Source organism: Cibotium barometz, chromosome 3 (assembly GCF_041138505.1).
Source record: "Cibotium barometz isolate CiBa-2024 chromosome 3, ASM4113850v1, whole genome shotgun sequence".
Lineage (NCBI taxonomy): Eukaryota > Viridiplantae > Streptophyta > Polypodiopsida > Cyatheales > Cibotiaceae > Cibotium > Cibotium barometz.
The window spans coordinates 48,577,901-48,722,079 of record NC_141048.1 but is presented as its reverse complement, the minus strand read 5'-3'; the positions used below and the strand labels follow the sequence as shown (position 1 = coordinate 48,722,079).

Below are 144,179 nucleotides of genomic sequence, written 5' to 3'. Positions count from 1 at the left end.
ATCGCTGGACATGTCTGATCCCACAATCTCCTAAAAAATCGTCATGGAGACGAAAGCAGTGTTGCACAAAATGTGCATCATGTGAACGATCATCACTGATATAGAAATGATACTCTCGAATAATGACACGGGTCTCGGGGGTACTCGCTATCCCATCTACATGAGCCTCTGCATGTCGATAGCTAATGTGGACCAAAATAGCAACCTGGTGAGGGAAGCAATACATACGTTTAGGACACAAAAAATCAATTAAGTAATGAAGCTCAAACATAAAACAAATAGTACAAAATATAACCATTACCTGCTCTGAGAAGTAATACTCAGATTGTATCTCCTGAAAAGGTGTGAAAGTGTAGTTCTCTGCAAAATCAATCACAGAGACGACCACACCAATAGGAAACTCTGCTAGGCATGCTCGGAACTGACGATCCTGCCACTTGGCACAATGACTGTGCCGTATGTAGGGGTAGATCTGCTCCCTAAATGTGGCTGTGAAGTGACAACGTGGTGTATGTTTGTCCACGAGCTGCAACTTCCTGGACTGTCCACCACTCTGGAGCTGGTGTGTCACATACTCATAACGTTGCCATGCCACTATCTCTTGGTCACTTGCATCAAGATCTACCATCTGTAGATGTGCAAGTGAACCACATGATGTGCAATTGCTCTCCACACAAGGCATCCTATGGAACTGGGCATCCTCCGTGCGTGCACACAAAAGAGAGTGGATGAAATCACGTGGACTACGAGGCAACTCTCTATGCCCACTAAGAGAACGGAACACATCATAAAAAAGATTGAACTCAACATGGTAGCGACAACAACATGTGTCACGCTGACGTGAGTACCTCACAAACCAAGGCTTACACCCCTCAAATGACCTTTGCCCAATTTTAAGCTCTGGATACGAAGCTACAAACTGAGAATACAACTCAGTTTGGGACATTTCAAGAAAGCAAGCACCGTGCTCAATGAACACTCCTCTTGTCACTCTCTTACGCAAAGCTTTCTTGAAAACTGGCGATGCACGACAATTCTCCTCCCAAAAACTTTCTATCAAGGTTCTAGTGGTTTCATCTAGTAGGCGATCATGCCTAGCTACACGACCACTACTCGCCCACATAGCACCAACCTCATTGGCATCTAAACTTTGTCGCCTAATAGACCCAACTCTAAGTGCGTGTGGTGCTATGGAAAGGATGCGAGATGTGGCACTAACCTTACCCTTCATTTGGGAGCTACTTATGGCTGCCACAATAGCCCGTCGAGCAGCCAAAGCGTCCGCAGAGTTCCTCTTCTTGTTAACTATATAGGAATGACGAACACTTTGTAGCACCGCCATGCCAGCTCTCCTCTCTCTTCGACCTCCAATGTCGGAAAGCGCCCTGCAGTTGGCCATGTTGGGCAGATCAATCAAAGCATCAAGCACACATGCCTGTGATGAAGATGTGAGGTCTTTGAAATAGGATTGGAAGATTGCATGGGCACGACGATGTGCCCCTGACTTTGATAGTTCTTTCCTATCCACACGAAGGGCGCCCAAAGGAGGGGGGGTGGGTTCTTGTAGAAGAGAGGACTCAAGAAGGGCGGGTTCATGTGGATTATCTAAAGTAAGGGGTAGTGGGGGGGAAGAGGGCGAAGGGAGAGGAAGTGGAAGAGGAGGAGCAAGGCTTGGATCATCGCCAACGGAAGGTGTTGCTCGTTGACGTGCTCTCCACTCTCTCTTTCTCTCACGAGCTACCCTTCTCCTCTCCTCCTCTTGAACTTGGTGGATGGGGGGGAGTCTAGTCCTATCACGTTTCCGACTCCTACGGCTTTGAGAACCCATTCTCAAGGAAGCTAAGAGAGAAAATATTATAAGGGCTCAATGATGGGATAGTACTACAGATAAGTGTGGGATAGTACTAGAGATGTGTGATTATATAGGAAAAATAGGTTATCCACTTCAAATCTCACTGGATTTCCTATCTAAGATTGATTGGATAACTAAGATAAACATAAAGATATTTAAAGATAAACTATTATCCACTTAAAAATTAATATTATTTATAATATTTATTAACAAGTCTAAATATTTATCATTACCAGATATATAAATATATATAAATATATCTTTAAAGAAATCTTTTATTTTATAATTATATAACTGCTTTTTTTAAATAAAGTATTTTTTTCATATTTTATTCAAAGGTTTATTCTACATAAAAAATTTTCAAGAAATATAAAAATAAAAAATTTATTTTTTTAAAATTAATAATATGATCTTTAATAATATTTTTATTGATCTAATCCCAAAATATAATCCTTTTAAATTAGTGATTTTAAATTCTTTTATTTAATAAGTTACATATATTTTATTATTTAAATTTCTATATTCTATTTCTCTAAATTACTAAATTAACTTTTCCAAAAATATGTTTTTGAAAAAAGAGGGGAGGTGGGAAGGAGATGCCACGTGTCACAAGCGTGCATGACACGTGGCATTCTCTTGACATGTGGCACTATTATGGTTGATGTGGCAATTCCATGATGTGGCATGCCATGTCACCATGTGCGAGGTGGCATGCAAAGGTGGCAAGATGATGTGGCATTAATGATGACTAGGATGATGAGGTGGGGAGTCAACTAGGTTGACCATGTTGACATGGAAGGTGGAGGTGGCAAGCTGAGGTGGCAAGCTGCTTATGTGGATCCTCTCGATGCTCACGTGGACATAAAGTGGCATGCATGTATAAGGTTTGGGCCTACCCAAGCCTCACACATGGAATGAAACCTAAGCTGTGAAGTTTACCAAGCCTAGATTTCCAAACCTAACTAGGATTGGTTTTAGACTTGAAAAGGGGAGAGTGGACACAATATGGGAATTTTCACTTGGGAGGATTGAAAATGGACCTTCCCATACTCAAATCAAGCCAAATTTTTTTTGATAAATTCAAGGCAACAAGAGTATTGATCCCATGAGTTTTTAGATTGAAAGATTCAATATTTAATTTTCTAGAATTAAATTACTATTGATTTAATGGGCCTCTGACAGTCATAATAAATTTTCCAAAGTAAATCTACAAAAATCAAACCGTTAGATTTGTAATTTTATCTTATACCCACATTATACTAATCTTTCCCAATCTAATCATCACTAGATCCATACAATTTGAGCATTTTAAATGGTAGATGTGGTGGGAGGATAAAATAGTATGTTTTTTAACAATTCTAATATCTTTTAAATAATATAGAAAATAGTAGAACACATCAAAAATTACTCGATAAATCAAGTTAAGCTCTATGTTATTTGTATTTGTGAAATGCAAAGTGGGAACATCGTATGAGTAATAATGTAAAAGTTATAGGCAATTTACTCACATTCACTATACCTGTCTAAACCTAGGACAGGGCCTGTATACAAACTTGGTTCCCAAAGAAAAGGGGATTTGCAATTATTGGATATTCGATCAGATTATAGTTTTAGGTGCCCAACTTTGCATATGATGTTTCATTAGAAGACCTTGAAGTGAAACTCCTTGGCTAACTATGAGAGATTGGCTATTCTTCTTGAAAAAATGCCTGTTTTTCAGCTAAAGCCAAGGGCGCCCACGCCATGAAACTAGATAACCTCATCTTGCAACCACCCAGAATGGGATGAGACTATTTCGGATAAAGAGGTTGTTTAGGAGATCAAGGAGACGCTCTTGCCTCTCAAACACCTCTTTGCCTTTGAGGTAGCTTGACCCAAATGAGCTGCGTGCCAAAATGTCAGCTGTCACATGCTTGATGTCATGTGCCACTTCCAACTCTGCCATGCGTCCTTGCTGGTTATTCACTAGTCTCTCCCACCCTTCCACCATCTCTAATGAGCTCGTCACCATGTCACCCACCACCTCCTACCACACAATAAAGATATAAAAGCTTTCAATAATTTAGTGTTATTTGTAATAGAAATTCGTACTCAATAATTAAAAATTGTAATAAATTTAGTAATCAATAATAAATAAATAATAATAGTACTAAAAACAACTTGATAATAATTTTAATTGACTTAAGTCTCATGAGATAATTTTTATTGACTTACGTAATGAGAACCTCGATTTATTTTTCATTGTATGCATGTTCTTTTTCTCGAGTTACTTTGGGGTGTGTGTGTGTGTGAGGGAGAGAGAGAGAGAGAAGAGAGACAGAGCTCACGTAAGCACACACAAGATCTCTCAATTGGGACTTGAACCTAGGATCTCTCAACAAGATCTCTCAATTGGGACTTGAGCCTAGGAGCTCTCAATTGAGAGCGTGATGCATTAACCACTATGCTAGAGAGGGCTTAAATCTTATCTATATGTGGCTAATAAGTTTCTAATTTAAAGACATACTAGTACTTAGACTATCCTATCTTAATTGAAATACATCCTTGACTATGCTATCCTAATTTCAAGGTATCTTAGTATATTACCCTAGTTTGAAAACATATGTTTTAGCGACATTGATTCTATATACGCCCAAAAGTAATTTTAATCTCTCTTTAAGACGAGCCTCAAATAATGTTATGTTGAAAGGCTTAAGTTCAACTTACTACAATGCAGAATTCAAAAGTGTAATGCACGAACCTTGAGCTTCTCGGAGAAGAACGCAGGGCGAAGGATGTTGCGTTGTTGGTGCCAGTCTTCCCCATTGGCCAACAAGAGCCCTTTGCCCAACAACTTGTGGAAGGCTAGAGTGACAAAGGAGGGCGTTTGCATTAGCTTTACATCCAAAGACAAAACACTCCTTGCATCATCTGCACTGCCAATAAGGAAGTTGGGCTGATTACCCGACCAATAAACTACACGGGAGCCTGTAGATACAAGCCCAACAAAACAAAAAGCACTTACATCACGAGAAAAAAGTAATTAAGAGCTCCAATTATTTAGAACAAGATCATTAATTGAAAATCAGTATTTAAGAAGCTATAAGGACATTGCTCATTATAAGAACCCAAAAAAAAAAAACTTACTATTCAGGAGGACCAGTATGCACGAGTTTTCTTTTTATTTGATGCAACAAGGTGCAGTACATTGAATTAAAATACAAGGTTAATGCATTAAATTTAGGCTAAAAATCACTAATGCTGATCATTATGCCAATAAGGTGACTTAACTTTGCGATTAAAGATTTTGAATTAAGAATTAAGTTACCAAGATCAGCGGCCATACCTGCGTGCTTAGAGAGGAGATTGTTGTAGAAGGGGAGGATATGGGGTAGAAGGAGATGGTGGTGTGAGGGGGAAGGGATGTCGGAGAGTTGAGCCTGGTCTTCCAAACGCTTAATCTCAGGGAGATCTCCGGCGATGAGGCGATAAGGCGACACGGTGAAGCCTTGCTGCAGCAAAGCCCTCCGAAGAGAAATCGGTCTCAAGTAGTAGACGTGGAGAAGGTAGGAGCAGATTGCGATGGCAAGCAGAGAAGAGAGGAGGCGGAGAGGAGAGCAATAGCCAGAAACGAACGGTAAGAGCTGCTGCTCCGAAAATGGCTGCATCTTTCTAAAAGGGGGGCTGCAAGTCTGTTGACGACGATCTTAGTGCTGGCGCACTTAAAAAGGCGCTGCTCTTATCAGTACACAACGAAGTATGAAGCTTCGTCGGCGGCTGCCCGCCGAGGTTTCCATTCCAACACAAACTCTTGCTACATCACTAGTTGGAACCCGTCGTCTTTAGAGGCTTCTAAAATCAAATTCTATCTAATGCTCCTGGAACCCGTGGGAAGCACGTCTTTAGAGGTTTCTAAAATCAAAGTCTATCTAATCCTCCTTTCTCTAGAGGGAGAATTTTTGAAAAAGAGAAAAGAGAAGGGAAGACAAGTGTTTGGGGGTTTCTTTCCCACATGCCTAGATGCATTAGGGCTCACAATTAGTTGTCACCATCAAACCATTTACTTTCTCATATATATACATATATATATGTATATACATAATACATTAGAAAGTAAATTGCCCACCCCTTCCCCCTCCTCCTCACACACACACACATACACACACATATCTTCTAATATTATATTATGTGTATGTGTAAGAGAGAGAATATACATACACACACACACACACGTATATATATTATGTATGTATGTGTATCTATAGGTATGTAAGCATGTATATATAAATAGATTTATATGTATGCCGATGCACACACATGTATGTTCATGCACGCACACACACACACATACAAGTACATGATACGTGCACACGTATATAAACACATATACACCCACTCGCACGCATGGACACACGCACAACACATAGAGATATGCACACTTGCACACATACTCAAGCTTGCACATACACACGTGCATACATGTACACAAGCACATAAATACCCTCACGTCCACAAGTACATGTGCACACACATGGACATGCACACATTCACACACACATATGCACCTACACGTGAACACACATTCATGTACACACGAGTATATTCACATGCTCACACACACGTACATGCAGACACTTGCTATGGATACACGTAAATAAAATATACACACACACACACAATAAACAACAAATACACACTAACACATACACACAATCAAGACACTTACACGACACATGCACGCGTGAAGACATTACATAATCACACATACGTGTGTATGTGCACACACAATCACACATATGTATGTAAAAGAGAAGACAAAAGACATTGTATATAAGATACACTTATTTAAGAGTGAACACACCTCATCATGCATCCCCACATATTAAAATTTATCTTTAATTAAAAATATATATTTATATATGTTTATTTATTTTATAAATGCACATGTATAATACAACTGAGACGACGAAGCTGTGTGTGTGTGTGTGTGTGTGTGTGTGTGTGGAGGAGAGAGAGAGAGAGAGAGAGAGAGAGAGAGAGAGAGAGAGAGAGAAACACACAGAGAGACAGAGACATGGAAGTCTATGTGTGAGAGTGTGGGGGGGGGAAGAGTGTGTGTTTACATTAGTACATGTGTGTGAGAGTGTGGGGGGGGGAAGAGTGTGTGTTTACATTAGTACATGTGCGTTTGTGTGTGTGTGTGTGTGAGAGAGAGAGAGAGAGAGAGAGAGAGAGAGTTTTGACATTTGTTGAGAGTGCGTGCATGTGTATGTGAGAGAAAGAGGGTGTGCATGTGCACATGTGTGTGTGTGTGTGTGTGAGAGAGAGAGAGAGAGAGTGGATGCAGGCTATTATCAAACATGCTTCCAAAGATTCTTTACGCATCTAATTAGGCATAAAGACAACTTTAGTAGGAATAACACTTTTATAAAAATCCTTTTTTGCATCTATTGGCATAAATTCAATTTTAAGGAAAATAACACTTTCGAATTAAAAATAAACCTTTTATGCATTTTACTATGCATAAATTTCATTTTGATGAGAATAACACTTTCAAAATAAAAATAAATCTTTTATGCATCTATCTATGCATAAATTCAATTTTAATGAAAATAAAACTTTCGAAATAAAAATAAATCTTTTATGCATCTTTCTATGCATAAAATCAAAATTGATAAGAATAACTCTTTTGGATTAAAAGTAAAATTCTTTATGCATAAAATCAAAATTGATGAAAATAACTCTTTTGAATTAAAAATAAAATTCTTTATGCATCTATTTATGCATAAAATCAAAATTGATGAAAATAACTCTTTTGAAATAAAAATAGATTTCTTTATGCATTATTCTATGCATAAAATCAAAATTGATGAGAATAACACTTTTGGATTAAAATAAATTCTTTATGCATCTTTCCATGCATAAATCCAATTTAGTAGAAACTACACTTTTAGAATAAAAGAATTTCTCTTATGCATCTAATTTATGCATAAAATCCATTTATGATGAAAATCACACTTTTAATATATAAAAAATCTTTTATGCATACAAATCATTTATGATCAAAATCACTCTTTTAATATAAAAGAATTTCTTTTATGCATCCATTTATGCATAAAAATTATTTATGATGAAAATTATACTTTTAATATAAAAAAATATGTTTATGCATACAAATCATTTATGATAAAAAAAATACTTTTATAATCAAAATAACAATTTCAATATGCTTCCTTCTATGCATAGAATTTAATTCTAAAGAAGTAACACTTTTTTAATAAAATATTTTTAGTATGCATTTTCTTATACCTAGGATGGAAATTAACACTTTAAGAATACATATATGATGGGAATTACTCTTTTTGAATAAAAAAAGTAAAACTTATTTTTCACAATTTTAGAAAATTTCACCATAACAACCTCCTTTGTATGGCTAACCATTTTTTAATTTTTAATTCTCTAAAATTAATTAAAAGTTCACCAAGAGTATTTAAATCATTTTAATGTAAACATTTTCTACTTATCAAAGAGAAACATTATGAAAAACTTGATTTTATCCATTAATCATTCATCTAGGATAAAGAATGGTAAAGAAGAGAGGGGAATGCCTTTTTTCAATGAGGCATAACATCATATTCATTTTAGAGAAGACAAAAATCATAATAACTATAAAAATTAAGCATACATGGAAATTTATGTATTTCCTTACTTCCACTCATCAATTAACTTCAATAGCATTAAAAAACCATTCCAATTAAGCTTCTCAAGCTTGAGAGGGGTTGAGAAGAGAGAAGCATTGAGAAATTATAGAAAAAGATCAAAATTCATAATTTACCTTACAAATTGCTTGATTCTTTAATCACGGTAGAGGCCCCCAACCAATCAATTGGTTTGGTATGCTGATGGAGCTACCAATGGAGATTGAAGAAGGAGGGAAGCTCCAATTTCTTCAATTTGGAGAGAATTTTAGAGAATAGTAAAAATTATCATTATTTCAGCATAATTCTGGCATAGTATAATTCTCCTCTTTTTTTTGCAAAGGGCTCAAGTTCTATTTATAGGAGAGGGAGGCTCTAACCAAGACCAACTGATTTCTAGAATATTTCAGATTCAGTTTGGTTGAATTTGGACCAGATTTGGATTACACTTTAAGAATACATATACGATGGGAATTACTCTTATTGAATAAAAAAAAGTAAAACTTTTTTTTCACAATTTTAGAAAATTTTGCCATAACCTCCTTTGTATAGCTGACCATTTTTTAATTTTTAACCTTCTTTGTATAGCTGACCATTTTTGAATTTTTAATTCTCTAAAATTAATTAGAAGTTCACCAAGAGTATTTAAATCATTTTAATGTAAACATTTTCTACTTATCAAAGAGAAACATTATGAAAAACTTGATTTAATCAATCATCTAGAATAAAGAATGGTTGGATTTACTAAAGAAGAGAGGGGAATGCCTTTTTTCAATGCGGCATAACATCATATTCATTTTAGAGAAGACAAAAATCATAATAACTATGAAAATTAAGCAAACATGGAAATTTATGTATTTCCTTACTTCCAATTCATCAATTAACTTCAATAGCATTAAAAAACCATTCCAATTAAGCTTCTCAAGCTTAAGAGGGGTTGAGAAGAGAGAAACATTGAGAATCATAGAAAAAGATCAAAATTCACAATTTACCTTACAAATTGCTTGATTCTTTAATCACTGTAGAGGCCCCCAACCAATCAATTGGTTTGGTATGCTGATGGAGCCACCAATGGAGATTGAAGAAGGAGGGAAGCTCCAATTTCTTCAATTTGGAGAGAATTTTTGAGAATAGTAAAAATTATCATTATTTCAGCATAATTCTGGCATAGTATAATTCTCCTCTTTTTTTTACAAAGGGCTCAAGTTCTATTTATACGAGAGGGAGGCTCTAACCAAGACCAACTGATTTCTAGAATTTTCCAGATTCAGTTTGGTTAAATTTGGACCAGATTTGGATCTAGTTTGGTACCTTTTTGATTCGGTTTGATCCAAGAGAGAGGAGAGATAAAAATATCACATTATTTTTGAGTTTAAAACTCATTCAAGCATGTGAAGTAGGTGCCTCCTTGAAGGGACTCCCCTTCCTTACACAAGTGTCAAAATGGAATCATTATACCCAAAATATCTCATTTTTTTAGTAATACTCATAGTTTTTTACTAATAAACCTTGTACATAGTCAACTCTTCATCTTATGTGAGCATTTACTCATTTTTGGGGGGATTTTCTGTATTTCTTTCATTTTTCTCCTCCACACATTTGGATGAATCTTATTGGCCCATAGGAACCTTAATTGAAAAAATCTTGACCCTTAGGATAAGGCCTCTTCTTGAACAGATTATACTTGATTTCTAATGCACCTTCTAAAAATCTTTTTGAACTTCTGTTTTGGGGGAACTTGTTTTAATAACAAGAGATATTTTTCCATCCAAAAATATTTAAAAACTGAATTATCACTCTCTAGAAGATTTTCTCTCTCTAGGCCAAAACTGGGAGAAACAAGATCTTTTATATTTCTGAAGAGGGATTTGACTATAGGGGAAGATACTGGACATCCTCAGAGGCTAGAGAGGAATCTTACATTCTACCCCACTTAAAAAACGCGAGATGTCCTCATCTCGCAGGTGGAGTTTGATCTCTTTCATCATCTTCTTCTTCTTCAATCACTTCCAGCGTTACTGCCTTGGAAGTGGACGGTCGATTTGGGAACAACTCTCTTTGACTTCCTCTATTTTGAGGTGGAGGTCTTGCGTTACCTTGGATTGAAACTACAGGTTGGATAGAGGGTCTACCTCTGGGATTTCCCTAATTTTGGAAGATAGAACCCTGATTACTCTGGAGGACGGAAGGGACTGGAGTCTGGAATCTAGATCCCTAATTTTCTTGCCCTGAAAACCTTGATCCAAAAGGAGTTGGGCAATCCATGCTGCGATGTCCAAACCCTTGACAGTTATAGCATTTCACTCTCTTATTCAAGGGTGGAACTTTTGAAGTTGAAATCCAAGGGATTGAGTTTCGGAAAAAGGACATTTCTTCCATTCTGGAACTTCCCATATCTTGGGTTTGACCCTGACATCTCTTAGGCGGAGGAAGGTTGGAATCACCTTCTGGGAATAAAAACCTTTTGAAAGGTGATGGTGCTGGCTTTGGGAGGACTTTGACATCAAAGGCCTTGGCGAAATCCTTCACCACCGAACTGCTTTGGCCATGGAAACTGGCATGGCATTCTTCACCAGGATATTCAAAGGTTCGTTCAGTCCCCAAATGAGCCTGGCCATCAGCTGTTCTCCATCTAGCGGAGGCGAGTATCTGAGGAGGAGGGCGAATGCTTGGTGATATGCTGCAAATAGTTTTACTCCCCTAGGTTAACTCTAAGAATTCGTTCATCTTTGTTTCTAAAAAGCCAGGAGGACAGAACCTCGTCCTTAGGTAAATTTTGAGATCAGTCCAGGTTTGGGTATTTCGGTCGAGACGGTTTGTCTCGCAGTGGTTTCTCCATGCCACTCTAGCTGTCTCCACTATCTTCAGCATTGCAAGAGCCATTTTGCTCTTCTCATTGTACATGGTGACATCGAACACTATAAGACAATGTTGCCATACACGCGTTTCATACATGCAATAAATTACAGGCGCGTGTATGGTCGCGCATGTATTTGAATAGAATCGGACGCGTGTATTTTGGCATTTAAATTTGCGTGTATATTGGCATCTATCAGCGTGTGTATAAGCGTGTGTATATACACGCAATAATACACGCATCAATACACGCATTAATACACGCATCAATACACGCTTGGTAAAGAAAAACTGAATTCCTTTACAAAATTAAAAACTATTTTCTTTAAACCATCTCATAGTACATTACAGTATATATCATTACACAATCCCACTACATGCATTTATAACAATGAAATATATTCAAAAATAAGTCATGAGATGATAATTAAAAGACAACACATACAATAGAAATGTCATCAATTTAGAACGATACAATGACGGATTGGTTAGGGTTCGATCTCATCTTCAATAAGATCCATCCTTGCCAAACGATCAACATCAATATCCATTTGATCAATTTGTAAGGCTACGATTAAATTTATTCCACTATCGATATTCTGTCCATTGATAATGGTATCGATGTCCTGATCATCCTCATCAACATCACCATCATCCTCAATGGTAGGGTCATTCTCATGATCATGAGAAATGGCACGCTCATCCTCATTATCATGATCATCTCTTATTTCTTAATCATCGATCACATCTTCATTGGCATGTTCGACATCATCTTCATTGCGGCTTGTTACATCCTCCATATGCTCCATATCAGTGAATGTATTATACATCACTTTGGAACGTGGTGCAATAGGGATGACGTACCACCATTTAATGTCATGCACCATTGGTAGATAGATAACCTACTCAAATACACATACTGCAATAATTAATTAGCATATCAAAAGTCAAGGGGTACGCGAGCTTAGATATATATATACACGAAACACATTAGTAAAAAAATGCATACCTGCTCACATTGTTGTGGCAATACGAGCCTATCTTTCTTTGTTTGCCAAAACTTTGTAGAGTCAATAGTTACATAGCCACTTGCATGGCGTTTTATCGTTGCATTAGGCCCTTTTTCCACCACGTTCATTTGCCATTGGACATCCAAAACATACACAAAGAAGCGACGAAAGTCAAGCCTAAATATGTCTTGGATTGTGCCACAATAATCATCCATTTTTCCATTAGCTCCCTCAAAGCTACTAATGACACCGCAATCTTGTGTATTCCTCTTTTCATCAATTCTTTGTGTTCGAAAATGCTTGCCTTCACACCATATAGCATTGAACATAGTGCACTGGACCAAAATAGAAGCAATATTTGTGTAAGCAATGTGAATAAATATTAAAAGCAAATCACTTACAACTAATGCAAAACATTAGTTCTATGTACCTTTAACATGCATCCTCGTGCATACTCCCATTCTTCCGCCGTGATATGCAGCCCCTCGTCACTCTCTGATCTCTCCATTTCCTCATGCAACCAATCAACATGGATGTCATTCGGAAGTGTTACTAGATGCTTAGGGTACGCCTTACGAGAGCCATGTTGCCTCCGAAAGAGAGCTCTTTCTGCTTGCCTTTTTGTCTTTGCATCCTCATATCTTGTAACCCATCTGCTCATCACATCACTATTAAGGATGCAAGTGAAATTGAGATCATCAATCAATGTTCTGTCAATTACTTTACTCTGTCCTTTTCCTTGAGGCACAATAGAGGTCATCCTCAAGTCCTCTTCATTGCTCCATAGTCGTGGTGGCAAAGAGCTGTCCACCTGAGCAAGAAATTCTGAAATATATACAAGAGACTCTTGTATCAACCAACCCTCGGCCATGCTTCCTTCACGCCTTGCACTTTGCCTCACAAAGTCTTTTAAGGTCTTCATGAGCGCTCTAGGAAAAACATCCAACGTGCATGCACAGTGCCACATAAAGCGATTTCGTCCACTAAATGCACAATGAGATGTAGTTGACTTGTGAGAATGGTTCGCGGAAAAGTCTCCTCTACCAAACAAACCACCTCTACTGCCATAACACGCGCATCATCCAATGTGGCTGGATCAATTGCTTTGGAACTAACATATCTGAAAAATAAATAAATAGTACGTTATACCTCATGCACGTTCATTTTGCAAGGTATAATGAAGGGTGATCTGACATGGGTTTTACATACCTCACAAGCTCGCCCATCTTATAAATACATTTTTTCAAACTCTTATTTGCACAATGGTCGATGCTAGTAGGTAGTATGAATTGCACACATAAGAGCACATGTATGTATGGTTTATGGCATTACAAAATTTAATTTCAACGTACAAGACTTGGAAAACACTTACTTGGAGCATCTTGTGCCAATCGTGGGACTTCAACCCATATAGTTGCTCAACGCCTCTTTTCTTAGTGGTTGTAAAGGCTCCCTTCAATGATCTCATGCATCCAGTGGGAGTACGCAAAGTGGTGATGGCCTGCTTTACCTGCTTCTCCTCTTTCTTTGATATAATCCATGGTGCAGGCGGAAGATGAACGTGCCCACCCTCCTCTCGTGGGGGCCAAGCTTGATGCATACGTCCTGCGACCCGCAAGTCCTTACGTACGCTAACATTGTCTCGTTTACCAATAACATGTTCCCAAATACCAGATTCCACATTCTTGAAGATGTGCATGGGATCAAGAAGATGGTTGATCTTAAGATGGGTCCAATATGGTAGCCGAAAAAAAATGGAGTACCTACACAAGGGATTGCTCTATGTGACCTTTAATCCAATTAGAGACTACACAAAACAAGATTGAAAAACATAACTATACCTATTCATGCCATCTGGAGGAAGAATATTTATAGACTCCCAAATACGCTTCCAATCTTTTGCATGAAGTGTTTGTGGAGGAATGTTACTCTTACTAGAAACATATTTTGGATGATCTGAGGGGAGAAATTGATGATGATTATCGAATATGGTCTTACACAAACCGTCAGCATACTCATGTACTAATGAAGGGTCACAAACAGGACATGCATGTTTACCCGATGTTTTCAAACCTGTTAAAATATAAATAAAAGTTAGAATAATAAAGTCAATATTTATAATTAATATAGCCAATAGTATTAGAGTAGGGAGGTAATTAGAAATCTTACCAGAACAATCGTTGTATCCTGGAAAGTCATGCATTGTCCACATCAACACTACTTTTAGGTCGAAGTGTCGAGAGGAGGGAGGCCTACTAATGTCCACCACCGCAACACCTCTCCATAGTTCCTCCAACTCATCAATCAACGGTTTGAGTTAAACATCCATATACTTGACTTTATGTTTCCCTGGAAGTAGAAGGGATAACATAAGATGTCCCTTCTTGATCGCCATTGATGGTGGAAGGTTGTAATTCACCAACACAACTGGCCACACACTGTATGCGGTGCTTTTGAAACCAAATGGATTCACTCCATCCATACCTAGGCCAAGTCTCAAGTTTCTGGGCTCTGTTTTAAAGCTGGGCCACTCATCTTCAATATGCTTCCAAGCAGGAGTGTCTGTGGGAATTCTCCACATGCCATCATCCGATCGATGTGAGGAATGCCATGACATGAGCTCTGCTGGATTTTCACTTGAACATGTGTTTGATGCGAGGAATTATAGGAAAGTGTCGCAAGACTTTACGAGGTACATCAAAACTCTTCACATCTGTTCTATACCTTGCTTCACCACAAGTGGGACAATGTCGAGCCTCCTTATGCGTCCCACGAAAGAGAATGCAATCATTGACGCATGCATGTATGCGATCATAATCCAATCCTCCAAGAGATGTCACATAGCTCCTCGCTATGTCTCTTGAGGTGGGTAGTCTATTTCCCTTTGGAAGCATGTTTGATAATAGCCTGCATCCAATATCATCAATTAGTCCTAAATCCTAAACCTTAAACCACTAATTCAAATTTGCAAGTTAGAATGCTTACTTCAATAATGCGTCAAGACTTGCATTGCTCCATCCATAAACTGTTTGTATATTGCGTAGTTCAAGTGAAGCACGTAAAATAGAGAATATGCACCCTTCAAAAACCGGTGTCGATGAAGCCTTGTAAAGATGCTCTTGTTCCATATCATCGTCGTCCATACCTTTGGGATCATTCTTAAAAAGATTCTGCACCATATCATCAAACACTTCCTCTTCCACAACTTTGTGGGGTGCAGGGCTATTGTCATCCCTTTCCCACTCATCTCTGACAATAGATCCCGAAGCTCCAGCATCATCTCGTCGATGCTTTGCATGCTCTCGCCGCGTGTAGGGCACCATGTTAGGGTGTGGTACTGCATCCTGCTGCAATTAGAGTTTATATATTACAACTCCATTAATTTAATTTGGATACCATGAGTCATTTGAATACCATCAATTTACATCTACTCACCTCTAAACCTGTTTGATTCCATTCTCCATACATGGAGATGTGATTCAAGGTAATTCGACGTGCTTGTACAATGCATCCTTGACATCGATTACACATACATTTGATCCGTTGTCCCAACCACACATCGCGATTATGATGACGCATTGTCTCATCTTCCCCATAACTGCTTGAGGAGGTTGATGACATCCTATGTACAAACCAGAAAACACAAAATCATAATATGTTTTTAATGAAAGTATAAAAATCGCGTGTATTAACGCGGCTATTTCCTAAAAATTACGTGTATTAATGCGACTATTTCCTAAAAATCGCATGTATTAACGCGGGTACTTCCTGAAAATCGCGTGTATAAATGCGGCTAGATCCTTAGAATCGCGTGTATAAATGCGGCTAATTTATCATACACGCGAAAATACACGCGTTTCTACATGCTACGACCTTTTTAAACTAAAAATAACCCGCCTTCCCCAAATAAACATTTTGAACTAACATATCTGCTCTCTTTCGTTTTCGCCTCTTCCAACAGACACTAAACCTAAGTGCAAGGAGCAGAGAAGGAGCACACACGGGTGAAGGAAACCGACCAAGAAAGAAGACTCACTTTTTCAGAGATGAGTCAGTTTGTCCTTTGCCTTGTCTCCTTCCTCAGATTTGTCCTCAGATTTGTTTATGCTATTTTCTCTTTGCTTTTTGGGTTTGTCTCCGTCCTTTTGCTTCTCTGGTTGCGATTTTGGGTGAACGATTCTGACAGGGGCGACAGTGGGCCTTTTATAAGGACACATTGTCAGAGGTCGGTCGCTTTCAATTTTTTTTTTGCTTAGGTCATGTGTAAAACCGTGTGTATATCTGCGTGTATCCTGTCTGCACAGACTGTTCACACGGATATACACGTGTTTCTGGACGGGTGTATACACGCGTTTTTGGACGGGTGTATACACGCGTTTCTGGATGGGTGTATACACGAGACTGTGTTTCATGTTTCTATGGTTTGCAGGCTGATAGGTGACTTGGATGATGATATTTGTGTGAGTCAAGAGACAGCCCATGATGTACATGAGGATTATTTTTGCAGATTCTTTATGGATATTCCAGGTTCTTCATCCGATCCATTTGCGTACAGCAATTGGCTGATGGAGATGCTAAATCATTTTGGGCGCCATCCTGGTCCAGTTGAGCTTACAGAGTACATGTATGCCCATCCCCCTCCTTCCATGCCTGGTGTCTATACCCCTACCGCGAGTATCGAGGGCACTCCACTGCCGTCTATGCCTACGAGTCTGACGAGACGACATGCAGCTTCTCCTCTTCCACGCCCATCTCGAGGAGACATACCTCGTCCCAGACACACTCACGCACACCCTCCCAAGCACCGTCACGTCAGGGCTCACAGCCACCATCACATACTCCCTCAGAGCCACCGTCACGTTAGGTCTCACAGCCACCGTCATGTAGACAATCCCCTAGTCGTGACTCCACCCGCAGCAGTAGGAAGAGTGGGAGTGGAGGATGCGGCGGGTGCTTTGGTGGGGGAGATAGTAGGGCACGCGGTGAGAGAGGAGATAGAGGGAGAAGAGTTAGAGGAGACAGTTCGAAAGAGGAGGAGATGAGAGAGGTGGAGGGAGTGATCTGCTATGATGTGACGGATAGGGGCGGGATAGTGATGGATGCAAGGGGAAAAGAGGTAATGGAGTACATGCGTGGGGTAGTATCAAACTTGTATAGAAATTGTTTTATTAAATTTAAAGATCAAAATAGCCGATTAGTTGGGGAGGTGATAGAGGCTGTACATAGTTGGCACCCCAATCCCCCACATGCTACATTCTCGGATGTATGGGGATCTTAAGTAATAAAAGATCTCACCTTAAAAAACCGGCGTACGATGATGGGCTAAATGTAGCTGCGAGTGGCTATCCTACCGAGAAACCTGCCACCCACTGCACACAAACGCGAGTGGAAGGAGGCAAAGAAACAAGCAGCAGAGGGTGGCGTGAAGAGCAGGCAGCATGTGGAGGCACGACGGATCCAGATGGAGACCATTGGATCTTCACATTTCGGATCTGGCGACGTCGAGTCATAGGAGGCAAAGTTCGTAAGTATCTTGCCACTTTATTTGATTGTTTACTTAATTCATTGATTCTATGATTGTTTTAATCTTACATGATACAACGACGGGTTACGAGGAGGAAGCCCACAGCCCACGATACTGCATATGCTCATCGGCATAGCAGACCTGACACGTGGACCATCTTCAGAGCCGAGGGACGTACTACGGACGCGTAGTTTGAGATGGCCATGAGACCATATGGTCAACAGGTACTTGAAAACTCTAAACGAATGATTTTGGTTTATTGAATTACATACATATATACTTATATACTATATATTACTTGAACAGGCACAAGCTGCTGATGATCCACCCGCCGCCACTGCAGAGGGTGGCCCATGGGCTACTTCGACATATGGACTCCCTTGTATATATGTGTGAAATTTTGATAGTAATATTGAATCGTGAATCGTATTGCATTCATGTCTATCTTGAATCGTGTATTGACAATTTATGCATTCATGTCGTTCTTGTCTTAATCTTCCTCGTGGATATGTTCTTCGTGGATGGTCCAATGCACCAAAAAAAAAAATCTAGAGAGTGTTATTGGGTGCTGGAATAGCATTTAGGTACCAAATAGCACTCTCTGGATTTTGTTTTTGCTCTCTGTTCGCGTGTATAAACGCGTCAGAACTGCAAAAAGTCGTGTGTATATATGCGGATAATCTGTAAAACACGCGTGTATAAACGCGTCAAATTTGCGAAATAAGCGCATCTAAAGTCACAAAACGCGTGTATAGACGCTTGTATTAGCGCGTCTAAATGCAGCTGAACTGACAGAACGCGTGTATCCGCTCGTGTATCAGCGCGTCTGAACAGTCCTATACACGCGCTTTTACACGCATGTCTCTGGCCGTGATGATACATGCGCTGATACATGGGCCTGCTACTTTTTTTCACAAGTCATTTTTAGCAGCTAGGAGCGCGGGTATGAGCCCGATCCCTTGTAGTGGAAGTATTCTTCCATTGATTCGGTCCACTTCTCCACAGCCTCGCCCAAGTTTTTCCCTTCACCCTGAAAGGTCCAGGCTGTGAACTATGAAGAGTTTTATGAACATCCAGGTCGAGCTCTTCTTCATCGAGTTGGAGGTTAACATTTCTACCACGACGACCTTGATCCATGTTCCTATCAATACGAAAATTCTTGTTAAGTCTCTTTATTTATGATTCAATCCGATTTTTGATTCAATTGATTCCGGGGTTCTCTAAATAGGTCGGCTCCCCACAGAGTCAAGGGATAAAGATACTCATATAGAACGCATTATCAATTAACAATTCATTCAAAATTATCTCATTCATATCTTTAACACAATAATGGTCCATCAGACTGAATTTTTCTATCTAAACAATCCTCCATGGGAATTTCAAATTTTTAGATTTTTAATTTATCAACCCTTAACTTGATCCACTGATCAAAAGTTAACAGTAGTAATCTACCAGCACAATCCACTAATCTCATAGTGATTTGCTGAAGACATTAACGTCATTCTAGCTACGAACATTATCACAGGGACTCGTCCCATTCATCCTCATTGTGGTTTTGCTCGGCTTATTACATTTCAACCAAATTTCAGGAATCATCATTTTTCAGTCAAAATCCAAATCAATTCATCAGTTCACAACCAGAATTTAAAAATCATATCAACCACATTCAAATTCATCATCTGGATACATTAATGCTTATAATTTCAAGTCTTAGATTTACTCGTATATACTGCCAGTAAAGAGCTGTAGTTATACCCTCGATATATACAGGTAGTAGTCATGGTCCTTGGAATTATAAAGTAAAGACCATCATGTCTAGGCCTCAAGCAAGTCAGGGATTCCATACAATTGTGGTACTTCCATCTGAAGACCCAATTACTAATTTATGAATTTCAGTTCAAATAACAATTTGTATGAATTTCATCACACAATTTTGATCTTATACTGCTACTTCATAAATTTTTGACATTTTTGGCTTTTTGGTTGATCCTCATTAGTCAATTCGCTCTGATACCAACTGTAAGATCCCTGTCCCCACCGCCCAACAAATTCAGGGGTGCTAGCAGTAGCGGAAGTAGCACTTCTTGCGTAGGCCAGGGTCCCACACTCGGGGCCTCGCCCACCACGGATATCCAGACAAGAGACTAATCCATCGGTTTTTCCAAAACCGAACCCGAAAAAACTTCCTTTGCCCAGAAAGCACTGGCGATTCCACCAGGATAACTTTTCCCTAACGTAGTCAAAAGCCTTAACTAACTGAGCTTATCTGACCGAACCCATAAGTTCCATAATCAGATCAAGGGACAGATTGCACTTGGATCATAGAGACCAACGCTTTTTTCCTCATCGAGAGCTACAGCCGTCGTTGATTCTTTTTCCATAGAACAATTTTTGTCCGAGAATTACTTCATCTATCGAACTAAACAGAAATTGAGTCTCGATTTATGGATCCATCAGTCCAGCCTAACCCCATCTAGTCCCATGGGTTAGCCAACCGCCCAACCACTGTAGTGATGGGATCCAATTAGGAATTTGGTTAGGTTTTGTCCCAGGTGCCAGGGAAAAGAGTTCCCAGGCCCCCTAGCCGGATGTTCATGCAAACATAAAACTAGTCACACCACTTACACACCGAATATGAAATTACCTTTTTCTCAGCATCAGCTATCTTTAAAACAATCCTTTAATGAAACCATCAGCTAGTCACACCACTTACACACCCAATATGAAATTGCCTTTTTCTCAGCATCAGCTATCTTTAAAACAATCCTTTAAAACAACCATTGTGTCACTGATCACAATCCTCAAAATCTCTGGTTGAATCCTTATTTCCAATCATTCCTTCATCGATGTACTTATGGCATCATTGGCAACCAGAACGCTCACCACCTGTTCACTTAGGGGCCTTTTCAATAGTTCCTAGCTCATAGTACCCAACAATATAATCGCTTATAAAAATCAAGATGGAATCTCCATTGAAGATTAGCAAGATCAACCAACAGATCCATATAAAAGAGCCATGGACTCATCCGTTGAGGACCACCAAGGTCAATCAACTAGATCCATGCCCAGTTTTAGAAAACAACTCTTACTCCTTGTTCCAATATCTTCCATGACGCAAGTGTGGGTATCTTCGGTGACCCAGAGCCCAAGCACCGTATGGTTAGCACCCTCTAGGATCCTTCGCAGGTCACCTAGCCCTTCACTCATAGGCCGCTTCCTTGGTCCCTCATCCACCGTACCGGAAGCTCACCATTTAAATCGAACCGAGGCTGGTCAAGACCTCAGCCGACCTTGTTACGCGAGACATCCTCCATTGACTCTCCGTCTCAGCAGTTGCAACTTTATCAGTTAGATCTCCACGACCTTAATCACAAGACGGTCAAAATGCTTCCCTAGCATTCTTGACATAAAATAGTCATTTACAAACAGGTCACAAATATAGTTTCTATAATGAACTCTCATCTTTCCACACTATCCCTCATCAGTCCACATTACTTATTCGACATTCTATTCATATTTGTACTCATTGTCATCCAATCATATCATTTTCCATCTCATCACCTCAGATTCATTCACATCACATATCATTTATTCACATCCCAATTCACATGTCATCACATCTCATCTATTCACTCATATCGATGTCACATCATTTCACATACATATCCACATTCGTACATTCACTTCCACATCCGCATTCATACATACACATCCATATCCACATCCATACATCCACATCCACATTGATACATCCATATCCACATCCATACATCCACATCCACATCTCCATCCACATTCATACATCCACATCTCCATTCACATTCATACATCTGCATCCACATTCACATCCACATCCACATCTACATCCACATCCACATCCACATCTACATTCATACATCCATATCCACATCCACATCCATACATCCATTTCCACATCCACATTCACATCCATACATCCATTTTCACATCCACATTCATACATCCATATCCACATCCACATTCATACATCCACATCCCCATTCACATTCATACATCCACATCCACATTCACATCCACATCCACATCCACATTCACATCCACATCCACATCTACATTCATACTTCCACACATCCCCATTCACATTCATACATCCATATCCACATCCACATTCATACATCCACATCCCCATTCACATTCATACATCCACATCCACATCCACATCTACATTCATACATCCACACATACCTATTCACATTCATTCATCCACATCCACATCCACATCCACATCCACATTCATACATCCATCATCCATCTACATCAACCCACATCATTCACACATCAAACCACATCATCCATACATCAATCTACATTAACCTACATCATTCATCACAGGTCAAACCACATCATCCATTCACATCGGATTCACATGCCGTTATTCATTCACATCCCTTATCATTCATTCATATCACGATTCACATTCCTTTACATCCTATACCATTCACTCACATCCTGATTCACAGGACATCACATCCATTCATCCATTTTTATTTATCTGATTTATACTTCTTCCATACATCCATTTACATCTATCTAATTTCTATCACATCTCATCACATCTATTTATAGAATGTAAGATAATTCTAATTTTTTGATATAAAGATTCTTTACGCATCTAATTAGGCATAAAGACAACTTTAGTAGGAATAACACTTTTATAAAAATCCTTTTTTGCATCTATTTAGGCATAAATTTAATTTTAAGGAAAATAACACTTTCGAATTAAAAATAAACCTTTTATGCATTTTACTATGCATAAATTCCATTTTAATGAGAGTAACACTTTCAAAATCAAAATTGATGAAAATAACTCTTTTGAATTAAAAATAAAATTCTTTATGCATCTATTTATGCATAAAATCAAAATTGATGAAAATAACTCTTTTGAAATAAAAATAGATTTCTTTATGCATCATTCTATGCATAAAATCAAAATTGATGAGAATAACACTTTTGGATTAAAAGAAATTCTTTATGCATCTTTCCATGCATAAATCCAATTTAGTATAAACTACCCTTTTAGAATAAAGAATTTCTCTTATGCATCTAATTTATGCATAAAATCCATTTATGATGAAAATCACACTTTTAATATTAAAAAAATCTTTTATGCATATGTGTTTATGCATACAAATCATTTATGATCAAAATCACTCTTTTAATATAAAAGAATTTCTTCTATGCATCCATTTATGCATAAAAATCATTTATGATAAAAATCACACTTTTAATATAAAAAAATATCCTTTATGCATATGTTTATGTATACAAATTATTTATGATAAAAAAATACTTTTATAATCAAAATAACAATTTCAATATGGTTCCTTCTATGCATAGAATTTAATTCTAAAGAAATTAACACTTTTCTAGTAAAATATTTTTAGTATGTATTTCCTTATACCTAGGATGGAAATTAACACTTTAAGAATACATATACGATGGGAATTACTCTTTTTGAATTTAAAAAAAAGTAAAACTTATTTTTCACAATTTTAGAAAATTTTGCCATAACCTCATTTGTATGGCTGACCATTTTTTAATTTTTAATTCTCTAAAATTAATTAGAAGTTCACCAAGAGTATTTAAATCATTTTAATGTAAACATTTTCTACTTATCAAAGAGAAACATTATGAAAAACTTGATTTTATCCATTAATCATTCATCTAGGATAAAGAATGGTTGGAATAACTAAAGAAGAGAGGGGAATGCCTTTTTTCAATGAGGCATAACATCATATTCATTTTAGAGAAGATAAAAATCATAAAAAAACTATAAAAATTAAGCATACATGGGAATTTATGTATTTCCTTACTTCCATTCATCAATTAACTTCAATAGCATTAAAAAACCATTCCAATTAAGCTTCTCAAGCTTGAGAGGGGTTGAGAAGAGAGAAACATTGAGAAATTATAGAAAAAGATCAAAATTCATAATTTACCTTACAAATTGCTTGATTCTTTAACCACGGTAGAGGCCCCCAACCAATCAATTGATTTGGTATGCTGATGGAGCCACCAATGGAGATTGAAGAAGGAGGGAAGCTCCAATTTCTTCAATTTGGAGAGAATTTTAGAGAATAGTAAAAATTATCATTATTTCAGCATAATTCTAGCATAGTATAATTCTCCTCTCTTTTTTACAAAGGGCTCATGTTCTATTTATAGGAGAGGGAGACTCTAACCAAGATCAACTGATTTTTAGAATTTTCCAGATTCAGTTTGGTTGAATTTGGACCAGATTTGGACCTAGTTTGGTTCCTTTTTTATTCGGTTTGGTTCCTTTTTGATTCGGTTTGATCCAAGAGACAGGAGAGATAAAAATATCACATTATTTTTTGATCCAAGACACAGGAGAGATAAAAATATCACATTATTTTTTAGTTTAAAACTCATTCAAGCATGTGAAGTAGGCACCTCCTTGAAGGGACTCCCCTTCCTTACACAAGTGTCAAAATGGAATCATTATACCCAAAATATCTCATTTTTTTAGTAATACTCATAGTTTTTTACTAATAAACCTTGTACATAGTCAACTCTTCATCTTATGTGAGCATTTACTCATTTTTGGGGGGATTTTCTTTATTTCTTTCATTTTTCTCCTCCACACATTTGGATGAATCTTATTGGCCCATAGGAATCTAATTTAAAATTTCAAAAAAATCTTGACCCTCAGGATAAGGCCTCTTGAGCAGATTATACTTGATTTCTAATGCACCTTTTGAAAATCTTTTTGAACTTCTGTTTCAGGAAACTTATTTTAATAAGAAGAGATATTTTTCCATCCAAAAATATTTAAAAACTGAATTACCACTCTCTAGAAGATTTTCTCTCTCTAGGCCAAAATTGGTAGAAACAAGATCTTTTATATTTCTGAAGAGGGATTTGATTACAGGGGAAGATACTGGACATCCTGAGGGGCTGGGGAGGAATCTTACAGATTTTGTGGTCTGCTTATGACATTTTTCTTGCCAGCTGATCGTGGGCTTCAGGCACTTCTCTGTGTGGAGCTTCTGGGCGTTTCTCTGCATGGAGCCTCTGGGCGAATGTGTGCTACGAGGTTCTAGGCGAATGTTTTAAATGTGGTATATCAATCACCATCGGCATTGGAAATGATGATGTCATTATGTCTTTGTGGGATAATCTTGTGGACTTTGTATGTCAAGAGTGCACTCAGGTTGTGTTCTCGCTTGAGAGAGGTGGAACTCTGCACCACCTTCATTTCCAGATGGTCACTCGCATATTGTCCACCTCTTTAATATCAGTAGTAGGTAAAACTATAAGCGTTATTTGATGTGGAATGTCAATAAGCCGCCGCCCGTGTATTGCGCTAGATAAAGATGCATACGTTTGAAGGAATGGTAGGTTAGTGTCTCAAAGATATGCATAAACCTCACTTTCGCTTTCATGCACACAAAGAAATATCCTAAGGCCGAACATTGTATGCACAATTTGGCAGGGTGACTTGAAAAATAGGGTTTATCTCGTGCCACTGAATATTTTGAGAGGGCTTTTGTATATATGGAAAACTATATACTCAACAAATGGATAGTGACCTTGGGGTTACTCTTCTAAAAATGATGAGAAGTGGAAAATATTTCCCTAGTGCTCAATGGATCATTCTAAAGGCAGGCAATGGAATGGATTCAAGTAGATCTCGTGCGGTATGGAAGTGCTTGAAGACTCCCGAGCTCGCAGACATCTCTGACATAAGAAAAGTGTTCTTCAAAGATCACTACATCGAAGGTGAGTCTCCCAGGTATTTTCTTCCGAAGTGATGTGAAGCACAACGAGAAGATGATCCAGATGCCTTCCTGCTGCGAAGTGAAGAGGATGGAGTTCCATTCAATACTTTGTAGTCAATACATAATCTTAAAGTTCCATCCTTCTTTGTTTGAAAAAGAACTGGCACACCCCACAGGGATACACTAGGCCTCGGGGGTTCACCTCTAAGAAAGTTTACGTATCACTTGCGTACATCAAGGGGTATTTAAAAAACCCCTTACACTTACATACTTTTATGAATAAAATGACCCCTTTTTCTTCATAAACTTATGGTTTTGTTTCTAAAATTGGTTTTAAAAACCCCTCCTATAAATGTAATTCTTTAATTTTTTTAAATTAATATACCCTGTTAACTCATTCCTAGGGTTAACAAGAGCTACCACCATTATCTTACATCAAGGAGTCAAGGTAGATATACCAAAGGGTCATACATTCAAGATATGAGGCAATGGTGTCCAAATCTACAATTTGGATGGGCGCCCGATGGTGTGACGGAGTATTTAAGGCAATTCCCGCTTCAAGAGCATGTGGTAGCAAGCTAGGATGAAGTCCTAAGTGATGTACTTCATGGATATATTATGAGAGTAGTCATTGTAATAGCATTAGGCCTCTTATGAGCCTAAAGTGTCCGATCGGCCGCCGTAGTTTAAGTGAGTGTGAACACTTATGGCCATGTATATAAGTGAATATCTCTCATAATACAATAGACTCTCCCATTGTGCAGTTGAGTCTTGCTCTTACTAATCCTCTTGCTAATCTCTCTCCCTAATACATGCTAGTGCGTGTGTGTGAGTGAAGTGAGGTGAGAGGAGGAACGAGTACCCGTAGTGCAACGCGTCAGTGTGACAATGCTCGCGGGAGGTGCGGGTAGAATTGCTTCTCAAGGAGTTGTAGAGCTTAGAGACCTCAAGGTTTATGAGCTCGGCCATTGGAAAGATCCTCACGACAGTTGTGGTTCACCATGTAATCTCTTGTTGAGGGGGGTTAGGGTGAGCCATAACAACCCCTCCTGATGAACTCACGTGCTACACTTACATATTTTTAGGTGGACCCCTTGAGCACTAGGCTTGATGAAATTCTATTCTAAAAGTTCATTTCATTGCTTCTTAAGTTCAATTGCTTAGTACCACCATCATATAAGCCATTCTCACCAACTGGTACAAGGTCTACCTCATGATCCACTTCTTGGGTTGGGGACATTTTAATCAATTTCTTAAGGAATACATCCACCATTTAGATTCAAACGAACTTGAGTCTTTCCCGTAGAATTAAGCTCAATAAGGTAAATTGGTTCTTTCTTCCTAAGCCCTTTATCATTATGTATACCTTTACCACCTATAACTTTAGAGATCCGGTGACTTTAATAACCTTAATAACTTGGAACTTATTTCGATGAAGATCCAGAAAAGAAATAGTTTCCTTAGGGAGTGTATATCTGCTTGATTCTGAGTAAGAAAATAATTCTAAGAATAATCCATTTTGAGAATTGAAGGTAATGCATGCAACTCCACCATCAATTCAAAGGGGGGTTTGTTGGATATTTTGGTGTTACTAGTCAAGTGTCCTTAGTGGTGCGAACACACTAGGTGTGAACACCCTCTTAGTTAGGATCCAAAGATAAGGCCTTGGTGTCTATGAAAGCATGTACTTGGGTCCTTCATTCTACACACAATGAGTACTATTCATACTCTCTCTCTCTCTCTCTCTCTCTCTCTCTCTCTCTCTCTCTCTCTCTCTTACACACTCTACTATGATGATGACATTTCATCCTCCATAGCTTCATGTGTGATCACATGGATGCCCATAGTCTTAAATGCAAAGTCTTAAATGCAAAGTCATGCTCATAGCTTGTTGGGCCTTTCTACCAAAGTCGTAAACCTTAATACTTTTCTGTAACACGATTGAAGCTTGAGTTAAGTCTATTTGCCATCTATAAGTGTGGTGAGATCTCACCCATAAGTAGCACTCAAAAGACAAAGAGTAAATACATCCTAACTTGAAGGTGGATTTGCCACTTAACTCATTATATCTCCTCGACAAGCTTGTGAAATTTTAAAAACATTATCTTACTCACAATTTCTAAACATAATAAAAGAATTAAAGCTTTTTGCGGAAGGAAATGGATTAGCCTTGAGCTTCAAGTTAAGAAGGCCACTGACTAAAAGTGGGGTTGACTCCAAAATTTTTAATGGGCAAAGTGGGTAGAAATTCTAACAAAAGTATCCTTAACTTTCTGGAAATATAGTGAAAAAATGTTTACCAAAAGTGTTGTAAGACGTGCATGCATGGGAGTTTTTCAAAAACTACTTTCTACTTTTTTCAAACCAAGATCATTAAAAAAAAAGAGAGATATGAAGGTGATGTGACCCAATTTTATCCATGTGTTGGAATGGAAACCTCGGGGGAAGCTTCGTGGGTCTCTTCATTTTTTATTGTGTATAAACACTTAACCCCCCCCCATAGTACACTAAAAGCAGCACCACAGAAACAGCCTTTATCTTGTAACTTAACTCTTAATTCAAAATCCTTAATTGCAAAGGTCATCATTTGTCAATAATAATATTAGTAAGGTCCTCCTCAAATATATATGGGACCAAAATGTTTGTTTGCTATAAATTAATTAGTGAGAGTCATTCTAAAGCAAGTGAGGATACAAAACCTTAGTGGAAGACGCGATATACAAAACCTTAGTGGGACACATGGTCATCTGGAGACTTCTCTTTCAGGCGATTTCCAGAGGCCTCTGAGGTGCCTTTCTGAGGTGCCTTTAAAAGGGCTTTGTATTTGTTTTAAGGTTCGGATCAGAGGCCCAAACAAAGCTAGATGTGTGAGAAAGAATGTGTCTTATCATGTGGAATATGAGAAAGCAAGAGAGAGAGAGAGAGAGAGAGACGATGTTAGCAATTCGAATTGAGAGAGATGATGTCCCGGTGCAGTTTGAATTAAGAGAGAGTTAGTTCGATAGATGAAGTAAAGCCCGGACAAAAATTATTCTATGGAAAAGAATCAACGGCGGCTGTGCCTCTCAATGAGGAAAAAAGCGTTGGTCTCTATGATCCAAGTACACTCTTTTTCCCTGATCTGACTATGGGACTTACGGGTTCGGTCGGATGAGCTCAGTTAGTTAAGGCTTTTGACTACGTTAGGGAAAAGTTATCTTGGTGGAATCCCCCGTGCTTTCCAGGCAAAGGAAGTTTTTTCTGAGTTTGGTTTTGGAAAAACCGATGGATTAGTCTCTTGTTCGGATATCCGTGGGCGAGGCCCCGAGTGTGGGACCCTGCCCCGCGCAAGAAGTGCTACTTCCACTGCAAGCACCCCTGAAATTGTTGCGCGGTGGAGACCGGGATCTTACAATGAGAAGGTTTGGGCAAAGTCAGAGCAAAGTTTGTCCAAAGGAGACATAGAGTTTGCTAGAACGTGGTTTCCTGTAGACAACTCTGTTAGATACATGGCTTTACTGAGTATCTACTCAGCTGTAAGTTCCTTTTGAAGAATAATGTTTGGTTTTATGTGTTTGAAGAAGAAGGCGGCATATGAGGCTACAGTTTCAATAAAGATTGTACCTTAGCGGGGGGGGGGGGGGGGGGGGGTCACTCATAAATATGTAAGTGTAGCACGTGGGTTCAATATAGAAGGGGTTTTTTAAATCCTTTTTAAACACATTTTTTACATACAGAAGGGTACCATTCAAAGGGGGTATTTACAAATTGAATACGAAAAGGATGTGTTTTGTTTATGAAAATTTTATAGATAAGGGGTTTTTAAATTAGGCCTTGAACGCACATATGATATAGAGAGTTTACATATAGTGAACCCCCTGAGCTCAGAAGATGAGGATACATGTCTGAAGGGTTTTTTCTTGAATACACCTGTGGAGGTTCACTTTCTTTTTGTGTTTTCTTCTATTTTCTTTCACTACAACAGAATGACGGTCTAGCAATGAAAATAGCAGCGTTTTTATAACGAGAAGGGTAGCTAGGTGTCAGGCCATTTTCGTTGCTAGAAACACTGCTATTTTCGCGTTGCAACTGGTTTACTGCTTAGCAGTGGAATGTCATTGTTGAGTAGTGACATTTTGCTGAGGAACAATGAAATGTAATATTTCATTGCTATTTTCGCCTACTGAGCAGCGACTTCTATTTTTGCTAATGAGTTGCGAGCACTCTACATAGTAAAAAAAGAGCTGGGGAAAACTGGGGAGTCTACATAGAACTCCCTAGTTAGAATAGAGTCACAGTTTCATATTTGTAACACAAACACAAATATAAGAGAATGCAATCGAGTCCAAAAAGTTATTATATTTCAAAAATTGTTGGACCTTTGGCCATATATACATAAAGTTTTTACAATGAAGAGGTGTCTAACTAGAATCCTCATCGGATTCCGAGTGATCTTCATCATCCGATTCCTTGTCCTCTTCACTTGCTTCACGCTGATAATCTAGATCCACCTCTTCTTCTTCCCCTTCATCTTACATACATGCCATCAAACGTAAGGTAAGCAAGAGAATTAAAATACAATTAGACGTAGAAAAGAGAATGGTTTAGGCTCACTTACCTCATCAGCTTGAGTCCCCAAAATGGACTCATCCAAGCGTATACCTCACGTATGCATCCACGCCCACAATACAGCATGTTAAGAGATAAGTTGTAAAGGGCATTATCTACTCATTGAAGAAAGAAAACCAAGGGAGTTGCCCTATACAATCTCAAAAACAAGCTTCATATTGAAAGAATTTTTATATTACCACTTATGAAATATTGTTTACTCATAAAAGAATCTGCCAAAGCCACCTTTTTAGCTAATTCTTGCAAAAAAGAAACACACTAGCTTCCAAATATCTTGCCCAAGAAAGAGGCAATCACCCTATATAGCAAGAGCAAGCATGTTAGTAGAAAAATAACTTCTTCCTGTGCTAAAGCAAAAGCTTATAAGTTATTTGAGTTAAGACACTTGATTAGATTAGGATTGTAATTATATTTCCATAATCAAAGGAGGATTCCATCATACCACCCAAGAAGCAGCCAAACATTCTTAGCTTGTAGCTGTAGGTCTTCCAAAATAAGAAACCCACGTGCAAGAATAAGAAACCTGCTACTTGCAAATAAAAACCACACAAGAAAGACCCTACATAAAAGAGCAAGTACTTTAATATCTTATTAAACATTTAAATTTAATCTTTATGATACATCAATAGAATTATGGAGGACTATATTGCTTGTTAAGGAAGATTTAATGAGCAAACAAGAGAGCAAAAGAGCTGAAAATTGCTAAGAAGTAGTGCTAATACTGAGGCTCATTGATTACCTTATTAGAATAGGCTTGTGAACATTCAATAGATGAAGAAGAGGAAAGCAATAAGAAGAGGGATGAAGAAGAGGGAAACAATGCGAAGAGGGAAAGCAGCGTGAACTTTCCCTTTTGGTAAAAGTGGGCTTTAAATTTTAAAAAAGAAATAACTAAAGCAATAAGAAGAGGGATGAAGAAGAGGAAAACAATGCGAAGAGGGAAAGCAGCGTGAACTTTCCCTCTTGGTAAAAGTGGGCTTTAAATTTTAAAAAAGAAATAACTAAAGCAATAATATCTCACATGGGGAGGCATATCTCAAATAATATTTTTCTAAATTGGCATATCTTTTTCAAAATCCAACACGGGAGTGATTAAATAACTAAAGCAATAATATCTCACTTGGGGAGGCATATCTCAAATAAAAAATTTCAAAATTAGCATATCTTTTTCAAAATCCAATGTGGGAGGGATTTGAACTCACTACATAGAGCTATAAAAAAAGTAACCTTACCACTTGGATAAATCCTACTTCTAAAGACTTTTTAATAAAAAAACCCCTTATATTAGTTTGACAGGGCTGGATATTTTCACCCCTCATGTATTTACAATTTTGTTAGCCCATACAATTAAATAAGCCCTCTTTTTGAAAGCACATGGTACACTAACAAATTACAAGGTGCACCCCTTGAGGGATAGTTTTTGCCCAAAAGTATATCTGTAAAACCAATTGAACATTTCCTCGAGGTAATTTGTACGAGTCTTCCCTCCTCCATGTTGGGTGTTTTTGAAATATTCTCCTCTAGCTCGATAGTGAGATTTTTCCATTCCTTAGGTGCTCCGTATGTCAAGAGAACCATATTCATTCATGAAGTATGCACCATGAGCATACAAAATGTGTTGCAGAAGAAAAAAAGACCAATTCAAAAGCTATTATTCATAATCATTTCAAATTGATGAGTAGAAAGAAAGTCTACATGTTTACCATATAATGTGTAATGTTGGTATCACATCATGTATCAACCATAGCCTTTGTAAAATTTTGAAGCTCTTCTTGAAATTTTTTGCGCTCCTCTGCAGCAGTCGTCCTACTTTGAGTCATTAATTTAACCATCTTATTGAAGTTTGACCAAACCTTTTCATGTAGACCTACAAGGCTTGGATTGGTGCAGTCAAACGTCGTACATTTACACAAATCCTTCCACAAGTCCGAGGACTTTGAGTTCTTTACTTTTTCTGGCCTCTCTAGAAAACATCTTGCCTTATATCCACTCATGGACACCTGCTGTGCCAATTCATGATTCATGCCAAAGGTCTTCTTGTGTCAATAGTAATCTGCACACTACCGCCATGGCAACCAATTGAGTTGAGTAGCTCCTCTACTTTTTGAAGAGCTTCATGATGTTGTCTTTCCTTGCCTTACATAGTAAATGCATAATCAATGTGACACTTGAGTAGACGATCAAACAAACACATGAATGCATGCAAAGTATAAAATTAGACATTCTTGAGTTTGAAGGAAATAATAGGATTCCATTCGGAGAGTCTTTCAAATGCCTATTTGGCTTAGCTAGCATGTCATCAAACAAGACACCACCAACCCAATTGGCTTAGCTAGCATGTCATCAAACAAGACACCACCAACGCAATTGCCAGCATCATCATCCAATGTGTCGTTCTCATCATCTTGATTCTCGAGCTTCCTCTTCCTTCTTGCCTTCTTCTCTTTCTTTTCTCTCACCATTCTCATGCACCATGGTGGACAAGGATTTGGGGTGTTAGAACCTTGTGGACACCCAAACAGGCACTTTATTGTTTTCAAGTCACCTCCTAAATGCCAGTCTACTGAATAAGTGCCCTTACCCTCCACTTCTAATTTTTTCCCTTGAATATGTGCTTTAATGATATTCATAATCTTGGTTATCCTATTAAACATCCAAGCCAGCAGTTCATGTGTCTCCTCCTTCAGTACTTGAAACGTCCCAAGTCACCATATCTCCCTCTCAGATTGGTTACTAAAAGAGGAAAATTTTGACTTGCAAACCCTCTCCCTATCGCTCATTTGATTGTCTAGGTTTTCATTAGAACCTTCCAAAGAAAACTCAGTCTCCTCAGTCATGTTTATCTCACTCTTTGCATATTCCATTGCCTCATTCATAAGTGCGATACTCATTCGTTCTAACCTCTTACCTTTCACAATCTAACACTCATCCACTTTCAAAGCAAAACTTACCTTGTCACCTTGCATGACAAATAAAACTTACCGTGTCACCTTGCATGACAAACAAAAGTAGATAAGTTTTGGTACTTAAAATATTTTTCTATTAACTTGCAAGGAATGTAAAAAAACAACTTAAATTGTTTAGGCAATCCATAGAATAAGATCATAGCTCTCTGAAGACGATGTAGACCAACAAATATATTGTTGAACTCATTGTAGGGATACATGAGCTTACCATTTGTGCCTCGATTTTTTTCCTAAGCTCCAATGGTCAATGTATCATTGATACAATAGTATTCTCCAATTTTGTGTTACACATCATCATTGCATGTCCTCTTTTGTAATCTTATCTTTATGGGGATAGGAAAATATTCCTTGTGATGCCTTGTTTGTTGCGGAGTGCATCTTCTAGCAAGTGATGGAGGGCTTGATATCCTTTTGTGCTAATGCCCTCAACATATGCATTTTGAACCTCCTCAATGCTTAGAATATTGGTAATTTCATCCATTATCTCATTTGCAAGTACCTGACATATCTTCTTATGGTGGCGAGGGTCTTGAATGATGGAAAGAATGTCATGCCTCCTAACACAACTACATAATATTTCTCTAAAATCTTGAGGACCATTATCACCACATGCTTCTTTCAAAAAGTTCCTGTCACAAACCAATTAAGATTACCAAAAACACCTTAATCTATTGCTTATAACAACCATAACAACCAAAAACACCTTAATCAAAATTACTTACAATAATAATAGACAAAGAACAAAAAACAAACCTTGGTGTGCATGGATTCTTCGCTTGTTGCGAGTGCCACCACCAACTATGAGTTTTTGAATGTTATTGATTGTCCTCTTTTGCTATCTTGCTCCAAAGGGGGTGCTCTTCATGCGAGAGATTGTGTCTTGTAGCTTCATAACGTGAGCCTCTTTCTCTTTGTCTCTTTTCTCTAACTCTATAATATTATTTTTTGCATCTTGTAGTGCATGTTGCACACTACTTAAAGTGCTTTGTAAGCTTTGTGTTTGTGAGTGGAGGAATCGGACTCTCCATGCATCACTCGTGCTTAACCTTCTACAGTACCCAAGCAACCCATTCTCACCCTCTCCAACAAACTGAATAAATAAAGGGTGAAGGACAATGCGAAGAAGGATCATTAGGATATAACCATCAACCCAAAGATCCACATTAGTCCTACCATGTTGTCTTCGTGCATGATTCTCCTGTGCATTCAGATGTTCTTTGTTGATTGGTGCATATTCATTCAATATACAAACATGCAAGTCTACCTTCCACACTCTTGTTGAATTTCAAATTTATGTGTGCCATTCGAAAAATGGAAGGGACTATCCTGAAGTGACTCAAGGCTATCCTATTGTATCACAATGGGAGCTTGGGGAAGAGAGAGAGAGAGAGAGAGAGAGAGAGAGAGAGAGAGAGAGAGACCTATTGTATTTGCAATAGGAGAGAAGAGCTTCGGAAAAAGGGAGAGAGAGAGAGAGAGAGGGAGAATCTTATTGCAGAGGTTGGTAGGAAACATGATGAATAATAGTAATGAGTGAAAGAAATGGTTTTGATGATGTGGAATGTGGGGGGGAATTTCAAATATGACTATTAAAGTGGAGTAAATAAGATTGAAAGAATAGATATAAATGATTATGCTAGTAAGGGTTTAGCTAGAAAGAGAATTCTAGAGAGAATCCTAGTTTAAAAATAGAGAGATCCCCTACTTTTAGGCCCAAAAGTAGGCTTCATTATGAGCTTTGTCTCCTTAAGCCTCAATAAAATTAGTCTTAATTCCTTAAAATTAGGGATCCTTAGAAGACCCTTTTTATGCTCAAATGCCTCCTAATGAAGAGACATGCCAAATCCATCATCCAAGCTAGCAAAGTGAGTTGCATGGTTCAAGATATCATTATCTTCATTCTGAGCATTTAATTTTGTAAAGGAAGCAAGCATGTGTTGCAAATGTGACATAACATATGGAAGAAATGTTTGATTTGTGGTAGCCAGAGCACAACATTACTGATATAATTCATTTGCAATGCCATAAGTATGTTATGTATTTAAGAGTAGAGTGGTGTTTGTAGTAACCTCTCTAATATCCTCATAATTTATAATAGAGAATGGAGTGTGAATAGGAGCTTTAGTAGTATCCAATGATTCATGAATACCCATTATACCATCTCCATCTTGACCTTCATGAATAGGAGCTTTAGTAGTATCCAGATTCATGAATACCCATTATACCATCTCCATCTTGACCTTCATAAATATCCATGCGTTTGGTAACAATGGTTTACACTGTGAATCCCTTCATGGGCAATAATTTGACTTGGTGCTTGCACAAGTTTCCTTTTTGTGCCCATTCACATGTAGAACATGCCTTATCACAATATGCATTGAAGACTGTGTATGTAAAGGAAGAGTTTGACATGCTTCTAACCTTTGTAATTTCACAACCATTGTCAACTTCAAAATGCACACTATTATCCGGAATCCTTTGTGCTCTCTCTAAGGAATTTTTGAGTAGTGTCTCAATGATGTGGTTTCTCTTAGTGAGTTGTTTCTATGATGCCTTCATTTATCAATTTCATGGTTTTATTCTTTGTTACATGCTTCAAATCTTTGTTAATGTTTGTAGTTCAATGATTTTCTAGGTTCAAATCACACAATCGCTAAAAACAAGAAGCTCAAGCTGGCAAGATTGACATTGTCTGAAGATGAGATCAAAAAATTGGAGGAGAAGGAGACTGAGGATTTGGGCAATCAAAATACAGTTAATAGAATTGGGAAGGTAAAGAGAAGTTGTCTCTACCTTTATTGAAAATCTCAAAAGCATATAATGATTAATGTGTGGTTGGAGATATTGTAAGATTCCTCCCCCCCAACTTTTGAGGTATACAGGAGTAAGAACCTCCCTTTCTGATCTTATAATTATTCCCCTCTTTAAAATAAAAGAAAGATTCTATTTTACCCTATTTTGACCTAGAGAGAGAAAATGTCTAGAGGGAGGTAGTCCAAAATTGAGATATTTTTTTATATAAAAATCCTCCTAGTGTCTAAAATGGGTTCCCCTGAAACAAAAATTCAAAAAGAACTTTCCAATGTGCAATTGGAATTAATTGGAAATAGGTATAAAGGACCTTAGCCTAAGGGTCTAGATTTTCAGAAATTTTTGGATTATGGTCCAATTAAGGTTCCTATGGGCCAATAGGATCAATCCATGTGTGGGGAGGAGATAAATCCAATTTGTAAAAGAAAGATACCCAAAAATGAGTAAATGCCCACATAAGATGAAGAGTTGACTATGTACAAGGTTTATTAGTTAAAAAAAACTATGAGTATTACTAAAAAAATGAGATATTTTGGGTATAATGATTCATTTTTGACACACTCGTAAGGAAAAGGGGTCCCTTCAAGGAGGCGCCTATTTCACATGTGTGGTGGAGTTTTAAACTCAAGAATATTGTGATATTTTTATCTCTCCTCTCTCTTGGATCAAACCAAATCAAAAGGGAACCAAACTAGATCCAAATTCAACCAAACTGAACCTGAAAAATTCTAGAAATTAGTTGGACTTGGTTTTAGGCCTCCCTCACCTATAAATAGATCCTTAGCCTTTGTAAAAAAATATGAGAAATATATTATGCCAGTATTATGCTGAAATAATTATAATTTTTACTATCCTCTAAAAATCCTCTCCAAATTGAAGAAATTGGAGCTTCCCTCTCTCTTCAATCTTCCTTGGTGACTCCATCAACATACCAAACCAATTGACTGGTTGGGGACCTCTACCGTGATCAAAGAATCAAGCAATTTGGAAGGTAAAGAGTGGATTATGATCTTTTTTCCATAATTTCTAAATGTTTCTCTCTTCTCAACACCTCTCAAGCTTGAGAAGCTTAATTTGAATGGCTTTTGAATACTATTGAAGTTATTTGATGTACTATAATAAAGAAACACATAAGTTTTCATTTTATGCTTAATTTTAATGGTTTTTAAGTATTTCTCTCTCTCCCCCAACGAAAGGTCATTCCTATGACCTATTCTCAATCCAAATGAAGCTTCTCATGAAGCATTTCTCTAATCCAAAAGTAATTTCTATGCTTGTCTAATTGGAGGCCAAAATAATAGCTTTTTAATACTTTTATGCTATTTATTTCATAGAGAAATTATGAATCAATCCATAATTGGATAATGATCCAATTAGTGGTCATTCTAATCTTATTAATAAAATTAAACTTCATTCTTTCAATTAAATTGAGAATTATCAATAATAGTAGCGGAGCTATGGCAAAATTTCTGTAAAATAAACACATAAAATATTTTCATTCATAATATGAAAAGAGGACTTCCTACCATATTCTAGGAATTATCATCCTAGATTAATTGAATGATTCTCACTGAAATCATGGAGAAATTAATTTTTATGTTTATGCTTAGTTAATAAATTAGGAAAAAAAGAATTCTAGTAATTTATTTTTATGTTAAAAGAGTAATCCCCATGATAATGGAAATCCATGTATTCCAAAGAATTAAGAGAAAAAAAATGGAATACTAATATAATGTATATTTTATGTAAAAATTAAAGAAAGGTTTTAGTTAAATTTATCTTTTTGTATAGATAAATTTTTATGATGAAAGAGGAATTCCCACCATATTGAAATTCAAATATTTAAATAAGGAATGTATAATTCCTAGTGCAAAGGAATTAATGAAGATTTTTATTTAATTTTCAAGAGAAAATTTAGTTAAATTTATCCTTTTGCATATATAAGTTTAAATGATAAAAGAGGAATTCCTATTACATTTGGAATTCCATCAATTGGATGGGAAAAGAGAAATTCCTAGTATATTGGAATTATGGAATAATTTATTTAAATTCAAAGATGAATTTTTAGATAAATTTATTTATCTATGAGAAATATTTAAATGTCAAAAGAGGAATTCTTATGACATTTGGAATTCCATCATTTAGATGGGCAAAGAGAAATTTCTAGCATATCGAAGTAATGGATATTTTAATGTAGATAAATTTATTTTATGAGAAATAATTGATGGGAAAAGAGGAATTCCCATGGTAATTGGGATCCAAGAAATTTAAATGAGAAGAGAGGAATTTCTATATAAATCGATTTATGATTATTTACTAAAAGTAGAAATATGGGTAGAATTGATTTCTACAAATCCCATGAATTCTTTTATTCAAAAGAAGAATATTGAATATAATTCAATTGAGGAATTGAGAAGGAATACGAAAATAGTTGTCAGAAAAAGAATCTTTAACTAGGCCAAGTAATTGACAGAAATTTAGAAAAAGTCCTATTGTCAGTATCAATTTAGAAAAAAGCTATTAAATGGTAATAGCATGTGAATGGATGTGATAAGATGAAAATACGATAAGATGTGATGTAATGGAAATAGATGTAAATGTGAATAATGAGATGAGAAAGAGACGAGAGGATATGTGCAAGGGTGAGATGGGAAGTGCGCGGATGTGAATGCGGATGTATAAATGTGGATGTATAGGTAAAAGAAGGGATATGCATGTGTATGTGGATGTATAAATGTGGATGTATATAGATGTGAAGGTGTATGTGGATGTATAGATGTATAGATGTGGAAATGGATGAATGGATGTAAATGTGGATGTGGATGTATGAATGTGGATGTGGAAATGGATGTGTGGATGTGGGTGTGGATGTATGAATGTGGATGTGAATGTGGATGTATGGATGTGGAAGTGGATGTATGTATGGATGTGAAAGTGGATATGATATGGAATGTGGATGTGGATGTATGAATGCAGATGTGGATGTGGATGTATGGATGTAGATATGGAATGTGGATGTGGATATGGATGTATGGATGTAGATGTGGATGTGGATGTATGAATGTGGATGTGGATGTATGGATGTGGATGTGGATGTATGAATGTGGATGTGGATGTATGAATGTGGATGTGGATATGGATGTATGGATGTAGATGTGGATGTGGATGTATGAATGTGGATGTGGATATGGATGTATGGATGTGGATGTGGATATGGATGTATGGATGTATGGATGTGGATGTGGATGTGGATGTGGATGTATGGATGTGGAAGTGGATATGATATGGAATGTGGATGTGGATGTATGAATGCAGATGTGGATATGGATGTATGGATGTAGATATGGAATGTGGATGTGGATATGGATGTATGGATGTAGATGTGGATGTGGATGTATGAATGTGGATGTGGAAATGGATGTATAGATTAGAAATAAAATCATTTACGAATGTCATGACGCTTCTACAGGAGGTTATCCCAAGATACAATTAACTTATGGTTTGGTAAAATAGATATTTAAATGGCCTAAGATGAAAGCAGAAGTTCGAGACTATGTGGTGAAATGTCATCAAGCTCAAGTGAATAAGGCTAAGCGCAAAGGGTTGTTATATCCTCTAGAGGTTCCTTTTTTTGGGAAGTGGAAACTATTTCCATGGATTTTATTGTCGGATTTCCACAGACCAGGATAGAGCATGATGTTCTATGACATTGTAGATGTGGAAGGTTGCGAAGTTGTCCCCTAGGTACTATGGACATTATCAGATCTTGAAAAGGATTGGTGAGGTGGCGTATAAGTTAGAATTTCCTCCTAATAAAAGTTTATCCAGATTTTCATATGAGTAGACTCAAGGAGAAACTAGGGACTGAGGATAACATTGTTACACGTCATGAGCTAGTAGAGGTTGAGGACTTGTCCTTTGTTCCACATCAGCTCTGCCATATTTTCTTTCCCAGGTATGTGCATAATCTGAAAATGAAATTGTGCCAAATAGTTGGCCCATCTAAGATGCTTTTCATAAATCTTAGGCGCTGAGGTAGAAAATACATAAGGCTTTGATGGTCTGTTTTGATTATAAACTCACCACCCAAGAGGTAATGCTTCCAAATCTTCAAAGTATGCATAGCAGCCATTAACTCCTTTTCATTGGTGGTAGCATTCTTTTTTGAATTTTATAATCTTCATGCTCTTCTTGGTTCAAGACCACCAATACAATCTCCTAAAGCATCACATTCTACAAATAAATATCTTTGATAAATTTCAATCAATACCAGTGCTTTACTAGTGAAATGAAGCAACCATATGCTGAGATTTGGGACAAATCATTATGTTGATTTACATGAAATTAGCAAGAAATCATACACAATGCCTAAGTGATTTAGGGCAGTTGCAAGATGAGGGTACTCACTTTCGTTCACTCTCTCTAAAATTGGGATATCCATGCATCTCGGGCGGAGTACCTCGATCGTGATATCGCTATCAATTAAAACACGGCACATGCCTCTTAATCCTAAAGCGACTTATCTCAAACGAGATACCAACTAATGCCACGCTAGCAGGTCCGGGTTTCCAGGCATCATCCATGTCACCAATATAGGTCACCGCCACCACACTATCTTGATCAAGATATTCATGCCACTTGGATCCACATCAATGCCACCGTGTATCCCCCTAGGCATATTTGACTAGCCCATCTCCACCGTCCACATATCTCGAACGAGATATTGAAATAAAATCTCGACCATTCATTGAAATACCTCGTTCGAGGTATAGAGATGCAATCTCCACCGTCCACATATCTCAAACGAGACATTGAAATTAAATCTCGACCATTGAAATACCTCATTCGAGGTATAGAGATGCAATCTCCACCGTCCACATATCTCGTTCGAGGTATAGAGATGCAATCTCCACCGTCCATTCATGCACATTGGAAGATGCAATCCCAGCCGTTTAAATATCTCGATCAAGGTATTAAATAAATCTCGACTGTCAAACATACCTCGATCCTAGTAATGACTTAAAATCTAAGCCGTCCATGTACCTCGAACGAGATACTAATTTCAAATCTCAACCCCGTCGATCCTTCACCAACCCTAAAATTAAGTGTGTATCTTGGCTGTTTGTCTCATCCACTAACCCTAAAATCTAGAGCGTACATCTTGCAAACCCTAAATTGCATGATGCCACCGAACCTCATTCGAGGTTATAAAACTGGAAAACTTTTTTTTTTACCTCATTGTCAGAAGTCGTTTTCACTCTCCTTACTCTCTTGATTTGGATTAGCATTAGTGGGCTCATTAGCATTGTTTTATAGGTTCATTAGTGCTACTTAGCACTAAGCATTGGACCTTTCACATTGGACCTTTGTGTTAGGCTTAGGTTTTAGCATGGAGTCATGTGAGGAGGGCCACGAGGAGGGCTGCTCGTCTATTGTGGACCTCATTCGCAGAGATAGACCGCGAGTTAGCGACTATCCGTAGGAGTGCTAGAGACACACCGTCTACATTACATATCGTGGCAGACTTGGAGGAGGCGATGCTTTCGTCCCTTCGTAGCCTTCATGATATTGTTTATGTAGATGAGTGGATAGCCCACCATCGCACTGCTCCTATGTCACATGGCCTGACATATCATCAGGTCTCTGATCTTGGTCCGATTAGGGATGGAGCCTACTTAGATCTTTTCCTTGATAGTCGTGGGATGAGGCCTGGGGCGCAGGAAAGCCCCTTACTATTTCGTGTGTTCGCATCCTCGTATGGCGGCACATATCTATAATCGATATGTTGCCGCATATGGGAGGATGCCAAACAACCGCCAGATTTCCATATACTTCACAAAGCAATTATATGCAGAGTTTGTCTTAGTAGGGGAGGAGGTGGATTACACTAGCCATTGGCTGGGTGTGGTGGTGTTCGCCGAGGTCGTCTCCAAGACCAGGGTAGGCAGCCTCCACCAGGACCAGGGTAGGCGGCCTCCATACGCCCTTCGTGTAGCTCCTACAGATCCTTCATTTTTGCCTATGTCGACAGTCGAGGCTCTTGGCACCCAAGTTGATGTACAGAGTACCAAGGAGAGCATCCAGCACGTGGTGCGCTTGTTCTTCAATGATCGTCGATATCGATGACGACAGATGTCAAGGTATTTACATATTTATTACTTAAGTTTTTTTAGTCATTTATTTACATGTTTATATGTACTTTTCTATATTTTTCCATGAGTGGCATGGTTGATTGTGTCGTGTAGGGTCCCACACCTACCACTGAGAGACTCACTCAGGAGTTGGTAGAGGCAAGAGCGGAGATTGACCGCCTTAGAGCTGCATTACAGAGACGGCAGAGGCAGCTACTGCAGAGGCACGGTATGTGAGAGAGTCTGACATCTAGCAGGTAGGATTCTCTTGCACGTAAAAGAGTTATAATTAAGGTCCTAAGTTATAAATTTTAATACCTAATGAGAGAGACTAATCAATTATTTTTATGCTTTACTTTTTTGCGTAGGCTTGGACTGAGGTAGAGAGTTCTAGAGATGAGGCGAGCATCACATGTTTATGGAGCAGATTGCACAGCATAGGGTAGAGCAGTTGATGCTGCAGGTTCAAGAGTTCTGCAGATCCTTAGACGTGACAGTGCCCTACTTGCCTTTATATCCACGGCCTGTTTACAGAGGTTTTTCGATGACCTCTCCCTCAGGATGCACCAGCATCACTCCATGATGCCTGTTGCGCTCTCTGTATATTGAGGACATTGATAGTACTGGTGGATATGCTCTGGGATGTGGACATTTTTTCCATTTGTCTTGCATCACCCAGGAGCTAGTACGCTTCTCAGCATGTCCCTCTTGCCATGCACGCGTTGACCTAGCAACATACAGAGTTTTGGGCATTGATGATCTTCACCCAAGCTTTGCTCGAGTAGATGCTAAGACTGGCAGGCCTCTTGATTTCACCTCAGCTATACTAACTTGGGACTCGACGCTGCTTCGATGATAGAGATCAAGAGCCTGAGGTGCGTCCAGAGATTGAGTGGAGTGCACATGAGTTTGATGCATACCAGAGAGTCCTTTACGAGAGCCAGATCACAGCATACGAGCATGTGGGTGGTGCTGGTCCTAGTGGCACCTCGGGTGATGGTGCTAGCAGCAGTGCTGCTTCTCATGAGCAACGTGTCCTTACAACAAAGGAACTTACATGAGCAGAGTGGCAGACACGTACCATTGCTGATTATAGATTTTGGGTTTACAGACAGAGACGTCTTGCAATAGCACGACGTAGAGAGAGGGAGAGGGCTATAGCAACTTATGGGACTCGTGAGCTCCCAAGTACACCGGCACCAGCTCATGATCTTGCCTTTGAGGCAAACCTCCCAGCAGCAGATATTCAACGACCCCCGCAGAGCAGGCACAGCCTCCTTGATGCACACGTTGACCAATTAGAGAGATGATGATTTTGATTGGGTTGCTATTGATAGAGTGACTAAACTTAGACTAGCTGGGTTAGCTCACTTACATTGTACTTAGATTTATGGGCAGTGACTAGCTGGGGTAGCTCATTTTCATTCTGAAGTACTTATTTGATGTTTATATCATTATGAGTTTTTTCATTATTGAGTATCATTACATTTTAGTTGAAGTTCTTGATTTTTTAAAATTTTTTAACACTTTGGCTATCATATTGTTTGTTGAAAACCTCCATGCCATCGTACCCAAACATGCTCCGATGGGGGGAACCAAACTTTGCAAACAAGCATGTAGGGGGGAGCCCACCCCCACATGCTTGCAAAGTTTGGTCATGATCGGAGCATGTTTGGGTTAGTAATTAGCGCCCAGTGTGGATTTCATTATGATGTACTTATTTGATGTTTATATCATTACATTTTAGTTGATGTTCTTGATTTTTTAAAAATTTTTAACACTTTGGCTATCATATTGTTGAGTTTTTTCATTATTGAGTATCATTACATTTTAGTTGATATTCTTGATTTTTAAAAAAATTTTAACACTTTGGCTATCATATTGTTTGTTGAAAATCTCCATGCCATCGTACCGAAACATGCTCCGATGGGAGGAGCCAAACTTTACAACAAGCATGTGGGGGGAGACCACCCCCACATGCTTGCAAAGTTTGGTCATGATCGGAGCATGTTTGGGTTAGTAATTAGCACCCAATGTGGATTTTTCAAGTCTCTTGGTGCTTAAAAGGCCATGGAAAATCCAAGCCTTCTTCATACCATCGTACCCAAACTTTGCAAGCATGTGGGGGGAGCCCACCCCCACATGCATAAAAATATTGGTCATAATCAGAGCATGTTTGGATTGGTAACAAGCGCCCAGTATGGATTTTTCAAGTCTCTTGGTGCTTAAGAGGCCATGGAAAATCCGGGCCTTCCCCATACCATCGTACCCAAACATGCTCAGATGGGGACCAAACTTTGCAAGCATGTGGGAGGGGCCCACCCCCACATGTTTGCAAAGTTTGGTCACAATCAGAGCATGTTTGGAATTGTAATTAGCATGTGGATTTTTCAAGTCTCTTGGTGCTTAAGAGGCCATGGAAAATCCGGAGGCCTTTCCCATACCATCATACCCAAACATACTCCGATGGGGACCAAACTTTGCAAGCATGTGGGGGGACCCACCTCCACATGCTTGCAAAGTTTGATCACAATCAGAGCATGTTTGAATTGGTAATTAGCCTCCACTGCAGATTTTTCAAGTCTCTTGGTGCTTAAGAGGCCTTGGAAAATCCGAGCCTTGCCCATACCATCATACCCAAACATGCTCTGATGGGGACCATACTTTGCAAGTATGTGGGGGGACCCACCCCCACATGCTTGCAAAGTTTGGTCACAATTGGAGCATGTTTGAATTGGTAATTAGTGCCCAATGCGGATTTTTCAAGTCTCTTGGTGCTTGAGGCCATGGAAAATCCGAGCCTTCCCCATACTATCGTACCCAAACATGCTCCGATGGGGACCAAACTTTGCAAACAAGCATGTGGGGGTGAGCCCCTCTCCCACATGCTTGCAAAGTTTCGTCATGATCGGAGCATTTTCGGGTTAAAAACTAGTGCCCAGTGCGGATTTTTCAAGTCTCTTGGTGTTTAAGAGGCCATGGAAAATCCGGGCCTTCCCCATACCATCGTACCCAAACATGCTCCGATGGGAACCAAACTTTGCAAGCATGTGGAAGGGGTCTACCCCCACATGCTTGCAAAGTTTGGTCAAAATTGGAGCATGTTTGGATTGGTAATTAGTGCCCAATGCGGATTTTTCAAGTCTCTTGGTACTTAAGAGGCTATGGAAAATCTGGGCCTTCCCCATACCATCGTACCCAAACATGCTTTGATGGGGACCAAACTGTGCAAGCATGTGGGGGTGGGACCCTTCCCCACATGCTTGCAAAGTTTGGTCATGATCGTAGCATGTTCGGGTTAGTAATTAGCACCCAGTGCGGATGTAGGTGCTTGAGGCCATGGAAAATTCGGGCCTTCCCCATACCATCATACCCAAACATGTTCTGATGGGAACCAAACTTTGCAAGAATGTGGGAAGGGCCCACCCCCACATTCTTGCAAAGTTTGGTCACAATCAAAGCATGTTTGGATTGGTAATTAGCACCCAGTGCGGATTTTTCAAGTCTCTTGGTACTTAAGAGGCCATGGAAAATCCGGGCCTTCCCAATACCATGATACCCAAACATGCTCCGATGGGGACCAAACTTTGCAAGCATGTGGGGGTGAGACCCTTCCCCATATTCTTGTAAAGTTTGGTCATGATCGAAGCATGTTCGAGTTAGTAATTAATGCCCAGTGTGGATTTTTCAAGTCTCTTAGTGCTTAAGAGGCCATGGAACATCCGGGCCTTCCCCATACCATCGTACCCAGACATACTCCTATGGGAACCTAACTTTTCAAGCATATGGGAGGGGCCCACCTTCACATGCTTGCAAAGTTTGGTCTTAATCAAAGCATGTTTGATTTGGTATTTAGCACCCAGTGCGGATTTTTCAAGTCTCTTGGTGCTTAAGAGGCCATGGAAAATCCGGGCCTTTCATATACCATCGTACCCAAACATGCTCCGATGGTGGAGACCAAACTTTGCAAGAATGTCGGGGGAACCCACCCCCACATGCTTGCAAAGTTTGGTCACAATCGGAGCATGTTTGGATTAGTAATTAGTGCCCAGTGTGGATTTTTCAAGTCTCTTGGTGCTTAAGAGGCCATGGAAAATCCGGGCGTTCCCCATACCATTATACCCAAACATGCTCCCATGGGGACCAAACTTTTCAAGCATGTGGGGGGGACCCACCCCCACATGCTTGCAAAGTTAAATCACAATCGGAGCATGTTTGGATTAGTAATTAGTGCCCTGTGCGGATTTTTCAAGTCTCTTGGTGCTTAAGAGGCCATGGAAAATCCAAGCCTTCCCCATACCATCATACCCAAACATGCTTTGATGGGGACCAAACTTTGCAAGCATGTGGGGGTGGGCCCCTCCCACATTCTTGCAAACTTTGGTCATGATCGGAGCATGTTTCGGAGCATGTTCGGGTTAGTAATTAGCCCATAGTGCGGATTTTTCAAGTCTCTTGGTGCTTGAGGCCATGGAAAATCCGAACCTTCCTCATACCATCATACCCAAACATGCTCCAATGGGGACCAAACTTTTAAAGCATGTGGGGGGGGCCCACCCCCACATGCTTGCAAAGTTTGAGCATATTTGGGTCAATAATAGGGCCTAGTGCTTGCAAAAGTTTGGTGATTTTCAACAAACAATATGGTGATGGTGATTTTCAACAAACGATGTGATAGCCAAAGTGTTAAAAGATCAGAAAACCATGAACATCAACTAAAATGTAATGATCCTCAATAATGAGAAAACTCATAATGATATAAACATCAACTAAGTACATCAAAATATGAGCTAACACAGCCACTCTGGGTTTAGCCACTAACTCAAAAGATCAAGGTATTTTGAAAATAAGCTACCCCAGCTATTCTGAGATTAGTCACTCCCAAAAAATCTAAGTACAATGTAAGTGAGCTAACCCAGCTAGTCTGAGTTTAGTCACTATCAAGATAGAGATCTAGTCAAAGCAGCACCCTCTCTAGCTCTCAACTGCTCTAGAATGCTCTTATGGTCATCCACTCGAAGCTGAAAACGAGGGTGAGAACTGTGTTTTCGGCTCTGTACTCGATCAAGAGTGAGCCTGGTAGCAACCACTAGATGAGAGAATTGAAATGCCTCTAGCTCCCACTTCCACTGCTCAAACCGATGAAGTCGAATCTGCTGGTAGAACCGGCCTGCCACAATCATGCTATGGGCATCAAAAGAAAACCCATGATCATCCACTGTATCCTGATCAAGGATGCACTTTGGCGGCCTAGTGCAACTCATCAGATAGTAGTCTACTCCCTTGCTATTTCCCTCACCGGCAATAACAGCAAATACATCACCCTCCTATAGCAAATCTATCAGGTCATCATAACTAACCATGAACGCAGGACCTGTGTGCTCATCAGACAACACTAAGATGTAAAGGATGCTCGAGGGAGAGGAATGTCTGTATCCATGCATCTGCCCATCCTCTCGAGGCACAATGTGACCAATCGCCATCCATACATGCTCGACAGAAGCATGCAAACCGTCGTGTGTAAATGGTGGGGGGACCGCCATGCACGTGCTCCTGATGGAATGTAAGCCCAAGGTGCCAGGTATTGTGTCACAATCATGGGAAGGTCTACGGTCAATCATGCCACCATCCACACCAAAAAAATCTCCTAAGAATCCGAGCATCACGTTTGGAATACGATGATGCTACACTCCCACACAAATGTTGGGAGCACCACTCGACTACGTGGCCCGCATCTCTGAACCGCTCAGCATTTTGCCACAGCTGATGACGCCTCAGGGCACGTTTCACACAGGCGCCTGCACCATCATGCTCTCCCTTCCCGTGACCAGTCTCACAGAATGACCAAATCACTGGGATACTAGACTGCACATGCCACCTACAATAAATCCATAAAACAAAGTCTTAGTTATTGTTTTCTTTAATATGTTCTAGTGAATTTAGTTTAATTACGAATATAAGAGAACCATAAGTACTGCGTGCTGTAAAGCCAATAGAATTGTCGTGTTGATGACTTGAACTGTGAGCCACAACCATCCGACCAAACCCATCGCTGGCCACGTATGATCCCACAATCTCGTAAAAAATCATCATGGAGACGAAAACAGTGTTGCACAAAATGTGCATCATGTGAGCGATCATCCTGATATAGAAATGATACTCTCGAATAATGACACGGGTCTCAGGGGTACTCGCTATCCCATCTACATGAGCCTTTGCATGTCGATAGCTAATGTGGACCATAATAGCAACCTGGTGAGGTAAGCAATACAAACGATTAGGACACAAAATATCAAATAAGTAATATAGCCCAAACACGAAACAAATATTATGAAATATAACCATTACCTGCTCTGAGAAGTGTAATACTCAGATTGTATCTCCTGAAAAAGTGTGGTGTAGTTCTCTGCAAAAGCAATCACAGAGATGACCACACCAATAGGAAACTCTACCGGGCATGCTCGGAACTAACAATCCTACCACTTGGCACAATGACTATGTCGTATATAGGGGTAGATCTTCTCCCTAAATGTGGGTGTGAAGTGACAACGTGGTGTATGTTTGTCCACAAGCTGCAACTTCCTAGACTATCCACACCACTCTGGAGCTAGTGTGTCACATACTCATAACGTTGCCATGGCACTATCTCTTAGTCACTTGCATCAAGATCTACCATCTGTAGATGTGCAAGTAAACCACATGATGTGCAATTTCTCTCCACACAAGGCATCCTATGGAACTGGGCATCCTCCGTGCGTGCACACAAAAGAGAGTGGATGAAATCACGAGGACTACGAGGCAACTCTCTATGCCCACTAAGAGAACGGAACACATCATAAAAAAGTTTGAACTCAACATGGTAGCGACATGTGTCACGCTGACGTGAGTACCTCACAAACCAAGGCTTACACCCCTCAAATGACCTTTGCCCAATTTTAAGCTCTGGGATATGAAGCCACAAACTGAGAATACAACTCTGTTTGGGTCATTTCAAGAAAGCAAGCACCGTGCTCAATGAACACTTCTCTTGTCACTCTCTTACGCAAAGCTTTCTTGAAAACTGGCGAGGCATGACAATTCTCCTTCCAAAAACTTTCTGTCAAGGCTCTAGTGGTTTCATCTAGTAGGCGATCATGCCTAGCTACATGACCACTGCTCGCCCACAAAGCACCAACCTCATTGGCATCTAAACTTTGTCATCTAATAGACCCAACTCTAAGTACGTGTGGTGCTTATGGAAAGGATGTGAGATGTGGCACTCACCTTACCCGTCATTTGGGAGCTACTTATGGCTGCCACAATAGCTCGTCGAGCACATATATAAATATATCTTTAAGTTTATGTTTTATTTTATAATTATATAACTGTCTTTTTTTTATAATGTATTTTTTTCAAATTTTATTCAAAGGTTTATTCTACACAAAATATTTTCAAGAAATATTAAACTTAAAATTTTATTTTTTTAATTGAATAACATGAACTTTAAAAATAAAATTATTGATCTAATTCCAAAATATAATCCTTTAAAATTAGTGATTTTAAAATCTTTTATTTAATAAGTTATATACATTTTATTATTTAAAATTCTATATTCTATTTCTCTAAATTACTAAATTAACTTTTTCAAAAATATATTTTTGAAAAAAAAGGGGAGGTGGGAAGGAGGTGCCACGTGTCACATGCGTGCATGACATGTGGCATTCTCTTGACATGTGGCACTATTATGGTTGATGTGGCAATTCCATGATGTGGCATGCCATGTCACCAAGTGCGAGGTGGCATGCAAGGGTGGCAAGAAGATGTGGCATTAATGATGACTAGAATGATGAGGTGGGGAGTCAACTAGGTTGACCACATTGACATGGAGGGTGGAGGTGGCAAGCTACTTATATGGATCCTCTTGAAGCTGATGTGGACATAAAGTGGCATACATATATAAGATTTGTGCCTACCCAAGCCTCACACATGGAATGATATCTAAGCTTTGAAGTTTAACAAGCCTAGATTTCCAAACCTAACTAGGATTAGTTTTAGACTTGAAAAGGGGAGAGTGGACACAATATGGGAATTTTCACTTTTGGGAGGATTGAAAATGGACCTTCCCATACTCAAATTAGGCCAATTTTTTTTAATAAATTCATGGCAACAAGCGTATTGATCCCTAGAGTTTTTAAATTGAAAGGTTAAATATTTGATTTTCCATAATTAAATTACAATTGATTTAATGGGCCTCTAATAGTCATAAAAAATTTTCCAAAGTAAATCTACAAAATTCCAACCGTTAGATTTGTAATTTTACCTTATACCCACATTATACTAATCTTTCCCAATCTAATCATAACTAGATGATTAGATTGGGAAAGATAACAAATTTTCCAAAGTAAATCTACAAAATTCCAACCGTTAGATTTGTAATTTTACCTTATACCCACATTATACTAATCTTTCCCAATCTAATCATCACTAGATCTATACAATTTGAGCATTTTAAATGGTAGATGTGGTGGAAAGAAAAAATAGTATGTTTTTTAACAATTCTAATACCTTTTAAATAATATAGAAAATAGTAGAACACATCAAAAATACTCGACAAATCAAGTTAAGCTCTATGTTATTTGTATTTTTGTGAAATGCAAAGTGGGAACATCATATGAGCAATAATGTAAAAGTTATAGGCAATTTACTCACATTCACTGTACCTGTCTAAACCTCCGACAGGGCCTGTATACAATTTTTGTTCCCAAAGAAAAGGGGATTTGCAGTTATTGGATATTCGATTAGATTATAGTTTTAGGTGTCCAACTTTGCATATGATGTTTCATTGGAAGACCTTGAAGTGAAACTCCTTGGCTAACTAGGAGAGATTGGCTATCCTTCTTGAAAAAATGCATGTTTCGGCTAAAGCCAAGGGTTCAAATAAAGATCCATGAACATCAAGGATGGATTTCTGTTAATGTAAGACAGGTTATGTGTGACAAAGGATTTCTCATTTAAAGTGACTTCTTATGCCACCAAGGAAACCACCCCTTTTGTAGTTGACCCCATGCCCATGCCCTAACTAAAGTTCCTACTTTATTACAAACCATCCCTTCCCCAAATATTTTGTTCCCAAAATCTACTCTATGTATAAGAGATGTACACTTGGATACATCCTCCACCAATATACATCAATGGAGAGGATGGTAATGAGCGCATAGTAGGCTGCAAATGCATCGATCAAGTAGCCAACATTCTCCTCAATGTATACACTCCTCATGATGACCATTGAAGTCCAATAGCAACAAGAAGAAGCCTTCAAATGAACTTTTGTAAAATCTGTAATTCCAGCATGTATACTTCCTCATGCAACCCTTGTAGATCCAAAGAAAAGCATGCCACATGGTCAAGAAACACCCTCCATAGATAAACCTTGTTGTTGCACGTAAGAAAGTGATTGCCATGTAGCCTCATCCCCAAAGATAACTTCTTCCATTTGATAAGGAATTAGATTCAATGCTCATATTACTCAATTCTCTTATTCTTCTCCCAACAATCCTCCCCGGCTAATATATGATCTCCTCTTCTTCATCCATGGGTGGAAGCTCCTCCATCACTTGAGGTATTGGCCCCAAAAATTTCTTAAGATTGGATAAATGAAATACATTATGAATTCTTGTAGAAGTGAGCAAATCAAGCTTGTAGGCCAAGTTACCAACCCTCTTAAGCACCAAATATGGCCCATAATATCTATGAGAAAACTTTGGGTTGGTGGAGCCTTTGAGAATGTTATGATGGCTCTTTGGAAGCTTCAAAAACACATAGTCACCCTCTTGAAACTTCACATTGCATCTATGCTCATCTGCATTAGACTTCATGACATCTTCAGCCTTCTCGACATTACATCTATGCTCATCCGCATTAGCCTTCATGACATCTTGAGGCTTCTTCATGTTGTTCTTGCAAAGTTGAAGAAGCTATCTCATCCTTTCTAATTCATCTTTGGCTAAAGGATTAACCACCTTGTCCTCTTGAAAAGCTATGGATGGCATATGCACTTGATAACCATAAAGAGCCTCAAAAGGAGACATGCTCAAATGCTCGCTTGAATTATGAAAAAAATCAGCAAGATACAACCATTCATCCCATGAAGCTTGTATATCATAACAATAGTGCCTCAATTACACCTTAAGACACTAGTTAGTACACTCCATTTTCTCATCTGTTTGAGGATGATAGGCTGTAGATGGAGTGATTTGTGTGCCGTTCTCATATAAATATCTCCAAAAAGTTCCCATGAACTTGGTGTCTCTATCACACACTATGTTGAGTGTGGCAACCCATGCAACTTGAATATATGCTCCATGAATTGTTTAACAATTTGAGATGCTCCATATGTGACCTTGGAAGCAATAAAATGGGTTGATTTGGTAAGCCAATAAACAACCACAAATATTTGATCCCACCCATCCTTAGTCTTAGGAAGACCTGTAATGAAATCCATTGATATGTGAGTCCACTTTCCATCCGAAATGGGTAAAGGATGAAGTAAACCACCATGTAGTTGATGGCTATCCTTGTTTTTTTGAAATGAAGGACACTTCATCATCATAAACTTCTGAACATACCTCCACATGCCTTTCCAAAAGAAGCTTTTGCTCACTTTGTCATATGTTTTCAATACACCAAGATGACCCGCAAGTGGAGAAGAATGCATCTCATGAAGCACCTTTGGTATGTAGGATGAGGTAGAAACAAGATACACTCGATCCTTGTACTATAAGAGGTTGTTGTGAAGCTTGTAGTAATGAGGAATATCTTCATGCTTACCTTGTCGTAATTTTTTATAAATGTGGGCAGCAACCTCATTTAGGAGATATTCATCTTGAATTCCCTTAATCCAATCATTATAAACCTCCATAATTGATGTTATAGTGCAAGCCCACATTCTTGACAATGCATCCACTACTACACTGACCTTGCTCGGAGTGTATGATATCTCAAAATCATAACTTTGAAGAGTGGCCAAGCACCTCTTTTTCTTGGGAGAGAGAGTTGGGATAAGAAAAATTTTAGCACCCTAGGATCACTTCTCACCTTGAAGTATGAGCCATACAAGTAGTGATGCCACTTCTTGAGAGCATGAAGGATAGCAAGCATCTCTTGCTCATAAACATGCAATTCCATCTCCTTTTCGGTAATCTTTCTACTCTCAAAATAAATGACTCCATGATCTTAATATAAAACAGTCCCAAGTCCTCTTCCACTTGCATCCACTCTCAAATAGAAAGTCTTGGAAAAATTAGGACAAACAAGAATGGGGGCCAAAGTAACAAGAATGGGGGCTAAACTAAGCAAGGTTTTGAGCTCATTGAAGCTTTTGTCGACAATATCATCCCAAAAGAAAGCTTCCCTCTTGAGAAGATCAGTGAGAGTGGTGTTGCTAAGATGCATAATGCTCCATGAATCTTCTATAGAAAGACGATAACGCCAAAAATCTTCTCAATTGAGTGGAATTACTTGGTGTTGGCCAATCTTTTACATATACCACCTTCTTTGGATCAGCTCTTATGCCATTCTCTCCCACCAACAAGTGCCCAAGATGTTCTACTTCATTGACCATGACTGAGCGTTTTCTCTCATTTGCAAATAGCTTGTGCTCCCTCATCACTTCAAACACTTTCTTCACATGAGATAGGTGCTCTTCTTTGCTCTTACTATATATCAATATATCATCGAAGAACACTAGCATAAACTTGAACAAGAAAAAAGCCAATGCCATATTCATCAATGCTTGGAAAGTGAGTGGTGCATTTGTAAGGCCAAAGGACATAACCATAAAGTGAAACAACCCTCTTTTGGTCCTAAATGTGGTCTTCTCTTCATCACCCTCCTTCATCCTTATTTGATGGTGTCTCGATCTTAAATCAATCTTGGTGAAAAATCTTGCTTCCTTGAGTTCATCCAAAGAGATCATCAATGCATGGAATGGGGTACCTATTCTTGATGGTGACTTTGTTCAAGTCACGATAATCAATGCACAGTGACTGGTGTATTTGTAGGACAAAAGGACATAACCAACCATAAAGTGAAACAACCCTCTTTTGGTCCTAAATGTGGTCTTCTCTTCATCACCCTCCGTCATCCTTATTGATGGTATCTCGATCTTAAATCAATCTTGGTGAAAAATCTTTCTCCCTTGAGCTCATCCAAGAGATCATCAATGCATGGAATGGGGTATATTTTTGATGTGGTGACTTTGTTCCAGTCATGATAATCAATGCACATGCAAAAGAACCCATCCTTGTTCTTCACCAATAGAATGGGAGAAGAAAATGGAGATTGTGAGGGTTGAATAAGACTCTTGGAAAGTAAATCTTGCACTTGCTTTGCCACTTCCTCTCTTTCCACCTCAGACAACCGATAGGGAGGCTTATTGACAGCCTTTGCATTCATTTCAAGAACAATAGCATGATCAATCTCTCTCTCTTAGGAGGCTTGTTTGATAGCCTTTGCATTTATTTCAAGAACAATGGCATGATCAATCTCTCTTAGGAGGCAGACTCTTTGGCACTTGAAAAATATCCTCAAACTCCTTAAGAAGGGCTACCATATCTTTGTCCACATGCTGTCCACTGCTTCCATCCCTTCTAGAGCAAGATGCAACACATAAATAGTGCCAAGGGTCTTGAGTTCCCTCTTAAGTTGCTTTGGGGTGATCAAAGAGAGCTTCTTTGAATGATTTCCAACCAATAATACTTGATGTCCATGATGCATGAAACTCATAATCCCTTGTTGAAGGTTCATGTGGAAATCCCGAAGTGTTAATAATCAATCACATCCCAAAATCACATGAATAGGACCCAATTCCAACATTGGAAAGTCACCCTTCCAAGTATATGATGAAGATAAAACCATCTCAATAGAAGGACATGCCAAGCTAGTCTTCTCATTTTCTCCATTGGCTACTTGCACTTGAAAGGTTATGGGTAGTTCTGTCAGAGCAAGATTGAGAGAGTTAATGGATTTGGAATTGATGAAGATATGGGTACTTCCAGAATCCACTAATATATGCACAATTCTCCCGTTGATGGATCCAACCAAACATAAGGTGTTTGGGCTATTGCAACTCTCCAATAGCTCTTGAGAAATAGAGCATACACTCGTTGTAATCTGTACATTTGTGGATGCAACTTCAACCAACACATTCCCATTGTCTCCTTCACCGAGATCAAAAGAAAGTTTCCCATCTTCTTTTATAGAGTGATCCTCAAGTGACTCATCATGTGCTTATTCATTACAATTCTCAAATTCTTACCCATCATGAGAGTCCTTGGCATTTTTCTCCTCATCCATGAAGATCATACTGGCCACAACCTTCTTTGACTTGCATTTATGCCCGGGTGACCACCTTTCTTTGCATTTGAAACATAGGCCCTTTCTCCTAAAATCTTCAATCTTAGGGTCATCTACTCTTTTAGTTTTATTGAAGGTTTGGAGAGGCTTGAAGGCTTGGGAAGGCTTCTTGTTAAAGTTATCCCCTTTCTTTGCATCATAATAGATTCCACCTCCATAAACTATAGGGAATCTTGGAATCTATTATTGGGTTGAAGGAAGAGAGATTTTGCCAAAATAGGAAGAAATGATGTTTGGCTTAGAAGAGTCCTTTATGATACGTCATAGGTTGGGATCTGCTATATTTGGGTTTATAAAGCTCCGCCAATCTCATGGCCTCTTTGATAGTGCTTGGTCTTTGGGCTGAGACATCTACTTTGATGTTAAAATCCAAATCATGCACAAACTTTTTCATCTTGATGTCCTCATTCAATCCTTCCACAAACATTGAAAGCTTCATAAACTTCTTGATATACTCTCTCACCAACATTCCTTTTTGAGATAGCTCATACCACTCCTCATGGTATCTATCAAGTATCAATGGTGAAATAAATGACAAATTCATTTCCCTCTTCAACTCATCCCATGAGTGCAGTATGTTCCCTTACTTGACCATATGTCTCCACCATTGATGAGCATAGTCCTCCATATTGAATGATGCAAATTGAACTTTGTCTTTCTTATCTTTTTGATAGAGTTGAAAGTATGTCTACAATTTAACAATCCATTCCTCCAAATCATATGGGTTGGAACCATCACCTTTAAACTTTCAAATTGTGACCTTGTCCTTGACATCCTTTGAAGTATGAATTGAGTTCCCAAGATGTGGTGAAGGTTTGAATTTTTGCATTTTGGAGTAAGATTCCAAGAATTGAGAGAAATCCTTGTACTCCCGCTTGATGAGATGAGGTAGTTTCATCCATCTGCCATTGCCTCTTTATGAAGGAAATATGATCCCAATCTTTTGTCATGCATAACCTCTTCTTCATCCCAATACATCTCATGTTCCTCTATCATAGATTGATTTGCCTTTTGTTGGGCAAACACCTTCTTAGCATCCCCATAAGATGTATCCATAGATTTGAATGGTGCTTATGGTGCTTTCCCATTCAATTGAGATGAAGCATCATAGAATGAAGTTGGTCCCATATCCTTCAAGAGTGGTCTTCTTGCATCCATCACGAGTCCAACTGAGGGAGCCTTAATGTTGGAATCACGGGTAGTCTTCAAGGAAGCCTCTTGCCAAGCTTGCTTTCCTCCCTATGGCTTTCAACATAAGTTTCTTGGAAAGTTTTCTTGCCAATGTCAACTTGATGCCCTCCATCCCTCCCTTCATGATTGCCGACTTGAGATTGACTAATGGGTTGGGTCAACCTTTTCTCCATAACTCCCATCTCTGTGACCATGGTGTCAAACTTGGAGTTCAAAGTGTAGTTGATAGACTCCAACTTTTTCACCAATAGTTGAAGGAGGGCATCATTTGATGTGGGTTGATGTGGGTTGCGAGGCTTGAGGGTTTGGCTTATGTGAACTCCCCATATTCAACGCCTCTTCAACTTCCTTTGAAGATTGACCCACATCTATGGAAAAACAGTAGAAATTGGATGTACCCTAGTATTCTTTGTTTTAGAGTTAACAAAGTATATAGCTAAAAATGAAGCTTTTCTCCTCAAAACTTATCGGAATTGAAAGATTCTTGGCTCTTGAGAATACTCCAGGAGTATACAAAATAATGGTATAAAGGTTTCAACCTTGGTCAATGTTCAACCATTCTCTATTTTGACTTTTAGGTCAAAGTCAACCCTAGAGATTTGACAATCCAAATGACATCAAAATTGGATGTACTTTGGTTTTTTGGAGATCCCTAAGGTTATACAATCATTCCACGATGTCAAATGCCCCAAACAACTTGCTGTTTTTGACTGGGCCAAGATTGCCTTTCGGTGAAGTTTGGCAATTTGGAGAGTCAAATGGTGCCCAATTTAACAAGTTAACAGCTTGATAGGAAGATCTAATGGAGTAATTTGAGAGTATGTAAATGCCCAAACCTTAATCCAATTTTGCACGGACTAAATTAGGGTTTTTCAATTTCTGTAAAAATTGTTAAAGTGACTCCAAATGGTTTCCAATCGTCTTTCAATTGCACTAGGTCATTCTCTCTTACATCATAAGCATAATAAGAATTCCAAAGCACATTATCATCACCATATTTTTCTTCAATCCCTTATGTGCATAGAATCTTGGAAAAATTTTGACATAGTCTCCTTTGCACTTAGAACCATATCTCAATTTTCCCAATGCAACTAATCCAATATCCAATCAATCACTTGCACTTACCTACATTGCGTACTTCATTTGGCATCACTTAATGCAACTTTTAACCAATCAAAGTGTCAATGTGTCCACAAGATAGGCCCCATTGCTCTCATGCCAGTGTTCTTTAAAGTCTTCAAGTGTGCCGAAGGAGCGCATTGATGCTTGCCGATCTCCCGACCAAGCACTTCTCACCCTCTTACCAAGTTTATATCCAAGGAAAGAGTTGGGGACACGTCTTCACACCAATGTACCTAATCCCCTCTCGTACCACTTTACCAAGGTACTCATGGCACGGTCAGTTCAAGACATGCTCCCCTTGGCCTCTCCACCATATGCCAAGGTATCCTCACACATCACTAGTATGCTAGGAAAAGTAATGTGAGTACAATGTGTAGTGTTGCTGTAGATGAATATCAATTGTAGAAGTAGAGATTCTTACAATGATTTTAGCATGAACTCGTGCCACAACTTCATATCATTAACCACCTTAGCATGGACTCATGCTTCCTACCATTGTCCATAGTGGCTCCCAAACATCAAAACCACAACCAACAACCACAGCTCATGCCAAATGTGAGCATTTTGCTATCAATTTCTTCATACATATAAGACTAATAGCATTCCAAGGCATTCAATGAGTATAGAAGCTTTAATGAATGCCATCTCAACTCAATGAAACCATAATGGCATGTGGATAATCATAAATGATTCCATAAGCATGTAAATGGCTTCAATATGCAATCCAAAGCATCAATGGTGCATCCATAGTATGTATTGTCATTCAATACATCATTACTTATGAAATTGGCAATCCATAAGCTTGAAATTTCATCCAATGATGCCACAATAAGCCCAATCTTGCCCAAATGTCCAAAATGAAAGCCTATGCAAGCATTATGGCATAAACAATGCTTCCAATAGCCTCAATGAGTTCCCAATGGCAAGACGGAATGGCCAATTTCTAAGAAATTAAGGTTTCTTGAAGAAATCCCTAAATATCATTGAATCTTACAAGAAATAAACTAAGAAAACAATATTTGGCAATAGCAACTCACCAATGGCCCTTAGGAAACACCAATGCTTGGAGTTGATGAAGATTTGCCCTCTATGTAGATTTGTGAAGAATTTTTCTTTGCTTTCTCCACTTCAAAAGCAAAATCTCCAAGATATTCAAGAAAAGCTCTAAGAATGTCCTCTTTGATCTTCCATAACCATTGCTAAGATAGAGAAGCCAACAGTTCTTGCAACTAGCAAGTTTAAAAAAAATCTCTGTCAAGCTTAAAATCATTGCCGACTTTCATGAAGGTTAAGAAGAAAAGCACACAATAACAACACTCCCAAATATACCCTAGAGGTAGTAGGTAATGAGCATGATGTACCTTAAACACTTTAGATGCTTGAAATCACCATTTCTAGAGTTTCTTGAACTCATGGGAAGAGAGAGAAAATCTGAGAGTCCATGCTTCAAAAATACCTCAAAACGGTGCTCTATGTGTTGCTAAAAATGTTCCCAACCGAAGCCCCAAGGTTGTGTTTGCAAACGGCTACTCTATGATGAACCCTAGCCATGGAAAACTTGAAGAAAAATGGAAGAGAAGGTAAAAACGTAATTATCAAAAAATTAATACTAATCACTCTCACGTAGTTCAAATTAATACTAATCACTCTCATGTAGTTCAAATTAATACTAATCACTCCCACTTAGTTCAAATTTGGTCCATAACCTTTTAAAAATTTTATCCTTTTCTGAGATTTGGTCCAAGAATCATAGTCTCACCAAAAATTTGGCAAAATCAATGAAACCATGGATCAAAACACAAGAGCTCTGATACTAATTAAAATGAAGTAGTCATAAGCTAAGACTTGAGACAAATCATTATGTTGATTAACATACAATTAGCAAGAAATCATATACAATGCCTAAGTGATTTAGCCTTTCACCAAAGGATGAAAAAGCCTTCCATAAGCCAAGGTATGGTAGCTCTACGCTCCAACATACATTCCAAGGGTCATAAGATCAAAAGTATCAAAAGGTACAAATGAAGATCCATGAGCCCCTTTTATAGTTGAGCCCATGCCCATGCCCATGCCCTAACTAAAGTTCCTACTTTATTACAACAACTGGCATAAAACTTCAAAGCCTCAAAAGATTCTTTCTTCATCTTGGCCCACCTAAACCCCACTACTTTCTTTATTGGATCATGCAATGATCCGGCAACCCACTTGATGAACCTTCTGTAGTGAGAGCACAGTCCCAAAAATCTCCTAACTTCATGCACACTGGTAAACTCTGGTCATTCCATAATAGCCTTGACATTGTCTTTGTCCATCTGAATCCCATCTTTGGACACTATATGGCCCAAATAGTGAATTTTTTATAAGAAGAAATCACTCTTCTTGCCATTCGCATAAGCTTGTGCTTTCTCAATTCTTGGAGAAAAATATCCTTAATGCTCTTCCTCATCATTAAACTGTACTAAGATATCATCAAAGAAAGTATCTATGAATTTTCAATAGGCTCTGAAGATTCTATCCATCATTCTGTCAAATGTGGCAAGGACATTGGTGAGACCGAAAGGTAACACTAGAAATTCGTATAGCCCAAAGGTAGTCTTGCATGATGTTTTGTGCACATCCTCTAGAGTAATCCTTATTTGATGATATACACTCTTCAAGTCTATCTTGATAAACAATTTGGATCCATCCAACCTATCTAGGATATCATCAATCCTAGGTATAAGGAACCTATTCTTTATTAGTAATCTTGTGGAAGACTCTATAATCCACGCACATGCGCCAAGACCCATCCTTCTTATGGACTAACAATACTGGAGAGCAAAAGGGTGAAGAACTATGCTTAATCAAACCCTTTTTCAATAACTATTACAAGTATATATTTTATTATATTTTTTATGCATAATAATCGTAGAAAAATATACTTGATTTAATGTGTGTAAAAATTAGCTTAATGAAATATGCAAATGTGCACAAGGTTATTTTATAAGGTATTTTTGTTGGCCACCACCACGTGCCAGATGTTTATACAAATTATTTATGTACGCTTGTGCATGGCATTGCTATATTCCTAGCACATATGCTAGAAGAATTGTAATTATTTACACTTAGTGTGTGAACAAGCTCTAGTGTTTGAGCTAGTTTTGTAAAAAGAAAGCTTGTAGAGAAAGCTTAGGCTAAAATAGCCATGTAACCTATTTTTGACGTATTAAAATCTATAAATACTCAAGCATGGATACTTTTGTAACACGCTTGGGGGGGGGGACAATTGGGACCCAATCTGGTGGTCTCATGTCTGTATTTTTTTGGTGACACGTTTTTCGAGATCCCGTGTACTTTGCTATTTCAGTGGTATCAGAGCTCGAGGTATGCTTTGTCCAGAAAGGTGTGTGTTTGGGACACTTAGACGACCGAGGACCAATAGGTCCTTTGTGAAGGTGCACATAACAGCGCAAGCACGAAGACCGAGGATCCACCTCGCGTGAACGTCGCATTAGAGCCGCGGACACACGTCTCAACGAGAGACAGTCAGGCAGTGAGACAATCGTCCAAACATGCGATAAAGCAGTCGGAACCACACCATCACCAGTGTGCAACAAGACGGCACAACACCACCACGGCCAACCAGCCAGTAACAAGGAACCGACACAACACCGGCATTAACAGCACGACAACCAACTTAGCGTGCAACACACAAACGACCAACACAACACAATCGACCAGAGCACGTAAGAGGAGCCACCAGCAACCTGAGCGTAGATGTCTCTATAAGACACAAAGGCAAAAAGCACTCCTTTTTCCCCTATATACCTTGTTCGCCTACCCTCCAAAACTCCATGTGGGATTAAGCAAACACTGCATGACAACATGTGGTGAGCCGCAAGAAACAAGAAGAAGAAAAAGAAGAAGAAAAAGGAGAAGAAAAGAAAAAGAGAAGAAGAGAGAGAAGAAGGAAAAAGAAGAAGAAGAAGAAAAAGAGGAGAGAGAAGAGGAGAGAGAAGAAGAGGATAGAGAAGAAGAAGAAGAAGAAGAAGAAGAAGAAGAAGAGAAAGAAAGAAAGAAAGTTTTTTTTTTAACAACTATTGTTATTCTATCTCATGGTTTGAACTTAATGGTTTTCGATATTTTTCCAATTCTGCAAGGACCCATGATTTGGATTATTCCGATGATTTCTATCATGGAAGCCACATAGAGTTTTCGATAAATTGTCAGGTTGACTTACGATCAAGGTAAAACTCTCTTATTTTATTTTACGTCATCAAGTTTCATATTTATTATTCACGTTTATTTCAACTTCAAATGCAAATTATTATTTTTTCATCATCTTGTTAGACATTAAGGTAAGTACATAGATTTAACTTATTTACTTAAACCATTTTTTTAAAAAGGTTACTTTCCTCAAATTTGAGAGATGCTTACTAAAAATATCTTATAAAGATATTTATACAAGCTTCAATGAAGTTATGCTTTACATTTTGTACAAGTTTTATTCGACCTAATCTAAATAAGAGACTCTATAACTTGTCTTTGAAATCCCTATCTTTTCCTCCTTGTGACCATGTGAGTTCCCACAAAGCTTCATTAACCCAAACCTATTATTATAATTCCTTCCTTAAAAGATAGTACACCCTAAATCCTCCTTACTCTAGAGATCTTCTTTATGACCTTAAGAAATCACATATAGCATTCTTCCACAAACAGTAATGCCTTTTCACATTAACTTGTTTATATCTTAAACTTTGTTAATTTGATTCATAAGAGAGTTATCATGAAATAGTTAAATTCATGTTTTTATTTTATTAATTAATATTGTTAGAATTATTACTAGTCATTCATATTTATATTTGTGCTTAAACTTTGAATGTATTGAAAAATCAATTCTATCTATATTGTTTATTTATAATCTTACACCCTCTCAAACAGCTTTTCAACTCAAGGTTAGTATTTCCTATCTTTATATCCATAATCAATTTATCTTGTATTCTTATGATCTTAACTTTTTCATGAATTATGTTCAATGACTTTATATTCTCTATCCATAGAAATCATAACGATTCACATCTCGTTGGAGTGTTAAAACTATTTTTTATAGATAATTTCAAACACATCACAACGATCAAGATATATATATTCATTTCTTTTTGTAAACTTTTCATATTTATTCTATATTTCTTTCAGCATTTCTATAATATTTTTACAACCTAAGAACCTAATTAATAAACCATAGATTAAACATTAAGATTAGTTTAAATTTCATAACTTAAGAAAATTTTAAGATAAAGAAAATTTGTGTTGGAATTTAAGTTTGAGAGAGAACTGGCCACTCCATCTCAAACTTCTATTCTGAAGGAGTGATGTGAAGTTAATATTGTGGCATGGGACATCAAATTCATTTCATATACTTACTCAAAACACATTTATGTCTTTTATCTTTTACTATCTTATGTGAGTGGAATGCGCCTTTGTGGTATGAGACACTTAGACTCGTTTCACATATGCTCATTTGATTGGTTCATTACATATTTGCATTATGTGTTAATCTAGATTAAATATTAAGATTATTTCAAATTTCATAACTTAAGTAAATTTTAAGACAGAAAATTTGTGTTGAAATTTAAGTTTCAGAGGGAACTGGCCACTCCGTCTCAAACTTATCTTCTAAAGGAGTGAGGTGGAATTAATCTGGTGGTATGAGACATCTGATTCGTTTCATGAACTTACTCCAGACATATTTATGTCTTCTATCTTTTACCATCTTATGTGTGTAAGTGAAATGTGCCTTTATAGTATGAGTCACTTAGACTCATTTCACATATGTTCATTTGATTGATTCATTGCACATTTGCATTATGTGTTGATCTAGTTTTCCAATGAAGCCATCCTCTTATGGATTTACATAAATGAGAAAAGTTGCAACCCTAATCAAAGGGAATGATATGAGAATTACTTTTGTTTACTAGAAATTATATTTCTTATTTTATATCGAGGATGCCCATATATGCCATGTCTATTGGTACGTGTAATTTAATTTTATGGTTATCTATAGCTCATGACGACGTTGGGATTAATTGATGTGTTCAATCAATTGTTTAACTAACGTGGATTGCGTCTGAGTATAGGTACCCAGATGTGCGAGGGTAACGAATGAGGTGTCGCACCATACCAGGGTACTGATTGAGATGTCATATGGCATGAGATGTATATTTCTTATTTTATATCGAGGGACGCCCATATATGCCATGTCTATTGGTACGTGTAATTTAATTTTATGGTGGTCTATATCTCATGTGACGACGTTGGAATTAATTGATGTGTTCAATCAATTGTTTAACTAGCGTGGATTGCGTCTATGAGTATAGGTCCCAGATGTGCAAGGGTAACGAAAGAGGTATCACACCATATGAGGAAACTGATTGAGATGTCATATGGCATGAGATGTGAGGGTATCAATTGAGATGTCATACCATATGAGGGAATCGATTGAGGTGTCGTATTGATGGTGAATTGAGTGGAACCATGAAGATGGAGATCATTTTGCTAATCATGGGTATTAGAATTTTATGTCATCTATAGCCTTACATGCTGCAAGGTTATTTTGTGTGATTTGATGATGAGTGCGACGATCACCAATTTAGGTGTCGCACGAGTTTTATTGTTGTAGTCCATGTTTACCCAAGCCTCTAAGCCATTCCTTTGTGCCTCTGAGTCATACTTGGTCAATGAACCTCTGAGTCTGCTTGTGGTATTCCATGTTCATAAGAACCTCTAAGCCATGCATGATCAACCTCTGAGCCATGTTCGGACCTATGAGTTTACCTTGCAAGTTATGACGTCCTTAGCAATAAGCATAATGCTGTTGTAGCATTTTCCTCTAGAAAAATTGTTTCCTCAAACAAAAGAACTGTTACAGGTATATATTTTATCATATTTTTTTATGCATAAATATGCTTGATTTAAATGTGTGCAGAAATCAGCTTAATGGAATGTGCAAATGTGCACAAGGTTATTTATGAGTTATTTTTATTGACCACATGCTAAATGTTTGTACAAATTATGTATGCATGCTTGTGCATGGTATTGCTATATTCCTAGCACATATGCTAGTAGAAGAGTTGTAATTATTTACACTTTGTGTGTAAACAAGCTCTAATGTTTGAGCTATTTTTGTAAAAAGAAAGCTTGTAGAGCAAGCTTGGGCTACAATAGCCATGTAACCTATTTTTGAAGTAATAAAATGTATAAATACTCAAGCGGGGATGCTTTTGGCACATGCTTGGGAGAGCATTTGGGACTCAATCTAGTGTTCTCTCGCGTTTGTATTTTTCTGTTGGCACGTTTTCTGAGATCCCGTATACTTTCCCGTTTCAATAACTCTTTTACCTACTTCATAATCTTCTCCTGTTGGGCTAGGCTTACGTGGTAAGGTGGCCGGTTTCGAGGCGATCTAATGATCTTCTGGCCTCTTTGGTGGTAGTTCATCTAGTAAAGAATCTGCAAAACAATCTTCATACCTCTGTAAGAAATCAATCCTCTCTATATTTAAACTAGAGAGAGACTCTTTAACCTCAAACTCTTTATTTTTAGAGTCTTTTACAAAAAGCAAGTATGAGGAAACAAATGATTTCATTGCTTTGGAAACTTGTACATGGGATATCATGGGAATAGAGTTTCCTTCAACTCCCATATCAAAAGATACATTCTTGTCTTTGAAAGGGAACCTAAACTTGCTTCAGCCCCAATCAATGGCTAGATTAACTCTCCTATGCCAAGGCATACCAAGTACAACATCACAATGGCTTTGATGTCCCACATAACAAAACTATCATGATCTACATACTCCCCTATCTCAATCCTAAGTTTCCTAAGAATTGGGATGATTTGAGATTGCATCCTTTCAAAGGCAACATCTGATGTTTCCAAGAGTTCCAAACCTCTCCTTAGGCAGTTTAAGAGATTTAATGATCCGAGGATGGATATAATGGTGAGTAGCATCGGTATCAAAGTAGATGAGAACAGGCTAATTGGCAACGTCACCCCAAGCCATAAACAACTTCCTCTTCTCTTAAGGAGAGTATCATCCAGTTGCAAGAGTTCTTTAGTGAGAGCACTCACCCAAGGTGATTCTTGGCGTTGATTCACCTTCTTTGGCTTGTAGGGGCACTGTCCAACCATATCTCCTTTTTCTCCACACTTGAAGCATTTTCCTTCCCTCGTATACTCTGTCAGCTATTGATACGTCAACTTCCTTCTGGATGGCAGAGGTGTTTTACCACCATTCTTCGTCTTTTGCCCTTGTTGTTCTAGCTTCTTTTAGTCAAACACCTTGGCCTTCTTCTTTCAAGACTCTTCTTTGTAAGACTTTCCAATTGTCCAAGCCATATGCAATCCTTCTGCTTCTATGGTTGTATCTTGAGCTGCTTCCAAGGTCCGATTTTGTCATCTTGAATGCTTGTCGAAGCATTGGATGTAAGGCATGGAAAAACTTCCTGATCTCCATATTTGATCATCGAGAGAGATTGCAGCAAACTTATTGATATAAGTTTCAGCATTCTCCTCTTGGCTTTGCTTTAATTCATCCCATTCATGTTGCATATCAACTTCAAAGGATGAAGGTAAAAACTTCTTATTGAACATCTCCTCGAAGTCCTTCCATGTCTTCAGTTCTTTCTCTTCATGGACAATTGAATCTTGATCTTGGACTTTTTGAATAATCTTCATCACCAAAAGCAACATCAAATTGCCTAATGAAAGAAACAACTTTCTGAGAATCTCTCTTAACATAAAAACCATCAAACTTGACACTCTTTTCTCCAGGCTTGAACTCCCGCTTGGCTTGTGAAGTTACTTTATGAACCGCCACCCTTTCGCCATAACAGCCTTAGGCAAATCAACCACCATGGACATTTGTGGTTCTTTGGCTTTCTCCTTGTCCTTATGAGGATTTTCAAGATAAGATGAGGTGGCTTGGGTATGGTGGGGGTTCGTGGTTACAACTTGACTACCTCCTGTAATGATGGTGGGTAAAGTAAATTTCATGGTCTTTGACTTTTTTGAAGTAGAGACTCCTTTCATGCTGAGGTAGGCTTTCGCCGCAAAAGAGAAATGACACCTCACAGAGAGAGGGAATAGGTCCCTCTCCCGTTTGCAGGAATTTATTGAATCAAACCACGGGCACAAAGTGCGTGAACCTTTACAATAGATGAGAAGTACATTCCAATGAAGAGTTAGTGCTCCGTTTTACAGGTTTGAGGCTTCAACGTTCTAGAATGGAAAGAGTAAGCTCCAAATGACAAGTGGCTACTTTAATTGACAAGTGGTAGCTAAATTGACGAGTGTAAGGTGAAATGACAAGTGTAGAGATACTTGTCCCATTCTAGATGCCACATGTTTTAATTTAAGACGTGATTCTTCCATAACCTTCTATGCTAAAAAAAATCCAACTCGTAAAGAATTTAACAAAGGTGCTTTAGTAAGTCTTGATCCTTGTGAAAATCCAGAGGTTTTGACACAATTTCCATCAGCCTATCAAAAATAGCAATTCTCCTAGATTCTAGGAGTTCCATGCTTTGGGTCCAAGAAGGCTTCGTTGTAAAGATTCACCTGTTCATGGTTTGTTCACATGATTTAAGGATGTGGTTCGCCTTCGACATCACTCATCACTTATCCGGGCGTTCTGGTCAATTTGACCACCTGAGTGCTAAATCCAATCATCTCGGCATCTGGTCTATGACCACTCGATTGAAAACTTTGGGCGTTCTGGCCAATGGCCACCAGTAAATAGAAATGAGCATTCTCGCTTAATTAGCTACTCACAAGATATAAAAATCAGAATTCATGCTCGATGAGCTATCTAGTAATTACTAACTCACATATGGAACAACTTTAAGCAAGACAATGATCAATTTGAAGAACAAAGTAGGAGGCTGGTTACACCAACTACCCACTCAAGGGCCCCCTCCCACAAGCACGAGTTTCCTTTTATTACTTTGGAGAACTTCTTTACAATGCAAACTTCACCAAGAACTTGCCAACAAGTGACTAAGGAATGCCGAACTGAGGACGAGGTAGCCCAAACATCGGCTTAACCCATCATGCGGATTGTAGACAACTTAAAAGCCACTTCGAGAGCCAACATGCACACCCAGACCTGTTGAGGGGATGCGGAACTGATCACTGCTAGAGAGACTTTGCAGAGACACGGATGTAGGGACCGAGGGCAAGGAAGCTTCCTCATGAGCTACTCTACCCTTGACTACATCTTCACCCTTCAAGCCATCATCCATATATTGTTGCTTTGTGGTCTTCCGCAAATCTTTTGATAACCAAGCCCAACTACTCCAGCGCTACATGACATTAGGGTTCCATCCAACATGATTTGGAGCATCATCACTCTTTATGAGTTAGTCACAGGACGGGTGAGAGTCCCAAGAGGGATGGAAATATCTAGTACTTTTGGGGTGAAACAGAGCTGCCCTATATCACCCACTCTCCTTGGCCTTCACATTGATGAGGTCACAAGCTTCATTGACAGATAAGGCAAGCCACACACTCGACTTGCAAGCATATTCATTCCCTTCCTACTCTACACAACTGACAATGTGCTCATATCAGATTCAGTTAAGGGGCTTCAGAGACACCTGGATGCTCTACAGGTTTTTTGTACACAATGAAATCCCACTGTTAACCTTGGTAAAACCAAGGTCATGGTTTTCAACACTTCCCGCCCCTATAAATTCAAATTTATAGGGGATGCCCGGTGGAGATACGTGTACCTCAGAGCTACTTTTAGTGGCCCCCGCTTTACCATGACCACAGCAACATACACTAGAGTGACACAAAGATATGTAGCTTTGGCCCTACTTGAGTGGCAGTGCTTCTAGGTCCATTTCCAAGAGCCTGAAGGATTATTTCTTTGACACCCTCGTTACACCAGCCTTGATGTATGGAGCACCACTCTGGGGACCATATCTATCAAAGCAGGATTGGCAGCATGTGTAGAGGAGGCCCCACGTCATGATGGACACTTTTTCATACAACCATCTACCTCCACCGCATCATTATAATCATCCCCTGAAAATACCGAAGGCTTGTCCTAGACTCCTCACAACTTGCACTTGAGGTGGGTGACACTGGAGCATGGTATGCCAGAGTTTCCACTTGGGTTTTAGGACACTGGCTCTAGATGGACTACCTTCCACCTCTTCAATACAACCTGGACTCCCCTTTTCCCCCACCGAACTATCCAGTTCAACGTCCTTAGCCTCCACATACACAGCACATGGATTGCACCTTCAGAGCTCCCACTCATGCTCAACATACTTGAGAGAGGTGTAGTCCTCTAGTGGAGAATGATGTGCCCTACATGCTTCATATTCTCGTGTACTCCTTGATGAGAGTCGCTTGTAGTAGTGCTTATACCCCATGTACTTAAATGATCATTGTATCAACCTCTACTTTCAAAGAGCTATGTTATTTTGTTTTATTTTTTATTTTTTCGACTAGCCTTAGGCCCAAGATCACCATTTTTCACCACCTATAGGTGCATTTTATCCGCCCAAGCAATGCCACCGAGTAAGCACCTTGAGGGGTTTTGAACCCAGGACCTCCTATTCCTAGGCAAAGACCTTCACCACTTGGGCTATCACCTCATTGGCCAGAGGGCTATGTTATTTGTAATTGTTTATTTTTCTTTTTCATGATGAGACATACCATGGATAGCATTGTATCACTATGGTCCCATAGGCCCATCAGGTCTTTAGGAGACATTTAATATGACTTTCTTTCCATGGACAATTTTGTATCACCCTGTGAGATAGCTTTGTTTTGTTTCTATTTTATTTTCTGTTCCATGATGAGATATGCCATGGACATTATTGTATCACTTTGGTCTCATAGGCCCATTTAAGTCTTTAGTAGACACTTAGTATCTTTCTTTCTCATTTTGGTCTCAATAGACCACTATGTACACATTATTTTGGTTTCATAGACCAATTGGGTCTTTTGAAGACATTCATATAACTCTCTCTCTCTCTCTCTCTCTCTCTCTCTCTCTCTCTCTCGCTCGCATACACCACACATGGGTGTCTTCGTCCTCAGAGATTGGTAAGAAGAGTGAGTTCTACAGGGATCACTTCTTGAGACTCTCCAAGGATGGATTCTTTGAGATCCCAGGATACATAGAGATACACATCTCACGTGCTATGCGTATCACGATCAGCCAGCTCAGGGTATCCTCCCACCAACTCAGAGTAGAGACTAGCAAAGCTGAGGATATCCCACATGAGGAGAGGACATGCACAGTATGCACTACCGGAGCAGTAGAGGATGAGGCCCATTAAATGTTCACTTTCCCGGCTTACTATGAGATACGGGGAAGAATCCATTGCCTCTTTCGAGAGGGATTCAGACCACTCACACGGGTGATACAATTTGAGGATCAAAGGTGCTTGGGCATGTGCTTGATGGAGCTCAGACGACAGAAGGATGTAGTGTTGAGGCAACATGCTGAGAGACAGCCCCAGCTCTAACATGACACCTCATAGAGAGCGATCATAGATTTCTTTGTGGTACAAACATCTACATCAAAGCCCACCATCCGTACCTCTACATAGGATCATCTATTGATCACATGTACTATCAAATGTTTTCATTTTACTTTTTCTTTCAGTTTTCTATAGCTCAATATATCCATGGTACCATTGTATTACTTTTGGTCTCATAGGCCCTTTGGGTCTTCCGTACACGTTAATATAACTTTCTTTCTTTCTCTCTCAGGGAGACCTCTCGGCCATACTCATTAGCCCCATGCTTGATATTTTGGAGAGTGGTATACCATCTACTGGGAGCTGATGCTGCCCTCATGTTTCTATGTTCCTAGTATTCCATGATGAGTTTCCATGGACAGTTTTGTATCACCCCCCATGGACATTATTGTATCACTTTGGTCTCATAGGCCCATTGGGTCTTTAGCAGACGCTTAATATATCTTTCTTTCTACCTACCATTTTCAATGATTTAGATATACTCGCGTGTGCTCTCTCTACCTAGGCATACAGTCTTGAAAGATAGTTTTCTGGCACTCTAGAAGGGGCAACAAGGGAGGAGTAGGTGGTAACGAGGCTGCTGCAGGTTAAGGTGGGCAGGACTCTTCATAGGCTCATCCAGGTGCAGCGAGTGCAGGAAGGGTCTGGATGGTGATGGCTGACAAAACCAACGCAGAAGCTTGCAGAGGTTATGCAATAGTGAACCTTACAAGGCTCGGGGGGGTGGGGTTTTCTCCATCACTCACCCAGAGTCTTGAACCCAACGCAACGCCTCCTCGTTGCACGGAACATTTTTTTTCTCTTGTGAGAAGGGTAGCCAGCGGTAGTTTGTATCACTTAAAAAGAAATTACATGATGTCGTCTTCAAAAAGAGCAGGTTTTCAGACTAGGGGCAGGATTTTCCAACTTTCTCATGAATCCTCACATGTTCTGTGCCTCATTGGGTGTGTGTGGAGTGGTGGTGAGCAATAACTATGTAGGATCCCTGCTTTATTAGACTTTATCTGAAGAGTCAATAACACACACAAGCTTCTGTTTCCTTAACTGAGTCAGCCAATTGGCCCAGTTCTTGTCAAACTCTAGTGTCTTGGCGTTCCCTATCACCACCAAACCACATTTTGCTCGGGTTAATGCCACATTCATTCGACGAGGATCACTGACAAAGCCAAGTTGGCCACTCATGTTCGATCGGACCGTGCAGAAAACAATAACCTGCAAGTTGAAACTAAACATCATCCATAAAGTACCTCTTTAAGCTTTTCGGATGTTACCATGAGTGAAAAAATCATGTCTTAAAAATGCTTGAGAACACCAACAAACTTGCCTCTTTTTCTCGTCCTTGAAAGCCATCCACAGTCTTCACTTCAAGGCCAGAAAATTTATCATGCCTATCCTTACCATTAAGGAACAGCATATCATGCAGTAACCTGACCTGTTCAAAGTATTACATGTACATAAAGTCAATTGGAATTTGACGCATGCAGGATGTAGTTCAAAGATAGGAAATCACTCAGAAGATGAAAAAATCAAAGCACGACATGTTTGCTACCATATTATATATGTAGTAGTAGTAGGCATTGTGCAACGCACGAGACATTAAGCAATGCACCAGTGTAGGCTTTGGGAGGTTCAAATCCAATTTACCTCTCTAGAATCCCTCACATTCTGGCTACACTTCCATCATGGTTATATGATCAAATGTGTTTCGGTTTTTAACTTAAATACTTTATGATAAAAGATCTTTACTTGTGCACTATATGGGGCAATGACTCCAATGCCTTCCCATCCACCTTTTATATCATTGCCAGATTTGAGAAGCTGCAAAACCTTGAGAACCTGCAAGTTTCGCATAAGGATGAGCATGTAAATGAGTTTACACAAAGAACCAAGAGTGCAAAAGCATTTGAGGATTTTTCAACATGCACGTGGAGCACCCTTCTATGTAGACTAACTTATCATGGGGGTAACAAAAGAAATGAAATAAAGTAGAATATGATATTTCCAGCCAAAACTGTCAATTAATGACACACAAACGTAAGTGGGAAACCGAGTGACTTTCTGCAACACAAAGATGATGATATTCAGTCATAGTCAATAGCAAGGAATAGACATCTCCACACCAACAACATGGAAACACCAATTTTCCTTATGGTTTTCATTACCCTTTCTCCTCACAAGATATCACCCACTATTCCTTCTCACTAAGTTCTGATTTTCTCCAAATTTTACTCTACTTACCGTTTGCCAATGCAATTAGCATGTAGCCTATTTGGCACTGTGCCAAATCTAATCCAAGCCGTCTTTGAACCATCTGGCCCCCCCAGGTCACCCTCCCCTGAAAATATGGGGATTCCGGGAGCCCGGACTGCCCAATCATGGCTACTACTCATAACGAGGGCCACACAAACATGAATGGCCAATCACGTGTCAGCCGCCAAACTCCTATGTGCTAGCAACCACAAAAAGAGGGTGATCTTCTGAGGCCAAAAACTATCCCAGAGCCTCTTCCAAAAATCTGAGGGAAAGCCTAGTGAGAGGCCCTGAGACTGCCAATGTCCTGCTGCTGCCGGAGTGTCCTCGACCTCGGGCATCTGGATCCTATGGCCTAGCCGTGCAATGTATGCAAAGAATAGGGTACCCGGAGGCTCCTCCCTGTCTGCAGGATCACACCAAGTCCACTCCCCCGAGTCCCATTGGAGGTGCGTGATGGGCTGGCTCTCCCAATTCCATAAACCCCAGAGTCTCTCCCTGGCCACCTTGGCTGGAGGTGGGTTGATGTGCCACTCATGTGCATGGAATCTAATCACCCTCACCCTCTGTAACGTGAATCCAAGGGGGGCTCTAATCTCACTAATCTACCATGAGGCCCAGTCGAATAAGTGTGCAATGTGGAACTCTCATCCGTGCCATTAGCTACCAAGAGAATATCATGCCTGGTAAACACTCCCAACCACTGCGGGGGGATCAACCACTGCGGAGGAATGGTAGAATCGATGTCAAGGCTGAGTCTGTCTCTACTCTGAATCCCAGTCAGGTCTCTCTCCTGAGCCACTAGGGGAAGCTATCTGAATGCAAGCCAATCTCCAAGGGACTTAGCAGGTCCCGTACTCAAAGCTCCCCAAGATACATGAGGCCGAGCACCAAGCATGTGACCACTAGGTAAGTGGATCAAGGGGCTTCAAATCAAGGGCTGTCGAAGATGCTCCTCAGAGGCTACCAGAACAGACTGCTGGAGGGCCAGCTTGAGGTGGTCCCAAGCTCGCAATAGGCTGGCTGCAAATCTGTACTCAAAAGCTGGGCCACGGGCCCTCATCTCCGTGAAGATCCATCTAGTGCTCTACGGCCAAGGGCCCCCAGACTCAGTGTACGGGCTGATATCCTAGCTAGGAGGCTCACCGCTTGGGAGAAGTCCTCTAACAATCAACTTGCCCAACAAGGCACGGCTCTGAATGGCGGGGTCAATGCTGCCCAGGACCCCTCTGTGGCACGGTTGAATGATCATTCTCCAGGCCACCTTAGCCAAGGCAGCCTCCTGTCGCTACCAGCCCACAAAAAGTTGTGGATCAACCGCCGCTGAACCTAACCAATGCAAGCCCGAGAGAAGGCCGAGCAAGAAGTAATATACCACATGGTGGCAAGAACCTAGTTTGCCACCACCACTCCGAGATGTCAAGCCTTATCCATAGCAAAGATGCGGAGAGTCCGTTGCCAAATCTGTTGAGCCTTCGGGAAATCCCAAAAGCAATGTCACTGAGACTCCTGAGGGTGGCCGCACTGCGGGCAAGCTACTGGCTGACCTCCAATTGCTAGCCAAGTACCGACCGCCAAACTCCTGTGTGCCATCAACCAGAGAAAGAGAGTGATTTTTCTAGGCCAAAAGCTGTCCCAAAGCCTCTTCCAGAAATCTGAAAGGAGTCAAAGCTTCTAAATTGTTAAAGGGACTCAGAAAGAGGCAAGCTATCTATGTCGTAAAAATGAATCTAGTAGATGGAAAATGCAAGGCTATGGAACCAAAATGGCTAAGTGAGTACGCTGATGTATTCCCAAAAGAGCTGACTGAGATGCCTCTGACTCGTGAAGTAGATCATGAGATAGAGCTAACCCCCTGAGCTCAACTAGTAGCCCAGCGTGCATACAAAATGCCGGTTCCAGAAGCCATAGAAATTAAGGAGCAGTTAAGGCAACTGCTAGAGCAAGGATTCGTAAGACCCAGTGTTTCACCTTGGGATGCGCCCGTTCTCTTTCAGAAAAAGAAAGATGGAACGTTAAAACTCTGTATTGATTATAGAGGATTAAATTAGTTAACAATTAAAAATAAGTATCCTATCCCTAGGATCAATGAACTTTGGATCGGTTAAGTGGAATCCAAATGTTCACAAAGATATATCTCAAATCCGGGTATTACCACATTAGAATCAAGGAACAAGATATCCCAAAGACAACTTTCAATACTCACTATGGGCATTATGAATTCACAGTCATGCCATTCGGATTAACTAATGCCCCATAGACGTTCAATCACCTCATGCAGGAAATTCTCAGAGAATACTTGGATGAATTTGTTCTTGTCTTCTTTGATGACATCCTGGTAAACTCTAAGAATGCAGCAGATCATGAAGATCATATCCAGGGTCGTACGGGTAGAAACAGGAAAATCCCAAATGGTTAGAAACAAACACAATCCAGAAACGGTAAAAAAAAAATCAACTATGCCCAGACGCCTCGAACAAAGCCTTGAACGCCTCGGAAGACTCATACGCCTCGAACGCCTCTAATGGTTAGAGGCGCACCTCATAACAACTATGCTTCGTGCTAGGGATCATCTCAGGCTAGCCCTTAGACAGATAGTTCCACTTGCCTCAGAGGAGTGGCTTCAGCAACCTTTGGTCTAGAGCCCCTTGTTCCATTTACCAGTGGTCACATGCTAGGGGCCTGACCGCATGTATCTTGGCGCGCATTGCCTGCAACCCATGCGCAGCAGTAGCACCCTGTAGCCTATGGGCAGCAGCCTGTAGTACATGCGCAGCAGCAGCTGCCCTGGTCACCCTTGTGCGCAGTAGCCCTGCATGAAGCCCATGCGCACAGCAGCCGCCCTGGTCTTCCACACGTGCAGCCTCCACACGGCGACCTGCTCAAAGGGATGCGCTCGCTGTCACACAATATTCCATGCACCACCCTTCACTTATTTAAAAAGGCGACTCGCTTTTCAAAAATGCCAAAAGCAATCATAGAAAAACGCATCCTTCAATAATTATTTTTAAGTCATCAAAGGTTATTAAAATCCTTTTTGTCCCCTTTCACACTTGGGCTGGCCACCATATATGAGTTTCCTTTTCATATCCAACTGATGCCTGTTCACACTGTCCATCCCGTGCCCGTGCCCACCTGCTTGTTGTCCAAAGGGAAAAACACAGGGTCGTAACACATGCTGCTGCTGCACCTCATCCTCTTGTTGACTCATCTTCCACTCGTCGAAGGAATCTGCCTTCTTGGTCACGCTCTTGCAAAGCATTCGCAAGTTCACGCTGACGAAGACAAGGTCATTGGCACGCTCTACCCCAAGTCGGTTCCTCAGAGGCCATTCGCATACTTAGCCAGGCTATCAACATAGGTACTCCAAAGTTGCTCCAAGAAAGAGGAGCTAACGGCCTGGCTAAGTATGCGAGTGGCCAACTACTATAGCTCCGGTCCATCCGAACCAAAGTCCTCCCACCATAGAGCAGCACCAACTTCGGAGTCGTCGATCTATGCATCATGACTACCATAGGAGCCATGAAATGACCTGTACATGGAAAGTTGGTCCCTATTGTTGCGCCTAACCGATGCATCAGGCACAAAACGGTCCAAGATGATCCTCCACCCAACGCTCACCTCCCAGTCGCTCTCTTGCTTGTTGCCTTGGAATTCTAAGTCCACCACATAAGCTGCTGCATGCAATGAAGAGTAGTAGAAATTCCACCTTCCTAGACACAAGGCATGGATCTCCTCATATTTGTCATGCGATCCATGGCCTCGTAGACCTTGCCTGTGCATGGTTGCATAGCATCTACAATCCTCAATAGGTGGACTATGGACCTCACCATGGCATCCGTGGTCTTCACACTCTCCCACCAAGAGGCGTCATCCGCCCGTAACCTGCACTCTCGGCCGGTGTTTGTACGGGACTCTTGCATGTCAACAAACTCGTCGCTAAGGAAAAAGCCCCCTCAAAGCACCACTATAATCCTTCAACCGGCCCAACATGAGAAAGTTGTAGGCAAACCGGGTGTCGGAAAATTTGAGAGAGGGAGAGGACCTCTTGTTGAAACTCATACCGAAGTCATAGGTGGTTGAGGATAGAGAAGACCATGGTGTTAACCTCCTCAATGAGCGGGCTGATCCATGGCAATGCCCCTATGTCCTTGAGGAGGTTGTTTAGGCAATGAGCCATACAAAAGGACACCGTGACATGTCCATATATACCTTGGAAGATAGCTCCTGCCACCCTATTCGAAGGCTCCCCATCCGCACCAAAGCCGACTACATGCTCGGGGCCAATGATCTAACCTCCCCAATATTCTTAACCATGGCCTTGAAGTATTCCAACCTTTTCAAGAAAGCAATTTACTAATGAGAAGGGGACTAGTATGATGAAAACATGAATGATGAATTGGCGATGATCGATCGTACTTACCTAGCTCTTGAGAGGCAATGTGGTCATGGAAGGAGAAGCTGGCCACCGCCGTATCCACCGCCTCCTTCAACTTGGGGTTCCAATTCTCCCCAAGTGTAGATTGTCGTTGTGGGTTGCACAAGGGTTGAGAGGCCGTGAAGATGGAGGGTGCCGGTGTGATGGATGGAGCAACATTCCGACTCGATGGTGAAGGTGATGGCGTGCATGATGCCGATCGGCCCGATCCACCACATGACTCCATCACAGAGGCCGAGGCTTCAATTCCTCACCCCATCATCGCGGGATCCACGGTCACTCATGGTATCCTTCTTGCCGCTTCGACCGCCTCATAGACGGCAAGCCTTGTCGAGAAGTTTTGGTCTCTTTTCGGGTGTGACATTCGTGAAAATCCGCACCTCATGCCCACTCTCATGCAAGAGATGGGCTCACATTTTGTTGGCGCCACCCGTTCGCCAGTACAGGCAAAGCTTGCATGCCCATGGCCGAGAACCGCCTCCATGAGCGGATGGAGTGTAGTTAATCTCCTCCCACCATGTCCATCCCGTAGTCCTATGGGCAGCCCCGGCACGTGAGGAGGATGCCATGGTTGAAGATGGCTTGTCACTTGAAAGTTGATAGCTTGAGAGAGGAAGAGAGAGGCTTGAGGGAGAGAGACTAGAGTGCTTGTGTGAAAGGCTTGGAAGTTGGAAGAGGCTTGAGGGAGAGAGACTAGAGTGCTTGTGTGTGTGTGGCTTGCCGCTTCAAGCTTGACTCTTGAGCAATGAGCAATAAGACTTAAGGCTTGAAGGCTTGAGCCTTATAGGTGTGTGTGTGAGGAAGTGTGTGTGTGTGTGTTCTTCTTCTTATATAGATAGGCAAGAGTCTTGAAGACTCGAAGAGGCAAGGCAAGAGGGCCACTATGGCCCTTGTGACTATGGGCCAAAATGGGCCAAAAAGGCCCCCAAGATGGCGTCCCCCAACTGCCATAAAATGGTCATAAAAATAAGCATTAGACTGCACAACAGATCATCGCCGTCCCCCGCAGGCAACATCCCCCAAACAATCCCTCCCCAGAGCCATCCTCACCCCCCATAGTCACAGGGATACAGGTGATGGGAGAATGGGACGTGGGGACGCCATTTCGGGACGCGCCAGGAACGGGGAGGGTCAAGGACGGTCGAACGTCTCCCCTGGAGGCACCCCTCACAAGGGACCACGGGGGGGGGGGGGGGGGGGGGGGGGGGGGGGGGGGGGACTGTGGTGTGCATTTGATTAGTAACGCATCCATTAGAGCATTTGGGATAGGTGTATCCATTAGCACACTTGAGGATAGTGATACTCTGCATACGAGTGATAGAGACACCTATGAGCATAGACCTGAGTTCTTAGTGTTAGATGCAGTAGGCATTCTTATAGGATTTCTATTTGTAGAGATATCGTTGATACGACTACTACTCCTAGTATTCATAGCATTCTTGGCAGTATTCGTGTGGATAGAGTTCATGTATTTAAGAAGTCAGGGATAGTGCATGAGAGTAGTGACGATTTTTCTCAAATTAAACCTCGTATGAGAGGTAGGTATGGATATAGAGAGCTTTGTATTTGATTGGGGCTGGATCCAGTGATTAGAGAGGTTGATCTATCTTGCGATATAGGTTATACATGGATTCCATTGATGGACACAGACCATGATCATGATCATGATTTCAGAGATTGTGAGGATGACATGGTCATTGATTTGATGGGATAATGATCATACCGGTAGTAGATCGTATAGCATAGATCTTGAGAGATTTGCATTTGATCTAGACATCTCCTTAGATCCTATACTATTAGAGATAGATTTATCATGGGATGTAGGTCACATAGGGACATCATTGATGGAGATAGACCATGTTTATGAGGATAACCTTGGAGGCCTTGGGGATGCCATAGATGATATTTAAGGAGATGATACCATCTATCTTTCATGTGAGGATACCTCTTCATTTTTTAGTGATGACTATGATGATCCTGATGTGTATGGATTGCTTTATCTTCGGGGCGACATTCGTATCCTTTTCATTTGACCCTAGAAGATACCCGACTAGCCTCATCATCCATAGGAGTCCATTATCTTTTCCATTTGACCCCGGGAGTCATGAGATTCATGTATTGGTATTGGTGTTTTGCGATGGTGACACAAGGTCATGTATTCGGCTCTTTGTATATAGCCTTGGTATTTGTTTTGTGCATGACCACCCTTCGATTTCGAGGACGAAATCATTATAGGAGAGGATGGTTTGTAATCATAGTAACAAAAAAACATGTTTCTAGCTTTTGAAACCTCGAAACTTCGAAACGGTTTTTAAAAACCTCGAAACCTCTTCAATACGGCAGTTTCACCCAAACTTCAGGTTTTGTTTCTTCTCCCTGATTTTTCTATGATTTTTTAATTTTTGTTTTTCTTCCATATCCTCATCACCTTCCTTCCCTCTTCTTCTCTTGCCTCCCTCCTTTCCTTTTCCACCTTTTGCACTTCTTTCACCTCTACTCCTCCTTCCTTCATTGTCCTCCTCTTCCTTTCTCTTCTTCTCCCTTGCTCTTCTTTTCCTTTTCTCTTCTTCTCCTCTCTTCTTTCCCCTTTTTCTTCCTTCAATGTCTAAAATCTTTCCCAATTTCTACCTTCTCTTCTTCAATTTCTTAAGAGTCCTTGATTGAACCACTTGAGGCATCTAATCAAGCAAAATTGCCATAATGCCTCACCAAAAGAAGGATGGTTCCCTGAGATGTGTGAGAAGAGACCATTTTTTCATCATTACACTATGTTTTTAGATGGCTACTATAAGTTCTTTAAGTATTTGATACTTTATGGAATTATTGATTTTTCAAAACCTCGCAGTTGCTTAGATGAGGGACGAAACAAAACCCTAAAAACCTCCAAACGTTTCTTGTGACTATGTTTGTAATGAAGGGATTTTAGTGTGCACATACATACGGGGGATGGGCCTAGGCATATGGGGGCTTAGGGACATTTGCACATATGTTGTGTAGGGCATATGGGGCCTTGGGAATATAAAAGGCACCAGCCCTAGGATATTGTATCTTTCATACCTTTTGATATCTTTTATGATATACATTACCCTAATGTCTATGGCACAAGCTTCCATGGTGAGCTTCTCCCTTTTGAGATGTTAGGATGGTGACCTACACCCATGTTGTCTACTCCATGCAATGAGTGGGCCACTATCTTGCAAATTGTTGGAAGTTAGTACTTACTAGTAGTTCTCAATGGCATTTAGAAACACATGCTAGTAGAGGGATGGTCTTTGAATGAGAATGGTTTTAATTCTTTTTGTTGTGTTCGTACACACAAAGAGAGAAATTGAAACTAGCTGTGAGGAAGTGGGTAGATGGAGCAAAACAGATGGATAAAATAGCACTAAGCAAGAAGTCCACTGAGGGATTGAATCTCCATTGCGAAACTCCTTTCATTGTAAATCTGCTTGCAGGTAACATAGTTACAGGGAATGGGGAATGGGGAAAATAGAGATGTAAACGGAAATTTTGAGGCAATTGAAACAAGGAAATGCTACATCAGCAAGGGGAAGGGGAAAGAACAAGGGGGAGAGCAGAAATACATGGGGATGCAAGAACATAGGAGAGTGACTGGAAACAAGGGGAAAGGAGATCAATGAGAAGAAACGGGGGGGGGGGGGGGGGGGGGGGAAACGGTTCAAGCGCGCCGTTTCCAAAACAAAAATGGCTGCCGAAATGTGTTTCGGATCGTAGGCCCCCTGAAACTCCTGAAATGGCCCAAAAACCTGGAGTTTTGGGAGTTTCCCACAACTATGGCAGGTAGTGTGAATTGCAGGCCAAGGTAAAAAACTGGCTTGTCACTTACTACACACCGTCACGGACACAAGTGCACCCCCCTCCCCCACCGCCCCACCCCCCCCCCCCCCTCCTCTCTTCCAAATCAGCAAGGGGAATGCAAAATAAGGGTAAGAGAGCAGAAATACATGGGGATGCAAGAATGTAGGAGAGTATATGACTGGAAACTAGGGGAAAGGATCGATGAGAAGAAAGAACAGAAGATAAGCTAATATCGCTTTGAAATTGGAATTTTGAGCAGGTGTTGTCGGGGAAACAGCCAAAAAGGCACGGGGAAACGGTTGAAATGTGCCGTTCCCAAAACGGAAATGGCTGACGAAATCTTTGCTCCCCCCCCCCCCTCTTTAACAAAAACACACACACACACACACACAGAGTTTGAAGCAACAATAGTTCATCCTTTACAATTAAAACTTGAACAATGCAAAAAACAAAGAAAAAAAAAGTAATCAAACCTGTGTGGCCTCAACATGATTAAACCAAGAGTTGCTCTCCAATGTTGATTCCTCTTTTCCATTGACACAATCCATAAAAACAATTGGCTTCATCTTATTTGGCCAAGGGAATCTGAAAAAGGCAAAACAACAAAGCTAGTTACTGAGGTTTCGTGTCTTACTAAGTCCTCCATATGAGGCTTCCCAGAAATCCACAAAGCAGCATAACAGTTTCTGTCCTCTGTTTCATCTCCTCGATGATGGCTGAAGATATGGTCCAGTGTGAAGGGTGCCTCCTTTGGGCTCTCTATGGTCTCCTCTTGGTAGTGAATGTAGTTCTTGGGCAGAGAAGCCTCCTAGGGGGCCTTGAGCTTTGACCAGGCATTCTTGTGGCATATTGTCATCGTTCTCCTGCACTCTACCCTTGCCATTCCCTAGAAAGAAAGGAGTGTTTTGGTGGAGATGTGGCTTATCTTACTGGTGTGTTCTTGTCTGCAAGTTTGATATCACTCTCAATGGCCTCGCAACTCACCACTCCATTAGTAATCCTGAGCTCCATTAGTAATCCTGAGCCACCAGATTACTGCATAGAGAATTGACCTCTCAATAGACAATGGTGTCTCACTCCAATCTCGTAATATGCTGAGCAAAGAATTAAAGCATGTTCTTATATCCTCCTATATGACATGCATACACTAAGCTCCCTGCCCCTCCTCAAACCCACCTCAATATGGATCCACTGACGCTCATCCAAGAGTAACCTTGCTGAAGATGATTCCTCCAACTGCAAAAACTCTAGGCATCATCAACTTGGTGGTCATCATCTGGTAATGCCTATTACTACATTCCTCAGGGCTCAAAAATCCCCTATTTTATATGAGTTGGTTCCTTAAACTGCATCTCCTGTATTGGCATGTGCTCTACGGTACTAGCACTAAATGCACCCAAATAATTGGTGTGAAGAGAAAAAGGCAGATCAAAAGCATCTGATCGAATGGAAGTCTCAAAAAAACTGTTTCCAATCCACCTTGAACACGTCCCCTTATCATTTGAAACCATTAAAATGACTGCAATATATCTTTAAGAAGAAAGAGTCCAAAACATTTAATACGAACCCATTAGGAGCTAGCCGGTCCGACGGCAAAGGATGCGACTTCAATTTTCCGGAGTAAAACAATCTGGAAGGCAATGCTGCAATTTCTGGATGCATCCTGCCACAATTTGAGCAGATTAGGGCCTGCCAGATACATAGTGCCTTAAGAATAAAGGACGTTATATCTTTCTACGGCCATGTTGTTTGCAATTATAGCACTTTGTTGTCCCTGATATTTTTTGAGTGTTCCTTTGTTTTGCTCTATTTCCCAATTCATCATCAAGATAAGATTTTGATTTGTGGAGAGAAAACCAAACTTGTTTGTTTGGCATCAAAACTTCCACGTGGGAAATAGTTAGGTAAATGTTGAAGAGTAGAACCAATCCCGACAAGTTTATGGTTCCCGAATATGAGAAAACAAGTTTGCAAAGGACATGTTACCTTAGGGAAAAGGACATTATATCTTTCTACAGCCGTGTTGTTTGCAGTTATAGCACTTTGTTGTCCCTGATATTTTGTGATTGTTCCTTTGTTTTGCTCCATTTCCCAATTCATCATCAAGATTAGATTTCGATTTGTGGAGGGAAAACCAAACTTGTTTGTTTGGTATCAAAACTGCCATGTGGGAATAGTTAGCTAAATGTTGGAAGAGTAGAACAAATCCCAACAAGTTTATGGTTCCCGCTTATGAGAAAACAAGTGTCAAAATTCTTCTAAAATATTCTAGAATATTCACTCGTTTTAAAAGAAATTCTTGATAAGTCTGATTAGCAAGTCAATCTCCTGACTTATTATACTCCCCCTAATAACCAAGAGGTCCCTGCTAACCCTGCAAGCAGCCTGCCCATTCTCATGGCCTGTGAGCACCCCCCCCCCCCCCCAAAAAAAAAAAAAAAAACCAAAAACCAAAAAACAAAAAACAAAAAAAAAACCCCAAAAAAAGAACCTTCTCACCTCCCCTCTCTCAGCCCACATGATGTACCATACATGTCATGGCATATCCAATCATCCTTGCAAGAGTGCAACCAAACACTTTACAAAATCCAAGTATCATTTAGGACACATGCCAAATCCTAACACTACATCCACATCTTTCTTCCATAAAGCTATGCTAGCTTCTGAGGGCATGGCCATCTGAGGCACATATTGGCCTGTGCCATTTGAGTAGCAATTATGAACCATGAATTGGAGCCTATCTAGCCCCGGCACCAGCCCACAAGGTTTGCAGCTGCCATGGTGATCTATTGAATCACTCTGTTACTAGAATCAACAACATCCATTCTTTAGATGACCCCTAGCAGTATGGCAGACGGCAGACCCAGAGGATTTCAAACAGTCTGTTTTACTACCCAGATACGCAGAGGCAGTCTCATTTAATCCATCTCCTAGTCTGGACCTTTCTTTCTCTCTCAAGTTAGTGACTTCCTTTCAGAGACCGCAACAGCTACTCACTTTCAGGGATTACAAGCACAGGGATCTCACTTCACTAGAGAGTCAGCAGGGATAGAGCCTCACCAGGGCTTGATCGATTAGGACTCCCCAAAAAAACCTGAATAAGTACTTGAAACACAATTTGCTAATGGTATTGCGGCCTATCTAGCCTGCACCAAATGCAACTTGACAAGGTTTGCAGCTGCCGTTAAGATTTATAGAATTACCTCCAGCGCTAGAATCAAGTCAGAAAATCTCCACTCCCAGAACCAGCAGCAGAGCTTGGTCTTTTTTTCCCCCCGGAAAAAGATCCTTCTATTAATTAAATACAAAAACAGCCACGAAGGGCTAGATACAACCTCGCCTCCATGTACGGGGCAGGGAAACAAGTAATCAAGAGGTAGAGAAAGATGCACTTCTCCTCCGGCTGGCACTGAGACTCCCAAGGGTGGCCGTACGATAGGCAAGCTGTTGGTCAACCTCCAATGGCCAACCATGTGCCTACGGCCAAGCTCCTATGTGCCATCAGCCAAAGAAAGAGGGTGATATTTCAAGGCCGAAAAATGTCCTAGAGCCTCTTCCAAAAATCCGAGAGAGAGTGCTGGGAGAGGCCCTGACTGCCAATGTATTGTTGCTGCCAGAGTGCCATCAGTCTCTGGGATTTGAATCCTATGGCCTAGCCACGCTGTGTATGCAAAAAAGGGGGGCATCCAGAGTCTCCTCCCGATTAGCAAGATCACGCCAAGTCCACTATCCCAGGTCCCACTGCAAGCAGGTCGGCTCTCCCAAATCCATAGCTGCCAGAGCCTCTCCCCGACCACCTTGGCCGGCGGGGGATCTATGTTCCACTCATGTGCCTAGAATCCAATCACCCTCACCTTCTGTAAGGTGCAGCCACTGAAATCCTCCAAGTGAGGCTTGGATCTCTCTAATCTGCCATGGGGACCAAAAGAAAAAGTGAGCAAACCACAACCCTCATCCGCTCCATGGACTGCCAATAGAATATCATGCCTAATAAACACACCCAACCACTTTGGGGGGTCCAGGTCTGGGATAGGTGTCAGCCATTGTGGGGGGGTCGGGTCTACTATTCCTCAGGCATGGAAGAGGTTGGTCTTCACCCAATGTCCCATACCACCAAAGTGTGCCGAAGGCCTTGACACGTCAACCTATGTACTCACCATGTGCACGGCATGAGCATGTTTGCTAGTATCGTTGGCTTCCATGTGGGACTGGATGTTCAATTCTCCGTGTCGGGATGTGGTACAGTACCTTTTGATGGTTTTTCTTTTGCTCTTGCATTGGCTAAATCTAGCAGCTAGTTGAGAACTACCTCTGGTCAGACAACTGCAATGCCCGGGCTAGAGTCTCCTGGATCACCATCGTCCTACCTCAACATCAAGGGGGCTTGGGCGTGGTAGACCATCTTCGTGTCATAAACTTCCTGTCCATGGTCTACAGCTACGCAGGATCCCCTGGAATACATTCTTGGGTGACGCATAGCAGGTTGCACACCCAAGCTGGCAGCACCATGGATGCCAGGAATGCGATAAAATCTTCAGTTCCACTAAGCTGCACCAAACAGATTCCAATTCACAGCTAGTATTTCAAGAGCTTGGACCAAACTCTAGCTGACCCGTTGCAAAAGTTGTTTTAACACCGAGCAGGAGAGTATTACATGCCCATGATATAGAGCAACTTCGCATATTTGCCCACTACCCACCAGCTGAGCACGCATCCCACATCATTTGAAGAGAAATGGAGCCCATACTTACAAGAATTGGATTTTATTCTCTATGCTTAGAGCAGATCAACAACGCTAGCACGACCAAAAGGTTGTGCCACCTGACCATCGCCGAATTTGGACAACACCTCCTGAGTAGTTTTGTGTCTAGGTCTCCTTTTCTCTATGGCAGAGAGAGTACATCATGGCTTTCCAGTTCAGCCTGGATGGCCACAATGAGTAGACCAGCCGGGTGTGGTACTTAGGGCAGCATATGAGTCCCCATGGCATTGCCTTTGGAAATGCTCAGCAGCACACTGCATCTGGCGGTTGCGTTCACACACTAGCATCACATTACTCACCTCATCTCATCTGAAATGATTTCCTGGGCGATGGAGATGGGCAACACACTTCTCTACGAGGCAGATGGCACTCCGCCTTAACTTTCTTCAGATCACAGCTTCAGAGGCATCACAAATGCCCCCAAAACCTGGCCGTTTCTGCTACCCTACAGGACTCCCAGTGACTGTATAAATGAATGAAGTATGCCCAAATCACTTTGATGACTCCGTTACCTTGATGATTTTGCAAGTGTTGTCACCAGCCTGGACATTTCACAGTCTGAAAGGGGTCTGGTGGACTCCAGGATGTTTAAATATTTGGAAAGTACAAGCTTTGGGAATGGGGGATTATCCTAGAATACAAAGGACCACACTCCTAAAATTTAGGAGAGTTGCTATTTTTGGCCCGACTCCGATGGAAATTCTGTTCGCGTCATTACATCTGGAATTGAGGAGATACCAAGAGTTGGCAAAGTGCCTATGACAGAATGTCTACCAGTTAGGATATTTTTAGAGATAAAGTTTATGGAAGGACCCATCTCTTAGATTGGGACATGTGGCAAGAAAGTGGACCAAAGTGAGACAAGTGGCCTGACACTTGTTAGAAAGTGGATCAAAGTGAGACAAGTGGCCTCACACTTGTCACTTCAGCTATTGTGTGGCTCTCCACTTGTCATTGTAGCCTTCTCTTGCCATTTTAGCTCATGGGAGGCACAAATCTATAAATTGGAGCCCTCTCTCTTCATTAATAGAGGCTCTCTTGCTACACACTAGCCTCTACCACCGTTACAGGCTGCCCTAATGATGGTTACTCTCTTTCTCTCTCTTGAAGGCTGCCCATGAAGAATACCGGCTGTTGGGGACTGTTTTGGAGGCTTCCATCGCGAAGAAATACTGAAGGCAAGGGTATTTAATCATTTATTATGATTTCTAGCCATTGTACTTGTTGTACCAACATTTGTACTTGTTGTACCAGCCCTTGTACTGGCTGTACCAGCTTCTGTACTTGCTGTACCACCCATTGTATTGGCTGTACCAGCTTTTGTACTTGCTGTACCTGCTGTACCAGCCACCGTACCGGCTATACCAGCCACTGTACCTGCTGTACCAACCCTTGTACTGGCTGTACCAGCTTCTGTACTTGCTGTACCACCCATTGTACCGACTGTACCAACTTCTGTACTTGTTGTACCTGCTATACCAACCACCATACCAGCTGTACCAACCACTGTACCGGCTGTACCTGCTATACCGACTGAATGGAGAGTTGTACTTGCTGTACCCTTTCTATTGCATGAAGACCCGTGGTTTTTGGGGAAGAATCAGTACCCACACAGAGGTATATGGATTATATGCTTGGTTGCCTTGTGTTGGGCTGTGTTATGTCATTTGTATATGGATAATCCGGCATCTCCCGTGGGGAGAGTAAGACCCTCAAAGCTTGTACATGATATTATTCTCCTTGGGTAATAAAATACTCCAAGGGGGGGGGGGGGGGGGGGTCGGCCCATTCCGACCTCTATGCAGTGTCACACGTGCAAGCTCCATTTTCAGCATTTGTGGATGTTTTGTCTAGCTTTTATGTTTTATGCAAAGTGATGATGGATATGTGTTAAGGTTGTGGCCATGTTTAAATGTTTTAATATGCATTGATGGTATCAACAAGTGTGTCAAAGGCCCTAGTCCCCCAGGCACCCGCTGCGAGTTACATTGGGGAGGATGTCACCAGCCTGGACATTTCCTAGTCTGAAAGGGGTCTGGTGGACTCCAGGATGTTTAAATATTTGGAAAGTACAAGCTTTGGAAATGGGGGATTATCCTAGAATACAAAGGACCACACTCCTAAAATTTAGGAGAGTTGCTATTTTTGGCCCGACTCCGATGGAAATTCTGTCCGCGTCATTACATCTGGAATTGAGGAGATACCAAGAGTCGGCAAAGTGCCTATGACAGAATGTCTACCTGTTAGGATATTTTTAGAGATAAAGTTTATGGAAGGACCCATCTCTTAGATTGGGACATGTGGCAAGAAAGTGGACCAAAGTGAGACAAGTGGCCTGACACTTGTTAGAAAGTGGATCAAAGTGAGACAAGTGGCCTCACACTTGTCACTTCAGCTATTGTGTGGCTCTCCACTTGTCATTGTAGCCTTCTCTTGCCATTTTAGCTCATGGGAGGCCCAAATCTATAAATTGGAGCCCTCTCTCTTCATTAATAGAGGCTCTCTTGCTGCACACTAGCCTCTACCACCGTTACAGGCTGCCCTAATGATGGCTACTCTCTTTCTCTCTCTCTTGAAGGCTGCCCATGAAGAATACCAGCTGTTGGGGACTGTTTTGGAGGCTTCCATCGCGAAGAAATACTGAAGGCAAGGGTATTTAATCATTTATTATGATTTCTAGCCATTGTACTTGTTGTACCAACATTTGTACTTGTTGTACCAGCCCTTGTACTGGCTGTACCAGCTTCTTTTCTTGCTGTACCACCCATTGTACTGGCTGTACCAACTTCTGTACTTGTTGTACCTGCTGTACCAGCCACTGTACCTGCTGTACCAGCCCTTGTACTGGCTGTACCAACTTCTGTACTTGATGTACCACCCATTGTACCGACTGTACCAGCTTCTGTACTTGTTGTACCTGCTATACCAACCACCATACTAGCTGTACCAGCCACTGTACCGGCTGTACCTGCTATACCGACTGAATGGAGAGTTGTACTTGCTGTACCCTTTCTATTGCATGAAGACCCGTGGTTTTTGGGGAAGAATCGGTACCCACACAGAGGTATATGGATTATATGCTTGGTTGCCTCGTGTTGGGCTGTGTTATGGCATTTGTATATGGATAATCCGGCATCTCCCGTGGGGAGAGTAAGGCCCTCAAAGCTTGTACATGATATTATTCTCCTTGGGTAATAAAATACTCCAAGGGGGGGGGGGGAGGGGGGGGGTCGGCCCATTCCGACCTCTGTGCGGTGTCACACGTGCAAGCTCCATTTTCAGCATTTGTGGATGTTTTGTCTAGCTTTTATGTTTTATGCAAAGTGATGATGGATATGTGTTAAGGCTGTGGCCATGTTTAAATGTTTTAATATGCATTGATGGTATCAACAAGTGTGTCAAAGGCCCTAGTCCCCCGGGCACCCGCTGCGAGTTACAAGTGCACCCTTGAAATCTTCCAGGTTTTAAGGCTACTGATCGTCTCCTAGTGGGAGAGATGCTTTCTTGCCCATTTGGATTTCTGGGCTTTTCTTATCCATAGTGCAGATGAGTTCACGTGGGGCTACAATACCCGTGCCACTCTTCCAGCACCTCCTCATACATAATCTCCCTCCCAAAGCGGTCAGTCAGGGAGGAAGTTCCCACCTCTGAGACTTGTACCTCAAAAGAGGGGTGATATTTTTTCTATTACATGTATCATTACCTTACTAAATGCAGGATCTTGTGCCTGGAAAATAATCCGCCCTCTTGGTGGTTCTCGAACTTCACGTGTACAGCTTTCTTAGATGTGCCCCTTCTCTTCCAACTTGATTTTTCTTTCGTCTTAACTAGAACTTTTGCCTCCTCCTTTACATGCACCCTAGGAAGGTAGTGTTTCCTAGTTTATGTGGATGGCTTACTCTACAGTGTACACTATGCGAGCAGTAAAAGATTGAGTAGACCAAACCAATGCATCAATTATTTCCTTTTTGTTTTATTATGCAATTTTATCTTTAGCATATATAAAATTTTAATAACCTAAGTAATATTTCCTTAATTCAAATATCGCAAAGCAGAATTCCAAGACCCCATGCCCAGCAACATGCTCTGATAATGAGTAACCATTGAAATGGAGAAGCAGTGAGACGAAATTGACAAGAGAGGCTTCTGCATATATACAAAGCATTATGGATCAGGAACGAACGTAGTTACCTGTACTGAGTGTCAAGAAAGCAGGGATTTAGACCACATTCCTGTAGATGCTGATAAAGGCTGACATCCAAACCTGCCTGCAGATACACAGCAGCAGTCACACCCTCTTATTGTGGATGATGATCAAAGACTACATTACTATATCTGTGCTTACCAAATAATATATCTGAAAATATGATTTATTTTATTTATGCACAGTTGATGTCCAAGGTCCATAGCAGGGTAGTGCCAAAACTTGAGCTTACGCCTTTACAGCACTCCAACGTGATACCCTTCACTTGGAGCCTAAGTGCCTTCTCTGCCATTGCTCCTGCGCTTGGAGTAACCCAGCAACAGGCAGACCTGCACTCATAAGTTCCTCCTTTGACAGGAAGCACTCTTAAGAGCCTCCACTTGCTAGCCAGATTATGGGGTGGACCCCTCGTAGTGGTAAAGATCAGATGCTTAGCATAAGCTGCATTTTCACAACTATTTGTACTTCCTTGGGCACCTGTAAGACCTTGGCACAATACATTGAGAGAAAGACTTCCTACTGCCCAATGGGAGACTTTTAGACCATCTATCATGTGGGATTAAAAAAATCCAAGTGCTAATGAGAAATTTGGGATCTAGTCAGTGGGTACATGCATACATCTAGATGAGAGAAAGGAAGCTAGCACCTAAACTTTTTATAACGTTACAGAATTAATCATATTATAGGCATCTTAAAAAGCACTAACCATCAGAGCTTCTGAAGACAAGACGGTAGGTGGAAGTTGGACAGGGTCTCCCACCAGCACAACGCTATCTGCTCCACTCCTCAATATTGGCACCAAAGTTGCTGGTTCAGTTGCCTAGAAGCATGGAGCATCTATGTACATTAGCAATAATCTATAGTCCAATGAGCAAACCAGTCCATTAAAACATGCAGCTTTATACAATATTGAAATCTCTAAGATAATAGCCAGGAGAATTTGATAAAAAACCATTCAGCTAATCCCACAATACTTTGTCAATGTTCGATGTTATCCTCTATCAATGGTGCACCCCTCCACCCCCCTTTTCAGCTCAGAGTGCACTTTTAATCTCATTCCAAACCGTGTGAGCAGTATCTAAAAAGAGAGGGTTCTGTGCAAATCAAACTTTCAAAAGAGACCTAAACTCCAACCTGTGTTGCTTCATCAATCACACACATACTGAAGGAACGATTCATCAGAACTTGATCTCCAGCTCCAATACAAGTAGAAGCGATAACATCTGCCCTGAGTGTCCAGTGGAACTCCAAATTGTAACCCATTTATGGCTAGAGGGAAGCATAAGTATGAGAAAACACTAGGAAAATAAGAGACCTGACAGTCAAGCCGCACAACAAAGGAACTATGTTCTCACCTATCAAGAACATCCTTTAAGGCTCTAGCTTCAAGCTCCTCTGCCCTCTCCCATAATAACTTTGAGTCCTTCACACCATCTGCCCTTCTTTTGTCATTATTGGCTTGCCTTGATCGTCTCATTTGCTCTGCAGAGGTCCTCTTTGATTCAGAGGCTTTTTTCATCAATGGATGATTTGCAACTTGAGCATCCACTGTACATTCTCGTAGCTCCTCTTTCACCTTCACAGTTTATGTACAAATTTGAAACATCTCTCTCTCTCTCTCTCTCTCTCTCTCTCTCTCTCTCTCGGGTGCGTGTGTGTAATAAAAAGGGACCCTCACACTACCCTTCTGCACCCTGACATGGGGCAGAAGTGTCTAGTGCAAGGGCCCTTAAGTTGGCATGGATCCACCTGGGTTCGAGTCCAGCATTGTTGGATAGTCCTTCTAGGGCTCTTGGCATAGTTGCTACGACGTAAAAAACCTCTCTCTTGGGCGGATGTGTGTGTAATAAAAAGGGACCCTTGCACTACCCTTCTGCACCCCGATGTGGGACTTAGGTATTAATCAGTAGTAACCATAGTAGTTAGGTATTAACCATAATAGAATATAATAGTAGTTAGGTATTACCCATAGTAGTTAGGTATTATGTAGTAACCATAGTAGTTAGGTATTAACCATAGTAGTTAGGTATTAACCATAATAGAATAGAATAGTAGCAACCATACTAGTTAGGGCATTAACCATAATAGAATAGAATAGTAGCAACCATACTAGTTAGGCATTAACCATAATAGGATAGTCCTTCTAGGGCTCTTGGCATAGTTGCTACGACGTAAAAAAGCTCTCTCTCTCTCTCTCTCTCTCTCTCTCTCTCTCTCTCTCTCTCTATAGTTGCTACTTCCGGATGCTCCCTACTGATGTATTGTAGGGCTAGATACTGACCTTCAGTTCTTTCTTTTCTTGTCCAGACACTGTATCAGATGTCACATGGTTGTAACTTTGGTCTCATAGGTCACTTTGGCCTTTTGAAGACGTTAATGTAACATTTGATTTCTCTCTCAAGAGGTGAAGGACACCGATATAGTGGATCTTGTGGACCCTCCACGAGCTTCTCCGGACCTACCTCGCCCAAGAGGAGTTACCTTGGACCAAGCCACCGCACTCTAGCGTGCCCGACGCCCCCGGCCCCCCCGTCGGCCACGATCACCTCATCAGCTCCAGGTCCAGGACATGCTCCACCACCATCGAGCTACCTTTCCACGTGACATAGCTGAGGGAGACCTCTTGGCCATACTCATTAGCCCCATGCTTGATATTTTGGAGAGTGGTATACCATCTACTCGGAGCTGATGTTGCTCTCATGTTTCTATGTTCTTAGTATTCCATGATGAGTTACCATGGACAGTTTTGTATCACTCTAATGAGATAGCTATGTTTATGTTTTCTTTCTGTTTTATTTTCCATTCCATGATGAGATATGCCATGGACATTATTGTATCACTTTGGTCTCATAGGCCCATTGGGTCTTTAGTAGACGCTTAATATATCTTTCTTTCTTTCTCTCTCTCTTCCGGATCACACCTCTGGAAGCTCCCCATGAAGATGCACTTCTAAAGAGATCACTTCCTCACTCACTGAGGATGGATTCATCCAACAACCGGGCTACTTGAGTGTTCACATGTCCCATGCCATGCGGATTGCCATTGGCCAAATACGGGTTTCATCCCACTGCCTCAGAGTGGAGACAGGTAGAGCTGAGCGCATCTTTAGAGCCGGGAAGCTCATACAGAGAGCCAGAGAGGATAGGATCTGCCGATTATGCCACACATAGGTTGAGACGACGGAGGAGCATTACATATGCCGCTGCCCAGTATACTATGAGATCCACGGGAGGTTTCATTGTCTATTTCGTGAGGGATTTGGTCCACTCTCCAGGATCATTGACTTCCAGGACCAGCGTTGCCTAGGCCTCTTCCAGCTTGAGCCGCAGACACAGGGACACCTTCTTGAGAGAGCTTCGGCCCCAGCCACCCCGCCCCCTCCCTCGCCAGCCAACCATCACCAGTTTCTTCCGGACCCAGGAGGTGGAGGACACCGACATAGTGGATCTTGTGGACCCTCCACGAGCTGCTCTAGACCTACCTCGCCCGAGAGGAGTTACCTCGGACTGAGCCTCCGCACTCCAGTGTGCCTGACGCCCTCGGCCCCCCTGTCAACCACGGTCACCTCATTAGCTCCAGATCCAAGACATGCTCCACCGCCATCAAGCTACCTTTCCACGTGACATAGCTGAGGCAGACCTCTCGGCCATACTCATTAGCCCCATGCTTGATATTTTGGAGAGTGGCATACCATCTACTCGGAGCTGATGTTGCTCTCATGTTTCTATGTTCTTCGTATTCCATGATGAGTTTCCATGGACAGTTTTGTATCACCCCAGTGAGATAGCTATGTTTATGTTTTCTTTCTGTTTTATTTTCCATTCCATGATGAGATATGCCATGGACATTATTGTATCACTTTGGTCCCATAGGCCCATTGGGTCTTTAGTAGATGCTTAATGTATCTTTCTTTCTTAGTAGACGACACAAGGATGTAGTGTGGAGGCAGCATGTTGAGAACCAACCCCAGCTTGGACAAGACACCTCAAAGAGAGCCATCACGGATTTCTTTGTGGGACATACATCTACATCGGAATCCACTTCCCACAACAAATCCTCTACTACGACATCAAAGCCCACCACCCGTACCCACGCTCCAGCTCCACGCCCCAAAGGAGTTCTTAGTGAGAGAGCTCGATCCATTTTGCAAGCCAGACGTCCCCGACCTAGAACATCAGGACCTTCCACCACACGGAGACGGATTCGTGAGGTTCTCCGCCGACATGTCACGCTCCCATCACAGAGGCCTGACATTCACTCCACCATCAGATCGGTTCTGGTTGAGGCGGATACACATGTCACATGCTATGTGTATCACGATCGGCCTGCTCAGGGTAATCCTCCCACTGCCTCAGAGTAGAGAGTGGCAAAGCTAATGATATCCCACATGAGAGGACATGCACAGTATGCATCACAGGAGCAGTAGAGGATGAGGCCCATTATATGTTCAATTGCCCAATTTACTATGAGATACAGGGGAGATTCCACTACCTCTTCCGAGAGGGATTCGGACCACTTACACGGGTGATACACAGGAGACCGAGCCATGATGTACCTAGACAGAGGACCCTAACAGATTTCTTTGGCACCAGCACCAGCAACCCAACCCACACACCTCCTGATACCTCCTCCATTGGGCCATCAGGGCACCGACCACGCTCCCAGGGAGTCACCACTAATAGAGCAGTTATCTTATGTCTTGCTCGTCGGCCACACCCAACAGGATCCCGACCACGGCATCCTCACCATCGCCAGATCAGAGCCATTATTGCTCCGCACATCGGAGGTGCCTACCTCGCTTCTACGACCTCTCCATTCTAGACCTCGCTTCTACAACCTCTCCATTCTAGACAGCCCCATGGCAGAGATATTTGATCTAAGGAGAGGGCAACACTTCAACTGATCAGCATACATGGATCTACCTGATATACATTTTCCAGTATTCTCCAATATTCTCTACGCAGTATCATCTCGGAGTCTTACAATTCTGCTCTTATAACTGTAAGACAATCAATTTATTGTACTTTTTAGTCTCATTTAGTTGTTCTCTTTGATGAGACACCAACTTCAGATGTTCTCTCAGTTTTGCTCTCATAGGCCATTATGGGCTCTTAGAGACGTTAATATATCATTTCATTTCTTCACAGATCATGGTTTGTCCTCAATCTACACATATTCGAGGCGGTTTCAGCAAACTCCTTGAAGGCCACACACAGCTGCCACAAGTATTGCTTACAACCACACCCACTGTTTTGGGGGCATTTATCACTCTACTCTTCAAACATAGAGAGGAGCTTGAGTCACATTATGCCACACTAGCTTACTAGTTTTACCCTTCATAGTAACAGAAGGAGACATTTTTTTTGTCTTGTACTAGTTTGTTGGTCCCATGGGTCATATTTGGCCCTCAGTGGACGATAATACAATCTTCTTCTTCTTCTTCTCTCTCTCTCTCTCTCTCTCTCTCTCTCTCTCTCTCTCTCTCTAGAGTCATGAGATACCAGGATCAGAGATGCCTTGGATTATACTTGCTGGAGCTGCGTAGACATAGAGAGGGTCTCTTGAGAGGGAGGGGATCAGAGAGGGAGAGACACCTACAGAGGCAGATTACAGACTTCTTTCGACCAGAGATTGAGCAGTTAGGCCAGTAGGCATTGCAGCTAGCCCTAGAGTATAGCCGCACCAGAGGTACACTGATTGATCGGGCTATAGAGATGGGGCGGTCCAGGCGCCCCAAGATGAGAGGCCCATCTCGACACCACCGGCGGAGACTACAACAGAGGATCAGGACCATACTAGCACGGCATGGGAGACGTCCAATCAGAGTACTCACCATGGAGGACATTGAGGATATCCGCCATCGACCGATGAGAGACATCTTTCGATAGTGATGTGTATGATGCTTACCTTTGTTGCTGGAGTTTTTCTCCCAGAGGTTATCCATTAGGAGCTCCTAGTACCTTACTTTTCCTCATAGTTGTTTCAGTTTCAGTTAGTTGTTTAGTTGTTTTTAGCTTTTTTTACACAGACATTGTATCAGATCCACCAATTGTTGTAACCTTTTTGGTCTCATAGGTCATTTTGTATCAGATCCACCAATTGTTGTAACCTTTTTGGTCTCATAGGTCATTTTGGCCTTCTGAAGACGTTAATATATCATTTCATTTCCTCTCTCTCTCTCTCTCTCTCTCTCTCTCTCTCTCTCTCTCTCTATGCCTCCACCACCATAGCTCCTTTCCTTGCACATCTCTTCAACAGGGCACTTGTAGAGAGCTCCCACAAACATGGAGCATGAATATCATTACCCCCATTCAAAAATCAGGTGACCCGATGGACCCCAAGAACTGCAGGACTCTCATGGTTGGCCATATTATGGCGGCCAAGATATATGGATCACTACTTGAGACAGCACTCAACTCTCTAGCCGAGTGGGAGGATCTTCGTGCTCCAGGACAGGCTAGGTTCCGCACTAACTTTTGCACACTGAATTATATCTTCACCTTGAGGAGCCTGATTGAGCAGGCCAAGTCATGAGAGCAAAGACTCTATTGTTGCTTTGTTGATTTCCGCAAAGCATTCGACGCAGTGGGACCGGCTCCTAAAGAGATTGCACACTCTTGGGGTGGCTTCAGATATGATCTGGGGAATCATTGCTTTATATGAGAGGGTGACGGAGCGAGCCAGATGCTCAGGTGGTCTGTCAGAGGAAATACATAGCACTATGGGGGTGAAGGAGGGTTGCCCACTCTCCCCGACACTCTTTGGCCTATACATAGATGAGGTCACAAAATTCATAGACAAAGGAGGAGGGAGTGGTTCATCACTCTCAGGGGTTTTGGTCACTTTATTACTCTATGCAGATGACATCATTTTGATATCTAACTCGTAGGAGAGACTACAACACCACATGGACACCTTAGATGATTTTTGTACACAGAGAAGCCTTTCAGTGAACCTTGGGAAGACCAAGGTTATGATCTTTCACACTTCCAAACAGGTTATGAAAGATACAATGATCACATATAGAGGACGCAGAGATACCGCAAAGATATGGAGGAGAGAGTCCAGAGGCTACACCAAGGCACAACAGATGTGAGGCCCCATGCCCCATGTATGATGTACTACGCCCCACCATGTCCACTGGGTGGAATTAGTAGTATACCACCTACCATGATTGTACATCTATAGCATGCTAGGCAATAACTACATATGACTAGGATTAGCTTTTCATTTCAGTTTTTCTTTCCATGATACTCAAGACATGGACTTGTTGTATATATATTTGTCTCATAGGCCAATTTGGCCTTCCATAGACGTTAATATATCTTTTCTTTCTTTTTTATTTCTTGAGAGAGATGCTTTGGAGGATCATTACACTTTATGAGTGAATCACACAGATCATACACAAAACTATCGAGGTGAAGGAGGGTTGTAGGATGATTACGACTCCAGCCATATACTGTTGTACTCATTGTCACTTTTGTACTCCCCCATATTCATGTATTCAGGTATCCATGTACTCATGTACCCCATTTTGACTAGTAGCATTAGCTTCCCCCCTACTGATGTATTGTGGGACTATCTCTTTTCTTTTCCAAGACAGTGTATCAGATGTTACATGGTTGTAACTTTGGTCTCATAGGTCACTTTGGCCTTTTGAAGACGTTAATATAACATTTCATTTCATTTCATTTCTCTCTCTCTCACACACACACACACTCATGATGAGATATGCAATAGACATTATTTGTATCACTTTCGTCTCATAGGCCCATTGGGTAATATTTCAATGCCCAACACTAGGGAGAGGATTATGTTGACACAATTATTTTCTAAGAGGTAAAAATTCTTAGAAAATCTCTAATCCAAGAAACCTGTGGTTGTAGCGGCCAGCTTCTCTTGTTAATTGTGTAGTTGATTTTTGCCACCTACAATAGATTGATTCCACACAACATCAATCCAACATAACATATATAGAAATTTCTCTCAGCAACGAGTCCCACTTCAGTTCTAATGTCTTTGTCAACTCAAGCTCATGAACCAAGTTCACACGCTAGTAGTATTTATAGCCCAATTATGAATAACTAGCTCATGTAAAACTCAAAACAACAAAACCAGAAAACGTATGTTGACTGTGTAGCTTTTTCTCTCCAATCTATTCTCCCTTGATTCCACACGGCATCAAATCTGTGTGATATACACGATCCAAAATAGATGAGAGTCCCTTAGAGTAGGAGAGAGATCCTCTCACAGCAACAACACAAACTGAATTGAGTTTGAGAAGTATAACAGCTCCCTCTTCCTTCTTCACAAACACCTTCTCTTCACAAAATCTCCTCACGCACTCAAACAAGAAGCGGAAAATAACAATGTTTTCTTTTTACAAAAAAATTCATACATACAACCAACTCTGATGCGCAGCCGGGGAATCGACCCCTTTTTATAGTTCTTCTTGGCTTCATCGCTTGGCTCCTTCCGATTCGAAGCAGTTGCATTCATGATAGGCGGCCAATTGCAAGGTTCCATGTGCTTCCTCTACTTTCTTCCAAATTTTTCTCCAGTTACAATCGTGCTACCGTTCTTTGATTCTTTTGTTTTCCATCTCTACTTCGGTCGACTGCAGTGCTCCAATGATTTCTTCCTCCCCTTTTTTGTGCAACTTTCTAAGCTTTACCAGGTGCCAGTTATCAACCTTTCCTTTTCTTTTTAAAAAGCTTAATATCAACACTTAGTACCTCACATCAAGACGTAAAATTTTGTACAAGGATGCTAATTTTTGCATACACTTTAGTGGTGTATTTTGTCAGTATTCTTTTTATTAGCAAAGTATTTTTGGCTTTGTACATGCAAGAAATAATTATATGATCAATTTTTGGTTGAATATATATAATCTCACTCTTGCATCTTTGTGCAAGAAGAATCCTCTATCTATTGCTATGTGTTGCAAGATAGACATTTTGAGTAGTTCAAATATCTATCTCTTTTGGCCGCAAAGCCACTAAACTAGTTTATGATTTTGGTATTCTATGTGATACGGAATCAATGATCTATCAGCAATGAGGATTTATTGGATTTTGATGATACTTTTGTCACTATGCATACATCTGACAATTCTATTGGTGTCAATCAAGTTTCTCGTTCCCTGTTCATTGGGATGGAATATGTTCTTGGCTCTCTTTCATTCGAGATGCAGTGGATTTTTGGAATTTATGGATATCTCATGGATCGAGGATTTTCCTATGGATTTCTATTGGCAGCCAAAATGTTTATGGAGCACCAAGAAATTTATGCCTATAACTCATTCTCATCTTATGTTCGACACTTGAGTCCACCTCTCCTTCCAGATCCATGATCAGAATACCACCACGGGGTGCACGTGGTAGAGTGAACTTGAGCCCACCTCTCCTCCAAGGTGTGTGGTCAGAGTACCAACACAGAGTGTATATGGTAGAGTGAACTTGAGCCCACCTCTCCTCCAAAGTGTATGCTCTGAGTACCGACACGCACTGCATGTGGTAGAGTGGACATGATGCCTTGTTGTTGGCAGGGAACTTATGTCTACGTCAAGGGTCATGTGATCTAACATCTCATTGGCAAGGGACTGTCTACGCCAACTATGGATTAATTCATTCATGGCAGGGTGGTAACCCTGGTGAGTGATTCTGTGCACTCATGGAAAGGTGGTAACCCTAGTGAGTGTCGCATGAACTCATGGAAGGGTAGTTGCCCTGTTGAACCTTATGGACATGTGAAGCATGTTTAGCTTGGGCATGTGTATCGATCATAGGAGTGGTGCTCTTATGCAGTCCAATGGCATGGCAAGATGTTTTGTGGCTGTATATTCTTCTTCTCTTATTTTTGCAAGTACTTAAAGCTATATATGGATTTATGGATATTTGGGACAGTTAACTCTTGTGCCTATGTCTCGTTAATATCAGAGTTGTTGACTCAGCTTATGGATTTATAAATATTTTGGGACATAGTTGGCTCTTATGCCTCTGTCTGCTTATTATCAGAGTTGTTGACTCCGGATATGGATAAAGTTTTTTTCTTTCTTTTTTTTTCTTTTTTTTTCAGAAAGGAGACTTCTATTAAGTATGAAAAAATTTTACAAAATGGAGATTTCACACCAAGAAACGTGGAGATCTCAACCAATCAGGAGCCATGTGCTGCCAATAGGGTCCCGAGTGAGAGGACGTGAAAAAGATACCAATGTGCCACTCTCTCATAAACTGGCCGCGCTTCCTCTCCGCAGCCCTCGAAGATCCCTGGATTCTGGCCCAGGTAGCCATGATGGTGTGAATAATATCACTCCAAATCCTGCAAAGACACTGAGAAACAAGAACGGGAGTACCCTCAATGGCCTCGGTGCATCTAGCCTTCGAGATATTCCAGGCTGAGATGCTAGCAATAATCTCCCAAGAGCTGTCTAACCTCTATGCCGGAGGGACAAAGTGTGAAAGTGGCAAATCCTGAAGACAACACTGCCAAGCAACTCCTTGCCTAACCAGAATGGCCAAGCTCCTGTCAGTCCCCTCAAATCTCAGCTGAGGCCCAGACTGTGTCAACCAAATGATAGAACCAAAAGAAATGATAGCATCCCTCTTAATCCTACCAAAGAGGTGCAATCTCGCAGACCAAACCCTCTGTGCTTCCCTGCATTCCCATAAACAATGGTAAACTGACTCCGAAACTCCTGCACATCTAGGGAAAGCTCGGCAAGCACCAGTAACTGACCTCCACTGACTGGTGGCCAGACCACCATGAAGAGAAACCCAGATAAAGGAGGAAATCTGTGGCTTCCTATAAGAATGCCACAATCTCCGCCAAAAAACCCTCTGAATGTCAGTCGAAATGCCGTAAGATTCCCAATGGGGTCTAAGAGTAGGGACACTCTGAATGTGTCCCAAGATAAGATGTCTGGCATTCCGCACCATATAACTGAAAAAACGCCTGCTCTTCAAGGGGTTACAAGCATCCTTCCACACCCACTCACCGGGGTCCCAATGCAAATGTCTGATAGGGCAGCCACCATACAACCAAAGGCTAACACTCTGTGATCATCCCGGGGGGGGAGGGGTCAACAAAGACGTGCTTCCCTAACCTACCAACAACTCTGACTCGACGAATCTGGGGGCCCTCAATAAGGTCTTGTATGTCACATCTCTCCAACTGCCATCCATCCTGTACAGAAAAAAAGACCACTACATCATCCTCCGTAGGCAAGGGGAGACCCATAACCTGAAGAGGAACACCTGTCCCAGAAAAAACCCCAAACCAAGAATGATGACGGTCTTCCAAAAAAGATCCATTAATCCAGTGGTTGGGAATGGCTACATCAATCTATGCAATCCTTCGACTAGAGCCTCTCAAATGCTGCATGAGATCCAATCTCTGTACCTCGGTGAGGCTCTGAAATCTCTTCCAAGCCAACACTGTGGACAAAGGGTCTTCTAGTGTCATGTGCATCATAGATGCCATGGACATTCTCAAGGCTAGATCCAGAAAAGGCAACCAGATAAAGAGTATGAACCCAGTAGAAGAACCAGGATGATGGAGCACAGAGCACAGAGCACCTTTGCAGTGTAGACTAAAGCAAGGCTTGGAGAAGAACCAAAGGGATGCTGTCGGCTGCTCACAGAACCAGTCGGCTGAATCAGAGGACATGGGCAGCATCAGGCGCATCATGGACAAGTAGATCATCCAGTCGGGCAGCGTTTGCTAGTGTGTATGGACATGGAACTGGCCGACCAGCAGTTGGCCAGCATAAAAAGGGGTCCAAGACCCATATAAAAAGGCCCCCTTGCTCTATGTTGTGGTCATTCAGCCCACTAGGGGTTTGGATCAGTAGGGTCCTAGTCTAGGGCAGAATTTTGGGTGTTTTACCACCTTTTCAGGAAGGCAGCCAAGGGCTGCAGACATGTACCTTTTTGTACCATAGTACATACTGAATTTCCAGCACTTCTCTCTCTCTCTCTCTACTCTCTCTCTACCTGCGTTTTTGCATCAGATGGTGCGTTTTTGCATCAGAAGGTTTCCAAGAGTGTTTAGGGCTGAAAGAAGACTACCCAGAGCTTCCGCGTGTTACATTGGTATCAGAGCATCAGGCTCAGCCAAGCTAAACACTGAATCAGTCCCAAATGATGGTGTATAGGTCCAAGGTACAGGAAAGTACACGGATTCGAAGCCCAAGGCGAGAACACAGATCGGGAAGAACTCCCAGGAGGTTTGTTGGTGGTGTTCCACAGTGCCAGATGGGGATGGCAGTTCCGTGAGCCAGATAGGTTCTCAGGTAACGGTCCCAAGGGAGGTTGATCCTCCAAGGGTGATGTGAGAGTGCCAAACTCAGTTCCAGGAAGACCAAGACGGTGTTCAGAGTCGGGGCAGGAATGGATTGTGGACTAGAGGAAGACCAGATGCATAGATCTTTATCAGAGACAGAGTGGTTTGGAGAACAGACCGGATTTTCAGAGAAAAAGGTTTTGCCAAGGATGGATGATGACAGAGGGACTTCGGGACAGGATTGGGATGATGACAGTCATCCAAGAGCAGGTTGGATTCCCGTCATCAAGTTTAGCAGGGGGGGATGTCATGTGCATCATAGATGCCATGGACATTCTCAGGGCTAGATCCAGAAAAGGCAACCAGATAAAGAGTATGAACCCAGTAGAAGAACCAGGATGATGGAGCACAGAGCACAGAGCACCTTTGCAGTGTAGACTAAAGCAAGGCTTGGAGAAGAACCAAAGGGATGCTGTCGGCTGCTCACAGAACCAGTCAGCTGAATCAGAGGACATGGGCAGCATCAGGCGCATCATGGACAAGTAGATCATCCAGTCGGGCAGCGTTTGCTAGTGTGTATGGACATGGAACTGGCCGACCAGCAGTCGGCCAGCATAAAAAGGGGTCCAAGACCCATATAAAAAGGCCCCCTTGCTCTATGTTGTGGTCATTCAGCCCACTAGGGGTTTCCAATCTCTGTACCTCGGTGAGGCTCTGAAATCTCTTCCAAGCCAACACTGTGGACAAAGGGTCTTCTAGCCAGCCCAAAGAATATGCACAGCTGCCCCAAGAGGCCTACCATGCACATCTAAGATCAAATCATTCCACAGAATGGGCTGCCGGTTAACTTCCTCCGCTGAACGCGGGGGGATGTGTACCAAAAAACTCCTCAGGCGCAGTCCCAGGCCCGTAGGAGGGACCTAACCAGGGGGGATGAAGGGGAGCGGTGAACTGCATCCGAAAAAATAAAGCGTGAGCTGAGAGTCCAGTCACCTCCGCGAACAGGGACACACTTCGTGATCTGCTGCATGAGAAAGTCCTTCCACGGCTCAGTGCTTGGAAGAAAGCCCCTAACAACCAGCTTACACAGCAAAGCCTTACATTGCACCTCAGGGTCAATGATATTCAATCCCCCTTCCTGCTTAGGCCTGATAATGGTTTCCCAAGCACCTCTAGCCCTGGTGTGTGCATTTCCATCAAGCCCTCACCAAAGAGAGTTCCGAATAAGGCGACGAAGCGGACCAATGCAGCCATTATGAAAAATCCAGCACGAAGCAATAAACCAAGTCGTGGCTAGCAAAACTTGGTTAACCACCAAAGCTCTAGAGGCCAAGTCGAGCTTCCTCCTACTCCAGTGATGAAGTTTGCTTTTAATGCTTAAGAGCACTGGAGCAAACTGTTGTGCAGGGGAGATGTCAATGCCCACCTGACAACCAAGGTATCTGGCAGAGCATCCTCTCTCAATCCAAGTACCCAATCTGCAAGAGGAGAATCACTAATCCAAAAACCAACTGACTTATGACAATTGATAGAAGCTCCTGCTACCAAACAAAAGGCCTCCAAGGCTGTCCGGAAAGCACATAAACAAGCATGTGAAGCCTCAAGGAACAACGCCATATCATTTGCTAACTCAAAGTCCAAAAACTCTTCCTCCGTACATAAAGGCAGCCTGAGACCCACAACACCAGGGGCAGCCCGAAGAAACCTGCTCATAGCCTCAGCTACAATGAGGTACAGTAAAGGGGCGAGGGGACAGCCTGCCTCACTAAACGGGAAATCTGAAAACGGCCTCCCTGTATAGGCAAGACACACCTCTGATCCAATTTTGGGAAAAGCCCATGTACATAGTGCCCTCCAAAAAATCCCAATCCACTCTGTCACATAAGCTTTTCCAAAATCAAGCAAAAGAATGGCAAGAGGCTGCTGACTAGACTTTGCCCACTCGACAACTTCCCAGAAAGAAAATATGTTATCAAATATACTCCTTCCTTGGAGGAACCCATTCTGGGTATCATGGATAGTCCTTTGGAGAATCAGCTGCAAGCTTATTCTCGAGGCTTTAGCTAAGATTTTATATGCAGATCCAAGGAGGGTGATGGGCCTCCATTGCTTGATGTCAGTCTTGTCCCCACTCTTGGGGATAAGGTGAATCAGCCCCTCCGTGAGGTATGGAGACATCATACCCGACAACCACATTTCCTGAAGGGCAACAGTGATAGAATCTCCAATATGATCCCAAAAAAGAATAAAGAAGGCGGAAGAAAGACCATCATCCCCTCGGCATGAACCACTGGAAAGAGCATGCAGTGCGTGAAGGAATTCATCCTTCGAGAAAGGGGCATCCAAGGAAGAACCAGCAGCTGCCATCAGAACTGGCCGTACAGCCGACGACAGCCAGCTGAGTTTGCGGATTTCTTTCTCTGCTGTGCAGCAGACATACAGCCGTACAGCACAGGTCCACACATGTGAAACCAAGGGCTAAGATTGAGGACTGTTTATGGACTGTTTTGGGGATTATTTGACAGCTTTTGGGGCTGATTTGTCTTACTCAAGAATGTTGAGGAAAAATCTGGTGTTATTCACACCAGATTTGTTGTAAAAAGCTTCTATCTGAAATAAAGAAGAACCTATGGGGGGCTGGCCGTTCCAGCTCAGTGCGGTGTTCATTCATAGTTCTTGTGGTTTTTCCTGCTGTGTGTTCTCCGTCTGACTACTTGGAGAGTTCTGTCCTCTTGTTCCGGGTCATCCACTATTTGAGACAGCTCTCAGCTGGGAATCCCAGGTAAGAGATCTTAGATTTAATTAAGGTTGTTTTAGCCTCCATGCCCTTTTCACAAGGCCTGGACAGACAAGTTTGAAAGTAAATTTGTAAAAGTCATAACACCAAGTCGTCAAGCTGATGGGACCTATATCCAATTGAGGCGTTGACTAGGGGAAGATAAAAGCCCATGGACACCGTTTTACATCAATCCAATTCATGCTACTTTTATCCTTGACTCAGTTCCCTTACAGATTTGCAAGCATTCATTATCAGCAATCAACATGACCCTGACATGAGAAAACTGAGCGCATGGTTTACCTTCACTGGTTGGCCCACACGAGCAACTCGTAAACCTAGCCCCAGCAAACCTTCAACCAGATTATCGACAGCAACATTGCTGCATCCAATCATTGCAAAATGGCAAATACCCGAATCATATCAGCCTCCTGACTTAATCCAATAATTGGATTAAGAGAAGTACCCTGAGAAAGAGTACAAGAATTAAAATGAGAGTTCTTCAAAAAGACATGTTTAATATTCTTATGTCTTTTGCTTTGTCAGGAGGTTAAAGTAACAATAAACATAATTAATGGTGAGTTCCTTAAACCTTCTTCTTGTTAATAAGAGGATTCCACTGATAACCAAGCATATAACCATCTAATTATAGTGAAGTCACCCACCTATCAGCACAAGCTAACACTTTTTCTCGTCTTTCACATAAGGCCGCAATAAGATATGTCAAAGTTTTTGTCTTTCCTGTTCCTGGGGGCCCTTGCCACAAGGTCACCTTTTGAAGTGCAGCCGTTTCTATGGCAGCCTTTTGGCTAGTATTTAACTTCTCACCCAAGCTTTTCAGGTAGGCCCTAATACCACCCTTGGCATGTCCTAAATTCTTCCCACATATTTGTGAAGGAGGACTTTCCATTGCCTTCAATTCATCTAAATCTCTGGAGCCCCACAGAGTACGAATCCCACTGATTTTTTCTTCTTGAATGGGTATTCTTTCCACTTGTTCAGGTGTAAAGTGCAGCTTGGCTTCTTGGCACTTCATAACGAGCCCTCTTATGACAGATGCACCCTCACCAAATGTAAAACCGTCCTCCAATGGCCATCCAAAATGTGCTTTGCTCGCTTTTTCAATGGTTTCGAGATGGCATACTGCACCCTGTTGCTGAACCACAGGTGATGAGAAGATATCAACTGCAAACACACACCGCTCATATGCTACACGATTTGCATAGAGATCTAGACGCCACTTTTTCTGGAGAACCACATCTCTTGACTGATTGGCAGGAACCGCTACTTTTACAAACCTGCCCAGTGACACAATCTTAAATTAGAACTTAGGGACAACAACGAAGTGCAACATCATCATCATTACACTACATAAAAAGATTTTTGCAAGTGTATTCACTCCAACAAGAAATGGTGAGCATCAGCAATCAAATAATATGCTGCCATAAAATTTCATCTTCTTGAAACCTTTAACCTTTGTATATAATAAAATACTCTATAAACACTTTGTTTCACATTTGGTCTCTTAAACCAAGTCTCTTGTCAGTTCAGTACTCAATATGTCTAGCCTCATTATTAGGCTGCTTCTAGTGGCTCAGTCTGCTGCTCTTTGGGCTGGCTCTATTGCTCTTCAAGTTTGGTGCTGGCTCTATTACTCTTCAAGTTTGGTCTTTTCTCCTTTTGCTGACTGCTCCAAAAAGCTTGTAGAAGTTATTGTAGAATAGGGAGAGAACGATTTCGATATGGGCTAGGCCAACTTGCCAACGTGTGTCAATTCGCATTACTTGCCTTGATTTGCGTTCTGCGAAAAATGCATTCACACTTTGGTCTTACTGCTGCCTTGCTTTCTTTGGTGTCACCATCAACATGATGATGTCTGCCACCTCCACCGCGGCCCAAGTGGAATGCGTAAGAATCACACATACCTCGAACCTTCCTAGGATTAAGATAACCCGCTTGAGATCTCGCGACGATGCTCTGCAATTTTCGATAGTGGCTCACCTCCCAACAATATTATTCCGTCCGAAACCACCCCCAAACCGAAGGTCCAATTAGATCTGAGTCAGCCCTATCATGGTAGTAGAACCTGGCATCCGATACCACCAATATATATCAAGCGTGGAGCTACTCTTGGTATCAAGGATCCACGGTTTCGACATACAACTCAGCCCATGAATTCCTTCATAATTAATAATTAAGCCTTGGGTACGCTTTTATAGACCAACACTAGCTAACACTCACCTCTATACTTCAGCTTTTCCATCATTCTGTTCAATGTGGCCGGGGCATTCGTGAGTCCAAATGACATAACCAAAAACTCATACAAACCAAATGATGTCCTAAATGCCGTTTTGTGTACACACGTACTTGGTGATACCCATTCTTAAGGTCAATGCAACTGAAACATGCAGACCCATCAAGTTTATCGAGGATGTCATCTATGCGTGGGATGATAGTAAGCTTGTTTAAAGCACGGTAATCCAAACACGTGGAAGGAACCTTCCTTCTTCTACACTAGCAAGACAAGTCTTCCTCACGGCCAGTATCAATAACATGCATGCGGCCCTTATGCATAAAAGTAATTATGCTTGTTTTATACTCCTTGTGTGGCTCAATGCAGTGATGCCACGGTTTTACCAACAATACATCACATCCCTACAATGGTGTAGCCAAGAAATTCTCATGCAACTTCCCAATGATAGGGGTCACTTGCACTTGCTTTCCACAAAATCAGCCTCCACCTCAATATGTGGTCCATGTCCCCTACATCTATGTTCAATGAAGACGCCATTTCCACAAAAATGAAGTTATCTGTGGCACAATCATCAAACATAAAGAGTGCGGACTCATCCTTGAGCTGTCCCCATTGCCCAAGCTTTGCAAGCCATCCTCTCTTTGTCATTCTTTCCTGTATTCCCTTGTACATCGGGAATGACATGCACATTTTCCTTTTGCTACTTCTCACTGACCTTATTCTTGCGTTTAGGACACTCATGAAACATATGATCTTAGCTGCCACATGAGAAGCATTTCCCCTCTTTAGCATATTGCTCCCTTTACTCAGAAGTTAGGCTAAATTTGTGCTGTGGCACAGAGGCATCCTTGAGGCTTGGGTTGTGTATTTTCAGCCTTCCCTCCACTCTTTCCATCTTTCACACAAAGTTTTGCACGTTGTCCACCGTTTTGCATGTTATGACCAGCCCTCTCTTTGCTCTTGAAAGCATGGTCTCCTTTGCCATAACGCTGCAATTTATGCTCCAATAGCTCAGTGGCAAGAGCAGCTGCTACATAATCCTATAGCATTGTGATGCGTATCAAGACTAGAATTGTAAACCAGTTGAAGTCCAGACTAGAACTTCCTCTTCTTCTCAGGTTCACCCATGAACAAAAATGGAGAGACCTCCACATAGATGTTCCAAAATTTGTTCACATGTCTGCATAGACTCGTTATCTTTCTCCTCTATCTTGTCCCACTTGCTCATAATCTTCTACACAACATTGGGAGGCAAGAATTGTACATAGAACCTCTCTTTGAAGTCATCCCATGTCTGAACTGGGCTGCTTGAAAGGTATTCAATGATCCACCAACGCACAGCCGAACCCTTTAAAAACATACTTACATCGCGAATCTTTGACTTCTCAGAGAACTCATCACTAAAAGCAATATCAAATTGGGCTATGAAAGCCATTGCCTTACTCGCATCATAATCACCATGATAAGTTTCAAACTGTACAGATTTATCACTTGCCTGAATTCTTTAAGCCTCTCAGTATGGTGACCCACCTCATCTATAGACTATCATCTGTTGGATAAATGTAATCCCAACTCCTTAGTCCAATTTAAATGTGGTTGATAGGCTAGTGGTCAGTGGTTGGTGTGTAAAGCCTACAAATGGTTGGTGCATGTTGTTCATGCAACTCATGCAACTAAAAATAGGGTAGAGGAGTCTCTAAATAAGGTACAAGTCGTGATCAAGTGATTATGTAAGTTTGGTTCATGTCTAATCACAATTAGTGTCTTCTTGTGTTAATCTCATATCAATTTGTGTTAATCTCATATCAATTTCTGCATATACCAGATTTTTGTCCCTCATATTCATGATGTCTTGTACAATCTCTGATCCACCTTGAGGATGTTTTTATCACTCTTCATAGCTTAGTTATCAAATCTAACATTTGGTATCAGAGCATGATCAATTTAGGATTAGATTATTAGCCAAAAATCCTAATCAAATTCTTAATCACCATAGCCAGTTTTTCTCTGTTTGGACAGCATGCCAAAGATTGGCTTCATGCAATCATTCTAAGCCATCATACTTCAATCCAATCATATAGCCTTGTTGGTTAGCTCCCACGCATACTATAAATCAGCTCTCATCGTTCAATTCCATCGCAGCAGGGAGAATTCGCCGTCGCCATCAGCGCTAGTCGTTTTCTGCAAATTCAAACCATTCGCCTTCTTCGCTACAAATTGCGCCGATTCCTTCAAGGTGTAGCAAGAACATTATATGAAGATTGGCATCTCAAATCTTGTGCAATTTGGTGCACTGTAGCAGCTGTACGAAGTAAATTTCCAGGCGCCATGAAATCTGCAGGCGACCTGCTAATCGGGCAAAATTGGGCGTGTCTTGAGGAATTGACCTAATTCCTTTTAGGTGGTGTTAGTCCATTATATGAGAGTTCATCATACGAAATCTTGAAGAATTTTGTCCACGCATGCTGCTGTACGGGCTGTTTTTGCAGACGCCTATTTTCTGGTTTTTCTGCTAACTCAACATGGTGATGATTATTATGATCTTCATTGAAGATATTCTTATTATTTGGGTCTAAATCATCTATGTGAGCAATTTTTCAACATCAAGGATCATATTTCTTCATCATGGGTTCAAAGTTCTCCGACAAATTCAATGGAACCGGGTTCCATACCTGGCAAATCAAGGTGAAGGGCTACCTCATGAAGAAAAATCTGTGGAGTACGGTCAAGCCACTTCCGGAAGATGAAGCTGGTATTTCTGCTGCAGTTACAAGAGCTACAACGGCTGCACTTCAAGCAAAAGATGAGCAAGCACTTGGTATTATCATTACTGCTTTAGAAGATGATTTTATTCATTATATTGATGATGTTGAGTCAGCTATGGAAGCTTGGGAATTATTAGAACGTACTTTTGGTGCAAAGGCAAAGCATTCCAAGATCAGTTTGAAGATGCAACTCTTTGATCTAACCATGGAGAGTAATGAGAATTTAGCAGCTTTGATTAACAGGTTGAAGAGCTTAATGACACAGTTAGTTTATGTTAAATCTCCTGTTCCTGAAGAAGATGCTATTGCTATCCTGCTCAAAAGCTTACCTTCAAGCTTTAGACAAATTGTAACGGTACTTAAAGAGAAGGAGCCAGTCCCTTCTTTGGAAAGTATCATAAATTCTTTGCAAGAAGAAGACAAGAAGATTACAAAGGATGTGATAGATCCTTATGCATATTCTGTTACTACGACATCGGCAAAGAAGAAGTGTACTATTTGTGGTCGTACAAATCATCTTACGAAGGATTGTTTTTCCAAACATCCTTGTGAGTATTGTGGAAAGACGAATCATCCATCCTCAAAGTGCTACCAGAAAGATCAAAAGCAAGCAAAGGCACATGTGGTTGAAGAAGTCAACCAACAAGAAGAAACAAATCTTTGTTCTAGTCTCAGTATAAAAGATGTAGATGAGGAATATGCTTTTTAAATTATGTCATGTATGTGGTTGAGTCAAGATTTATGTTGTTCCAACTTGACAAGTTGTAGAGGAGAGTACACTACCCTATGTTGTTGTTAAGGGGGGACTCTTACTCATTGTGTCAAGATGGTTTGTTAGACTTGATTCATGTTTTGTAAGAAGTTGGTCTTAAGGGGGGATTGTTGGATAAATCTAATCCCAACTCCTTAGTCCAATTTAAATGTGGTTGATAGGCTAGTGGTCAGTGGTTGGTATGTAAAGCCTACAAATGGTTGGTGCATGTTGTTCATGCAACTCATGCAACTAAAAATAGGATAGAGGAGTCTCTAAATAAGGTACAAGTCGTGATCAAGTGATTATGTAAGTTTGGTTCATGTCTAATCACAATTAGTGTCTTCTTGTGTTAATCTCATATCAATTTCTGCATATACCAGATTTTTGTCCCTCATATTCATGATGTCTTGTACAATCTTTGATCCACCTTGAGGATGTTTTTATCACTCTTCATAGCTTAGTTATCAAATCTAACATCATCCACTTTCCCTCATCCAAGAGGAAGTAGGCGCATGCACATGACCATGGCAAGAAACATGTGGCACAGAGGCATGTGCCTATGCAATGGTGACCGATTCTTCCTTTCTGCAACTCCATTTCGCTGTGGAGTATAAGGAGTAGTATACTGATGCTTGATACCTCTACTCTCAAGAAAGGAATTCAACATGTGTGACACATATTTCCCCCCTCAGTCAGAACGGAGGGTCTTAACCTTGCATCCTGACTCTGTTTCAGCAAGTGCTACAAAGGCCAAAAATGCATCATATACCTGTGATTTCCGTGTCAACGGATAGACCCAGCATATACGAGAGAAGTCATCAATAAATGTAGCAAAATAGAAGCAACCTCCTAATGACTTCGTCTGCATGGGACCACAAAGATCACTGTGTATAAGCTGCAACTTTGCAGTTGCTCGTAGAGCCTGATCACGTGGAAAGGAAAACCGATGCATTTTTCCCAAAATACATCCTTCACATATGTGATCTGGAGGCTTCTCCATAAGAGGTAGGTCTGTCAACATGTTATGTCGCTGCATAAGCGTAAGACTACCAAAATTTACATGCCCCATGCGAGCATGCCATAACTCCGCATCAACCATAGCTGGAGTAAGAGTGAATGCATTATAAGCAAACTGATCCACTGGCTGAAATGCATCCAACTGATAGAGTCCATGACATAATGTACCAGTAAGCATCAAGGTCAAAGCATTAGCTTTGTCTCTGGCATTTGTCATCATCAAAGTTGACTTGCATACCACACTGTGCTAAAGAAGAAATGGACAACAGATTCTTCTTTATCCCTGGTACATATAAGGCATCTGTAAGGCGAAGAATAGAGCCATCAATGGCAGTGGAATCTCCACAATGCCACGAACTGGATATGAAGCATTATTGGCACACTGAACGGTCTTGCCACCAACAGGAGCAGGGCATAGATTACAAAACAAATCCCTGCGAGATGTAATATGCTTTGAAGCACCACTATCAAAATACCAAGTACATGCATGCTCAATCACACTAAGTGCCTGTGAAGACCAAGAGGCATCATAACTGCATGTGTAGAAACAGTAATCCCTGTCTTCAACAAAGGAAGCAGTCTCCGGAGGAGCTTTAGAGGCATCGTTTATAGACATCCCAGATTCCTTCGCCTTCTCTTTGGCAATCCTCTTCCTACACTCTGTGATGTAGTGACCTGGCTTCTTACAGTAATGGCATTTGCCCTTCTTCTTGGGTTGTCCATCACCTTTCTTGGTATCCTGAGATGAACCATCATCACCTAAATTCTGATTTGAACTCTTTGGCTGAGACTTGCCTTTCCCTTTTTGACCTGTCACAAATGCTTGTTCAGCACTTGTGTTCATGTTCATGTTCTTCCTGATTTGCTCTTCCTGTAACAAGAGAGCAAAAATGTTCCTGATACTTCAGGGGCTCAACAGCATTGAAAAGCCAAGTAAGATCTTGGCAAAGTGTTTAAGATGGTGGATACAAGCTGTGTCTCAGGAATAATCTCATCCACATTGATGAGTTGCTCTCTCAAATCCTGCAGCTTGTTCAAGTGGCTAGACATATCATCTCCTTCATGCATCTTCTGATTTTCCAGCTCTCTTTTCAAAAATGAGATCCGTGCCTCATTACGAGCAGCATACATCTGCTCCAAAGTCACCCATGCATTCCGTGAAGAGCCAGCTGAACGAATATGAGGTATAATAGACCTCTGTACTGACAATGCAATAAGTGATAAGGCTTGTGCATCTTTGGCATCCCATGTCTTCTGAGCATTTGTTCTTTGAACATGCAGTGGCTGACCTGGTGCCTGTGCCTGTTGTCCTCTTCCACGAGCACCCCCTTGGGGAGGAGTCTCTGGAGCCAATGGACCTGGACGTGGTTCATCACCACTAACAAAATCCCAAAGACCTTTTGCCACGAGCACATTTCTCAGCATGAAACTCCACAAGCAGTAATTCATGCCATCCAGCTTGTCTTCCTTAGACAAGTACGTGAACACATCACTCTGCTGTTGATTTGCCATTATGCCAGTGCACAATGTTGTACCTGTGTATCAAAAAACCCAAAAGCAATAACCCTGAAAGCAACTGTACTCCACTGAGTACAACTGACCCAAATATGCTTGCACTCTCAATCCTCTGAATGTGCAAAACAATGCACCACTGACTGAGTAGAGCAACAAAAGTGGCTCACACTATGCCAAAATGCCCAAAAAATGCCCAAAATTTCTGCACCCAAAGCTTTGCAAAAGCCTGTAGAGGTTACTTTGCAAGAAAACCTCTCTGTATCAGCCAGAAAAGCTTTCACAGAAAAACGCCCAAATTTCAAAACATGTAAAGCTTTAAATTTTACCCAAAAGATTTTGCAGGTACACTCGGCTATAAGCTGTACGGAATAGCTGTACGCAATAGTGTACGGAGGTACTCGTCTACTGTCTGCAGTACGGAACAGTCTCGTCGGAGTAGCTGTACGGAACAGCTGTCTATGTAGGACTGTACGGGCAGTTGATGGCGAGGGCAGCTGACGGAGCAGACTGGTCGGCCAGTGTACGAAGCAGACTGCTGTACGGAACAGGGTACGGAACAGCTGTCGGCGAGGGCCTGTACGTGCAGCTGACGGCGAGCTGTATGGACAGCTGTAGGGTACGGAACAGCCGTCGGCGAGAGGGCCTGTACGTGCAGTTGATGGCGAGTTGTACGGACAGCTGCAGGGTACGGAACAGCTGATGGCGAGCTGCAGCTGCACGGGCAAGCGAACTGATGGCGAGGGCCTGTACTAACAGGGCAAGCGAACTTGTACGGGCAGCTGATGGCGAACCTGCTCTGATACCAAAATGTGGGAAATAGGGTTAGGGTAAGGGTTTTGGAAGACACATCAACAGGAGGCGTGAGAGAGAGAGAGAGAGAGAGGAACACGCTTGCTCATATATTGATAATGATAAAATGAAGTACAATAGCCACATAAAAGATGTGACCTAAAAGTGTGTTCACATGGTCCGGCCATAAACTATGCCAGGTGGACCAAATCACTTATAAATCACTATAAGTGAAACTAAGCTAAACTGGGGAAAAAACCTCCACTAACTGAAGTAAAAAGTGCCCCAGTAACCTACTGATGATCACTAGCACTCCCCTGGGTGCATACACAGCATAAAACCCAACAATGAGTAGAAACCTATCTCGGTCAGTCTTTGACTGCGTAACGTATCGAGAAACTTCAAGTCCCAACTCAATCTACTATGTCAAGCTAATCAAGATGCAAGAAAAATCTACCAACATCAACAATCTACTAGAACCAAGTCGATATAGAATAACCCCACCAGTCAATTCCCTACTACTATCCCTCTATATATCTATCTCTTAACTGCTAAACTACTTCCTTATTTACTATCTTGGAAGGACCTTCTTGTCCCATCTAGCTATTGTCCTTACCATTACAAGACTCACTCTGTTATCAAACTGTAACAATAAAGTACATATGATTATAATAGGCGAACTGGACATTTGCCATATCAAAGGCTAGTACACTCACCCCATGAACTAGGCATCCAGCAACCCTGAGTTCTGGATAACTATTCCATAAGAAGCTAAAACATCAGCCTCAACGAAATCTTGTAAACTGCACATGTGATACATCCTAGCATCCCATACCACCACAACATACCCCATGTGTCTTAGAAATCCATCACTCCTCAGCTTGCAAGTCTTCAGAAAGATTACCAAAGGTTACTAGCACTGTCTTTCGGCATACAAACTGAACCTTCTCGGAAGAATAAATCTATCTAAGAAACCTAGTGATTTCAATATTAGCAAAATCTGCTCTGAATCTGGATACAAAATATATGTGCGAGCGCCAAGATCCCTCGGCACCGTCTCTGCAAAGCAAAGAAGCTTCACCCAACATCCTCCCATAATCATGGGACTACCATAAGTGTAGAACATTCGTCTATGGCAATCCTGCCCCAAATAAAATTATGAGGCTGTCGTAAGTGTAAAACGCTCATCTATGAAAAATCATGCCTCAAGTAGAGACGGTGTCTGTAGCAACTTACTGGTGCATTAAGGAAATCACACCTACATAAGGCTCGCCAGATCCTGAGTATGGTTGCCACATATAAACCCTATGAACCTCAATTTAAAATCAAGAGGATAGTATCAGAAAACGCTACCTTTACCCAGAATAGCATCGTTTCTTGAAAGAAACCATAAATCCCATATGAATATGCACAACACTCCCAAGGAACCAACCATACTACCCACCTCCACCTTTGCTTCTGCGCACTAAAAAGAAACTCAAGCCCCATCTAGAAGATCAAATCCCCGGACAATCAAGTTGTATCTAGAACCACATCTTACATGCAATAAGTGATAGCTTCTCTCATCTAAAAATCTGAGATAAAACCACGTAAAGTCTCCCCTCTCGTCCCCTACAAGTCCTAGGTTTGCTTTAAAACTCGTCAGAGTTTGATTCGCTCTCATCAGTCGAAGGGGGATCTCCGGCCCCTCCGCTAAAGGTGCATCCAAAATGCACCCAAGGAAGCTTGCTACTATTACAGCATGTAAGAAATCCACAACAAATGCCATCCAACATTTGCTATGATCCTAGGTTAGAGTACATAAAGGCATCTGGAAAATCTAGGTCATACCATCAATGTTGTGTACATCACACATCTACATATCATGTCTCCCTCAGAGTAACATCTCTGGTACTAAAACCTAGTACCGATCCAATAATGTAAGATGAACATGAATCTAGGTCTATAAAGGGATCTCTACTCTACATAACCCAAATCTACACATTGTAAAAATACATTATAATCACCAGTAAACCTAGTGCACCTCAAGGAAAACATGGCACAACGGCCCACATTCACTGAGAAGAAGAAGAAGATATATTAGTGTCTTGCAAAAGACCCAATGGGTCCATGAGACAAAAGGCGTACAATGTGTCCATGGAATCTCATCATGGAAAAAAAAGACAACTTAATCAAATGACAAAAAAGGGGATGTTAACAAAGGGATTAGGAAAAAGAAGTCATTGAATGCATGCTTGGCTCAACGTGATGAGTGCACAACATAAAAAACAGCAATGTCCAGCTCATGTGGCAATATCGCTCTACAGCGCCAGAGTATGTCCTCGATCTGTTGTAGGTACCATTGGCTCTTTGAAGCGATTGCACCCTCTCTCTAGTGGCTCCCTGTATGTGTGGGGCCAAAGTATCACAGACTCGATTGTGTCATTGCCATATTCCACCCATGCCACAACGCATCTCACCCACACCTTGGCCACCTGCACATGTACGGCCACTTGTACAGCTATTCGTACAAACACTGTACGTGTGTCCATACACATGTCCGGCTATGCTCCACGTCATGATCCCCTCCCACCTGAATCTATCCATACACAAAGTCCTCCCTACAAAAGCTCTTGAAGGTGGTCCTCCAACATCCGTACAAAAGCACGAGAATTTGGTCTTCTTTCATATAGTTATCCCTCCCATCTTAATCACCCTTCTACATGATTGAGTACTTGGCAAAAGTTCCTAGAGATGATTTTGCGACGAGATATGACGCAAGCAACCAAAACACACTTCCCACAATCCCCCAAAAGTCTTCATCTAATACGAAGGTAAGGACCACATATAGCTAAAACCCTCCTAGAGTTTAGATAACCCTTTTAGATCTAACGATGAGTACCATAACTTCCCGGCCAAAGATTCTGATTTGGAACAACCCCCGAGCCTAAGATCCAGATTGCCCCAAGTCAACCCTGCCACAGCAATAGGCCTTGGCATCCAATACTACCAAGTCATATCCTACACTGAGCTATTACTAGTCTCAAGGATCCATGCTCCTGGCAGATATCTCTACTAGTGCGTTCCCACATAATTAATAATCATAAGCACTCAACCCTTTTTAGCACTAGTCTACTTTAAATGTGACCCCAGGCTAGCCCTAGACTCCCGCCTAGGGTCCAATCAGACCCTAAGCCCCGCTAAGCCCTAGTCCTCATCCTGGGTTATCTTTTAACCCCGACTCTCAGTGTAACTTCTCAAGGTTAGCCCATCCCCTTAACCTTTGGTCATCTAAACTTTGGTCATCTAACCTATGGTTAACACTAGTCTCAGCTTAGTTCGAGATGTAGCAGAGTGGCGGAGTCGAATCCCCCATGCATCCAAGCCATTGCTTCGAACTTCTAATAGTCACTTCTCAATGCCAATCCAAACTCCCCCCAACAAGAAAGGACTTGACAAAGAGTCTAACAGCACACCGTGACCATCCACCCCTCATCCTTGAGTTCTTTTGGAGTCCCCATTCTGAGATAAGGAGCAAGAGAAGTTTCTTCCTCACAAGAAGTTCATAGGCACCAATAGGCTCCCAGTTCCTTTCTTTCAGCAACAATGGGATCTCTTGAGCGGCGTCAATCTCCAGATGGCCTTCAATGAACAAGTATCCTCCTAAAGCGCCTCTGAGAGGGTATAATTGTTGGGTATTTGGAGTCTCTGTGAGTGTATCGAGTATGCAGATACCCATGTTTCTGTGCCCGCTTGAATCTGTGTGTGAACAGCCCTTCTGTGTGTGTAATCACTCACTTATGTGAGTATATGTGTAAGTGCATGCGAACGACCTCTTGTAGCCATTTATGTGTGTATGTGATAAGCAGTGATGTCATGGACACAGTGTCATTGCCCCAATGTGTGTTGTGTCAAAAGATAAGGCTCTAAAAGCCTATAAAAGCATTGTACTCTTTGAAGCTTTTATCATCATTAATCAAAGGATATTTGAGTCGTGCAATCACTGAGCCCCTCTCTTTCAGTTTGTCACATCTCTCTCTCTCTCTCTTTACTACACTCATCACATGTACTTGTTTAAGCCTCCATAGCTATTGGTCGTCTAATCCTAAATACACACAAGCTCTTACCCTCGTACTGCTTCCTGTGCTTCTCTTGCTTGCAGCTCAGCCCTTAGCATGAACCTCGCTCTGATACCATGAAAAGATGTAGGGGAGAAGAGAGCTCGAGCTCTTGCAAGCACACACACACTCACAAAACCCTAAAAGAGAACACACAAGGTGAGAGGCTGAAAATCTTCTTCTTTTTCACACAACACTCAATACACCACATACAAAGATAAGAGTACACACCATATGAAAAGGTACTCAACCAAATACATACTAGGGTTCTCTATAGTGTGAACCCAACTAAATGAGCTGACGCTATAACTATGCCAGTCTCTAGAATGGCTGTCACACAGCTCACCTTCTTTTGTCTACCGCCTGATTGTCGTCGCCAAGCCTGTCGAAAGTGGCGCCCCTCTTGCTGGCTGCACTAGTGCCGAGCGCTCCACCGGCTGCCAGCTGTTCAGCCAACTCAGCTCAGCCACTCCACCCGTCAGCGCTTGGTTTTCTCCACCTGTCTTGCTCAACCTGCCTCGCCGCCGCTGCTTCGTGTGCGCTCCGCTGCTGTTCCGCCTAGTGCTGGACTGCACCATCCCCTGGCTGCCAACAACTCTGCCAGCTTCTGTACGCCTTCTGTGGAGCTTTTGCTCGTCGACATCCAACCACCTGCACTGTAGCTGCTGACCGTCATACAGGTTGCCTCTCCTACAGCTACGAGCATCATCATTGTCTGCTTGAGTTTTCCCGCCTTCTATCCTTAAAACAGCTCCGCAACACCTCTACTTCATCACCACTTGTGTATATTTAGGGTTAGAAGACCAACAGCTAGGGAGGTTTAAACAAGTACATGTGATGAGTGTAGTAAAGATAGAGTGAAAGATGTGACAAACTGAAAGACAGGGGCTCAGTGATTGCACGACTCAAAGATACTTTGATTAATGATTATAAAAGCTTCAAAGAGTACAATGCTTTTATAGGCTTTTAGAGCCTTATCTTTTGACGCAACACACACTCAGGCAATGACACATGGCAAGTTCCCATGACGTCATTGCTTATTACATACACACATAAACGGCTACAAGAGGTCGTTCACACGCACTTACACACATACATAAGTGAGTGTTTACACACACATATAAGGGCTGTTCACACACGGACACAAGCGGGTACACAAACATGGGTATATGTATACTCGGATACACTCACAGAGACTCTAAATACCCGACAATCCACAATTTTAATTCCGTGCCCGATGTTGCGGGAGCTACTTCATCGCAAGAAACAACCCCCATACTCCTTCCGGCATAGGGAGCAATTGCATCTTTGTCTGCCACATTTCTTGAGAATCTCTCGACAAGTGAGGAACAGCAGTCTCGACAAGTGAGGAACTGCAGATGTTGGTAGCGCCATGGTGGTACAAGCTTTTCGAAGGTGTTGTAGGGCAAAGGTGGAGAGCAAAACAACCAGAGAGACATCGCAATTATAGGTCTCGGGCTTGCAGTACTCATTGGTACATCATGTTGGTACAGCAAAGGAGATCTGGAAAAAATTGGAAGGTATTTTTGGCAATTAAATTACAAACTCAAAAGTATTTCTTAACCTTAAATTTTATGATCTTAAGATGAATGATAATGAAGAATTATTAAGTGACCCTTGCCAAGTTTTACTCACTAGTCCGACAACTCACTAGTCTAAAGTGTGAGCCAGATATGATGAAGATAAAATGGCAGTCCTCACAAAGAGTATGCAGGATGTTACTCACTTTCAGCAGTCACTTGAAGTCCTGCGCTTAGCTTAGTCTCCCTCAGGGACGAAAACTATGATTAGGCTTTTTAAGCCCTCTTTCTTTTGTGTGTGTTAATTCATGGGTCCTCTGCCCATGTCATCGCCTAAATAGATATGCAATAAATGTTCGTCATGTGTACCACCTTACGTTATAAAAGGTTTTTTTTATATTTCCATAAAACCCTAGATAGCAGCCAGGGGGTGACAAACTGCTGGCCTCCCTACACTTGGTCTTACCCTGATAGGAGAGACTCTGTGACCATGGCATGGGAGGTGCCAATGGTGAGTCTAGCTCTTAGGCATTGTGGATGGGATGGGTGGTAGCATCTTTTCTTGCATAAAGGTCTCACCACCTTCGCTCCGAAGGGGGAATTGTTGGGTATTCGGAGTCTCTGTGAGTGTATCCGAGTATACATATACCCATGTTTGTGTACCCGCTTGGGTCCATGTGTGAACAGCCCTTATATGTGTAAACACTCACTTACGTGGGTATGTGTGTAAGTGCATGTGAATGACCTCTTGTAGCCGTTTATGTGTATGATAAGCAGTGATGTCATGGGCACTTGCCATGTGTCATTGCCCCAGTGTGTGCTGTTTCAAAAGATACGGTTCTAAAAGCCTATAAAAGCATTGTACTCTTTGAAGCTTTTTCATCATTAATCAAAGTATGTTTGAGTTGTGAAATCTCTCAGCGCCTCTTTCAGTCTGTCACATCTCTCACTCTCTCTTTACTACACTCATTACATGTACTTGCTCAAGCCTCCATAGCTGCTGGTTTCTAACCCTAAATACACACAATAATCCACCTAATCGCCCCAAAGAGCGGAGAAGCATCCAAAGTTTAGAAAACTGTGACCAATCAGCTTGCTTTACACCCTACACTAGAGCCATCATAGTCTTAACCCTGTTCTCACCTTTTTTGGAGTCGCTGTTCTCACCTATTTTTTACTCGTAAAAAGGCCCCCTTAAGCACATTTTTTATGGTTCAATCTATTTGCCTGACCATCTACTGTGGTGAAGGAACTTTTCTAGAACCTTAATAGCTCATTTGCACCACTTTTCACTGCCCAACCTGCTGCTGAACTTTGATGACCAATGGTGTCCCAGAGTCCAATTGTCCGCCCGAGCCTCCATGAACACATCCCCTATTCACATGGCTGTCCAAGGCAGCCTGCAGTGAGTTGTGTCAAACTAGCTCAGTATATGTAACATACTATAACATACATGAGCCTCAATAAGACCCAGAGGCATGTGCCAAGAATTAGTACTAAGGCATAATAGGGTTAGGGTTTAGCACAGCCCGGCCATTTGTGAGTCCTAATGATAAAGGGACAAACGCCACGGGAGACGTGAGAGAGAGAAGGCACAATGTTTATGTTAGTTTGCACACCTGTAATGGGAACCTCACAAGATGTAGCATGCTGGCATAGGCTTTTGCAGATTATTGCTCCATGCTCAGCTGGTAAGGTCACAAGAGCACAGTGACAAATTATTGCTCTATGCTCAGCCCATAAGGTCACAAGAGTGCAGTGTCATTTTTGTTCACAATACTGCACAAAAGAGATGAAAGTGGGCAAGGGGTGGTTTGGACCCTGTGGCCAAAGAAATTTGGCATTTGCAACATGAAAAAGCAGAGTCAAATTGTTAATGACAGAAAAGAAAATCAGAGTCCACATCAGCCATTCATGCTCTATCGAGCAGAGGAATACCATTATAGGTCTAGCCATGGCTGGATGCACCATGCAATTCCATGGCCAGACAGTCAAAACAGCACTAAAAAGCACAGAAAACATGTTGACACACTTGGCAAAGTGCCACGGGAAGGGTTGCATCTAGGACAGAAAAAAGGCAGCCCATATCGCTTGAAAGGGCAGGCAGGTCAAACAACCTGCTAGTTGTGGGCATACCCATGACATTTGACAAGTGAGCTAGGGTCCAACAAAGGTGTACGAGCTATAAAAACCCTTACTTCTCCATCATCCTCCAGTATGCATAGTCCACACCAATTCATTAAAAAAACATCAGTGTAAGACTTAAGTTGCAAAAACGGTCTTCCACCCTTAATAACATAATACTGATGAACCAACGTGTATGAACCAACTTGTAATAGTACTCTCAATAACTACCTTCTTGCTCTTTCCATCACAACACCCTCAACAACACTTTCCTCTTCAGCCAAAGGATGATTCCTGCTCATCACAACAATGTCCCCCTGCACAAGACATCAAACAAAAGAAACAATCACTATTGATTGTGAAAACTTTTAAAAGAGTTTAATATTAAGACGCGTTATCAATCACAAAAAAACTCCTTCCTTGAAAATATATTTCCCGAGTCAATGCATGGGAATCTTGACTAATCATTGAAAAAAGGATCATGATGGCAATATGATATTAGCTGATTCATAACTAGAGAGAATGTCAATACATGGGTAGAAGGCGGGCTTCATTGCTGCACAGCCACCTTGCAAGAAAGTGCAGCCTCTTCTTGAAAAATTTTTCCCACCCTCCCTCCCTTCACAAGACCATGTGAACTCCCAAGATAGCATATTTGCTCGAGATGGCGGATAAACCTGTGAAGATCCCCACCCTCCCGACGTTCCGAGTGGACCAATAGTGTCACGTGCACCCTGCACTGGGGTACACAGTGACACACTGGCGTGATCATCAGTGTACCATTTATACAGAAGTAGAACCTTTTCTAGGATTAGTAGTCATATGTCATGACCCCATTGTGAGCCCTCAGTCCAGGGACAGGCAGGCACAAGCTACGTAGGTCAGTCTCTGAGCTTTAGACATCATTCAGATGTCAGTCCTCTTAACCCACTTAGAGAAAGCATCATTCAAAAGCATGTAGTGTCAGCCTTAGCATTAGGTCTGCAATAGGAACATCTAGATTGGCTTGGGCTAGCCATGGCATGGCCAGCCCACAAAGGGGCCTCATCCAAGCCATTGGTGGGCTTGGGCAGCCGACTGGCTGCCCCATCTCAAGTCCACTAGTTGTCGGCCAGCCCAACAGCCTGACCACGGGCTGACCACGGGCTGTCGGCCAGCATGACAGCATCCCTCGGTATAGTCGGCCAGCACTAATGCCTTAGGGCAGCAGTCGGCCAGCAGAGCAGAGCAGGGGATTCATTCGTGGTAATCATCAGGTCAGCCAGCGTAAAAAACAGCAAAATAATATTATTTGTCCATATGGGACTAGCCAACAGGGTATAAAACCAGCCGACTGCATGTTTTGAAGATATAAAAGCATGTGCATCCCTCTCTACCAGATCTTCAGGTATTCAGGAGAATTCAGCAAAGCAGTTCAGCCTCCTATCAACTCCACGCAACAAGGATGCTCCTCTTCACATTCAGTCAGCATATGTGCAGTCCTACAGCTATCTAGACTTGCATCAGTGGCCAGAAGAGTCTTCAGCAAAGCCTCTGACTAGGTGGATACTAAGCCGACGTACGGTCTTCCTCATCCTTGCGTTGGGCATTCATATCACTTGTACTCGGCATTATATAGCATTTCTCCAAAGAAAAATATAAGCAAATACTCCTACTTGCAAGGGGAGGGGGGGTGGGGGGCGCTTTCAGTGGGTATTGGGACCCAATACTATGTCGTCTTCTACATTCCCATTCTCTTCTCTCTCTCTCTCTCCTCTCTAAAGTTGATGCTAAAGATTCTCACCACATAAAGGTGTAAAGAAGGCCTTGCTGTGCTTTATCATGATCAAGCTCAGTGCATGTAACATTGGTATCAGAGCATCAAGTTGGTTACCCAACTCGGCTACCTTAAGAAGTGAGAGCATCCGGTGGATGGTTAAACTGCAATCCGGAAAAAACACCCAGGCCTCCACGATGTCGGGAGAGACATCACATCAAGAAGAAAGCCAACAAGAAGAGATGGAGGCACAAAGCTTCCAAACAGAAAGAACTCTTCTCCAACTGTGTAAAGGCTCCCATCCACCGTGGGGTCACTGGCTCAAGAGGCGTGAACCACTCCTCTGTGAGTGCCTCCTGAATATCCTCTCTCATAATCAACCCCCCTCTGAAGTGACTCAGCCTCTCCACCTGGATCTCCTCTGGGAGACTGCAGAAGGCCTGCCAGTCTCCAAAACTATGCTGGCATCTCCTGGTCCTCAGTCGCTGCAGGGGTCTCCTCCTGGAGGGGAGCAAAGCTGTTCCTCACGGGAACCCAGTGAGGCTGAGCCTGTGGCTGCTGCTGCAGCGGTCTCTGTGCGTGCTGCTATGACTGTCTCCCTCGGCGGCGCCCCTGTCCAGGCTGCCACTCCGAGGTCTCTGTGGCCTGAGCAGGTGTCCCCGAGGCAGCCTGCTGTGCCGCATCTGTGGGCGGGCCATCAAGGGCCTGCTTGCTGTGGTGAGGGTCGAGGTCTCCTGCGAGGGCAGGCCTTGGCCAGATGGCCGACCTGCCTGCATATGAAGCACTGGTTCGGGAGCCCCGAGAACTCCACTCTCTGATCAATCCATCCCCCCCCTATCCTAGGTAGCTGAATGACCTTAGGAAGGGAGGAGATGTCAGACACCAAAACTCTGACGGAGTGTAGCCCAGCTGCTCTGGCCACCACTGAAGCTGCTGTGGGGCCAGTCTCGAGTACCGAGCCCACCAATGCTCCTAGCCGAGAGAGAAGCGGAAGATACTCCCGGCGGAGTCCAGGGAAGCAAACTGTAACATGAAAAAGGCGCTCTCCCTGCTCAGCCGCTGCTGGATCAAAGCCATGTTGCCAAAGTCTGAAGAAAGCCCGAGCACCCCTGATGTCAAGGGGACTCATGGCAAGGACCTTGGCCACACTCTCGGCGGTCTCGAACTCAATCTGATAATGTCCCCGGCCCACAAGCTGTACGTCCAGGATCTTGCCCACATCTGCAAGCAGGCGGGCCTGGCAGCATATGACAATTGTTGATAGATTCAGTAAGTTTTACATGTTCATTCCATGCAAGCAAATAGCCACCACAGCCTAGGACATAGCTCGCTTGTTCATTCGGTTTTGGTACCCCATTGGTGGTTTGTCACGGACTATCATATTAGATTGAGATCCAAAATTTACGACCCATTTTTGGAGAGCATTGTTTGACAATTTTGAGACTAAGTTGCAATTGTCCGGTGCATTCCATCCCAGCGGTACTCCGTGAACAGAATGGGATGATGACAATCATCGAAGAACAGGTTGGAATCCTGTCATCAAGTTTAGCAGAGGAGGATGTCATGTGCAAGATTTGCCATGGACATTCTCTGAGGCTAGTCCTAAAGGGCAACAGATAAAGAAGGAATTAAGAATCAGTTAGGACCAGAATTTAGGAGCATGTTATGCTGTCTTGGCAGGATGATATCTAATGGAAGAGGTGGTGTTGCTGTCGGCTAGCATAAGAGTAGACCAATGAACCTGTCGGCTGCATATCACATGATTTTTTGGACTTGAACATAGCCGACCAGCACAATCGGCCAGACCATCAGTGATTTTCCAGCCTATAAATAGGCATGTTTGCTCATTCTTGTGTTCATTCACTCCCTTATGGAGTGGGTCCAGCATTTAGGACTGTTTTGGGTGTTTCCACCTTTTCATGTGCAGCTTCACTTTGGCCATCCGCTTGGGGATGATAAGCTGATGAAAACTCAAGTTTAGTGCCCATGTTGTCAAATAAAGCCCTCCAAAAGAGGCTCGTAGTCCTGGGATCTCTATCCCCAACAATGGATTTAGGCATACCATGATGTTTGAAAATATTAGCAAGAAAAAGTTTTACCATATGATCAACTTTAATGGTTTTCTTAACGGGTAAGAAATGAGCTTGCTTGCTAAACCTGTCCACAATGGTCCAAATAGCATCATTCCCATGCTAGGATCCAGGCAAGTCCATAATAAAATCCATAGTAATACTTTCCCAAGGTTGCGAGGGAATAGGAAATGGCTGAAGCAAACCTGGAGATTTTTGCCTGTCAAATTTCACCTTTTGGCAAGTAATACATGCACGTACATATGCCTCAATGTCTTTATGCATGCTTGGCCAAAAGAAATATCTCTGAATCATGCGTGTAGTGGGCATGATACCTCTATGACCAGCATAAGGTGGAGCGTGACATTCCTCCGTAACGTTTGGACGCAAATCCCTCACCACACATAGGCAGTTATCCTTCATAAGATAACCCTCGTTGATAACATAAGAGGCATGTGAGTGACCAGCCATCAAATCAGTCCATATATGGCAAAAATCAGCATCCAAATGATACAAATCTCGCAGAGCAGATAAGTCCCCATGAGAGGCCACTGAAACTGCGGGCCACATAAGGCCTCCTGGATAATGCATCTGCCACCACATTTTTCTTTCCCGGAGTATGCACAATCTGAAAATGAAACATGGAAAGAAAGTTTGCCATTCTCATCTGCTTCTCCGAAAGCTTTGTTTGAGATAGTAAGTATCTCAAGCTTTGATGATCTATCTTGACTACAAATTCAGCCCCAAGAAGATAATTACAGCCAAGAGCTCTTTCTCATAGATATCCATATGAAGCTCAGCATCATGCAAACGACGGCTCTCATATGCAACTGCATGCCCTTCTTGATTTAGGATGGCCCCTATACAATCGCCACAAGCATCACATTCTACTACGAATGACCTTTGTAAGTAAGGAACAATCAATACGAGTCCACATATGATAGCATGCTTAAGCTGCAAGAAGGCATCCTGTTCTTTTGGGGTCCATTTGAAAGTGGTTTTCTTCTTTGTGAGATCATGTTGAGGGGTGGCTATCATAGCAAAATGCCTTATGAAACGCCTATAATATGAACATAATCCCAGAAAACTACGTACTTGATGTACGTTTTGCAATTCTGGCCAATTCCGAATGGTTTCTATCTTTGCAGGATCCATTGTTACTCCATCCTTGGATACAATGTGACCCAAATAATGTATCTCGGAAAGAAAGAACTCACTTTTCTTGGCATTAATGAAAAGTTTATGCTTCCGCAACTCTTCGAACACTATGACCAAATGAGTTCTATGTTCCTGCTCATTCTTAGAGAAAACCAAGATGTCATCAAAGAATACACCTGTGAATTTGCGATGGGATCGGAATATCCTATCCATCATACGATTAAATGTGGCAGGAGCATTGGTGAGACCAAAAGGCATCACTAAAAATTCATATAATCCAAAAGCTGTCCTGAATGCAGTTTTATGGACATCTTGTAGCACCACTCGTATTTGGTGATAACCACTCTTCAAATCAAGACGGCTGAAACAAACCGAGCCATCAAGCTTATCCAAAATGTCATCAATACGCGGAATTGGGAATCTATTCTTGATGGTAAGCTTATTTAAAGCTGTATAGTCCACACACATGCGGAATGACCCGTCTTTCTTTTGAACAAGAAGCACGGGAGAGCAATAAGGTGAGGAACTAGGCTAAACCAAACCTTTCTCTAAAAGCTCATTTACCTGCTTCATGACCTCTTCTTGTTGTGCGGCACTCACACAGTATGCGGGTTTGTTAGGTGGAGAACTGCCTGGCACAAGATCTATGCGATGATCCTCGGGCCTTTGGGGAGGTAATTCACCTGGCAATGCATTAGCAAAACAATCGTTGAATGCATGAAGAAAATTCAGCCTATCGTAAGTCATAGCATCCACATTTTGATGACTTGGTACAATCCTATCACGAACAAAAACCAAGTACGCAAAAAGACTCTTTTCATTGCTTTATTAATCTGGATGTGAGATACAAGTGGGATGGAATCCCCTTCCTTGCCGGCATCAATGAAATGCATGCGGCCTCTAGGCATAAAAGAAATCGTGTACTCTTTAAGGGGCTCAAGCCTATGATGCCATGGCTTGCCCAGCAAAACATCACATCCATTAAGTGGTGCAACTAAGAAATGCTCATTATCAAGGTAACCCTGGATATGTATGCGCAACTTTCCTATTAGTGGGGTAACTTGCACCTCTTTACCAACAAAGGCAGCTTCTGCTTCAATCTGAGGTCCCATGTTCTCAACCTCAATACCCAAGGCAGCTGCCATCTGAATAGAGATGAAGTTATCGGTTGCACAATCATCAAACATGAATAAGGCAGGGTGATCCTTGATTTGACCCCATGCTTTGCATACCATCCGTTCTTTTGCATCATGTTTTGTGTTTCCCTGCACATCAGGAACTGCATGTACATTATTAGCCTTGGTTTGCTTGTCCTCATGCTTTGGTTTGCGGTCAGGGCATTGTCGAAACATGTGCTCTTTCCTGCCACAAGAAAAACATTTTCCCTCCTTGGCATATTGCTCCCTTTGCTCGGGGGTCAAGCCAAATTTGTTCTTCTTTGGCCCATGATCTTTAGATAAGGTATTTTCAGCTTTACCTCCCTTCTGGGTCTCCCGGAAGTTCTTTTTAGGTGGCTGCCCACCTTTTTGCAAATTTGGAACAGCCTTGTCTTTGCCCTTTGAAGCGCCTTGATCTTGCTTAATTTTGAGCACCAATTGCTCCGTAGCAAGAGCAGAGGCTATAAGCTGTTGCAAAGTATGTTTCGGGTGCAATTCAATGCCCGAACGATAAGCTGGTTGCAACCTGGAGCGAAACTTCCTCTTTCTTTCATCCTCAGTGATTTGCATAAAAGAAGTTACCTCAAGCAACACTTTCCAAAACTTATTGACATACTGTTGCACACTTTCATTATCTCTTTGCTCAAGTCTATCCCACTTTTGGGTGAGAGTTTGCTCCGCATTAGGTGGCAAGAACTGAGCATAAAATCTGTCCTTGAACTCTTTCCAGGTGCAAATGGGATCTTTAGTGATCTTTTCAGTGATCCACCAATGAGCAGCGGTCCCCTTCAAGAACATGCTAGCATGGTGTACTTTAGACTTCTCAGTGAAGTCCTCATTGCTAAAAGCAATGTCAAACTGTGCCACAAATGCTAACACTTTGGAAGCATCATGCTCTCCATGAAAAACATCAAACTTAACAGACTTGTCACCTGCTTTAAATTCCTTGAGCTTTCTGGCATGAGGCTCATGGTCCTCTCTTTTTCTTTTCCCCTTTTCCAACGGGGCAGTCCTATCTGCATGGGCTCCATGGGCCATCATGGAAGTTTCATGAAGCATGGTGGCATGTGCTCCACGAACCTGAGAATCAGATGCATGTGACCTTCCTGCATAAGGCATGTCTCTCCATGAGACAACTCAATAGGCAAGGCTCTTCTAGTGGCAGACCTGTCACCCCCTCCATGGGATACATGTCTTGAATGCATGTGACCATCATGCCCTCCATGAGCACTAGCATACATATACCTATCAGCCTTTGTGCCTTGTGGAGAAGATGCATGACGAGAGGTGATTGTCACCTCTTCCCTTTGCATAAATGACCTCAACCTTTGAAATGCGGAATCTCCATGCTTCAAGCGAGGTGGATTTCTGAATTTCAGCTCTCCATCTTCCCCCTCTTTGATGTCACCTTTGCGAAGGAGGTAGGAAAGTGCCAACTCCCTTTGCTTCTTGCCCACTTCCCATGCCATGGATTCAAAAGTCACGTCTACCATTGCATTGGCTTTCCTTGCTTCAATGGCACTTTGCACATGGGGATCTTCATGCAAAAATTTCAGCTCTTGCTCTTGTGCCTGCAAAAGCTTTCTCATATGCTCCAATTCAGCCCTCATTGCCTCATGCTCTTCTTCTTGCATGACTGTCTTTCCTCGAGACAATTGTCCCCTTGAATCACTATCATTTACCCTCTCAAGGGCCTTGTGCCTTCCCTGTAAAGCATCAGAACCACGCAAGGCACTTGATGGGCCCCTCGAATTAGGCACTTCCAAAGGGTTGCCTTGGCTATCCATTGTGTTAAGTGTGCTAGAAGCGGGGTGTCCAATACACAGGTTCGTTTCCCCACTAAGAAGAGGGAAATAGCCGTGCTCTGATACCAATGAAACCGATCCTGTCAAGTGGGAATAGACTCCGTTGGACACCCACACGCCTAATAGCACAACTTAAATATCACAATTTGAATGGACAACTTAATAACAACTGAAAACTGAAATGAAATAAAATGTTGATCAATGGACACCCGCACTGGGGCCGGAACGGGCCGACCCCCCCCTCAATATATGATATATTATTGGGAGTATTTAAAAGATACAATGCTCCATGGGTTCAATGAACCAGATGATGTCCATGTACAACTGAGATGAATACAGTTACCAAACAAGAGATTCGAAGTAGATGTTCGAAGGAGAGCAATCCATTTGAGTAGTTCAGTCTCTACGGTCCTGTGCCTTCACTGGAATCCGCAGAGCACCCCACAGGTGTTCCAGGACCACGCACAAACAGGCGCTCCCGTACTAACGCCAGGCTCTCCCAATCTCGGCACCAATGGACCGTGGTTCTCCAGAAGCTTGGACTACCCGGCACCGAATGGGTGTTAACACCAGAGAGTATCCCTTATCATATTTACATCAAAGTCCTTTGCTTAAATCTCAATCCACTTACCTGTAGCTCGCTAGTGGAAGACAAATACCCGAGGCGCCTAAGTGCAGTTGCTAGAGATGGACACCAAGGCGCGGCAACCTATTGGCAAGAGGAAAGGGTGCGCAGCCACCTGGAGATCTCAGCGCAGCCGTCAGCTGCTGCCTGGCGCAGCCGCCCGTGGAGTGGACGGAGCCACATGTGGAGTGGGCGCAGCCGCCTGTGGAGTGAGCGCAGCCGCCTGCTGTGTGGCGCAGCCGCCTGCTGAGTGGGTGCAGCCCACCAACGTGCAGCAACCTGAGGGCAAGCGGAGAAGAGGCTTGTGCGCAGTCCACCAACGTGCGGCTGTCTGAGAGCAGGCAGAGGAACTCTATGCGCAGCCCAGCAGTACGGTCGACCAGTCATGCAACGTTGGAGAGGACAAGTGGAGAGATAATGATCTTGATTTGCCTGTGCGCACCTGAATATATGCAAGAGGAGGTTCACTCCTAAGCGATGGAAGAGGGTGCATGATAAGCAGCTGGCCGGCCCACCACAGTTGCATGGAGGCGGCCAGTTCCAAAGTCTCAAGGTGAGGGGTGGGTAGGTGGCCCCACACATAAGGGGTTCCCTTTACCCTTCATGACTCAAACGTGGGTGCCCACCCTACCAAGGACACCAAGTAATATTTGGGGAGGGTGTCCACTCATTAATGAGTGTGAACCTCAACCTTATAAAAACAAAGATTAAAAAGAATGCTATAAAATAAACAAGTGCAATACACTTACCACCTGTTCACACGCAACAAAACTCGTCAGAAGACAGAGCAAACTTCACGACTCACTGGCAGGTGTCCCCACTCAGTAAGTGGCACGTCAAACAAGCAAACACAAAAATACAAGTCATGCGAAAATAGTTCCAAACATGCAAAACATGAATGCATGTGCAAACAGTATCATGGACATATCTCCCGTGCATGGAACAAGTACTAAACATCTGTCGAGCACAATGATGGCACGACAAAAAACATAAATCCCGGTCTTCCTATGGAGTGACAGTCCCATAGGTAAGACACAGATCCAGGCACGAGCCTCCCTATGGAGTGACAGTCCCATAGGCAAGACACGGCACAAATACTGGCTCTTCCATGCGTCCTGCTAACACGGGCGGCACCAGTCTGGCTCCCGTCCATGTTATGCAAAAATACTGGCCCCTTCACATGAGACACCAGCCTGGCCTCAAGTGAACGAGACACAAATCTGGAGATGGACCAAATGGTCAGCCAATTGGTGACACACAAAGCAGGAGTTGAGGAGAGAGATGAGGAGACTTACTCGCCCGCAAAAGGCAGGCCTTCGCAGAGATACAGGAGCTAGAGATCTTCCATTTCTTCATGAGTAGAGATAGCCCTATCTCATGGCGGCACTTCAGAGAGCCCCGGACACCAACACCACACCCAGATTCAGCTTTTTAGTTCAGTACTTTTTCATTTTGTTGGGATGACAGAGGAGACCCCACACAGGTACACTGATTTGTCTCATAGGCCGAGTTCAGTCTTTTGGAAGACGTTAATAAAATCTTTCTTTCTTTCTTTCTCTCTCTCTCTCTCTCTCTCTCTCTCTCTCTCTCTCTCTCTCTCTCTCTCTCTCTCTCTCTCTCTCTCTCTCTCTCTCTCTGTGCACATGCGCCGCGCACTCGCTATAGCCTCTTCTTGTTTCATTTCTGTTGTGTGCCTCTTCGCTTCGCTGCTGTGTGTGTCTCAGGGAGCGTGTGTTCGTATTTTTCTTCTCTTGCTCAGTCTTCAACATGGACTCGTAGCCTCAAGTAGTCTACTCCCATCGTGGAGATAAGGCTCCAGAGGAAATGGATCCCAAGAGACTCAAAGAATCGATAACTCTGAATCATGATAACCCTGATGTGCAATCTCTGTTTGATGTATTGCATAAAGATTTTGAAGAAAATCAGACTGCCTAGGAAAAGCCTAAACCAACTTTGAAATACAAAATTTCTGTCCAGACTATATTCCTGAGAGTTAAGAAATTCTCGGAATGCACAGTCATGTTTTTCCCTGGCAAAATGCCTACTGTGAATGATGTTGTTTAGTGGGTTAAAGAACTTGCTGCTATGTCGATGGGGTTTATTATGCTATTCATGGCTTTTGTGAAGTGGTTCTCTTAGAACCAATACATAAGCAACAACTATTAGAAAAATCACCTTTGTTTTATGGCCGTATGGCCATCAGATGGTGCATGTACTTCCATGGACTCCCACGAAGGACTATCAGGCCCTCTTGAAGCATCAATGCTCAGTATGGGTTGAGCTGGTTAACTTCCCGATAGACTTCTCTGATGCATCGCTAGGATTGGCTAAGATGCTGGGCACTGTCATTTGTACCCCATGTTTATTGGGCAACAGAAATAAATTTTGTATTTTGTGGGTTAAGATAAACCCACCCCACCATCCATTGCAGTGGAGGTTGATGATGTCTATATGGGTGAAAAATATTATGAACTAATATGGGGAGTATTTGTGGGAGCATGCTACACTTGTCATAAGTTTGAACACTTAGCTTTTGATTATCCTACTCTGACGTTGAGACCTCCCGCTCATTCTATTCCTTTTGACTCTAATTATTGAAACATCAGGAGGCCATGCAAAGCTTACTCTAGCTAAAACGACGAATACAATTCCAGGTGCTAACACAAGCGTGCAAATAAGAACAAGGGCAGGGCAACCAATGCATATACCTGCTAGAATTGAACAGATTCTCTGGACAACGGAATTCTTACATTCCCGCAGGCACAAAGGAAATGGAGTTTGGGCATGCATTACAAGCCTATAAATTAGAGCTTTATTGCAGCAATTTGAAGTGATTCCACCTGTCTCTCAAGAGAACAAATTGTTAGATTGGATGTTGTAGAGAGAGGAGCCTGGTTTTCCCAAAGTACCCATGTCATAGATGATAGCTCACTACCACTCACATATACAGATTGATAATTCCTGAGCCGTGGATTACTGCTCATTTGAATAGGCTTTGGAATATGGATAAGACAGCCAATGGTGGAAACAAAATCTCCAAAAGATGTGGAATAATAGATTGTCATTAAAGCAAAGAGTTTTTCTTTGGCAATGCTTGGTTGGAGTGCTACGTGTTGGTGAAACTCTAGCCAAAAGAAGGATAGCTTCTGCTTCTTGTGTTAGATGCTCAAATCACAATGAGACTCTCATTTAATATGGGCTCGTTTGGATACCAAAGATTTCTTGCTCAGATAATCTATTACTTTGGCTACCAGATTTCCAGGATGTTGTTTCTCTAACCAAAGACTGGCTGATTATGCAAGTTTCCTTGCTTGGACACACTATTGGGCACTTTGGACACTCTGGATTAGCCACAATCATCTGATTTTTCACTCTACACAGATTGAACAAGTACTCATACTTCGCCAGTCTTTGCACCAATCTTTATATGATTGCCATAGACTACAAGAGATGGACCAGCTGCCGTTAGACTTGTTTGCTCAATGTTTCTGATCTTCAAGAAGTTTGCCTCACTTTTGAGGGCTTCTTTCTTTGCATAGTGAAGTAATAGAACGTAGCTTTTTACCAAAAAAAAAAAAAAAAAGGTGTGTGGGTGTGTGTGGCGCAGTTGATAGGCAAAAGATTAATTATGACTCAAACATCAACTGAAAGCACTTTCTAAAAGCACAAAAGACTAAGAAAAAACACAAGCTTTCAAAGGCACTAAGAAAACCATCCAGAGGTAATGAATCAATACCTGGCTAAACTGGTTATGTGAAGGCAGAATTCCATCTCCAGACCTTGAATAAAACCTTAAAACTCTATCCCTGCATAACCAGCACACAGCCCTTGAGCGTTTGTGGTGGGTAGTTGCAAAATATAGCGTTTGTGATGATGGATGTTAATACGCCTACTTGACATGCTGTCATACCGGGTTCAGACTGGAAGCCTGATGTCCAAGCCTGCCTGGGCATTAAGCAGCAAAGTGAGGCTGCCCTAGATGAGCATACTGGCTGATTACAATGTCAAACCAGCCTATAATCCACTTATCGGATGGCCAATAAAGTCATCTGATATGTGAGATGAGCCTGACATCTTCAAGCCTGCCTGGGCAGGCTCGTTTGAAAATACCTCATTGCCAGCCTTAACATCAAGCAGTAGAGTGGACCTGCCCTAGGTTAATGCACGGGCTTATTTCACATATCCGATCAACCTACGACTACTCGTATATCAGATGCCCCCAGACTCCTTTGGGACATAGCCTGTGCATGCATGTACATTCACGCGTGCACTTTAATGTGCCCACTTATGCATCAAAGTTGAAACATTTACTATTTGTGAAATTCCAGGCTGTGACGAGGGTGATGCTCGCCCCATGCCTGGAATTTCACAAATAGTAAATGTTTCACGTGCAAGCCCTTGTCTTTCAGTCAGTAATGTGGCCAGGCTTTACCTGTACAAGCTGCCCTCATGCCGTACAGAGAGATCAAACAGAGTCAAGCCCTCGGACTCTAGTTTGTGTTTATGCCAGTGTTTGAGTCTCTCTTTGATCTCTTGCAACTCTTCGGCCTGAAAGAGAGAGAACCACCCAAAAAAAAAAAAAAAAAAAAACTCAAAATGAAAAGCAAATGAAATTGATGTGTAGAGGATAAAAGAAGGAAAGGTTTTGACCAGCTCCGCTTGAAGAGCGTGTGTAAATCGACTTCTGTAAGAGGCCAATGCGTGCCGCTTCGACTGGTGCTTGCGAGATCGTTGCCGTGATGATTTGCCTTCTTTTTTCTCGATGAGTTCTGCTGCTGCTGTAGTGGGCTGCTTGTGCTTGCAGCGGATGCTGAATTTCTTGAAGCCATGGGACACATGATCCTGCTGCTTTGGCCTGAGAAACACTTGGAATGATGAGCTCGCATGCACTGAGCTCCAGCGTACACAAATGCAAGGTGACGTGAACGACGTAACCAAAGCCATCGACGCTATGTATGGCTATGAACCCATGTGCGCCTCATTGGAAGAGCATTGGAAGAGTTTTGAGTGGGTATGGTAGATTCCAACTCATTACCTCCTTTTTCGGGCTCTAGCCCAGGATTAGTACATGAGGGATTTCGTATGCAACTAAAATGCTAGGGTAGCTTCACATGTAGTCTCTTATGTACATTTAAAATGTACACTAGTAGGTGTTACCTTTCATGAAAGCAAAGTTGCAGACAAAGAGAACACAAGAGAGAGAGTGTATGTGTAAAAGGCCAGCTCAATTGGAACAATAGCTCAAGGTACAATGAAGTACAAAATGAACAGCAACCCTAAACTGAGGATGAGGTTGTTTATATACTAACTAATCCTAAGGTGCCTGTTTGCACATGGATGGCCATAGGGAAAAACCTAGTGGGACAAAAGTGTCCATGGCATAAGTACACGACCTCAAAATGTAGTACTACCAAATATCTAACAAACTCCATGTAATACAAATGTGAGGTTTACAAAGATTTCAAATCAGTCTCGGAAAGGGAAGAGGCCCAAAGCTTTTTGTGAAAGGCCTCGAACTTTTCACATGATAAGGCTTTAATGGAAAGATCTACCATATTATCATGTGTACTTACAATCAATTAAATTGATCTATCCTGCATAGGGTCGCTCTCTCTGACATAGTCGTAACATACTTCAATGTGCTTAGTACTGGCATGAAAGATAGCATTAGCAACTATTATGATCCATGTTATTTGACGAATGATAGTCATGGTCATTTAATATTTAATGGATACCCGAGAAATTTTTCCGAGCTTATCCTGAGATCCTTCGTTCTTTTCAAACCCAGCAAACCTGCAATTGAGGGCAATTGCAAACTCAAGCAAGAGGGATGTCATGAGAATATATTTTAAGTCCTCTTTAAAAATATTATTTTCCCCTCTTGAGTAATTTGGGGACGCCTAGGTTACTCTTGCGTCATGCCGGCTAGGTTAATATCGTGGGTGACACTACTATAAATATTAATACGTGCGGTATATGACGTATGCTTGGGGCCGTCTATGATTATTTCAGTTAGGTTTGTATTAGCAGGGTGATTCTTGGAGTACTTACGCCTGGTAGTCATGAGTTGGTTATGGTTTGTGCCTGTTTAATATTTGTGAGATTAATTTAATTATTAATTGGACTTATATTTTCAAGTGAAGAAGAATACGAGGATTGATAAATAATGTCGAGGAGAATGTTTCTTATGTGCATCATATTTATTTTTACAAGCGTAGCTTGTAACCTTAGTAGTTGATTTTTCCATTTTGATACATTGGAAAAAATACATTTATAATGTTGAATTTATTAAATCCTAAAGGCTTTACCCTAGCCCCAATTTTTGGGACACTCTATTTTTGTTGTGGAAGAGTGTCGTGCTCTCTAAAAGCACACTTTGTATATTTTTGGAGGCTATGGCCTATTTTTGGTTGAAAGCTAATAAAAATACTCTTGTGTGGGGGGAAGGCCACGCACAAGAGGGGGAAAGATTGCACCCAGCCTTGTGTTGATGGTGATGTTTTTCTTTCTCTTGCCTTATGTTTTGTTATATGCTTTAATTTTCAATTTAATTCAAGTAGTTGTTTTAATATTTGATATATTTTATGAGTTTTTTGATTATTCTCTTCAAGAAGATTAAAGGGTCCCGTGACAGCCAACTGCCATTGCGTTCTGATTGTTGTCAATGAGAATAGGAGTAGGGGTATCTGAAGAGACACAAAGATCCTCCATCAATCTTCTTGACTATACATTTTGAATTGTCACAGTGAATGCTACTCTGTATTCAACTTTACAAGATGAGGCTGCCACAATTGTACATTTCTAGCTTAGTCAAGATATGTACAAATTGCTAAGAAATAAACAATTTCCAAATGTGGATTGTCGTGTATCATAATCACTTACCCAACTGGAATCATTAGGAGCTTGCAGTTCTAAATCACCCCCCTTGCCATAGAACAATCCAAGATCTTGAGTGCCTTGCAAGTATTTAAAGATACGTTTAACTACTACCAATGCTTAGTGACTGGACAATGCATTTTGAAAGTTGTGACACACCATACTAGATGTCTAGCCGCCGTGAGTTGCACAAATAGATTACACATCAATAGCTTGATCATAAGTGGTTGTTCACTAGCATCCTATAGACTATGTTTTACACCAGGTTCCATTAGTGTAGAAATCAATTTGCAACTTTCTATATTCAACCTCTTGAGCAGTGCCTTGATGTACTTTGATCGCATTTAATGAATATACCATTATCTTGTTGTATATATTGCATACCCAAATAGTAGTGCAAAGGTTTAAGATCTAACGTCTCAAAATTAAAGGCAAGGTTGGCCTTGAATGCTTAATGAAATTCCCATTGGTGCCTGTCATCTACATATAGAGAATGACAACAAGCAAATCTTTCTTATCCTTTTTCACACATAAAGTGCTTTCCATAGGATTGTTTTGAAATCCCTATCTAGTCAAAAAGGCATGAATCTTTTAGTACCAAGCTCTGGTTTCAAACCATATAAAGTTTTATTAATCTTGCATACCTTCTATTCTTGACTAGATTGGGAAAATCTAGCCAGTTGACTCACATAAACTTCTTTCTACACAAGTCACCATTTGGATGTCCAATTGATGCACTTTCCATCCATGATGGACTGCCAAAGCAATAACAAATGGGATAGTGGTCATATGGGAAGTGGAAGTAAAAGTTTCATCATAATCAATCCCTTTTTATTAGGCATAACCTTTTGCAACAAGTCTAGCCTTGAATCTAAATAGATCTATCTACCTTCCGCTTAACTTTGAAAACCCACTTTGTACCATTAGCTTTCGTACCAAGCGGTAGATCCACTTAATCCCAAGTACAATTTTTTTGAATAGAATTAATTTTATCTCGCACGTGGCTTCACCCAATTTGAATCTTCTTGAGCCTCTTCAAAAGACCCAGGTTCAGCTACATCATGTAGAGAACTAAGAAATACAAACTCAACAATATCTGCTGAAGAAGTGGTTTGAGTGACCGGATCTCATTCTACTCTATAGACAATTTGCTATCCTATAAGGTGCTTCTAACCCATCGAGACATAACCCTAGATTCATTGATCCACATTTACTTCATCTTCCAGCTAATCTGAAGTTGGTGCATGAGTTCTTTGAGCATTGCCTCCTTGCAAACAAACAAGGATCAATACATGAAATCTGCTAAAAGAATCAACAAAATTTAGCATAGTTAATAAACCATCAAACATGTCTAGAGAATTGGCATAGGCATGTTTATTAAAATCCATCAATGGATATACAGAATCCTCTGCAAAAACAACATCTCTACTGATAATAATCTTCTGTGAGAGGATTGTAGAGATGATAACCTTTGTTTTTGGCACTATAACTAATAAGAATGCATTTCATTGCCTTGTTATCGAGCTTAGTTCTGCTTTGTGTTGGCAGGTGTATATGCTAAACAAACAAAAACATGCATGTGTCTCTAGGTTTTCAAGTGAACTAAGCTTCAAAAGGAGTGATAGTCTTCAGCTTTAGTGGGGCACCTATTCAACAGATAGATAGTACAAAGAACTACTAACCTTCCATCCAAAACTTGTGTGTGGAAGTTGCTGATCTTTAACCATACATCTAGCCATCTCCATGAGAGTCCTGCTATACATGTCTCAGCGGTACCATTTTCTTGTGGTGTATAAGGAGTTGTACATTGATGCTTAATGCCTTTTTTATGTCAAAAAATCTTTGATTGCATTAGACATGTATTCTCCCCCTCTATTTGTACAGAGAGTTTGACTTTTTAAGCCAATTTTATTTTTAACCATCGCAACAAAATGTTGAAAATGAGAAAATACCTCTTACTTAGCTTTTATAGGGTAAGACCAGCTAAATTTGATGTAATCATCAAGAGATTCTGCTAGTGTATCTATGTGTCCGAGCCTTTGGTGTCGTTAAGGTTTGAAAGGGAAGGTGGGATCTTGGGGATCCATAGGGGAGTAGCATGGTGGAAGCTCACAAATTAGCTTTCCCTTACTGTCATTAGTTAGAGATGTCATGTTCAGATACAATGTGGCCTAGTATTACATTATACTGTGTAATTTGCATTTTCAAGTACCCTCCTCAAGCAGTAGAGATGTGCTTTCTATTTGGAATTGATGCAAAGGTCATCCATGAAAACCTCAAGAAACTCCCTAGGGTATTCCTTATATGTTGTGCCTAGGGCATTGGATAGGCCAAATGACATAACTCTATACCCTCCTATATAGCCAAATTTTCATTTTTCAAGTACCTTCCTTAGGCACTAGAGATGTGCTTTCTATTTGGAATTCATGCAAAGGTCATCCATGAAAACCTCAAGGAACTCCCTAGGGTATTCCTTATATGTTGTGCCTAGGGCAATTGATAGGCCAGATGGTATAAATCTATACGCATAAGTGCCCAATTCTATGGCAAATACAGTCTTATGTTGATCACCGGGTCTATTTTCACTTGGTTGAAAACCCGTTAAGGAAATTATAGGCCTCCTTGCCTATTACTCGTTTCCAGCACATGCTCAGTGAATGGTAACGGGTAATGGTCAGCTGCATTAATATTTTTGAGGTTAACATAAACCCAAATCTTTCTATTTTTCTTAGGCACTATGACTATGGGGATAGCCATTGTGTGTGCTCTATCTCATAAATGAATCCATCTTTGATGACTTTATCAATTTTTTCCTTGACCATTCTACAGTAATTTGATAGGCTCTGTGCCTATTGTCGTGGACCTCACAAGGTGGCAAACTGCATAGTTTGGAATACTTCCATGCCCATAGTCATTGACACTTTGCGATCCATGTGTGAATGATGTGGCATTGATCACATGTTTCAAGATTGCCCAAGACGAGATGCTTCAATGCAACTTGTCTCACAAAATACAACTCTTAACATCTTAAGTGTACAAAATGGGCAATTATCCACAATACCCTGGAATGTTCTTACACGCTTTTCATTATGTTTGCCCATGGCGACGGGATCAAATTATGTTTGCCCATGGCGACGGGATCCTCAGTTTTTCATTATGTTTGCCCATGGCGACAGGATCAAATTTTCTTTTGGGCTTTTGTACCCTGTGTTGCACATATGGGTTTTGTGGTTTGTGTGGTGGCCTTTGAGGTGAACGTTTCTGCATCATGTATAGCACTTGGCTCTTTTGGGTTTATGTCCTCCACAGGCTTCTTTTCCCTGTCTTTTAATTCAACCTTGGTTTCGATAGTTTGTTGTCCCTTGTCTTTCTTAGGTTTAATAGGTTTTATTTTCTCTTTTGGGTTCTTTAAAGCATGTTCTTCTACCCATGTTGAGGTATTATCTTTTGCATTCTTTTTTACTGTCTCTCATAGACACTTGGGTGTCATTGGGACAACCTAAACTCATCCCTACAGACAATAGTCTCGCAAGAGGAGCCAATGGACAAAACATTGAAGTTCCAGGTTACTTTAGCTACACTACTCAAACAATCGGTGGAGATATGGAATTTACATTCCATGTTACCTTAGATTCCCTTGAGTATGATGTCGTCCTTGGTGGAGCTTGGATAGGTGAATCGTTGTATTCAACACATGAATCCATGCAAACAATCACCTTGAACACTCCTGTAGGCATTGTACAATTGCTTTTACGGGAGAACGAGACCATAGACGAGCTAGAACTTCCAACATATCTTACTGAAAATATCCCTAGGATTTTGGTTGGATTGGAAATTTTAAATAAAATTACCACAGCTCAATCACAGCTTTATCTAACATGAGAACACAATCCCATGACCCTCGAGGTATGTGATTTGTTAGGTCAACTAACACTTATGACACATCCTGAAAGAATTCCTTTTACACAAGACTTGAACATGCCATGTTTGGGTTACTTTGAACATACAATGTATATTGAAACTAACCCCCTTACTTGCAAGTTTGTTGTGGTTAAGTATGTGTTGGAAGCAGATTTGATCTTAGGGCATAAATGGACTATTACTGCCCAAGCACCACTGTGCTTTGCTAGCAATAGAGTCATCATGATGGTTAACGACAAAAACTTGACAATACCATACAGCAAGGAAGAGGATCCAACTTTAATGGATTTCTATGATGCCGAACGCAAAAAGTTACAAGCCTCTTCCATAGAATCCCCTCTACACAATGACCTGCCATCTGCGCCAACGACCAACTCCGATAAAGCATCTACTCTTTTAACCCCATCCTCACCAATGAAATTAGACCGCAATCAATCAACAACTATTCCTGATGAAGTTCCCACAGCGTAACCATATCTATCTCTAACAAGGAACTCAAAGGAAAAGCCCTAGAGCCTATGCCTCTTCATCGACAAACTCCACCAAAGGAGACAACCACATGCTCAAAAGCCTCATCATTGACAACCATTCCATAAGAGACTCTAGCCTCATCATCTTCACAACAATGCCCATAAGTCTCAAACCTGCAACCTCAGCACCAACCAAAGTCAAGGAGGGCCCCAAACCTTCCACATCAACCCAACAGAAAACTCCACCAAGACAATCACAATCAAGGTATCTTAATAGTATTAAGATATGGGTGGAAAAGCAGCTACTTGTAGCTCAAGGCTACTATGAAGGTGCCAATCAAATTTTGGTGCCTTAACAGTCAAAACCTCTTCCTCAACGCAGCACCCAAAGGCCAAGGAAAAAGAAAAGTACTCCACAATAGTGTCCACAAAAGCCTATGAGAGCTCCTCAAAGAACTCCACCAAGTCAGCAAGTGTGAGTACCAAAAATATTACTACAAGCACAAGGGTACTACCAAAGTAATACCAAAGCTTAGATTCCCAAGTGCATCACAAAGTCTCCTAAGCTTGCACAAAGAAGGAAGCCTCAGTACCTTCATCAAAGATGGGTGCATGTGCATATGCTTTAACAGCAAGGATACTATGATGGTAATCCCATTATATGGTTGCCAAAATCAAACAACATGAAGAAAATCTCACCACATGGACTTCAACTCCAACAGCTTCACCTAAAGTTTGACAAGAATGGAGGCCCAAGCAAAACTAAGCAAGTCACTCAACCACTCTCATGCCTACACAAGAGCTTGTATGTTCAAGCAAGCAACCATCCGTCTTACCTATTGCCTTAACAACATGTGAGCTAAAAATTAAAGAATCAATTCCCACGTCTACAAAACGGAGACTTATGAGCTCATCAAAGACAAACTCACAATGCTCTTGTCACCCCTCTGGAAGTGAGGCATAAGTGCCAAGAACCTGTTGCTCGCATGTCATGCCCTAGCTGACCCATAAAATCATTTCAATCAAAATTCATCGGGGTCAAAACCTGCACTTTCACGGGTTTAGGCCATTTCACGGGATAACCTTTCACGGCTAAAAAACCTGCAACTTCACGAAATTCCATCTCACGGAATATACTTCATGGAATTCCATCTCACGAAATTAGGTACCCTTCACGGAATCGCATTTCACGGAACTAACTTTCACGGGTTTAGGCCATTTAATGAAATATCCCTTCATGGCCAAAAAACCTGCAATCTCACGGGATTAGGCCATTTCACGGAATATCTCTTCCGACCAGAAAACCTACAATCTCACGCGTTCACGTCTCTCACGAATTAACAGTCGCACAGCTTAAGAACCTGCACTTTCACGATATAAGCCATATTACGGATTGAGCCATCTCACGCACTAACACTTTCCCAACGATCTTCAATAGCCATTATATATTTGTTAGCTTATAGCTTACTATTCTTTTGCCTAAATTAAAGAAGTAGTTGCTCCATGAGTACATATCCATACTTATGCATTGGAGAATATTTGCACCAAACTTCCAGGTACATCTGTGGATGGGGGGGCCATGGTGGGCGAAAGCCTGGTCAATGGTACAACCCATCGCTTGGAATTTCCTTCAAATTACAAACCTCTCCAAACGACGCTACCATCTTCACAAATCAATGATCTTTAATTCTTAGTGAAGATATTTATATTAGCCTCGCAAGTCAACATAATTCTTTCAATCCTCACCAACAAGTGGCTACTTCAACACAGAGCAGTTCAATAAGAGTCTATATGACTCAATTCTTGTACTTCATGTATATCTGCTTCATAAGAGTACTTAAATAGACATAAAGACATAAAAAGCACATGGACATAAGAAAGTAAGAATAGGTCCTAATCAACAACATTTGCCAAGAATCCTGCCACACAAAGGGACATCATCGAAGCCCAATTCCTTCAAATAATGAATGTCGCTTCAATGAATCAAATGAGGAACTGAGAATCACCATCTCGTTCTGATATAATTAAGTCTACGTTCCTCCAGATTCTTCCCTCTCTTCTCTCCCATTATTAACATCTCTTAGCATCCCCAACCACTAACACAAATCACATGTAACATTGCTTATGATTGCCAAAAACAAAGTGAGCAAAAAAAAAAAGAGAGACTCACACAAATATAAAAATGCAATCATTCGTCGCAAAAAACCCCACCCCCACACAAAGTGAGCAAAAAAAAAGAGAGACTCTCACACAAATATAAAAATGCAATCATTAGGAATTCCCAACAAGCCACTAACCTCTTCATTTACTAACTAGCTTTTCTTATTCCTTCCGGAGGAACAAAGACCATTGAGCATTAATCAACATCAAAGCCGTTGACAAAGCTTGTCCCTTCTCCCCACGCAAAAGTCTTTAACGCGATCACAAGGACGTGATTGCCATCAGGAAGGGGGGGATGTTAACCCAATTCTAGGGTCAACAAGATCTATCGCCAT

At 41.5% G+C, this 144,179-nt stretch overlaps 2 protein-coding genes across 5 annotated transcripts in view; both read right to left on the bottom strand.

The window, feature by feature from the left end:
* The window catches only part of LOC147640175 (cytokinin hydroxylase-like), a 15,280-nt gene extending 9,684 nt beyond the window's left edge, over nt 1-5,596 (bottom strand). The window contains exons 1-4 of the mRNA XM_086778127.1: nt 5,178-5,596; nt 4,593-4,819; nt 3,627-3,878; nt 3,516-3,517 (exon numbers count right to left, since the gene is read on the bottom strand). Of these exons, the coding sequence (XP_086634253.1) occupies nt 3,516-3,517; nt 3,627-3,878; nt 4,593-4,819; nt 5,178-5,499 (803 nt within the window). The 5' untranslated portion in view covers nt 5,500-5,596. The remainder of the gene's footprint in view (nt 1-3,515; nt 3,518-3,626; nt 3,879-4,592; nt 4,820-5,177) is intronic.
* Nucleotides 5,597-71,302: 65,706 nt separating this feature from the next.
* LOC147640174 (uncharacterized) lies at nt 71,303-135,733 on the bottom strand. Of its 4 annotated transcripts, none has more exons than XM_086778095.1 (15): nt 135,068-135,733; nt 134,850-134,965; nt 134,154-134,223; nt 122,079-122,164; nt 105,657-106,289; nt 105,295-105,373; nt 91,289-91,509; nt 91,068-91,161; nt 90,640-90,753; nt 89,921-89,997; nt 82,535-82,630; nt 81,441-81,552; nt 72,207-72,296; nt 71,785-71,892; nt 71,303-71,672 (listed from the first exon to the last, which is right to left on the bottom strand). In XM_086778095.1, the coding sequence occupies exons 1-15, from the start codon at nt 135,359-135,361 to the stop codon at nt 71,454-71,456; spliced, it is 2,409 nt and encodes an 802-aa protein (XP_086634221.1). In that variant the 5' UTR covers nt 135,362-135,733; the 3' UTR covers nt 71,303-71,453. The 4 variants fall into 4 exon arrangements, with proteins under 4 accessions (XP_086634221.1, XP_086634240.1, XP_086634231.1 ...); XM_086778102.1 differs by having other exon boundaries at nt 71,420-71,616; XM_086778114.1 differs by lacking the exon at nt 105,657-106,289 and having other exon boundaries at nt 135,068-135,624.
* Between the last annotated feature and the right edge of the window lie 8,446 nt (nt 135,734-144,179).

What these genes read in the sequence shown, in the direction of transcription:
- LOC147640174 (XM_086778095.1), bottom strand. Translation starts at nt 135,361, where the DNA reads ATGGCTTTGGTTACGTCGTTCACGTCACCTTGCATTTGTGTACGCTGG. An exon ending in GTGTGGGCCAACCAGTGAAG is followed by an intron (nt 91,510 to 105,294) that starts GTAAACCATGCG and finishes TAAACTGTGAAG; the next exon opens with GTGAAAGAGGAGCTACGAGA. An exon ending in TTTCTTGACACTCAGTACAG is followed by an intron (nt 82,631 to 89,920) that starts GTAACTACGTTC and finishes AAATTGTGGCAG; the next exon opens with GATGCATCCAGAAATTGCAG.